The sequence below is a fragment of the Rhea americana genome, unplaced genomic scaffold, assembly GCF_003343005.1.
Source record: "Rhea americana isolate MKP2758 unplaced genomic scaffold, rheAme1 scaffold_67, whole genome shotgun sequence".
Lineage (NCBI taxonomy): Eukaryota > Metazoa > Chordata > Aves > Rheiformes > Rheidae > Rhea > Rhea americana.
Genome location: NW_028186834.1, coordinates 4,099,610 through 4,222,059, shown reverse-complemented (window position 1 = coordinate 4,222,059; position 122,450 = coordinate 4,099,610). Strand labels below are relative to the sequence as shown.

The 122,450-nt window shown below is 37.3% G+C and overlaps 2 protein-coding genes across 2 annotated transcripts; one reads left to right on the top strand and one right to left on the bottom strand.

The window, feature by feature from the left end:
• The first annotated feature begins 38,786 nt into the window (after nucleotides 1–38,786).
• On the top strand, nucleotides 38,787–89,714 carry CCDC93 (CCC complex scaffolding subunit CCDC93). The gene is made up of 23 exons (XM_085320929.1): nucleotides 38,787–38,999; nucleotides 40,016–40,129; nucleotides 41,835–41,929; nucleotides 43,770–43,881; nucleotides 46,836–46,934; nucleotides 48,393–48,449; nucleotides 51,380–51,480; nucleotides 55,576–55,615; nucleotides 57,063–57,155; nucleotides 57,616–57,666; nucleotides 58,948–59,034; nucleotides 64,388–64,504; nucleotides 69,104–69,166; nucleotides 71,335–71,408; nucleotides 71,974–72,055; nucleotides 73,298–73,369; nucleotides 74,374–74,445; nucleotides 74,697–74,805; nucleotides 78,152–78,234; nucleotides 82,341–82,378; nucleotides 83,368–83,452; nucleotides 85,874–85,987; nucleotides 88,386–89,714. Exons 1-23 carry the CDS (start codon nucleotides 38,808–38,810, stop codon nucleotides 88,437–88,439), a joined length of 2,004 nt encoding a protein of 667 aa, XP_085177055.1. The 5' UTR covers nucleotides 38,787–38,807; the 3' UTR covers nucleotides 88,440–89,714.
• Nucleotides 89,715–111,911: 22,197 nt separating this feature from the next.
• On the bottom strand, nucleotides 111,912–122,444 carry DDX18 (DEAD-box helicase 18). The gene is made up of 14 exons (XM_085320972.1): nucleotides 122,292–122,444; nucleotides 122,041–122,202; nucleotides 121,352–121,489; nucleotides 120,792–120,927; nucleotides 120,223–120,323; nucleotides 119,887–120,086; nucleotides 119,684–119,798; nucleotides 118,626–118,765; nucleotides 117,581–117,742; nucleotides 116,459–116,611; nucleotides 115,996–116,109; nucleotides 115,023–115,079; nucleotides 113,519–113,696; nucleotides 111,912–112,886 (listed from the first exon to the last, which is right to left on the bottom strand). Exons 1-14 carry the CDS (start codon nucleotides 122,410–122,412, stop codon nucleotides 112,744–112,746), a joined length of 1,920 nt encoding a protein of 639 aa, XP_085177098.1. The 5' UTR covers nucleotides 122,413–122,444; the 3' UTR covers nucleotides 111,912–112,743.
• Nucleotides 122,445–122,450: the final 6 nt, after the last annotated feature.

Genomic DNA, 122,450 nt, shown 5'->3' with positions numbered 1-122,450 from the left:
CGGGAGGAAGGAGGGGGAAGCGCGGGGCTGCGGCGCGGCCTTCGCACGGAGCGGCCGTTCCGCGCGGGCGGAGCCGGCGCCCGCCGCTGCCCGCCTGGTGGCCTCTTCGTCCCCAAATTCACGTATTTTTTAATTTTCCCAAACTACCCGTTTATCTCCGCCGCGTGCTCTTTCAGATTCTTATTTCACTCTTTGGTGTTCCGCGTCAGCGCACTAGGTTCAACGCGGCTTTTCTGTGAAATAACCCCAAACTCGTCTGCCTTGCGAGCGTAAAAAGCGCGGGTGAGGGAAGGGGGGCGGAAGGGGTCACCGCGCGGAGCTAACCCGTGCGGGGCTCGCGGAGCACGGAGGAGAGGGGGACTGCCCCTCCCCGGCTCCCAGAGGGAAGGGGGAAGAGCCGAAATGCAACGTGAGTGGTGCAAAACTGGTTTGAAGCATGCTGATAAAAGTGCAYGTAAAGACTAAATAATACAAAATTCAGGAAGTTTCTGTTTAAACAGTACACCACTGTTCTTTGGGATTTGTTCTCAAATAAGCAGATAGTCTTTGTGTAACTTGCTCTTGCCTCCAGCTTAGTTGGTTTTAGTTACATGCAGTTGTGCAATAAATACTGCTGGCAAATTTCAGTAACAGAAGCAGACATTACCTCCTGCAAGATGAAGCACTAGTTTCTCAGCTAAAAGTGCTAATAGCCTCAGTCCTGCACTCTCTTGAACGCCTGATTCTGCAAACACTTTCACATGTGCTTAGCTTGATTGATTCGGGCAAAAATGACACAGGTCATTACTCCAGAAACCACATTTTCATCACCAATTTGTGGCCTCTTGGGGAAGAGGTACAAAGCACATGGTATGAAGCACAAAACAGTTTGCTTTAAACTTCCCTAACATGAAGTAAAGGCCTGACGATAAAAAATAACATTTGTTGTATATATTCATGATTGCAGGGGACATAGGGGAATAATAATACTATATTCATGTTACTGTTCTTCCATTAATGAACTTTCTTCTCATTCCACAGATATTAAATACAATTTATTAACAGTATTTGCACATGGCGTTCACTCAAGCAGAGTATTTAATTGCAAAGATTTGCTAGACCTTTCCATATTACAGATTCCAGTCCTAGTGATTAAGTGGAGATCCTATTACAATTCCCAGAATAATGATTGGATARCATGAAAATTGTTACTGTATTTGCTATGGTGGCATCTCTAGTGATAACTGTGTTTTCATTGTGCTGATGCAGATACATGGTGAAAAGCAGTGTCACATAACAAACTCACAAGATGATATATATGTCTGTAATAGACATTTTAAGACCAGATTTACAGTAGAAAAAAACTCATTGCTGTTTAGATGAGCAATGAATACATTTTCAAATCATTAAAGCTCATTTTTTTTTCTAACAGAAAAAAATTCTTACTCAGTAGATCCTACTGAGCTAGTTGTTTTGTCAGCAATTTAGTTACTTTTCCATATCTGAGCTCCAAAATTTGGATCCAGAAAGACAAAAGATTTTACTAATTAAATAAAATGCCCTTCCCTGATGTCAGATAAATGCCTTTGGACAGCTATGTTTCTGATGCAAAGCACTGCTGCCTTTTCTGTTTGTGGCTCAAAGATCAGGTCAGTCCATGAGGGAAAGCCTTAAAGCAGAAACTTTGTATACCCAAAATATGTTTATCAGGGGAGAGTATGTCCTGAGTGAATGAAGACTGCAAATGATTGGTATATCTTTCYTTCTCTAGATATACATATAGTCAGGTAGTGCTTTATCTAGAAATAAAATCAAGTTATTTATAGTTTGGTCTGCTGTTGTGTTTGGTACTATAAAATTACAAGAGCTTAATTTATATAAAAAGAATTAAACTGATCATAACACAAATATTAGCTATATTAGTAGTAAATTGATATTAAAGCTAATATGAGAGAAAATAAATAACTAAGGCTGGTGCAAGTCAGTGCAACTCCAAGGACTTTGTTGGCATTGCCAGTTTACACCAGCTAGAGACCTAGTCCATATGTCTATCTGGTTATATCATCCATCCTAGAGGGTACCATATTATATTGGAGAAAAAAAGGAGAAGCATGAAGGAAAAGTATAGAAAAACATACCTGAATTGGAAATTACAGAAATAAATAGATCAGAAAATGGTTACGTAGAAAAAGAATACAGACATCTGGCCTGTAGGGAATTGTCACTTACTCTGACTTTGGAATTGCTATGAAACTTAATGAGAAAAGCATATTTYTTTGGAGAGCAACACAGGCTTGTTTCAATATACTGGCTGTGGAACAAGACAGGACAGATTATTCTGGACTWAGTTTTGTGGGATAAATATTTCTCTGGATATGATACACATGAYGTGAAAAGTTGTTTAATACAAATCAGAAAAGCCTAGAGCAGCCACACGCTTACAGAAGACAGGGAATTAGTCTCACATCCGTAACAGCAGCTTTTCAAACCGCTACTTTGTCAAGGCCTTCACGGCTGCTTGCTCCACTGTTTGGTTGAGGCAAGGCCGGTCTGCCTATGTGCAGGTGTGTTTATGGCAAGACAGTGAATGAAGGAAAAGAAGACGATGGATGGATGGTTAGATGGATGGATGGATAGAAAGAGAGAAGTAAAGAGATGAGAGGAAGTTAGGCAGGAAAACCTAAGATCTGAGTCTTTGTGCGGTGATCTATGATAAGATGACCAGGGTGTTTCTGGCCTTCTGTAGGCCTTCTGTAGAAGTCTGGAGGTGATTCCTGTAGGACTTCCATAGATTATACAGACAAGGATAGCCTCAGGCCAAGACTTGTTCTGTTCCCAGGCATAGCTTTCTTGTATGGCATAGTACACAGAAGGCATTCAGTACAAGAAAACCCTCTGCGTAGCAGTCTCTTCTTCTCAGGGATTAGGCCAAGTTTGCTTTCTGTTAGGTATGTGAATGAATGTTTGTAGAGCTCGACAACACTGTCCCGCCTGTGTATCCACGATATCTATGGTATCCCTTAAACAGGGAGCTCTGCGTGCGGACTGTGCTGAAGTACGGCTGATGACAGACAGTAGTTTCCCAACAAGCAATGCTTCCTTATCCCAAGTTCTGGACAACTACATTAATAGCAGCAAGTACTGCTGTTATTTGAGGTCTTTAGCTACTATTGTAAAAATGTTGTAAATTATAGGATTTTTATATCAAAATATTTTTCAGGAATATAAATTTCCGTCAAAGCCTTCTTGGAAGTTCTCMATCCATACAGGAGGCTTTTGGAAGGCCCTCAGAAAAAAAAGAATTATAGAACTGGGCACATTTTCCTCAAATGTCTTTGAGTTGAGGTTGTTGTCTTATCTCTTTCATTAGCAGCAGAAGAGGGTGTAGTAACCATCACAGTCAGCACACATCTAGGTCACTGGCAAAGACTAGAATGGCTGACAAGTCTCCCAGCACATGGGAATCTTGTTAGGCACTGAGGGGCACCGTACTGCGAATGATGTGGGGGACTTGGTATGAGAAAAGCACACGGTGGAGAAGCTCTATGAAATTGATTTTCCAACAGGGTTKGCATTTTAGAGAAGAACAGAAAAAGAAACCGTAGCAATGTGAAATCATCACATACATTTGAGAAAGGTCGTACATYTGAAAAAGGCTTGTGCTTATATGAGGTTAGCAACGGGATACACAGTTCTGGGGCTGATATGAAAGGCATTTTTTGTTTGCTTTATTTATTTACCGCTTGTGAAAGATGCTGGGTTGTCAGTTCCAGAGGCTAAAGTCCTTTATTTATTTACTGAGAGGTGCTTCATGGGCAATTGYAGCACTCTGCCAGCGTGGCTCAGCCCTGATCCACTTTCCCCCCTCATTCAGTACTTACTAAAGTAGATACCTAGGGTAGGTTGGCAAACACTGCCAACGAGGGTCGTGGTTTCTGAGATACAGACTGCAGCCCTGTCAGAAGTTTACCAAGACAACCTCATTGCATCACATGCCAAAGAGCCACAAATAACTGTCATTCAGAAGGAATACGAGGTTTAAAAAACGATATTGAAAATGTGAGGTAATCACCACCTCATTAGAATATATTCAAGCGTGGGATTTGGAAATGAAAGACTTCCTATGGTATTTTATAGTGCCATATGACATCTCGATTCAATAGACAGCCTAAACAAAACCAAATAGCTTGGACACTGAACTTCATCAGAGCATATTTTTTTTAAAAAAGGAATTCTTGTGGGAGTGTGGGTGGACTAAAACGAGTACAGTAAGAAAGTTGAAAATACATGGAGGATGMATCTGAATGTGTTTCCTAACAGTCCTAGGGTGTACGTCTGTGTGTCATAAGTGTGTTACTTGCTAAGAGCTATAATAAGGTCAGTGTGGATGAGAGAATGGTGTAAGAAATGCAGACAGAAAAACTGCAGTRTCTGAGAGTGAAAGCAGTCTTGCACAGGAAGTTAATATTTCTGAACTCAATTAAAATATTTAAAATATATGTGGTGCTGAAAATAGAAGAAAAAGGGTTTCTCTATTAATATATTTAAGGTTTTGGAGTTCACAAATTCTCTACAGCCTGAAATTCGATCTTTCCCTCTCTCCTTCTCTCCTTCTCTCTTTCTTTCTCTCTCTCTCCCTTTCATTTCACTTGTGGCATCTGAGATCCACAAATAAGCAAGATTCTGGGAAATGCATTTGAAAAACACCAATAAAATACCATGAGACTTGGCATATAGTAATTAGCATTGGCAATACTGTTGACTGAACTTATTTCAATTGCCATTGTATTTGTTGAGATACAGACCTTACATTTATATCTACAAAAAATTTCAGCAACTCATTTTGGCTTATTTTGAGTTAGAGCAATGACATGCCCTTATTTTGCCATTCACTGCCCAGATAAATAGTGAGAACCAGCCTATGCCCTGTGGAAATTACAGTCCAGAGAGAGCAGCAGACTCTTCTGTAGCCACTAGAGAGAAATAACATACACTGAGCGATTCCTGCTGCTCATTTGATGCATCTATTTTAAGTTAAGAGAAATTGTCGTCTAGAGAAGACTTCTTCTTTCCTTCACCTGTTGGAGAAGGAAAAGATGACTAGCCTACATTTAGACACCTAACTTTTAGGCCTCAGAATAAGGAGATAATGATGTTGTCCTGCATAATTTGTTTAATAACAGAGGTTATCTGGGTCAGCACTGAGGAATGTTTGTGTTGCAGCTAGTCATGGCTGTGTTGGATGGCAATCACTGCTGGCATTTGACATTGCTGGAAAGGGCACATTACAGAGCTGTTTGAAAAATGTCTATTCCCCTTAGCCCAGAGAAATTAGCAAATTTTCAGTGACAATTCAAACACCAAGCATTCTGTTTGCTTTTCAACAGAAATATCACCATTTTGCAGCATTCAATTTCTTCTGCAATTTGAACTTTCACAAAAGGCAACAATTAACAAATCAACAGCTTGCTTAGTAACAMAATTTTCCATTAAAAATAGCTTTAATAAAATTAATTCTATTAGCCATAGCTGCTGTTGATAGTAAGTGATTCAGGCACCTAAATCAAAGAATCAGGCTCTATTTTTGAAACATTTAAGACATCTGCAGGGAGCTGGATGATGTGACACAGCTGTGTGAAAGACCCRTGAGTGCAGGCTAGAGAGGGACACTCAGAAGCATCTAGAATAGTGCTAGACACCTAGCAGGTGTCTAGATGTCTAGACATCTAGAATAGGGCCGGACAAAAGAGAGAAGCCAATGGCTCTGTCCAGTCTCACCCCTTATCCATGACAGTCTTTTGAATCCTCCTGGTTATTTTACCACTGCAGCAGCCAGAAATTCATGGATTGGCAACTCAGTGCCATGATCCTCCAGCAAGTCCTAAACCCTGGGCAGCTGGGTCACCAACTATCTGCAGTGCCGAATCTTAGAGCAAGGTAGAGGTTGCAACGTTGGCGTATGTACCTGCAGCAAGGAATCACGCTCTTCTGGGCACTTCYGTAGCAGATCACATGCAGCCTCACAAGCATGGCAAGAAAAAGTGAAGGCTGGTGGTTGGTAACCTGATAATGCAAAGAACATAGGAATAAATAGAGCTGTAGGTAGCAATCAGCTCTATGTAATTGTCTCTGAAGCTATAGAAAGAGAAGAAGGATTAATAATTGTCTGAGTCAGCACTATTATTTTTGGAGTCATAGAAGCACAGAGTCAACACTGGAAAGCKATGTACTTCAGCAGTAAAGGAGATTCAAAGAAGAACATAATATAAAATAGTATTAGATAAATATTATAAATGGTAGTAAATGGATCCCTCGGTAGTGAAATTTGTACTGTAGATTCTCTGGCCTACAAAAATTGAAAACCTTTTCCTCCTTTCTTCTAAATTTGCTTCTTTGACTATAATCCTTCTGAAAAAAATAAACAGTTCTCCTTTGCTTCTGTAGTAACCCACCAGTCAGTGTCAGCAAAGAGTTCGGAGGGTAGGTCCTAGTTTTCTGGGCTCTCTGTGCTCTTGTTCTAATTTGACTTTCTCTGATGAAGGCAGGGATACAAATTTAGTTGCACTGTTTCAGATGTGATGCCTCACAACCAGAGCATGAGTATGAACCTTCTGAACTTGAAGCTATTTAACTAGATTTTACCTTTGAATTTAAATCTGACAGCAAATGGATCTGATAACAGAATTAGTTACATGCTCTTCTACAATTCTTTTAACAGTTGAATGGTGATAGTTTAATGGTTTAGTTTAAAAGTTTAATGAAGGAGATTTARGAAAGTTTAATGAGGAAGATTTTTTACATTTTTATCTGTTTTAGTAGAATTAACACGCAAGTTAAACACCTGACTTGTCCTGCTAAAAGATGTAGGTCTTTATGTATAATTTTCAAAAAATGTCTCAAGATACGTTGCTGATGTGGATTCCTGCACTAAGCAGTACTGCATTTAGGCGCATTCTACCTAAATAGTATCTTGGGCTTTGCCTTAACCCTTTGCCCCTAAGCTACAAATTTGGGACCTGAACTTCTGCTGGCATTGTAAATTTACCCCAGTGAAGAATTTAGCCTTCACATTACAGAGGGAAATAAATAAAATCTTAGGATTGTGTTTGTGTTTGGATTGTTTCTAATGATTTTGTAGTTACTTTTTTCCTTTTTGCTCTAGTGATTCATTTACGAAAAAAGATGATGAGATTCAGGCTTCTGATGGTATTTCCATTATCCAGGAATTGAGGTACTTTGAGCAGGCCAGGACTTGCATAAAGATAAACACAGATACCCAAAGTGAACACAAATACTTTAAATGCAGAAATATATCAGAACTTATGCCCTGTGCTGCTTATCCAGCAGACCTTCCATTGTGGATTTATGGCTGTTGTCACAGTACTTTCTTCCCCCGGCTTTTCTCAGAAGAAAGCTTTTCTAAGAACTAAATGAATTAAATTCATGGAGAATGTTAAAGTAAAAATATTGTCCATATAGACACACACACACACACACACACAGACATACATATATACAGGCATATACATATAACTAGTAAGCAGTTGTTACAGGGATTTTATCTAAATCCAACAGATTTAGGTCATCTGATAATTATTTTGTTCTAGTTCAGATCTCTGCGGAAGATGCTGGACTCCACACAACATAATTAGCTTGTAAAAGACCAACAACAACTTGTCAGTAATTCCTGTCAGATGTTCTCAGATGTGCTTCCTGAGGGTCTTACAATGCTCTTCAATTCCAAATAAATTCAAAGCCGTGTATTTGTTGCCAACTATATATATAAAAAAAAGATAAGGAATTTCAGGCACTAGTCTTTTTGAGAGTACTCCACTCATACAGTTTCTCAACTCTTAGCTCAGTATTTCCAGTATTTACGGTGCAATGGAATAAAGATCACAGAATCACTGGGCAGGGACCTCTGGAGATCAACTGATCCAACCCGTCGGCTCAAGCAGGGTCAGCTATACCATGTTGCCACTATACCACTGTGTCCAGTCGGGTTATAAATATCTCCAAGGATGGAGACTCCACAACCTCTGTGGGCAACCTGTTCCAGTGTTCAACCACCCTCACAGTGAAGAAGTGTTTTCTTGTGTTCAAGTGGAATTTCCTGTGTTTCAGTCTGTGCCCATTGCCTTTCGTCCTCTCACTGAGCACCACAGAGAAGAGTCTGGCCTCATCTTCTTTATGCCAAAACATGGGACAAAATGAGTAATGTTTTGTCACCAGTGAACTTCTGCTGCTTCAGAAAAGAAGTGATCTTACCTTCATAATCAGCTATGTTCTTTCATCATGTATCTTCAGATGAAATTTGGTTTCTTGTGGCCATGGTGGTACATTTTCTGTTTGCTCTAAAAGCAGAATTTCAGTTGCCCTGGCTTTCTCTTTTGCTACCTATAAATAAGGAGTGTCACTCAAGCTTTGTTTTTCCTCTGTGTAAATAATAAATCTCATCCTCATTTGGAGTAGAGATGCTTCAAATGCTTTACTAGCATTTTATTGTCTGCCCCAGTAACAACTGTTCTGGCTGCTCTGAAATACTGTGCCTTCCATTAGGTGATCCTATTCATTTGACTCCAGTGGACAGTAAAACATGCTGAATGATAATGTGTCTATAGAGCCTAAAGAAAGAAACCACCGTGCCTCCTGGCTCTCCATTGGTTTTCCCATATCCGAGTGTGCCCCCCACTAGTGTATTTTAATGGAGGCATGGCCCTTTTAATATATTTTGGTTACTTTTTTAGGGCCCAGTGTAAGGCCTTGTTAGATAATACTGATTACATCTTTTTTCCAGAGAGAAAGATGGGGATCTCAAAGATTAGTAGCATGCTGTTGGCAAACGCTGTTCACATGCTTTTCTGGCAGATTATCCTGGTGCACTTGAAAATCATTGGAAGACTGAGTGAAGTGCTTTGAACAAAAGTACTGCTGCTCTGGGTATAGATGCAAGAGATGGCTGAGAATCAGTGCCGAGTGCTGAAAGTGGCTAGACTGTGACTCKTAGCAGGGGCATAAATTGGCAGAATAAGATAGCTGGTATGGTAACAAAAGACATTTCGTTCACTCAGGTTGGAATTTACTGTGTTGCAGAAGCCTGGTACAACACCGGCACCATTTACATTTCCATTTGGCGTAGGCCTCATACTCTGCACAGGGATGCGGATTTAGTTACATTTACGTATTTTTAGTCCTCCCACTCAACTGGAACTATAACCGTCTGTGACTGTAATASTTCTCTCTAGTAACCAGACATGACAATTCAGCAACTTCTGTCTGTCATACATTTGATTTTCTGGAGTTCATCAGAGGTCCCTTCCTTCTTCTGAGGGATCAGCTAGAGCTTCAGATGCCCTTCCCTTCAGATAATAAATATCAATACGTGATTTTCAAGGTGATGCAGGAAATTAATTCCTTTCTTTCTGGAATACACAAAAGGATTTTTCCTGTTTATCACATTTTTTCTGTAGGTAAGGAATATTCCAAAGCATATTAGAATTACTCCTTCCCTTTCTGAATATTTACATTTTGTTCCTTAAGTAGAAAGTCAGGAAGTGGCCAGAAGCTATAACTTGGATGCACTGGCCTCTTTTCAAGMGGCTGGTTCTTGAAAACTTGGCCACAAGCAGTGGGCTAAGAGAGTTTTTGTGTTTTCATTTCTTTCTTTTTTTTTTCTTTTTAAGATGGAGGACCTAGCACAACATTATTACAGAAATATACAGTGCTCCAGCAAATACATCCCTCAGYTTCTAAGTGATGTTCTACCTTGTGTTCAGCCATGCACACCACAGCCTTTACTTCCAGGAGGTAAGATCTATGAGAGAACGAGCTCTTTGGGAGAAGCAGCATCTTTTCATTACGTGCAAGTATAAGACATAGCGTAACGAGACATCAAGACATCGAGAAGCTACTGCAACATTTGTAGGACCGGACTGTGAATCTCAGCTGCTGTACTAAGCTACTCCTTACCCAGATGAGCTCTGTGAAAGCAGTGCTTGCAGTATGGGCCATAATAAACAATAATGATAGAAAATAATCGTAACTGTGCATTTCTGTGGCTACCTCCTTCTTCTGTTACATGGGAGACATTAGGGTACTGCAAGACCTGAATATAAAATATAGATGTATTGTATTTGAAACCAGATGTAACTAAATGAACARTCTTGGAAAATGATGATAGTGAATCCTTAGAATGCTCCATCTCTCCCCCTTTAAAAATTACATACACTATTTACAACATGTCTTGGTTGAGTGGGGGTTTATTTATGTTGTTGTATGTGCAGCTAAGTGTCAAAAATGATGTCATGTGATATTGCTCCATCTCTGGTTGAAGCTACAAGCGGAAAGACATACAGAACTTTCTTTTCTTTTGTGACATTCCAATCTATAGATATGTATGAACTGATAGAACTAACCTTTTGTAATACCCACAATTTTCTATAGTTCTAATTTTTATTGTGCCTGCTGCCTGAAAGATGATAAGACTTATTCATAGAATTCACACTCCAGTGGTTTGATAAATATATAACAGGCTGAAAAGGAGTTTCTGGGTGCAGTGCATGTTATTCATCAGATCTCAGTTTTCCTTGGTTTTGGTTCTGAGGTTTATTCTTTTTTATTTTATTTTTTTATTTGACATCTTTGGCTGATTTCTCTGATTCTCTTCCTACTGATATCTACAAAGAAAAATAGCATTTGGGGCAACTGAAACTAAATACGGCATGACAAAAAATATGTTTATATACTTTTATTATACTATCTCTTATTCTCTATCTGACAAATGAGGATGAGAGAATATTGTAAAGTGATATTCTATAGCAGGCACAATGCTTATCAGTTACTTTCCTTTGACCTTCTGCCTTAGAAAATTAATTCACTTGAGCTGTTCATACACTAGAACATTAGGGAAAAAATAATGTTAGCACTAGTGAATATAATCTCTGCAGGAAAGCTGGGCAATTATTCAAAGGTCTAATCTTATCTCTTGTTTCATTTTTATATGGCAAGTCTACATTTAAAGTATTAGATATACTGTGCTTCTGCCCAGTACCTTCAAACCACAGTAAATAAATGCCGCTAAGTGCCACCATGAGTGAAAGAGCTTATAATGAGAAGTGTGAGTGGACATGTGCRCCATTCATCATGCTGTTCAGGCCGATATTGGGGCTCTTTTTATCAGCACTATTCGTAGCAGTGTCATCACCTCTGGTATAAATCTTCTGTCCGTGTCTGTCGTCCCCGTGCCCTATTAAACTCTTGCTCTCACATAATCACCAAGTGACCTTTGGATGTCTTTCATTAACCTGTGACCTGAACCCTGCTSGCTTCTTGTTGGTAGGTAAATCTATAACATGACATTTGCTTATGACTCAACCTTTATCCCTGCTTAATAGTCTTGCCTTTCATTTTTTTGCTGTTGTTGTGGAGCACAAAGATAGTTACAATCTTAAACTCCAGCTTGCATTTCAAAGGTTGGAACACAACAGTCTCAGTTACAACGTACCTGAGTATCYGCTAATAGACGGTCTCATATTTTTCCACTTTTGCTTGCTGAAACTCATTAATTGTAAATTGATGCAAGGTGTCAGGCCCACTAATAATATTTTTGTTTCTGAGAGAAGTTTATTTTCTCTCAGATCTCTTCCTCTTACTGTGTTCCCCTAATCAGGGATTAGGGATTGATTAATTACAATTCAATTGTGCAGCTGTGACACAGCTTAGCCTAAAATTTCTGGTGCTGAAAATGAGGGTAGCTAATACACAGTAATAATAGTAATAAGAGTAATAATACAAATTTTAGTTCTCATGAGGATCAACCCGGGCTAGAAACTAGTTACTCCAGAGCTCTGTGTTGCCAGTATCTCAGCGTAAAGCTTTGGCCAAGCTACTTGCTTTTTCTATGACTCATTTGCCTCATTTGTAAAATGGGCCATGGCAAAACTCTACTCTGCGGAGTAAAACATGAAAAATGGCTTCTATTTACCCAGCTGCTCTCCTTTTGTGTGCTYGGGAAGCATACTGATACTCTTACTAACCCTGCTCAGCTAAGTATGTGTATAGAGTTAAGACTGTACTAATTTTTTTTTCCTCCTTCTTTAGCCCTATCTCCCCTTGTGATTGTGGCCCTAATTACAGCTAACTGTAATTAGTACCAATTAACTAAAATTCTTAGCAGTTKTATTCCTGCAAACCCACTCACGGAAAGGCCTCTCACCAGTGCACGCCAAAGTGAGTGGTCAGGATTTGTGCAGGCATCGGAGGGGGGTGCTGAGGGAGAGCTGCAGCAGGCACCAAGCGCASCTCCCTTTGGCAGGCACCAAGCCAATGTGTTCGGCCTCTCCGAGAGAGGAARCAGATAGAGCAGCAGAGGAAATGCGGGGAAATGGTGTTAACCGTGAGGGGAAGCTGTGTGAGCAGAACAGCGGGTATAATTTCTAYGAGGGGCTGTCTGCAAGATGCTGTGCTCTTACTTCAGGCTTTTGAAAACGTATGTAACTAAGAGCAGCACAGAGCTGCCTGCTGGAAAACTAGTGGAAAAACCTGAATGAAGGTATGTGCAGTGTATTCTGCATTTTCTGCTAAGGTGCTCTAAGTCCTCCTTAAGCGATGCTAATGTAAGAGATGATTGGATGATAGTATCTTTTCCTCAACTTTATATATATATACTTTTATGTAGGGTTTCTCAGCAGACTTGTGTATTCAAAATTAATTCAACTAACTTGTGTAATGGCAGCAATGTATCCTGAACCCTGTAATGCATACACACTCGCAAAATCCACATCTTGATGACTTTGCTTTCTAGAAAGCTAAAGCAAAATGCCAATAGCTTTTGCTGAAATTTTCATTTCCTTTTGATGCATTCCAATATAGCAAATAAATTATATTTCTATTTCCTACTTCGTTATGAGGCTGTCTTCTCACAGTTGGAGTGCCCATCTCTTCTCAGCTCATGATCAAGCACCATCAAACTGGAAAAAAATACAGAGTTTTGGGAATGGGCAGATGAGCCATTTGGCTCTTCTTTAATTTACAGCATTTTGCTATGGCATTTTCCCATTTTTTTCAGTGTTGGCCTCATTCCTCTTTCCCCTCTCTCTTCATTTTCTTCTATGCTGGGATATTTTTCTTTTGCTATCAAAAAGGACAAATACCCTAGATGTAATGTTTTGCACTTGATAAAATACCTTGGACAAGTTATGTGGATAGCTAATGAAAGTGTAGCAAGTCACAGACGTTAACACACACACATCCCTGGTGTCAGCAGGCTGCCAGCACTAAAGGCCTAATTCCTATCATCCAGCCAAAACAGTAACTTTTTAACTCTCTAGAAACAGTAGGTTGTCCTAGACATCAGACTGCACCACTGTAAGGTGACAACACAGTACATGCTTAGGACCAGTGTCCTGTGGGTGACTCAGATGTCATCTGAAATGGCATCAGCTTGTGATGCCTAAACGCTGGGTATGATAGATGCTAAGAGAAGTAGCCGAGCCCTTTGGCAGGGAGCAGAGATCGCAACGTAGGCATGTGCTTCGAGCCTTTGCATGGTCTTCCTCATTTTTAGATCACTCCTACATAAGATCCATAGAGAAATCTGGAGTTACAAAAATGTGAAACAACAGAGAACTCATTGCCTGATCTGAGGCTACATGGATGGTGTTAGCAAATGTAATACAGMTTCTGTATAGATATTTTGGCAACATTATGCCTTTTATTTAAGACGCATGTATTTTTTTTTTTTTACCTTTTTGTCTTTAAATCAACATGAAAAAGAGTAAGGACAAGACAAAGAAAGAAAACAATAYAGTGTAATAATCCATACCGCCTAGGTCATTTTTAAGCATCTTGCCCTTCCCTTTTTAAATAGATAGCTATTTCACAGCTCATAGACAGCATCAGGGGGAAATCGTTGGAGGGGAGATGAGGCCAGGAGTCCTTGCGGGAAGGCAAGATGCTGGGACCTAGAATTGGTGTCCCCCCAGTGCYGCCCCCAGGCCCAGCCTAGGCTCCTGAGCAACCCCCACTGCCGCCAGCCTCTGGGGCTCCCTGGAGCAGCTTCAGCATCCTCCTCACCCCCTAAGCTGGAGAATTGGAACAGAGCTATTATATTGCTATTACCTCATATAGCCAACCTGATACCAAGCAAATGTGTGCAAAAATCCTACCATGAGATGACCGGCAGGCAGATATACAAAGAAGGAAGAATGAAGTCACAAAAGCGTGGGACAAGAATGGGAAAATACTCTTTATTTTTTGTTTGGATTTACAAATGCATTTGAAAAAGCTGTTTGGAGTGGAATTTAACTAAGCACAGTTCAGAGAACTTCCAGAAGAAGTGAATTCTGAAGAGAAACTGGRGACTGTGGCCCTGAGATGTCTCCGTCCAACAGGCTTCAGTGGACTTTTGATCTAGCTAGGGTGGAGCAGAAGATTTTCAGCCGGTGAGGACAATYGAGAGGATTTGGGATGACAGCAGCAAAGAAACACAAATGAATGGTTAATTGTGTGACCCAYAGGGAGCATTGGAAGACATTAGTGGTTATAAAGAGGCCATATTTCCATAAATGACCATTAGTCTTCTGCAAATGTTCCTTGAAAAGTAAAGGAACGATTTTCTCTCTCCAATTAATCATCCTGGAAATCCTCCTTCGTGTAATCTTGAAAACACTGGAGAGGACTTAGTATCAGCAAATGTTGCCAGATGTAGAAAATGGCAGAGCAATGTGTTGTATAAAATGATTTTGGGTGGCAGAAACTGGATTGCCAGCCAAGAATACTGCACCAACATTTGAGCTTTTCTATGAGAGGCGTTGCCAACCTCAGGAGGGAGCACTGGATAATTTATAGGTTAACATTTTCTTTTTATGTGAATAGCATTTTTTCTCATTTATAGTTAATTAGGTTAAGCATGCATGGGGAGCGAGGGAGGGAAGACTTTCAGAGAGGATCTAAATGATTAGTAATTTGAATGAAGTAAAAGAATCTGCTAAAAGATGTAGCTCTGGAATTAAATACGTTGCTGTAACGAGTGTAAGTATTAGACAGGAGTTTTAGAGGTTCTTACATTAATTATAGCACCAGCATAAAAAGAGGTAGAGCATATTTACAGATTTGGCATGTGGATTCTTTTAACAAGTAACTGCTGTTTTATTTTACTAGAAGAACAGAAGTTACTTTCCCGCTATTTCACAGGTTTGTATCTTTTGCACACATTTCTTGTCCTAGAAGTTTTGGCTCACAGGAGGATCATTTAGGGTGAGCTCTGAAGTAAGAATGAACATTGACTTAACTAATGAGTTCCTGTAAATCTTTTTTTCTGGTATAAAATCCTCTTGACACTTTCTGGTTGACTGAACAGTTTTTTCAGGCAGATTCTATATGTCCATCTACACACAAGAGACTGGAACAATTTAACTAAGACCCATCTAAAAACACCATACAATATTTAGACTGGGGCAAATAGCTATGCTAACAGTCAGAATGGTTCATRGTATTAAAATCACCTGAGTGGCAGTGATATTACTGGTATACAGACCTGGCAAATCCTGCATGTTGACAGGAAGGCTCACACAGTTTGCTCTTACCTCCCGTTTCCCACCATGAGGGCTGCGTATCACTGCTTTGCAGCATTGCACCATGGGCTCGYTCCCATTTTGTAGCCCCATTTGTCAGACACAAGTGGCCAGCTTCCCCTGTCACGGGACTTGTTCTTTTCTCCCCACCTCCATCAGATGATCCAGCACGTGGCTGTTGCATCCAGAGGTACCATGTTCCAGGGTATCTTTGATGAGAAAGACAGAATTTTAGAAAAAGGAGGAAAATTATGAAAAGTTAGTTAAAATGTATTTCCATCCTCAATGCCTTCCACTGCATAATTTTTGAAAACTCTCAGAACAGCATTTAACTATTTTTCAGTTTATTTTGCAACTTATCTTTTAAATGTTGGATACAGTTTTTAAATGTAAGCATGTAAGTCCYAATTTAAGCACTTTATCAGAGGTTTCTGGTCATAAATTCTCAAGGTCTCCCAGCTTGTGCAGTACTTCTGAAAATTAGGCAGAACTTTGACTTAGAGACTAAATATAGACTTAACAGTTTATCCCACGACACCCAAATAATTCAAGAAGTGAATGATTTATGATTTCAAGAAGGGAATGATTACTTCTACTGAGAAATACTGCCATTATTATTGCACATGAGCAGTTCCACATGGAGAATTATTCAAARTATTTTAATGTTTGTGCTACGTCCATGAAAGCCATTTTCTTTTTCTAGACTGGGATCTGTAGCCTAAAAGAACTGAATGAGCAACCCCAGTGAAACAGAAGACCACCTAATTCCCTTATGCTTTTTGGAAAAACCCAGTGTTTATTGGCTTAGCCTCAGCTCAAGCCCAAATGCTGGACCAGTCACACAGCAATGGTGTATAGTCAGCAGTCAAGGCTACTTATGTTAAAAAAAAAAAAAAAGAAGAAGAAGACGGCAGCCACAGGCACAGAGCATGTGCTCTATGTCGGGGATGTGGTCAAGGAAGGACTGACTCAAGCCAGAATTAGAACGAAGCTCCTTGGAGCACAAAGTCAAAACCAGGAAATCTGSATCCAGAACCACGCAGGAACAGCTGAGTGCAGCCCTGAATTGCGCTGCACTGCCCTGGGCTGGTGTAAGAACCTGTTAGAGGCTCTTCTGGGTTTTTCTGATACGACACGTTTGGTGCAGCATGTTTAAATGCCTGGCTAGGCTAAGGTGAATCAGTGGCAGACTTGGTAAGAGACCAACATCCGTCTGAGAGCCGAGCCACCTTCTGAAGCACAGGCCTTCGGTTACAAGTTAAAGGGACTGCTTTTGCACATGTGAGGGGAAATGTCGGAGAAAACAACATAACTGGCTCACTGTGAGCTCGGATAAATACGTTGTAGTTGAGCAGCCAGAGTTGAGGACCAGAGCTCAGACCTTCGATATCTGTTCCTGACTAACCTCACTTGTGCCTTTGGCAATTCTTCTATGTCTTTCTCTTCCAAACCAGTTGGTAGAGCAGGGCAGTAATAGCTTGTGGAGTGCTTGTGAGAATTAACTAGTTAACACTGGGGAAAAGCTCTGACAGAGAACAGACAGCAAAATATGCTTTGTCCAGCTGTTATAGGCTGTTGTGTGTTGCTGCTGTGATTACTGGAAGTATTTTGATCCACCCTGTAGCCCATGTATTTTCCCCAGCAGCCCCATTAAGCAAGAACATGCTGAAGGTATGACTGGTGCAGTAGAAGGAAAATTTAGGCATTTTGGGCACCATCTGGCTCCCACAGAGCTGCTCAAATAAGGAACTATGTAGAGCTGTGCTTCAACAGTATGGGGGATCATTGCTGCCTGGGGAGTGGCACCAGATCAGGAAGAGCASTGGGATTTCTGCACCGCCGAATTGCTGCACCTCCAAAACATGTCCACAGCTCTCTGTGATGTGATGCCAGCACAGCTAGGAAGCTGCTACGACTTGTCTGCCCACACACATATTGGCTCTCGCACATGGCAGAAAGGGGCACAGTAAAAGGATSCAGGTGGGGAGCCACAAGATTCTCATTGCCTAACGATCCTTCTCTTTAGAGAGTTAGGCTGGTCCATGAGGGGACCTCTTAGGGGTTAACTGGGTGGACTGGCTGAAGCTGCCGCTTTATTTGTGCCAGCAGCAGCCAAGTGTCTTCTCTCTTAGTCTGAGAGAAGAAGGGCTGCAGGTAAAATATTTTGTAACTGTCAAAAATAGCAACAAACACTCCAGATGAGGAATCAAGAAGGATTAAGAAGATTCGATGTAACATCTTTTCCTTTCTAGGGCACCATGCCTTTGTTAGCAGAAATACCGGTATTTAGACCAGTTGTTTTCCCCATTTTTGGGGAGGGCTCCCTTCTTTCCACCTCGGCTGTGTCTTTTCACCGCTTCTATACCTGACTGTCATGGCAGTGGGAGGTTTCAGGGTGGTGCAACATATTGCCTGGAGAGTTGCATAGCTCTGCACAACTTCTACAATTTCCTCACRGTATCAATCCTGGAATCTGTGCCAGTGAATGTACAAGGCTTGACTCATAGCAATGTTCCCTTGAGAAATAATGATTTCATTGGAAGAAGGTGCCAGTGTCTTAAGAATGTAAGAAGGACAGCATTTTTCATGCAAACGCTGGCTGTCAGTATGTATAATGAGTTACTTGCTGCTATTTTCCTTCTTCCTGGGGGTGGGAGGCAAGGAAGGAGAACTGGGCTTAGTGCTGAATGGGTAGTTTTGAGAAGCAGATACTATTTAGTTGTTTGTGAGCAGCTTGCAGATGCTGGGAGTGCAGGTTCATTGCATCTCTAATTTTTTTTTCCCCTCCTTTGGGCAGGTGGTCTAACAGCCAAGCAGCTGATCCTACTTTTTAAATTCAATTTTAATTGAATGCACTGCTAGAGATGCCTTAAATTGACTCTTTTTGTTTAAATTTCCTAAGGGAGTTTGCCCCAAGACCTCCATCCTGTGATAACTTATTCTGCCCAATRGAACCAGTGTATATTTATTATATGTTTCTCCTTCCCTTCTCTGGCTTCTGCTACCATGAACATCGCAGTTGCTGATGACTAGAAAATTACTCAAGTGTGAACTGGTTCACTGTCTGTCACCTTCCTCATTAGGCTAGTGAGAAAATGTATCTATGACTCTGTCACACACAGCCCTCATTAGGTTAGCGGCACATGCAATCATTGCCTTTTTTTTAAAGATGGCTGCAGGAAAATGGCTGTTTAGTTTTGATGCTCCTCAGTAATAAGTGTAAGTAGCAAAACTAGGGCTCACTGCACTCTCTTCTGAAATAATTACACTGTTTGCAGAGCCTGATCAAGGGACTGAATTGGTACTGCTGGGGAAGTCAGATGGCAGTGCATAATCTCACTGCTTACTCTGAGCAGAGGGGGCAGAAGATAACTCGAGGTAAGACTAATTTGTTGCGCAAACCAGATTTAGGACAGAAACACTATCCATTTTTGGCATCTGCTTCTCCTTTTGCCTGTTAAACTGGAGGAACTCTATCAAAGGCAGCATATTTTCTTTCATGTATTAATGACAGCAAATTCCATCTATTAGGTATTGCTCTAACTGGTAGCACTGAGAGACTCCTGTGCTCTAAATCTAATTTCTACCTGGGGACAGTTAGCCAAAACAGCACTTAATTGGTAATATACACCTGCTTTTGCCATTCCCAAGAGATTTAGACAGTATCACTGCCAGACGCCTGTGCTGGGTTTCTGCTAGAAAAGAAGATGTGCTAAATGACTGCATACCTTCTCTCTGACTCGTGCTATTTTCTTTTTAGCACTCTTGTTCTTTTCCTAAGCAAAGTGAAGATTGCCACTGCCTTCCATATTGGATTTTCCCTTGAAATTGGTCCATTAATTCCTGTATGCTCTGGAAAGACAGGTAACTATTTTCATGCTTGAATTCCTTTATTTGAAAAAAAAAGAGCAAGAGCAACTTATGAACTGCAACATATGTCAACCACCAGAACAGCTACATAATCCTGCATGCAGTAGAGCCAAAGTGTTGAATGGAACCATTATATTGGTGGGAACTGCTGCTCAGTTCACTTGAAGGCACATTTCTGAAAATTACAGTACAGCCTAGTGTGCTGTGGCTGTTAGGTTTTTGCTTTGGTGCAGCTCACAACTGCCTAAAAATACCTGTATATTTTTACAGTATAGCTTACCTACTTGCTAGTTGTTAGCATTGGCAGGTGACGATGTGTATGGCACACAGCACATAAAAAGTACTGAGAAAATTCATTCTATATGAGGAGCTTCTTTTGTGCTTTCATTATAATGTATTCCTACTGATTGCTTCTGTAATGCAATCCCAATGACCTGAAAGGCAGTTTACACAAAAATACTTGCACCCGCTGAAATGTGATAGAAATGGGTAGGGCAACGTCCAGTTGCCACATCTGACTTTCCGTGCTGATGATCCATCTCTGCTTTGCCATAAAAATGTTCTTGCATTAGCACTGGCATAGAAGACCAGTGATATACTGTAGTTGATTAGGTTCATAGCACATGTATCCCCTAGGAATAAGATGATGAAAAATCTTATGGCCTTTTTGCTTATTTAAAGTTGATATCAAACTCCAAATTAAATTGGATATCAAGTACTAGACTTGCTCTGCATATATCTCTACAATTTCATATACTTATGATCCTTCTAATTAGCTGCATTTACAAATTCAAAGGCAATTAACTCTGAAATTGCTAGAAATACAGAGAAAGAAAAGTTTGATTCTTTTTTTCTTTCCCATAAAGTTCCCATTTCCATTTTCATTTAAGTCAAACTTTAATTCCTTCTGAAGAACAAAAAAAAAAAAAAAAAAAAAAAAAAAAAAAAGTCCCTCATGAGACTTGAGGCTGAAAAGGACCATGAAATAGAATATTAACCTCCCAGGCTAGTGATTCAAAAATTGTTCAAGAGGCTGAGTCTATACTGGCAGCTAAAATGCAGGCCCTGGTCTGCAGTCTGTGTGTTGATACTGTCAGCCCTGGCATGGCAGGGCTCAAATATTTTTCTTCTTTTTCTCTGGGTAGCTTAAGCTCAGGCTGTGTGCARTACTGCATATTTCTAGGAAGGAGTGTGGCTTGTCTGCTTGATATCAGCCTGCAACGTCCCTGGTCAGCCTGCACCATAGCATCTGCTGTGCCCAATTCGTCTCTAGAGCAGGCTGGCACGTAGAGTGAGTAGCAGGAGCTCAAACTTTCATCCTAGCCCACCAAGCTCTGGAGCTACCTATACATGAGCACCAGTGTTCAGCCTGGTGCTGAATGGATGTTAAAGAATATTTGGCTCAAGAAAAATTTCAAACCTATGTTTAAAATATGATCTAGATATAATCTATGTCAAGTAAGCCCTTCTAGTTCCAAAGGAATAAGTATCCTCATAATAAGAATTAGTATGGCTGAAAAGGGTTGGCTATCTTAAAAAAGTCCAGTCACTGAGCAGCCATAGGACAGGAACCACTTTCATAGATTTTGTCCCTTTTTGTCAGAATCACAATATTTTGGTCAATATAAAAGCTTGAAATATGACTGGTTAGGAGGGTAGTTCTAGGAACCTCTCTTCACCATCAATATATTCACTGAAGACTACACTGTAAACGCTTACACCCAAAGATGAGCAGTATTTCATACAGCTAGTCCCAGTTTACCGGTCTGAATAAAAGGTTCACACTCTGTGCTAACTTCATAATTGCCTTCAGTTTTATAATAGCAATTACTTTTCCTTTCCACACATAACTCAGCTTCAGACACCAACTTTTCATAAAAATAATTCATTTACAGCAATATTACTTCAGCCTGCTGGTTGTGTCTTATTAATGCCTAGGTACTGGGCTTTTTCTTCATTCTGACAGGGATTCTGAGAGTCTCAATTAGCAGTTAGTATTAAAAAAGCTGTCCTGGGGAGACAGAATTAATATCAAAAAAACCCAAAGCTCAAACCTGCAAATCTTCAAAATGTCTGGAAATTTGCATATTTTTTAAAATTCATTAATGGATGCATTACTAACGAACCATCCTCCCAAAAAATACATGCCAGCTATTAGAAAAGAAAAAAGCTAATAGCTTTCCTTAAAGGTTTCACAAGATAATTTTAATAATTTTAATTTAAAGTAAAAGCATAGTTTCATATTCCAGGAGATCAAAGAGTGTCTTGTTTCATCACAGATGATGCTTCAAGAGTCTTTTTTTTTCAGTAGAACAACAATTTTCATAAAGAAGTACTATTTCCAAGAGTATGATTACCAACGGAGTTTCCATTTGGACTGTGTAAAGGACTGTTGACAGCATCAGTTTCTTCTTTCTATTATTTTTATGAGAGCTGGTAGAAGCTAAAAATAGATTATCTGGTTTTGTAACAGGTGTAAACTGTGCAATGCCTTCTGCAGTAGGAAAAGTAAGTAACAGCGTAACATGAAGACATTATATGTAACCTGGCCCAAACTGGTATCTCACTAATGTGTATATAACCTGCTTTACAGAACCATGTCTTTACCAGGCTAAGTGCTTAATTGTTATTGATTGGCTCTGCCCACTGTTCCAATATCAGTTGTTATTGAAATAATCTCCGTATCCCTCATTAAACATGCATCTGTTTCCATGGGAATGCATTTTTAAATAAGAAGTGCTATATGAATATTATTGGTTTCACTGGTTGTTCAGGCACTTGGTACTGTGGTCGCCCAATCTGTCATAGTTAATCAACTCTCATCTCTTAACACTGGCTGCAGTTATCAATGAGTTGAGGATTAATATTCTGGGCGAAGCAGATGATAAATCATTTGTATATAATTAGTGTACAGCAAGGTTACAGCTGACATGAATTTTTATCTTAATTATGAGAGAAATTTGTTCCATTAATTTAATTTAGTTTGCATGAGTGGCTAGACACCTAACAAAGTTAATCTTACACCTGTCATTACAACATTAAGGAGAGGCTCATTTTCAAGCTGTAGACACAGATACTCTAGCATATAAGGATAATGTTGCTCATTCTGATGTGAAAATAGATGATCRTAGACAGAAGAAATAGAGCCTACTCTTTTTAAAGTCTTCCCAAAGGATTTATGTGAGAATATTACTGAGATTCAAATCCTGTTGCCAGTGTACTGAGTAGACTAATTTTCCTTCAATCTTCCTTCTGTTCTTGCTCATGAAAGAATYGTACAGCACTTATAAACAAAGGGAGCAAGTTTTCTTCCTTATTTTTATAAATGTGCATTTTAATTATTTTAACTATGCAGATATATATTGTTAGCAGAGGCATGTGACATAACGAAATACCTCTGTATGACATGATATTTGCATTAAAGGCAACAGATGAGGAAATATGTATTGCCTCTACTCCAGCCTTCATATTTATGTGGAAAAGAATTATTCATAACTTGATCTACTACACAAATGGCAATTATGCAGGCTTTTYTGAGGTTTCAGCACTGTCAGTAAACCTAAATTCTGTGTTAATTATCCAAGCAATTATCAAGTTTGATAAATCATACATGATTGATAGATAAGGTGGGGCTGTTTAGGTAACAGGATATGGTGTTAGTTATTTTCCTGATAATTAACCAGGCACCTAAATGAAAGACGACTATTTGTGGCATYCCTTATAAAAATGTTTATCTTTATAGATTTGTTGATTATAGTTATTTTATTCTGGTAGGATGATTTTGGAAAAAGAAAAGCCAATACCCAAGTCTTTTTACAGCTAATGAGATGAGACTGAATACAGCGGAGACAGAAATATAACTGAAAATTGCATTCTGCACTAGCTCAAATCCAAATACATATTTGTAATACAAGCCACAGTCTCCTTCACATTTGCAGCATAAAAATAACCCTTGAACAGAAACATTAATTGAACAGTAAGTCAAATTAATGTTTTGTAATATTAGTTCACAATTATTACTCTGAGAGAGGGTCAAGAAGTATATAGTTGGATATTCACAAAGAAATGACTGATTTAAAAACAAAGAGCTCTAATGGAATTCAATAGTGCTTTTCAGTCATTCTAGTTGGCATCTCTATTACCTGAAATGATTCACAGTCCATTATGGGAGCTTCCATGCTAATAGAATGTCTATCTTCTGTAATACAGACACATCAGGGCACTAACTGAGAATCTGTCACAATGAATTTCATCTAGATTTCACTTCATCTCTTCATGGACTGTAAAATTTGCTCTTGTACAATGCCTAAATTTACTGTGGGTAATTGAGAGAGATCTATAGATGCAGCACACGGTAAAAAGCCGTTTTCCAAAGATCTATTGTAAATTGTGTAGATCTGGTTCAGCTGGGAAAAGATTATAAAGTGCTGAACACCAGTCGTTGCTAATTAAATGTTTTTGGCAAGCTCTGGAAATATTTTGAATAGATCACATTGAACAGAAAAGTGGAAATAACAGCCTGGTTAAAATGTCTCTCTTGCAGCTGGAAAGGCAATGAGAATGCTTTTGAAATTTAAGAAACCCAAATAAAAGGTAGGCAAATGAGTGAAAGTAGGCTCCATTACTCCTTGTATGACTTATGGATCATATCAAGTAGACCTATGCTATTTTTTATGTCTTGCGTTTACATAGTGCAAAGTGAGGTATTACCCCCTTAATCTGACTTCCTCTAGGTCTTGAAAATCCTCCTTAAATAGTGTAGGTAACTCCATTTTATTTTTGCAACTGAGATTATTCATCCTAACTAAAAATGTTGCTATTAAGTTCTATGCATGAATTGTTGATAAAAAATTAAAATAACGTTGAATGTACGGCTCATTTTTTYCCCAGCTGAATACTTACTCCTCAGCTCATAAAACAGATATGCTATACATTTTCAACCATTTTTTTTTTTTAATTTTACTTGTTCCCTTTAAAAGCTGAACGAAATTATTGGTATCCTTACCAATCACAGACTTTAATATTTGTTAGCCAATTACAATCGTGATACATTCTATAGCATTTTTCCTAAGCCACAAACTGAATAATAGCATCATGCTCCACTGCAAGTGAAGTGATCTCAGCCTTTACATTAGGAGAAAATCAGAATGGTATGACTGCAGTTCATTACTGAAATAGGTAGCTGATGAACTGAAAAGACAAAGGGCATTGTTAAATGAAATGTCATTATTAGAGCTGTTCATGTTTAACAAATGTACTGTGAGTTAATTCAGTGGTGTTTTCTCCAAAGTTCTCTGTAAAATGTTCACCATTCATTCTTATGTTCTTTACATGTTCAACATTTTTATTTTCTTCAAGGAAATAATGCTAAGTAAAGCCTAAATAAACACCAGTTATAGTGATGCAAAAAATGTCACATAACTTCTGTCTGAGCTTTACCTCCAGTGCTATTGCTCACCCAGTGATCCCTAGAAGACATGCCATTTTAAATATTTATATCATGTTTGAATAAATAAAAATGCCTTTTTTTCCTTGAAGGAAATTGGAAGGTAAATTCTGAGTTTCATGGGAAAAAGATTTAGTCTTTGGGCTCCAATTCAGCAGTCTATGACTATGCAACAAAGCGCTTTGGCACGTGCTTAATGTCAGGAACTGAAGTATCTGTTTTAATATGTGGCTGAATTGGAGCCTTAAAGCACAAGCAGAATCTTGGACCTCATATTTTAAGAGCTGTGTAAAAGTGGTGTTCTGATATCAAATAAAAAACATATCATAGTTTCAGCATCTGTGGGAAACTGTTTGCATTGCCCCAGAGGTGATAAAAATAATTTATGGACCTCAATATTTTTCACAACAAGGAAATGACCTCAGCTTTGGCAATCTGAGGTAGTTAGTGAAGCTTTTCTGCTACATTTATGGATTTACTTGAGCTACATATTCTTTGACCTGTATTTTAGATTTATTGGCAGATACATAAGTCACAGTAAATAATCTAAAAAGCAATTGATACTCTGTGCATTTTGTGCATGGTCTGATTGAAAGATTAAGAAGGGCTGCTTCTTCACAAGTGATTGAAACTTGTGCCCTTGCTTGTTATAAATATGTCTACTGGTATGTCATGCACATTTTTTAAACAAAAATTCTAGTATAACTGGAAGATTAAAAGCATATTCAGTCTATGGTATGTGTAAATATGAGCCTGAAAGCAAAATATGTAGTTGTGCAYGTTATGATAAGGGCAATCAAACTCTTGAGAAGAGCCCTGAAGAGACCCTGAAGCTCTCTTCTCTGAGTAGTCCAATGGCTCGATACCTCTCTTGGGAACAGCACAACAGAATTCAATTCATTGTGTTGCAGAGCATTAATGGTTCAAATGAGAGGGGCAAGAACGGATCTTCCCCTTCTGCTATCATAGTATTTACATCCAGACCAGCATTGTAATAGCTGAGAACTTCAGAGCTTGCTAATATCTTGAACAGGTTTTGAAATGAAGACCTGGGCCTTCAGTGCCATATCCTCTTTGAGTGCCTTGCATAAGCATACAGGATGGTGTAATTACTTTGGCATGTGACAAGCGTAGCGTAGTGTTAGGTTTCCTCAGGTGTATCAAGTACTGAGCAGTAAATAAGGGAGATTTTGTATATGACAGTMTAGCATCTGATTGGAAATCATAGACCCCATAAAACCTGCTTTTCATGATACTACTATGGAACAAACACATTAATGCCATTAAGCAGACTTCCTTAATATTCATTAATCAAGTAAACTACTTTGAAGAAAAAGGTAAAATCTTCTGTAATTTTCTTTAAATCTTTAAATTTTTTCATCTCTTTTTTTCACTTGAGATAATGAATGTAAAAGTTCTGATCAAATAYATCTACTGACATCTCTATCTAATTTGCCTGATGGAAATTGGAAAAAAAAAAAAAATCCTCCCCACCCAACCTTTCACCAGAAGCAAGATTAAATTAAAGTGTGAGACTGGTTTGTAAAAGTTTACTCTTAATCTCTTTGTTCTCATGCCTTTAAATCAAGATCTTATTAACCCTTTCATGCAGCTTTTGTAGTGGTAAAAAAATGGTATTATGAAAGTTTCAAAGCAACCCTTGGTGATATAGCTTCATTCTCTTGAACGTAGTACAAGATACGTAATAAAGAATAAAAGTTTACTCACTTGAAACTGAGCTTCATCCTCATGAGTTCAGATATGCATAGGTTTAAAACGTTTAAGAAAGAAATGATAGCAGCATCTATCTGTTCAAATGTCAAAACAATACAAACAAAATAAATATGACCTGGATTACAACAGGTATTAATCAATTAATATTTTCTGCTACTGAATGTGCCTAAGATCCCACGGGTGATCTGTGCACTCGAAATGAACCTTGCACTGTCTGAATATGCATGGAGCGCTATGACCTATCGGCAAGAACACTATCCAGAAGGCGACACATTTTTCTCAATTTATTTCCACTCATTTGTTTAACTTCACTGCCATCTGCTGTTAAGAGATGGAAACCTGTACTGCAGGCCCTGCAAATGCCTGTGATGTGCACAGGTATTGCTACGTCACTTCTAACTCTTCCATATTTTAACGGGATACAAAGGACAAGGGGAAATACTAGCTCATATACCTATTTGCCCACTATACTACTGCTACTATTGACAGAAGCTCCTTAATAGACCAGAAGGTGCTGTGTTCCTACCAAATTAAGTGTTAAACGGCCAGCAATTAAATCACAAGCAAGCCTGGCCACTAGCGCACATTGCTGCTTGATGCCACCCTCGGCATGCTKATACCCTGCCCAAGGGAGCATTTTGTCACAGTCACGTCTTGCCAAGACACCAACAMCACCAACCTAAGTAATCCCTTTGCTCCGTGTGCTCATTTCCTCTTCCGCACTTTCCTCCTACTTTTGCTGTTGAGAGAAAGCCTTCCTCAAGTTCCTTTTCCCAGCACCATTTCCCAATCCTCCTTCAAACAGATCCCTGAAAATCCCATCTCTTCCATCTTGCTTATAAGGCCTTAGAAGAACAGCTTGGTAAGTATCTGTAATTACAACATCTTTCAGTCACCAGATGGATCATCAGCTCTTGTCATTCAGTATGGCAGATAGTTCCTTCCAGTCCAATATGACTTGTTGACATTTTCATGTGTTAAACAATTAGAAATACGCTCAATGTGGATAATCAGTTGTATCCATCAAAAAAGGGAGCTACATGTAAAGACTATGAATTCAAACAATAGATTTTGATTATGGAAAACATGTTACAAGTGGAAAATATCCTATCCTTGCTGGGTGCAGTTAGAGATAAGAAGTTTGAAAAAGCAAWGTGTTTTCTATTACTTCTCATGTATGCTCATCAAGCTTTTTACTCAATGATTTAATTCTTTGGCTTGATTCAGTATAAAGGCAACAGAAATCTTTCCTTTGAATTCAGCATGAGACTCTCAGTACAACTACTGTGCAAGCTGAAGTGATTCTTGGAAATTAACCCAAATATTGAGTTTAAATAGTTGATCTGATGGCCTTGAAAGGTAACCAATACTACTACAAAGTTATAAAAACATATAAATAAAAAAATATATAAATATATATACATAAAGCCAAGCAGTTTAGTTTTCTTCTGCAGTGTCAGCTGCCAGAAGCAAGTTGTCACTCTAGTAGTAACTCCTTCCCCATGGCAACACCTGTTATCTCTTTGCTTTTCTGATCTGTTTTAATTACTAAAGAGCTTGATAATCAATATAACTGCAGAAAAAGCAAGATATAGTCCATCTCCCCTCATGCCTCAGTAATAAAATTACAGTTCAGTCCTAATCTCAGAATCTCTGTTGCTATCAAAGGTAAGTTATGAACTACAAGGCAGAAAAAAACATAGCTCGATTTTCAGATATTCTGTTAAGTGTAGATCTAGCAGTTCAAAAAAAACTTATTTTGCCTTATAAATGGAGTGAATTTGATACGGAATTCAGTAAAGAAGCATCAGAATGGAACACCAACATATCACTTCCCAAGTTGAACAACATCTTTCAGGGCAACCAGATTTGTATGAAAATGTATTATCCAGTATTGGGTTACCTGGTAGTTCTGGTGGATAGAATCTATTAGCATTCATACTCATGTTCAGATCTCCTGAAAAATCTCTGTATGAGACATGGAATAAAATAAAATCACCTCCACACCACGATCCACATCATGCTGCTTCACTTCACATATGCTTCCCGAAAGAGAGGCAAGCAGATCCTTATACAATATTCTGTTATAGCATATGCAGCTCATTTCATCCCATTTTCTAAATGGAAAGATTGCAGAATATTTTCTGCTATATGAGAGGAGTACAGCAGAAGAACTGACTACAAGGCAGACAACTAGTGAAGCACAGACTGTCAAGAAAGAGAGTATGTTTTCAGATTTTTCTTTAAATCTGCAGTAGAAAGGGAACTGGGAGCGATTCTAGCCAGAAGTTATACAAAGACAGAGAAGTTGTTTTAAGCTCAGGAGAATGATAGTCAAAGTAAAAGCTTCATTCTTTTCTCTGTGGAAATGATAGTCCCTGAATTAAAAGGAGCAACTGTATCTCCCCCCTAGAAGCAGTTATTGGATTCGGATCATTTCTGTTCCATATTGACAGTRCTGAACTGACAATTCAGAGCATTGCTCAGTGCTCACTGTACACCCTCCTGCCAGCACAAGACTTGTGAAAGGTGGAAGGAAGTGATCTGTTAAATGCATCTGCAGGGAGCTGACATTTTTATTGGACAGCATTTTAGGTCACAAAAAGTCTGAATCAGCAACGGGTCTCTGGAACCACAGGTAATATTAGCCAGGGGGACACTACTAAAGGAGTACCAGTAAATTCTAAGAGCAGGGCCAAGGGATAGGAAGGAGGATGAGATTATATTCCTTACACAGAGGCCAATTTAGGAAAGAAGAGGTAGTTGCAGGTCTACTTCTTATACTAAGCAGAAGTAACGCTGATCCAGTAGCAGTAGTAGTGGGAAGTAGAGCTATGGGCAACTTTTAATGCTTGCTTTGAGCTGTGATTTTAATAGCCATTCTGACCAAACTAGATTGGACAGCTGTCAGCACGGCCCAAATGTTTGTGTATCGGTAGGAAATTCTTCTTCCTAATTGCAAAAGTCATGGAAGTTACAAGGAATCCTGTTCCGTCTTCAATTTCTAGAAGGAATAGTCACTGATAAGAGGCCATGCTTTGGGGATATGCAGTATAGTTCCAAATATATTACCTCGAGCCTTCCAAACTCACAATATGAACTGCTAGAGACAGCTGAAAAATTGCTAGGAGAATTCTACAACAAAAAGATCTCATTAGCTCTGAACTATAAAAAAATCCAACACAGTCACTAGAGTCAGTCAAAGTCTGCTGCTTATGAGTTGACTGATAAGAAAAATGCTAACAATTTTAGGGGTAAATCTTTGTCCTAAGTGGCCCTGCTTAAAGGCCGTGAGGCTGTGTAATAAGGAATTGCCAATTCTCCCTGTTTTTATTATGGGCCTTGCAATATTTGATGTTTGTTTAAAGCCCAGCTTCTGGAACCAAGAGATTAGGTGAAAGTCTCTGTTTTAATTAAGAAACAAACAAAAAAAGGTTTTCTTCATTTTGTGGTTGCTGAAAAGAAAGTCCCTGAGGGTTCAAAAGCCAAAAAGGAGATATAAAAGCTTTCATATCGATGTGTGATTTTGATATATTAAATCACCTGATTTGAGTCAATTATGTTATTTATAGAGACTGAATTTTTAATGTTCATTGTCTAGTAATACTGAAGATTCCAAGCCCAAGAAATGTCAGGTTTCTTTTTTAAATAACTCTTCCTTCTTTAATCAGTAACAGAACAGCTTCAAAGAGATCCAAATTCAAATCAGTTGACTCCTCTCTGATAGAACTGCTGAAGGAAAAATAGCAGGTAGCACTGACCGCTGCTACTACCTGTATAACTGGGGCTAAACAGAATACAATTATAAAAACAGAGGATGAATCCATGGCTGCTTCCAAATCGAATGGCCATCTGACTGACATTAGATGCACAGGATAATAGCAATAGTATTACTCTGAGGCACACAAAAAAAAAAGAAATAACTTTGTCTGGAAAACTTTTAAATCTGTTGAATTGTTCCCTTCCAGCACGTGACACTAGATCCTTGGAAAGATTGAAATGCAGTTGTCCAGTCCTAAAAAYATGACACTTAACTGAAGTTCACTCACAGATGTAAACAACACATACCTTTCTGGCCATAATATGCACCTGGTCTTGCTATTAGAAGGTCAGAAGGCTATCACAAATGAATGTAGGCTGCTTATTCTCTCTGCACGAGACACCTTCTTCCAAGCTATAGACAGATGAATTTTATGAACCTTTAATGAACTGAATCCTACTAGGTTGAGTTTTAACAGCTGAGCTAGAACTGGGTCTTCTGAGTCTTTCTTGCTTTTCATCTGCAGCATGTAATAGTTCGGGCTGTTTTCTATAGATCTTAAATCTGTTATAATGCGTGCTTTGGGACATGGAATGTGTGGACTAGATGTACTGGAGACCTGAAATGCATTTGCAGGTAGCCTGCAAAAGGGATGTTAGACTTGCAGACTCATGCTTCCCTTCCAAGCTCTCTTCTGATCTCTTGTAGTCTTGTGTTTCCAAAGAACCGTTTCTCAGAAACCAGATCTTTCATGTTCTTGTTCTGAATTTTGCCCTCTAAGAAGTCTTAGGACTTATGTGCCAGTTGGAAGCTAAGGCTTTTGGAGGTGCATCTTTTTCCCTCCCTTATCATTTGAGCATTGATAGGCCTGATTTATAATTTACTACTTAGTATGCATGACTTTCTCCAACTCACCAACTACTGCATCCTTTTTCAATATTCCTCACTGAAAAATACAGTAAGTTTACCAGCTGTGTGTCTTTGCTACAGTGTGATCAACATAGAAACAAAGTTAACATTTTTAGATGTCATCCTAGGCTGGAGATTTATCACTCTACTGATGCGTGATGGTGGGAGGAAGCAGGGTGTATCACTTCTCTTTCAGGATAATCACYATGTGCTTTGTGCAGACTTACTCAGACACATTGCAGAGTTTTATGCCAGGTGACATTCTGATGATTACTTTTACACTTTCCAGAGGTAGTGGCTTAATATCTTATTAAATGCAAGATTAGACAAACATTATGTGGACTAGGATTATGTGAGTAATTAAAAAATGACTTGGTAATTATGTGACCATGTTTTTTAGGAATTACATACTTGAGAGTCCTGCTTAACACTTTGGAAAAAGAACTTCCATGGTTTGCATAGTCTTGATCTTTACCTAATTTGCAGCAAGGCTCCCTGAGGTTTAAGAGCTTTGCTCAGCTTTCAAAGTGAGCAAGTTAGTCTGCACAAACCTTAGAAAACCAGTTGTTTACATAAACTGAATTTCCAGAAAATATTTTCTGAGTCTGATATGACTACTAAATACTTTTATTGATTCCTAACTAAATTCACATTAATTTGGTCTTGAACTTTAATGAAATGGGTGTGATCATCATAATGAAAAGGAATTTTTTCGGAAAAAAAAACATATATTTTATTTGTTAGCATATTCAGGTTTAATCTGTGTTGAAATTAGCTATGATTTGAAAATAATTGTCAGGTTAGGATCCATTCTTTTTCCCTGTCTCTGAATAGATAGAATGGCAAAAGGTAATTCATTTTTCTTAATAATTGCTTCAGTAGAAAATGAGAATCTTTGAAAAGACAGCTAAGCCAAGCTTCTTCAGCACTGCATGAAAATACTTGGATCACACACACAAAATCCTTGAAATGTCCAGGGCAATAAAACTTGGGACTGCATTTCATGGGGCCCATAAAATCTGCTCCATAGCCTCYTAAAAAATGGCTCAGAACAACTCAAGAGAATGTTTGATTCAAATTATGAGAACTTCTCAGTGATTTAAAGGACAGTAGAGGTAGGGTCACCATCAGCTCAGTTCCCCCCTCCCACTTTTTTTTTTTTTTTTAGCAAGTTCACTCTTGTAATTCTTATGCATAATTGAATCACCCATTAAAACACATTGAAATAGGCTTTCCAAAATACTGGCTTCACCCAAACATGAACATTTTGTGATGGCAGCAGATATAGTGTTGWGGCTGATGTCACCAGATGGTGCTCTTTCACCAATTTCCAAAGTGTTTGCCTYAGTGTGAGCAAATTTTGACTCTTAAAAAGATGCATTGTTCTAATGTCACTTTTGGATTATGCCAGAATCCACTTAGAGATCGTTTCAAGATGGAGGGAGTAGAGTGAGCAGTAGCAAAGTTCACTTTTCATTTAGGATTAAGTTGCTTATCAGGCTAAAATTCCTAAAAGACATTGTTCTATGGAACTATTTCATTTCAGGATGAAGATGCATGTGTAAATTAAACAAATTAAACTTGGTGTCTATCTAGACTCTACACAACTAATTTATTCTGCATAGAGAGCTGCTTCACAAGGTTCTGGATATCTTGGAGGTCTGGTTTTAGTGCCATAATTAGACCTTAGTATCAGAAGAAAATAGGAGTAAAATGTTAACATTTTTGATCCATTTTTTCATCAAATAAAGCCTGTAAGTTGTTTCTTTCAGAAGTCAACAAAGCGAAGCAATTCTTATAATTCACAGAGAAGTTAAGGCCCTATTTACTTGAGTAAAACAGGAATCAGAAAAGAAGTTGGGAATGTCTTTGTTCAGAACTTTACATGCCTTTCTACTTCCTTTTTGCTTAGCTTTTTCAGGGTTACATTTGAAGTGCTTGCCATGTGTCTGTACCTTTCTTTAGCCTTTTGCACCTCTACCTCACTGGTGTTTTCTCTCATTCCTCTTGCTAATTCTCTGCCTTTTCAATTCCCTTTCACAAAAAACTGAACCAACATTAAAAAGAAAAGCCAATGAAATTCTTCCACCTTAGACTCTTCTTTTTCCCTAGAAAAAGGGAAAGCCCAGACTTCTCTTGCGAGTGAGGTGTATCTGTGACAAATCTACTACTGTTTCAGAAGTACTTAACTGTTCGTTCTTGTAACTGTTTTAAGTGAAGGATGTACCATACTATTATGGCATGCAGAAGATAAAGTCTAAATCTATATATCTTGCCTGAACAGCAAAGGTTAAAACATACATTTCTCTTCCCCTTTGTAAGGATTTGTTCCAAGACAATCAGTGATCCAGCAACTTAGATTCTATTGTTCTTTGAACAGCAAATAAATCTTAAAGCATGATTCTATTTGGAAAAAGTTTTATGTTTTTAAATGTATTTTTAAGTTCTTGTTCTTTTTGTTTTCCAACAATTCCAGATCAGATTTGGTCAGTCTAAATATAAAAACGCAACCAAACATTTCTTCACAGTGCTAGCATCACAGACATAGCTGCGATCTGAAATTTAATATCCTGGCCCAAATAGAGGAGGGCTGTGTGACGCACTTACAGTACAATTGTTCTCATTTTCTTTGTAGCTTTTCAGGTAAAGGTTCTATGACTCAGATTTAATTAGCTGTTCCATGGATTATATGAGTCATAAAATACCTGCCTCATTCTCCCATAGATGAATTCCTCCTGACTGCAACAGTTACAGACGCCCTGAGACTTCTAGAAGAGACGGGTAACAGTATTGAACAAACTTCACTATGGATAATTATTCTGTGTTAGTGTGTAATGAGCCTGCCCTTGCCTGGATTTTGTGATGTGTACGTATGCAGAATGAGAGCCGCCTCCATGCTACCCAGCTTTTCCACTATGGAGAAAAGGCCCTAGGCCATCAGCTGCACAAGACAGAACTCCAGAGGGTAGGAGGACAGAGATGAAGCAGATCCAGGAGATAAGTTTCAGAGTATCTATCTGGACTGCCTGTATATTTTCCAGCTTTAATTATGAATCTCCATCATTAACTCCATGCAATTCTTAGCAGCTGCCATTTCACAGACAAAAATGATCCAGTAAGAGCTGTGAAGACTGATTGAGCTAATGCTTATTATGAGTCATTAACATAGATAATAACCTAACAAACACTTCAAGAAACAGATTGTGAGGGCCGGAGAGGAAGAATCTAATTATTTTTCTCTCAATTGCACCACTTACCGACAACCAACACAAATTATTCTTGCTCTTCAGGAGGATGTTTCACAAGACTCATTGGTAGTGGCCTGATTTTCAAAGCAGGCACACTAGGTACACTCTGAAAATCAAGCCACTCATAAAGTTTCTCAAAAATCAAAGTGCCCAAAATCACTACTCGCTTGAATATTCTGACCAGAAACTTTGAGCAATATGGCTAAAATTGTGACATCACGGAAGAGAAGTCAGATAAAAACTTCGGTCTTAATGAAATACTTGGTCACAATACTGCTGTCTTCTCCAGCCAGACTGCTTTATTTTCACAGATGAAACTGTAGAGAAGATCAGCCACCAGCTTTGTCAACTTTAGCCTATGCAAACCATGAATTAATAGTTTATTTTCTTACTAGAACATCAGCTATTTTACCATTGGGCTGTCTTGTCCCCTACAAATTCCACAGGCCATAAAGCCTTTACTGTTCCATCTGCTTAAAAAAGGAACCATTGCCTGGCCCTTGCTATATACTATCATTAAGTAGGTGACAATGAACAGAAGCTTTTCATTTTCTCATCCATTATTCCCATCTTAGCTTTATAAGTGAGCTAAGAAGTCTCATGTTACCAATCCTAAAAAATAATATTAAAAATAACACAATCAATTTTAAAGAAACATTTATTTTTCCTGTCTCCCTATATGTGTTAAGCTATTAAATGCTAGGAATAGGAATCATTCGGAGAAGAGACTGGAAAGGATTTCGGCTAGACATCTTAAGCAATAGCTGAATCACAGAATCATTGAGGTTGACAGGACTTCTGGAGATCACCTGGTCCAACCCCCCTGCTCAGGTAGAGTCAGCTAGAGGAGGTTGCCCAGGRCTGTGTCCCATCAGGTTTCGAATGAATCTCTTTTCAAGGATGGAGACTCCACAACCTTTGTGGGCAACCTATTCCAGTGTTCAACCACCCCCAGAGTGAAAGAGTGTCTTCCTGTGTCCAAGTGGAATTTCCTGTTTTTCAGTTTGTGCCCGTTGCCTTCTGTTCAGTGGAGGCTTATCCAGGATATGAACCTCCGACTTCTTGCACCRAAGTGACACCTTAGATAAATGAACTGAAGGAGGCCTGAATAGTTATAAGGAGCCTGGAGACAACCAAAAAGAAAGGACACTTCTCAAGAGTTACAATTCAAAATGACAATAAAGAAGAGTAAATGTGTGCACAGGAAGATACTGCTGCTGTGCTTGGCAGTCCTGCTAATCCTGGAAATCTAGATACCTGCCTCCATGGCAGTAATCATTTCATTAGGGATCAGAATAGAAGTGATCTCTGCCAGGCAACAAAACAATGAAAATAAGAGCTCACCCAAGGCCCAAGACACAGAAAATAATGCAAAAAKTGATATTGACTTCAGGAGGCTTGGGTTCAGTCTCCTATGGTTGGCTCCAGCTTCTCTTCAAATTAGGAATAAAACTCAGAAGATGCAGTTATGACATTATTGAAGTCAATAGCAGAATTCCAGAATTAGAGGGACACACTGATTTCCATAGTGCAATGCTTAAGATGTAARCAGGCTTAAGAGGAAAAATATGTCTATTAAAAATGATGAAAAAAAGAGCTTCAGATACAGATGTTGCATTGCTTAATTTACAGTCCAATGAAATCACTGGGAACCTTTCCATTCACTCTCAAATCTGTTCATGATTTTATACTACACTTAAAAGAAGGGYGCCTTCTATCACCAAAAAAAGGACTAGTATGCAGGGAGTTTTAATTATTTCATCTTTATTTTATTCCAGAATTTATGGGAATAAGTCTGCCTCTTAGCCCTCCACAGCATAAAGATCATTGAAAAATTACTTAAGTCTATCTAATGAACTGTGCCAGGCCAGCAAAGAATGGAGCCCTTGCTGTTGCTATTATAGCCTCATCTCATCTTTTAGTTCTTAGTGTTGTAAGAAAAAGCTACAAGATGCAGTGAAACTTGATTGCTACATTCAGTGGTAACCAAATCTGATGTCAGAAGTCCAGGCTGAACAATGAAATAAAGTGTATGATWATAAACAGGGAGGAAGCTCTTTAGTTCAGCTTCATGGGCTCAAGATTAATGAAATGGAAAAATCAAGACAGGATTGTTCAAAGCAGCTGCACCAAAGCCTAGAATTTGACTTATCTTCACAGATCAAAATAGAGCAGGGAAGGAGAAAACCATGACTACTGCTAAATCTGCTAGAAATTTACAAAATCTAAAGATTTGAGAGAAAAAAAAGGCTTTTCTTTTTTAGGCTGTACCCCTCTTGGGACTTTTTTTAAACCTAATTGGTATTTAGAAGCTTGATTATCTGAATGTCATAGGGGACAACGGCTCTGACTGAATAATTGGGTGAATTTGCATCACAATTAGGTATTGGGAAGCAAAGCCTTTGTTAGGTATTTTATTGAGGTTCAAGAAATCAAAGATGAGTTGTAATGACAATAGAGAAATATTTTTGTATTTTCATGCCTTTTCATTTCCTAGCCATGTATCACGTGAATAAAAATTCCAGTCTCCAATGTAAAACAGAAAAATGTTCCCAGTTTTCATGATCATACAGACAAAAAAGCAAACTAGAAGAACCTAATACATTTCTTTAAGTATATAATTTTAAGCTAGTTTTGTGATTTTGGATGCCAGCTGTATGGGCTATAAACTCCACAGGACTTAATTAGTCCTGTCTCCCTTCTTTCCTTTACTGTACTTGAAGAAGTCAATGAAACAGTAAGTTTTCCAGGGTAAGTTTGATCTCTTCCCACCTGATACGCAGTTCCTAGCCTTTAGTTTATAATGCCCTGAACTTATTTATTTACTTATTCCTATGTGTTTTTCTGAAAAGGAATCCTATGGCAATATCACAGCTCAGGAATCCTGTTTCCAGGCTGATGCTTCTTTACAGTAGTTACATTACATCCTCTGCTGGCCACTCCAAAGGACACTATCAATTCCTAATATCCTTCCATTTCAACTGTTCTTTTTTTTCCAGTCTTCCCTTCTCTGACAAATTGGAGCCTTACAGTTTTCTGTGAGTAGAAAGCATGCCAGACAAAAAGCAGAAAGCACGTATTGCTCTGGTGAGCATGTTAGCCTCTGGGGCTGCATAACAGTTTTCTGCAACTCTAATTAAGACATGGCCTGTGGTTATACCAGTACTCAGACTGAGCCAGTCTGGCATATTTTTGCTTTTATTATTATTGTTTTGATCACTGTGTCACAGCAGTAGTCAGTACGGACTGGCTTGCGTATGCACTGCTGCCCTCCGATGGACGGAAAAGACACTCTTGCCTGGCTTTTCTTGTTCTTTCACTTGAGAGGTCTTTACTTGCAGACTAATACAGAATTGATTTTTGATAATGCTCTACATATGATAAACAGCCTAGAAACTGGATATCTGGGCTAAATTTTAAACGAAATCACTGTCAGGTATTTATATCTGTAGCTTTAGTCAATGAGAAAAACTACTAGATCTTGAAGCTGTGGCTGAGTTTACAGCTATTACCCTGTAAATCCTGGTGCATCATATAATTTTATTCACGAGATCCAAGGGTGGACTCGCCAGGCTGACATGCTGGCATTTACGAGCAGCTTTCCAGCCCCTGACCCTTCAAACTCACACTAACCCTAGCACAAGGACTTCCACGTGTTTGTAAACATGTAAGGAAAGGCCTGTCACGAAGAGATCGTGCCACAACAGCCAAACCCGTACTGGCCCTCCTGCCAGAGCAGAGCTTTAACAGGGGCTCCCAGAGGAGCCAGCTGCGTTGCTACGGTGCTCACAGAGGAGCGGGATGTCGCACTGAAATCACTGGTACCAAGGTCCCTGAGCATGAGACCTGGGTTCAGGCCAGAAGAAACACCCTTAAATCCTCCACTATTATTTTACTGAACACCAGTGAAGTTACTAACAATGAATAATACTGCCTAGCAGGGTGTTAGAAGCAAGTAAGACATCTCTCAGGTCACAGAGTGCTGAGTAACTGTCCCTCATGCTAGCCACAGGCCTCAGTTCCCCTTCCCCCCCAAAATAATAGCAAAGCAGAGGAGGAAGCGCCGAGCGCCACAGCGCGCCGGCACGGCTGGCCCATCCCTGAGGGAAGCCGCCGCGCGGCCGTTGGGGCCGCGGGAGGGGCGGGGGGCGGGGCAGGAGCGGGCGCTGCCCGGGCGGGGGGCGGGGCGGCGCTCTGGCCGTTGCGCTCCAAGCAGTCACATGAGCCGCCGGGGAGCCCCCGCCCATCCTTCCCGCTGCACCCCTTTGGCCGCGAATGGCACGGCCCGGATGCGCTTGCACGCAAGGAAGCTGCGGGCGAACCACAGCAGGGGTGGGGGAACCCGGCAGCCGCCGGCTGGGAACACCCCTTGGCCTGGGCGTTGCGGCGCGGACGTGAGAGGATCAGCTGCGGGGCGCCGGCTGCCGCAGACGGCGGGGATGGCCGTGCCCCGGGGACAGGAGTACCAGGCCCCCCAGGAGGTAGGGTACCAGCGCCGCTTCGCCCCGGCTCTGCCGGCTGAGCCGACCTGTGTGCGGCTCTTCCCCGGCTCAGGGAGGCCCCTCGGGGCTTAGGGAGCGGGGCCCTGCGCTAGGGCCGCTGCCCGCTGCGGGGCGGGTCGGGTCCCCCGGCGCGAGGCCCCGCGCGGCGCTCAGGCTGCGCCTCGGTGGGTCACCGCCTGCGCGGCGCTGTGAGGAGCTCCCCTGCGCGGGAGGCTCCGCGGGGCTCCGGGGGCGCTTGGCCGGGAGAGGAGCCCTGCGAGGCTGCTCGGAAGATGGGAGGGAGGCGGGTGAGGCGGGTCTCCGCGGCGTGCGGTGCCTGGAGGAGATGCCTGAAGCTGTATTAGCCGCCTCTGCGGCCACGCTGGGGGCCTTGGTCTGAGATTCGCGGGTGCTCGGTGCCCCTGGCACATACATTCTTGTAGCCGTGGGTTCTCACCCTGCGCAGTGAGAACACTTCTAGAAAGGAATGGGACTGGTCAGGCTTTGGAGCCCTGAAGCTACCCACAAGGGCTTACTGTTTGTAAGCCTGTTTGTTATTGCCTTATTTTGTGTTTTCTTGAAAGTGAATTACCTCAGAGTGGAAATCCACACAAATTCTTATTTCTGTTTTTGTAGGAAGCTTACAGATATGTTGAGGTGTACTGTTGTGTGAACCCTGAAGTTGAAAGGGGCTTGCAAAATGGCAAATAGATTAACTGCCTTAAGGCAATAGGAACAATTTTTTTTTCTATGAAAGCAAGCTATGGACTGGGAATTTGAATAGCAAAAGCAAATGAAAATACTTCACTAGATGTGACAATATATTAATAAGTCCATCTAGAAATTCGTTACCTGTTTCCTTAATATTTTTTAGTTTAATAACCCAGTCAGTTGTGGATGTGAAGAGAGGTCCTCTGACATGTGGTCTGTGTTAAAACAAAATTTGGAAAATGTTCATTGGGAAATATTAGAATAATGCAGGGGAAACACTGAATGTTAAGTTTTTCATTTGTTAGGTTGAAACAAGAGAAGATGAAGAACAAAACATCAAATTGACAGAAATTTTGGAACTCTTGGTGGCTGCTGGGTATTTTCGAGCAAGAATCAAAGGGTTATCGCCTTTTGACAAGGTGAGACTAATGTGGTATTTTAAAAACCTGTTTTCAGTATGTGTATGTGAAATACTTTTCCAAGTTGGTTCAGCAGTTTCAGGTAGCAAAAAGGGATTTTTTTAGCACATGAAGCTTTTTTAGGTAAGTAATTGTGCAAATGAGTTTCTCTCAGATAGATAGGACTTCCTCAGTATTGTAAAACATTTTTGTGCAGCTAGATCTGCTTTAATAGAAAAAAATCAGATGCAACGCTATTTGTTGGTGTACTTGTTCTGGATATTATGGCATAAATTTATCTGTCAGTTGTATTGGGAAGTTTGCCGCTCTCTCACTTGGTTGCAATTAGAATAGTTAAGACTTAATATTTGGAGACAGCATGGTGATTTTTAAGAAATATTTGTTCTAAATAATGAGAAACAGAGAAAGATTTTTCTCAGGAGGCTCTGTGAAGGAACACAACAATTAGCCTAGCGAGATTATTTTTTGGGCTCCTGTTTCTTATCTTTAGAATGTTTTGTATATTAACCTTTCTTTGTCCTAGACAGGAAGTATGTGATACTGATGGGGAGCAGAGTTCAGGCTGCAAGAGCCTGTTTTTGTGCTGACTGCATGAGAAATTTCTGAACCAAGCTTTTAAAACACTGAAGTATGACAGAATCTTTGAAATAGACTCTTCTGTCTTCTGCTGTTTCCTTGGTCATAGCCCTGCTTTGCAGTACAATCTGAGTTTCTTAAAATTGCGTGGCATTACAGACTGTAAGTGATCAGGAGGCTCTGCACCCAGACAAAAAGCAGTTTCAAGGAGACTGCTTCAGTATGCAGTATTACTGCATTTATTTGTGCAAAAGGATGCATCAGGTCTGTATTTGCCGAAATATAATTTCATATGACAATGCCCAACTGTTACAAAAATGAGCATTGCTATTGAAAATGAGTTAGCTGCTAATGTAAAAGCGATACTGACTAACTTTATTAGATGGGACTGTGGGAGAGAGAATTGGTGTTAGAAAACCTGATATAGAACACCTGAACTTGTGTGATGTTAAGTCACTCCACATTTTGACACACTTTTTATTCCAGTTGTGTTCATTGTCTTTGCATATACTTAGTTTATGTTGTATATACCTAAAAGGTTGTGTTTAAATACTCAATTTATATAAAGTTGATGAGATGATTTAGGAGGTTAAATATGCCTAAATGTCTATGGGAATGGGGCCTGATGTGGAGATTTTTTAAGAGTTGGGGATTTCCATCCACTACTGCATTTGTACAGTGCCAAACACTTGGTGTTACAAATGACAGAATGCAAAGAATAATAGAAGTTAAAATGTTGTTAAATATATGAAGGCAAAAATTGTCTTTGGTAAAACTTTCATTTGATTTGTTTGGTCAGATTTTAATGATTATGACACTTACACTGCCCTGTTTTATTTTTACTTTTGTTTTAAATCTGAGAGCTCTATTTGAAAACTATGATATAAGCCAAGAGAGTGATTTAGATAATCATCAACTGTTTAGATTTTTTCTCCCTTCCTAAAGAAGTATATTGCACATGCATGTTATATGTGGAAGTTGATATATCTACATGCATATACGTGTATGCACACTGAGGACAGAGAAACTATTAAGTATATATTCTAAAATAAACAATGCCTTTGAGAAATACTTGTTTTTATTTCTTCAACTGTAAAATGGAACTAATCATTCTTTTACTCTTTGCTAGGTGGTAGGTGGCATGACATGGTGTATCACTACTTGCAGCTTTGATATCGACATTGATTTATTGTTTCAGGAAAACTCTACCATTGGTCAGAAAATGTAAGTTGTTGAAATAACAATGTGTAATTTCTATTATTTTTTATATATATACACACACACACRTATATATATGTGTGTATATACACACATAAGAATAAATACGTAAAGATAATAGTAAGGAACTTTAATAGAAGTCTCCTGCTTTTCAAGATCATCCATTTGTAAAACATTACACTGGTTTCTTGGTTTCTCATGGTGAAGTTCTGCAAACACTAAAACTAGAAAGAAGCTTATTCGAAAAAAGGAAGTACTAGCCCATTCTGGGCTACTCAGTTCTTAAATCCGTGCTCTGCAGTGAAAACATCTATGTGGCGGCAGAACAAACTGATTTGGGAACCGATCCAGGTTAAAACCTACCAAAAAAAAATAGTTTTAAGATTAATCAGTTCCTGGATCCAGTTCTGTGTGCAGCTGCGCAGATGCTTGTGCTGGCACAACGTGATGATGCAGAGACTAAAACAAAGGACAGAAAGACACTGCGCTGCTGGAAACTGTGGAACACAGCACTGATGTTCCTGGAGTTCACTATGACTGTAGTTTTCACTGTGTAAAATAACCTCTGTCCCTGTTTCCCCCCCCCCCCCACACACACACACACCTTTCTGGTAACAATTTGAAATAGTGGGCATTGGCAGATACAGTCTAAAGCATACACTGTGGTCTAAACAGTTATCTACCCTGAGCTGGGGAGAAGGAGTTTTTCATGCTAGTAAGTTTGTGATAGTTTGATAACATTTGTTATGCATGAAACTTACTTACAAGGCAGCTAATTTCTGTATGAGGGAAGTCTGTAAAAATCACTTATACTGAGAAGAGGAATGCATTTCAAATGTGTTATTTCTTGATGTAGTTCTGTGATGAAATAGCCATAATTAAAAATTACAGGAAACAAGAACAGGCAGTCAAGTTGCAGTTGTATGAAGAGGCTTATTTTCCCACTCTAGTTTAAAAATGCATCTTACTGTGTTACCTTGAATGTCATTTAACATCAGCAAGAATGATGTTTTTTAAAAATAAGAGTCATTCTCCATCCTCCCTCTCTCCCTCCCTCCCATTAAATTTAGTCACTTGCATCATCATGGATAACTAATCATATAAAGCATTGTTAAAGGCACAAAATCAAATAGAGAATAGAAATGAAGATAATGTTGGTTTTGTAATTACCAAGGAATTGGTAATTTTTCTTCTTTTTCTTCTTTTTCTTCTTTTAATCTCTAAGAACAGCAGAATAAAAATAGTTAAGTTGGTCTAAAAGTCTTGTGCTACTTTCCAGCTGACTGAATTCAAAACTGACAAAACTCAACTTCCTTTCCCAAAACAACGACTATTTATTGGCAAATCTGAACTGTTGAAAGTCACACAACTATAGTCTGTTTTAATGGCTTTGTAATGCTTGTATTAGTGGTGTCTCAGTGCTTCTGTGATCTGCAGATAAGGAAAAGTTAGGTTGTGTGTTCTTGATACTGTTATGAGTGCATTTTGACAATGTCGTTTATTTTCTGGGTCAGCTGTTAGAAATGTTGCAATAAACATGGAAACACAAATTACCAGATGATCTTGCCAATCAATAAATAATATAATCACAGYGGATGCACTTAAAAAAGCATATTGAGAGATGCTCCTACTTTCAAGCTGTAGAACATTAGTATGATACTGTAATGGAAAATGCCTTATAAGAATTATGTCAAAAGTTTTCATTTCTCTTATCAAGTATGACTTTTCAGCTACCAGAGGAGACTTCCTAACTACAAATTTTGTTTGCAAAAATAATTTGATGTTTATTTAAAAAAAAATACAGCATAGATGAATGTGAGCTTTTTTTTTTTTTTTTTTTTAATAGTGCCTTAACTGAAAAAATTGTGTCTGTATTACCAAAAATGAAGTGTCCTCATCGTTTGGAACCACATCAAATTCAGGGATTGGATTTCATTCATATATTTCCTGTTGTTCAGGTAATAACCTTGCATCAGTTTAAACAAAGACCGTGAAACATGCATACAAAATTTAACACACATCTTTGTTATTGTTTGGCTCTTTATTTGACTTTGGAACGAATAATCAAAGAGAAGTTTGTTTTTTTTTTTTTTTAAAAAAATTTACTTTAGAGTATTATAGATGAGAAGATGACAGAATACTTAAGACTTTTCTGATCCATGTTTAAGAAAAACATGAAACAAACTCTTTAAATCATTTGCAACTGAGTCAGAGTCTGTGTCCTGTGGCTTTTTTTTTTTTTTCCTTCTTAAGGAAGCTAAAGTTTGAGCTTGTTCTGGAATCTACTAATCTACTTTACCAGACTAGGAAGTACAGCAAATATCTTACTCAGTGAACTAGAACATAGACTGTAAGTTTCAGATATCCTCTTGTTTGAGTGACTATGAATAAGATTAAGGCTAACTGAATTTGATTCTTTAGGCTTAATTAAACTTTTTTTTTTTTATTCTTCATTCATATCACTTAAAGAGGATATGGATGGGAAAACAAATAATTGTTCTAACATGTGATCCAGTCAGTATATTTGCTGAGCAACACTAACCATATGCATGCTCATAATTCTCCTTATTATTAAGCTTTAAGCTAATATAGATGATGTGTTCAAATTCATGTGTGGCATCTTTTAGAATATGTCTAAATGTTGGTTTACTGTTACCTTTTTTCAAATTTCAGTTTTATCTGCACATGAAAACACATGTCTGATAAGCAGGGAAGATGAACAGAGTTCAGCAAACTTCTTTAAATGTCTTCTATGATTTCCTTGATTGGGAATTCCTTCCCTGTGAAAGAATTTACCAATTTTGATCTGAAAGCCTTTTCTTTTCTTTCTTTTTCTTTTTCTTTTTTAAAGAATCAGAGAAAGCTTCCTGTTTTCTGTCTCCTGTCAGTGGGAGGCTACTGAGTAAAACCACCCTTAACTGCCCTCCCCTACAAAATTGGGGCACTGTGTTACTGTTATCAATACAATTTTTAAGCTGTGCTCATGCTGCTTAGCATGGATTTTTTTTTTTGGTGTAGTCTTATGGCAGTCAGAAGCAATCTTCTGATCTGAGCATTTGATTCTTGAACCAAAGGCTTGAAGATTGGGCTTTTTATGGTAGAGCTGTAGTTCTTGGAAAAAGAGAAGTGATATATAGTAGGAATATCTGATAGAAATGCAGATAACCTAGCTGTAATGGTTCCTTGGTGTACAGCCAAGATTAATGAGATAAGGTTGGGTCCTCAGTGGTATATCCCTGTCAAAGAGTGCCGTGGATTAATGCTAAAAGATGGATTCTGTTTTGGACCTTGGCATATGTTCTGTTCAGATTCTCAAATGCTCCAACTTCTAGTGAAGTTTGAGCCCATCTGCCTGACTCAGATGGATAGAGATGGGTGCTGTGAACAGTTCAAGATTGCTTCATAGAAGGATGCCCATGCCATTGCCCATAGTCTGTATAAAAACCATCTGGACTATCCATTTACATCATCTTTGAAGTAAAGAGTTGTGTACTTCTGTACATGCCTATTTTAATCACATTCATGTATACATACTGTAGAATCCACATTTCTTGAGACCGAGAGATTTATTGCATGTATGTTCAGTAGAAAAACTAGGCACTAATGGCTTATAAAATACAATAGAGTTTTTAGTTGTTTGAATATAGAGTAGGATGTACAGTACACTGGTTGGTACAACTGAAATCTTGATCTGGTGAGTTGCGAGTTCAGTGGTATAGGTCAAAATGAAAAGTCAGAAAATTGAAGTTTCACTCTTTTATGAACTACTGTTGTATATTATTCTACATTATTATAGCATAAATTGTATGTTTAACATTTAACGAGTAATAACAATGAATACTATAAATAATATAGCAATACTTAACCTTGTGAAATGTATATTGTTAAAATGCTTTCAGCAGTAGCTTTCTTTTGCTAGGTTGCAAAGTTTATACAGCTGTCAGGTTTTTTAGAAGGGCATTTAGGTTTGGCTTGTTTTTTCTCCCCCTTAAAGATGCAAGCTAAAAGAAAAATTTAATGTTTAAGGTGGCCCACATCCATTTCACAGATGCTTTTCATTTGCCTTTTTTGGAATGAACTTAATGTGACATACAAATATTTGGATTATAAAAATTCATATTGGCAAAATTCCAGTGAATTTTACTTGTAGTTGTGGCGATTTTATATATTTTTGTTTATAAATCATTTTGTCAGCTAAGTAGTTGTACTAGGGGAAATTTGCAATAGGATTCTAGCATAAAAATTAGAATTAAAAAATTTTAATTAGAATTTTTAAATTCAGAGTATGAGAAGATGCCGTGCTGGCTAAATATAGGGGAAAGTATGCATGAACATAACTAATTCTGCAATATATCATTTACAAAAATATTTAGAAAAGCATTTTTGGGAGTACCTAAAAGAGCTGTGCTTTGCTCCAAGGAGTTTATAAGGCAAGACAGTTTGCGTCTTCTTTAGACTGTTGAATCTTGCTGTAGTATGAACAGTGTGGTTTGTTGACAGTAGGATAAAGAGTGAGTAGGTTTTGATAGGTAAAACTTTGGTTATAAGGATAGCCATGTTGTTTCTTAGTTTAGCCATGTTGTTTCTTAGTTTAGCCATGTTGTTTCTTAGTTTAGCCATGTTGTTTCTTAGTTTATGTATTTACTTGGTATTTCTTAACATATGGTTTGTTTTAAGTATATATAACAGTAGCAAATGCAAAGGTAATAAAATAGCTAATACTGAATTATTTTGTTAGGAGTTTCCTGAGTTGTTATGCCTACAAATAAATGTTGTAGTTAGTGTGCTTAAAATGTACTTTTTATATTTACATAATTATATATATATAAAAAAAAAGATGCAGCAGTTTGAGGGTGATATTGGCTGCTGTTGATTTTCTTCCTCTTTCTAATGATACAAACTTTTTTTTTAGTGGCTAGTGAAACGTGCAATAGAAACTAGAGAAGAAATGGGAGACTACATCCGTTCTTACTCTATATCACAGTTTCAAAAAACTCATAGACTTCCAGAGGTAAGGTCAAGCTAGTTCTTGTTTCTATTATATATCAAATGGTCAGCTGCTGTAAATCAGCCCAGATACAGTAAGGCTGCTAAAGCTGTGCTGATTTATATCGGACTGTGTGTGCTTTTTGCCTTTTTTGTCATTTTGTTAATTGATCTTCCAGGAATCCAAACATGAGTTCATACAGGGAAAAATAGAACAGTACTGAATTGAGGGTCCAGCCATTTGATATCTATAAAGCCTCCCTCATAATAATGATTTCGGTACTAAGGCAGCTACAAAGTAAGAAGAATATTGCAGAAAAACTGCTCTATCTGGCTTCTAAGGTGCCTGGTTCCTAGATGCAGCAGATGTAGAGTTCTGTGCAGTGTATCCAGGCTCACTTGCATCTGGTGACTGGAACTACACTGCCTGGAATGGGTTTGAAAACAACCAGTGTGGTATGGAGAAGCTGATCTAGCTAAAAGGGATATGCTGAGAATTGATACGCCATTAATGCAATGTTATCTGTAATCTATGACTTTATTTTAGAGTGCTGGAAGGCAATTCTTTTTTACCTGAATCCAACCCCTAAATCTGTTCTTGAAAGATAAATGCTCAAAAAGCTTTCTTTGAAAACTGAGCTTGTGGAAAGGCAGAGGGGGACAGGTTTGGGCTGAAAGGAATTAAATTTGTCTCTTTCAAATATGGTTGCTGGAGGAGTCAGAGCTACTGTTTTATCTGGAAGCACAGTGGTAAGAGTAATTATGCACTGTTTGAGGTACCCTGGTCAAATTCCTTCTCCAGCTGACAACAGTCAAATGACTGCTTTGAGGTTATGTGCTTTAATAGTGATGTGATCCCTGTCTTCCTGCTGAGGAGCTTCCTATTCTGCATGATTTAAAGCTTCCTTGGCATAGAAGGAGAACAGAAGCGAGTTTGGATTTGTGCCTACAGTGAAGAACTGTCAGTTCTATTCATGCATTTTATCCAAAGGTCTTTTCATATTTAAAACCTAGAAAACAAGTTTTGCCTCTAATTCAGTAATAGTGTTAAAGTGGATATCCTTATTACTGGGAATGACAGCAGCATTTTTTTTTTATTTTTTTTTTTATTTTTGTTTTCCTAATGATTTTTAATACTTAGAAGTTAACATAGTTATAGAGGACAACTTTCTTTCCCACACTAAGCCCATCCCATTCATTATTTCTTTGTGCTGGGGTAACAATTATAGATTCCAGTAGTAGGCTGGGATTGCAAATGTTGGATACTGTATAAGCAGACACCAGAAAGATTATTGATCTGGATACAATTTTTAAAGACTTGCTTATCTGATGAATAAAGGAAATCACTGCTGTTTGACTGAACAATTAATTGAACAGCTCGTTTAGAAACTGTTTGACAAGTTTGATTGCTAAACTCATTTCCATTGCTGAGAAGTTATCTCTGTTCCAGTATTTTTAATCACCTTTGTTAAATGTCTTGCAGGATGATGAATTTATGCAAAGAAAAGAGAAGGCTATCAAAACTGTTACCGATATCTTTGTAAGTATAGTAGATTTTTTGTGATAATTTTTAACAAACAAGAAGCAAGTCCTTTTAGTAATGAAGTGGTGGTGGTGAGTTCTGCTTAAAGCAACCACTCCTGGCTTTTCTCATGAGAAGGTTCCAGTCAAATGTAACATGTCGAGGTTCAAGTGAAGCAGATACAGATATGCTAGATCCGATATTTCCCTGCTGGTTCAAGTCAGTGAAGTTGTTTTCACTTGGCAAATTTTTTAGGGTTATTGCTTTGAAATTCAGAGATCAGGGTCCAGGAATCAGGTATGCATGTGACTACTTCTGTAGCCAAGATAATAGTTCCATATTCAGGATCCAAGAGTGGAACAGATAGTGGAAAGTAAAGAAAACAAAATGTGGTCTTAAAAGTTTGAGACTGTCTTGCACAATTTGTCTAGCCTGTCTAGATACTGCTGAATAGTACCCCTGCCTTTGAGCATACCGACTACTCTCCTCAATTTGGATTCATCTGCAGATTTTATGAAGGTATATGCTGTCTCTCTCCTCCTCCAGGTCACAGATCTCTGGGTTTTAGGTGCATCTTTGTGGTAGATAAAGTTTTGTCATTTATTCATTCATCACTGCTCAGAGCATCATTAGACAAATGCCTCTTCATTAAATGTTTGAGCTCTGTTGGGATTATAGTCTTTACTGCTGACACCTGGTCTTCTTAATGGAAGATTAGACTATAAGATCTCCTAAGGCATCAAGGCATGAGTGCAATCTAGAGGAACAGGCAGAATAATTTTTAAGCGAGAGAAGCCTCACAGGCTCTCCTTTCTATCCYTAGGAACTGTAGTAAGACTATAAGCTGAGTTTACTCTTTTGCACGTCAGCTTCAAACTGTTGCACACTGGAATTAGAAAGGAGATCTGATCTCCTAAAAGAGGATCAACAAGTGTGAAAGATTAATCTATTTTCTGAATTCATTATTAGAACTCGAGCAGGTCCTTAGATGATACTCTTCTCAAGGGGACAAGGCAGTGAGATTTATGGTCATGGTCAGGTCTGAAGGTTAGAAAAGAGAGTATTAAATATCAGGAATGGTGATTGGAATAAGAACTGCTGCTGCTGAAAGGTGAACATGTTGTGAGTTGAGATTTTCCTGCAGTCATTTTATTCACCTCCTTAGTTATTTGATGCTAATGTTTTATGTTTACGAATGTTATATAGTATGAGGTCTATGTTTTATATAGCACAGGTCTAATAAAGATTATCTCTATAAAAACTACAATGCTTTTATGACTTCTGTTGTTTTTCTGTAGGTGTAAAAGTGCATATTTGGGAGAATCCTGATCGTAAAAAGCTTTTTCATGTGGTAGGCAAAAGTGTAGCTTGATTTAATAGCTAGAAGTGAAGATGAGACAAATTTAGATTAGAAATGAAGTAAAAATTAATAACGGCAACTGACAAATTTGGCAGAAACTTGAAAAGGAATATGATTTATTTTTACTTGTTTGAAATATTTTCTTTGGAGTTACTTATCTCTGAAAAAGAGAGCTATTTCAGTAATGTTATGGTGCAGGAATCTCTAGTTGAAAATCAATTTGTTGTATAGAAAATCAGATCAAGCAGAAAACAATACTCCTTTTTATTTTCTTTTAGAATCTGTGCAATTTTGGGGGAGTGTACGTCTTTTGTCCCATGTTAAGACAAACTTTGTTTTCAGCTTCTGTTTTTATAATGTATTTAAGTATTTCACAAAACATCTGTGAAAGAGATGAGTATGAATGACCAAAAAGGAGGGGAGGGTGTGTTCCTTTTGATGTTGAGTATCAGAGGATGATTAGCCCTGGTCACAGCAGAGGAAAAACTTAGAATTCCACTTTAACAAAGGAAGAGAAAGAATGTAATTTTAATTAATTTTGAGGAGTTGTACTTTCTTTCTTTTTTTCCTTAATCTATCAGCTAGTGTCATAAAGTTATTTTTGAAATTTTAACTTCTTGGTATTTTTTTCCTGTATCCTTGCTTGCACAGTAGTATTAAATACTAGCCTTTAAGTAACTACTTTTAAAAAAATCTTTGTGTCAGCAAAAGAAGCCTCTCAGGCTTGCTGCACCCTAATCTTTTGCCAAACAAACAATGAAAATGATTCCAATCGAAGTAAATTTTATCTTGATGCTAGTTACTAATTTTAGGAAATTTACAAATGGATCATTTAATCTTGTCTGTGCATGAGATTGGAATAATTTTTCTGATTTTCTGTTATTGTTGCTCTATATGTTAATGTTGTCACAGGATAGCAGCTCTGTCTTTTTGTCTGTTTTATTTTTTAAATAAAAAATAGCTCTATCAGTACCAAATAGTGCCTATGAATCCTTGTTTTGTTTGCTGGATTGTTTTCCCAGTGTGATCCTAGCTGGACTAATGTGAGATTGAGAAGTCTGCTACTAAAATCATTCAATGTATTTTTTCCTTCCTTAAATTACAGTGAAATCTACTTTTATTCCATTGTGAATATATAAAATTGTGGTCACTGAGTAGATAATAACATTTAATCATCTAATAATTGAATAAAAATAAAATTAACTGTCAACTCTACTGTCCAGAAATGTTATTTTCTTTATCAGTTTAGTTATAGAACTTCCATTTTAAGTAGGCATTAGTTTTGTTGAGTCCTCAAGTTTGATTGATATGATTAAGGAGATAGTTGAATAAATCATATTTTTCATAAAATATCCACTTATCTTTTTTTAAAAGAAAAAACACCATGGAAAGCAGATTTGATACCAAATCTTTTAGAAGTAAGTTCAGTAAGAATTTATTAATGCAGTTCCAGAAAGAGAAAGTCAAAGATGTTTATTTGGGTGAGTATTGGAAAACAGCTAGTGATATATCTCACTCTCAAAAACAAAATTCTACACTACTTTAAAGCTTGACCAAGACTTTTTTAAATTTATTCATTGTCTTACAGGAGGTTTACAAACCCCAGAGAAAATACAAACGTCAAGAGGGAGCTGAAGAGCTGCTTGATGAGGAATCAAAGGTTCATGCTACGCTTCTGGAATATGGCAGGTGAAAGACTTCAGTCTGTATAAGTAGTGCACAGATTTTGTGCTGTGTATGGTTAGAGGTATTTCAAATGAGATTTGGCTTTTTTTTTTGTTTGAGAACAGTATGTTTCAAATTTTGCGTAGTTATCCCGTAAATTCACTGGGAGTTGGACAACCCTTTTATATAAGTGAATAATGTCTTGCACAATGGAAGCCCAAACCCTGACTTTGTTCTGTTAGCTGTACTGCGGTACAAGTAGGAAGTGTTTAATGAATGTGCTTGTTCTTTACTCTGTAAAAATAGCTTAAATCCATGACACTTTTAGGTAGTCTGAGATTCTCAGCAGAGTATTGGCTCTTTGCAAGCAGTCCTCTAGAAACTGGGGAGAAAACAATATGAAGCTGTTACTGGTTCTTTTTATAGTTATAATGTAGTTGTTACATTGGGAGGCAGAATTACAGTTCAGTTCTTTGTCTGCWTATCTCTTATAAACTCGGAGACAAAACTACCAAAGGTTTGCATATATTTATTACCTCTGGAAGTCTCTCTGGTTTTCTGTGAGCTCTCCAAGCTTTTCTGTTAAGTTCTTAGTACTTGATCAGTATTAAATCGTATTTTCACTCCTTTTTGAATCTCTTATGGCTTATTTTCCTCAAAAGCCATAGACTTTGTCTCATTATTGTGAGTACCTTCCTGTTTTCGGTTTTTTCTGTTTGTCTTGATGCACAGTTTAAGTCAGCAAATGATGTTCTGACTGTAGATTGCTTACAACCTTTTCTCCTTTCATTCATGGTATTTGATGATGGCAGCATGGACAAATTAACATTTTTCAGCTTGTTTTCCTTTAAAGTAGGATGAAATCCACAGTGCGTTCTTAATGGAATTAAATTAGTGGTAGACATTTGGGTCTCTTGTTACTCAGACGAATCTGACTTTGTATAAACTCTCTGTATGGAAAAACTAACCATAGAACTCTTCCCATCCATCCAATATCAGTAGTCCAGTGCAGTTACATAAAGTATTAACAAGCTGCTTTAAGAGCCTGAAATGACTGGCTACTCTAATACATTTGTTTAATCTGTTAAAAAAAAAAAAAAAAAAAAAACACACAAGGAAATACTGGGCCTCTTTGGTATATACTAACTGCAGATTTTATTCACAGAACTAACCTTTGTAAATTTTGTGGACTGTAATTGAGTGACTCCTATTTGTCTAATATTCCTGAGAAGTTAGGCTTTCTTGATATGTCAGTCATCCAGTTTAGAGTCTGCTTCCTCCCTGAATGAAAATTGAGTTGGCAAATTGATGATACTGCCAAGGATTATTCTGCTTGGCATTTGGATTTCTTCCCTCACTTTTCAGGGGAAGGTGTGTATGCAGAAATTCTTAGCTTTGGATTAGCTCATTGATACCTAATCAGTGGTCACAGAATCCAGAAGAGCTGGTACAGAAATACTGAAGTCTTGGTGTATTTCCGTCTATTTATCCTTTCTTGTACTGTTTCAGTGTCTTTACTACATGCTGGTGTTAATAGGCATGTTTCCTAATAAACAAAACAAAATAAAAAAAAGGTAAAATACTGCATGGAGTTCGAGGGAATTCTTGTGTATGATTTTTTTATAGAGTTATTTTAATTTAAAAATCTGAAATCAGGTAGCTTGACAGAAACTAACATAAAAATCGATGAAAATGAATGATGGAGAAAGTTCAAGTACAGACTGAAGAAATAAGAATGGAAGAGCAGGAGGCACTGAAGGTGTAAGCGACCTGCTGTTATAATGTATAGCGTCTATCAGTATGTAGATGATGAGGAGTGGCTTGGGGCTATTTTTTTAATAAGAAACGCAGCCAAGAATTTATGAACTTTTGGGAAGGAAAAAGCCTCTTTTAAGACTTTCTTTTTTTTGATCTTGATGGTATTGTATGGCCCTAATATAAAAGCAGAGAGAGAAGTAGTATTTGATCTTTGAAAGGCATGGAGCATGACAGAGTACCTGTTGGACTGACTGTTTATGTTGATAAGAAGGAAGGACAGTACTTGCTGATAACTAGTTGTATCTGTCTTCTAGTATGAGAAGTTAAGCTCAAACTGCAAATTGAATGGAAGAGGGAGAAAATTAGAACAGTTGCAGGATTTGAATGCATTCTAGTGATGAATTCCTGAAGCATACAATTCTTGACCAGAAAACAGTTATTGTTATAATGCAAAGACAAAGAACATCTGAAAAAGTGACAGTAATAAGACAGATAAATGTCCAATTCATGTGTTTTGATGGAGAAAGAAAATACTGAGGGAAGGTGATTATATATCTACCTTGAACTTACTAAGAAATAACAAAAGAGAAGACAAGGATTTCAGATCTGTGCACAGACATCTGGGAGGGCAGTAGGGATTACTGTCCACCCTTCCACACTTAAGGAAACTAGAGCACTGCTGAAAAGGCAGATAGTAGACTTTTGGCTGGTAGTTTTAGATAGAAAGTTGAATGCTTTTATAATTCAAATAGAGTGAACCTCTCATTCTTTTAGTTATGTGTAGGTGGTAGTCTTAAAATCTTGTTAGTAGAGTTGTGGGCTTTTTAAACTCCTAAGTGCCCCTCAGTTGTTATAAAAATGACTCCTTTCAATTGGCACTGATCATAAAAGTTCTTTCTCTCTGTGCAATGAATAATAGAGGGTTTTGTCATGTCTTGATGTCAAATGTAGGATTACACAGATACAGCCAGTGATGTAGTGGTGTGTTCTGAATTGGTTTTGTTCCTGTGGCCTTCAGTTTAAAGGCTATCACAAATGAGTGTGACGTGGTTAGCCAGAATCTGTTCTGAGAGTGCAGTGATGTCAGTAAGCATCTTTCCATTTAGTTGTGCAGTCTGTTTCAACTGAGGGTTTTCATTGCCTTGTCTTTGCATATTCTCAAATACTTTTTGAATAACGTACCAAGTCAGTTCTTCTAACATGGGGAATGTTAGGCCTGGGATACACATGGATTCTCTGTTGGTATAATTGGTATTTAAGTTTTTACTATTGCTGTTTTGGTGCAGTTCATTTCTTGGATGTAATTATCTGCATGAAAATAACCTTGCACTCCTACACAAAACAGTAAAAGATATACAAGAATGGAGCAGTACTATTAAATGCTTATTTATAAGCAACTTTATGTATATTCTTCATGGGGATGGTGCTTTGTCACATTCCTTGTATTGATAAGCTTTAAAATGCAGAGAGGTCTTAATGTTTGGGAATGCTGGAGAGCTTGGAGTTATGCTACAATAAAATTTGACTGAATTTACTCTGTAGTTACGAATGTTGAATAAACGGAGAACTGGTGACAATTTATACTGTTGCTGAGGATCACCTATAGCTTAGAGGCATGAAAGATCTTTAAATAGTTCTGCTTCTGCAGTAGATGAGGAATTAGTCTTAGCTGTAAATTAGTCAACTGGAAACATCTTTCATGGCTACGTATGTGCTGGATTTTGTGCATCTTGATAATGAGGGTGATTGCCTGCTCAACTCTGAAAATGTTTTCTATCTGTCTTTTGTGTAGGATAAGATTTTCTAAACGCTATTAACTCAAATGTCAATTCCCCCCCCCCCCCCAAAAAAAAATAAAATTTAAAAAAACTTTGCCTGACTGTATATTTAAACTCAGAAGTTTTAAGGCCGTGCTTCAGAAAGGAATTGCAAGTTCATCAAAGCACACAAGCATGAATGTTCTTTAGGAATAGAGATTGCACTGACAGTTTCTTAAGGCCTACTCAGAATTTGGGAATATGTGCCTTATAACTCAGGATCATTTTCCAAATGGAAAGAGAGCATTGCTTTTTCTCTCCATTAGCTTTATATGACAGTGCTTTAGGAACAGTCTAGATTTGCAAATCATGATGGGTGGAGTAGATGGAGCTGACATTATACTGTAAATACACTGCAGTACCTGCTTGTTTGGTTCAGTTGAAGCATTTCATAACTACTGTGAACTCAGCTTTGGATGTTGCTTTGGTTGAATGATTCACTTTTTAGTGGGCTACTTATATTGAAAACTGAAAAACTTGCTTGTTGTGAAATCAAGAATGTTGGAAACAGCAATATACTACTTTGTTATTATTATTCTTTTAGGAGATATGGGTTTAGCAGACAAGCAGGAAAAACAGAACAGGTAAAAATRCTTTTTTAATTTTCCCACAATTCAAGTATTGCATTACTTATTGTTGGAGTGCTGGTTACTGTAAGGTCTTAAAGCAATACAACAGAATAGACAGCTGTAACTTCTGTTCTTAAAAATAGCTAACTGAGGCTAAAAATCTGCATGCTCTGGAAGTTGTTAGTGATTTCTAGTGCACGCTCTCTCCTTTTTGTTTTTTTTTTAAGTGGTTTCCTTTATCTGCCAATAGCTGTCAAAGATTACATCATTTTACAAATACAGGTTGCTTAAATTAGTGTTTTTTTTTTTTTTTTTTTTAATGTGTGGTAACTATATACCCTATCTGCTTATTGCCTGTCTTTTTGTTGCAAGATGCATTGATTAAAGAGGTTTTTTCTTCTCTTACTAACTGCATGATTCTTTAAAATTCTGTAGGCATTTATTACATACCAGGTCATTTAATGTGATAGAGAAGCATGATATAATGCTATAAGTAAATCATAGTGCCTCTTGAAAATTAATATTCTTGCCTGTGGTTTTGATGGTTATGGAATCATAAGATGTGCTAATCATTTTTTTTTTTTTTGTTTTTATTTTTTTACAATTTTATCATTTCAGTGTAGATATTACTTTGATTACAGGTTATTACAGATGGTGTTAATGAAGTACAGTAAGCATGATATGGTGTTAATAGTATATTGAATATATTAAGGTTGCTCTCTTTTCATTATCTCAGTATTCCACATACACATTTAAGATGTAAATTATATGAATTGAGATATTTCCCAATCTCTGCCCACCTCTTTTTTGCTGAAAGTTGCTGCCAGGCTGTCCTCATGTTTATTATACAGTTTACTTTGTTTCTTTGTAACTGTTACTGACTTTGGAATATTGTGTTAGACTGTCATGTTTATTGTGTGAATTGAGTTATCACTCAGGTAGAAGCAGAAGATTAAATAGTCTGGTCAGTGTTAAATAGTGTGACCTAGAAATTGAGTCTCTATTGTCAGTACTCATTATTTTAGTGATATGTATACTTCTGTCTGATCTGGGCAAACATTTTGAATGTCGTGTATTTGTTACTCCAGTTGAATCATTTTTCGTATCTTAATTTATCATAAATAGCAACTTTCCCGTGTATATTAGGTGTCTAAAGCCAAACTTCTGGACTAGAGAGTTGGCTTGTGAGGTTGTATGTCTCAGAAGGATGATAAATAAGGGATCTTTGCACCAGATGTGTGCATAGCAGGCCAGAGGCACTGTTTTGAACAAGTGGGATACTTGTGAACTCAGTGAGAGTTGCACCTCAATTGGCAAGAACTGGACTGTAGGATATTCCAAAGTTACCTGAAAGAAAGGATAAAAACAGAACAGTTGCATTCAAGTTTTCTCCTTGTTGTCTGTCTTAGTAAGTCGTATTACTGGAGTTAGATGTAATATTTTCTTAATTTCTTTTAAATAGACTGAAGATAAAAAAATTGTGCTACCTCCAGGGCTTGCAGCAGCAGGAAAACCTGAGGCTTTTGATGAAGATGACCTCCAGGCTGCTGAAGAGGTATGCCTAGTGGTCATTGATGTTACTCGCTAGGGGAAGGTAGCAGTGAGCATTGCGGTTACCCTCTGCAAGGAGGAAAATCTCAGTGTTTAACTGATGAGGGAGTTCTTTCTGCAGGCAAATATGGAGTCTGAAATGGAAGCACAAAATTGAATGTTTGTTGATGTTTAATATGAAATATTCAATTTTTACTTTGGAATCTGAGCATTTTTAAAAGGTCAGTGTACGTGTTCTGGATTATTGTTGGTAGCTGACTACTCCGAGTCAGCCTCTACTATTACAAGGAATTTTACTTTATTTGGTGACTTTAGCCACCCCTTCCCTAATGTTCATAGGATTTCTGTCTCATTGCATGCATTAAAATAAGCATACTAGATGATACTAGTTGTGTATGTATGTTGCTATCAATAAACAGAAATATGTTAAATAGTTATGTGTAATACCTCATATCTTGTCCTAGCTTCGCATTAAAGCTCTGATGACTGGAATGGCTGCAGTGGTAACAGAAGAGGTAAGCAATGTTTAATTATGGATGGTATGTTTTAGTAATCACAATTCAGATTCATCATCAGAGTTTCTCGCTTTGTCAGGCTGCACAGTTCGTTAAGATGTAGGTGTAAAGATATTCACACAAAGATTAATATTGTTTTTTCAGTCAGTATTTCATTCTGGCATTATAATGTTACATGAGAGCAGTTCAGCATACTCTTTATGCCACTTACTTTCTAGCTGTCATTTACTCTTAAGGTAATTGTTACTAAAATTGAGTTAATTGTGAGTTTAAAGGTCTTTGAAAAAATTTTGCATATATTTTCGTAAAGGGAATGCAAGAAGGCAAAATTAGGAAGACAGCACTTTGTACAGGGCTGCTGACTTAGTCTTTTGCCTTGAAATAATTTTATTTGGAGTATTAGAGTATTTATTTAGAGTAATGTAAATAAATGCCTCTTTCAGATAGATTCTACAAGGAGGATTTCAGGGCAAAAACRTTATGGTGTGGCTGCCCAAGAAGTAATATGATAAATATTTATCTTGTGAAGATATCCACAGAAATAATTGCCTTACTGGGGAGAAAAGAGGAAAACTGTATTTCTAGGGTCTTTTTTTCAAATCACTGATAAACATTCTAAATGGTACCCTTAGTATAAGACATTGAAAATACAATATTTATATTCAAATTCTTAATTGGCTGTAGTATGTCAATGATGTAGAAGAACTTTTTGGGCTGTGATTATTTTGGAAATTCTTACACTTCCATTTTTGGGTGAGGGTAGTTGGAAGAAATTCAGTTACATAAAGAGAAATAATATATTTAATTTGAGAAGAGAAGGCAATAAGCAGTCTAGTCTCAAATTTGATATATTTTGTAGAGAAATCCATTGCAGAATTCAGTCCTATTAATTGGAAGATTATTTCTCTATTTGCATCTAATTAAAGATGCATGTTTTCAAGCACCTACATAGTCAGTTTGACTCAAAATGTGGTCTAAAAGAGTTTTATTACTGTACCTGTAAAATTTATTGTAATTTGAATTCAGATTTTCAAATACTGTCTTTGAATTAATTTGCACACTAATGTTTGCTCAAAGGTTAGAAATGAAGGAATTTAAATCAATGAAGTTTCCTTTTATTTTTGGGGAGCTAGAATGTTTGTTGGGCTCTTCTAGGATTAGAGATTTTAATGGAATGTAGTTAAGTTTTCTGTTTCTTCTAAAAAGTAGAACTTGAGGAGGTTGCTGTATGAAACACAAGCAGTTCCAAAGCTCAAACACTTTGTTTTGATTCAATTGCAGGGCAAGTTGACAGCAAGCACAGTAGGCCAGATTGTTGGACTCCAATCAGATGAGATCAAGCAAATAGTGTCAGAATATGCTGAAAAGGTAAGTGTGTTACCTGGTTACGCTTTACTAGGTAATGTTTGATAGTTTACTAATTTAGGTTTCACACTTCCAAATTTAATTGGCCTGATTCTTCTAAAACAGCAGTGTTTCATAGTGGAAGACAGCAAAATTGGGATTCAGGAAAGTGTTTAACTGAGACTCAGACATGCACAAGCTTTTAGGGTAAGAACACGTATTTCTGAATTGTGTTCAGGAGTAAATAAGGTTTAAACACCTGCTTAAATCTTTTCATGAATAAGAGGCTGAGCTGATATTTTATTGAAACCAGAGGCCTGAATTCTTAATGTGTTTTTAGATGTTTATTTTTAAGCACAGAAATAAGGCTCTGTGGGCCTGCTCAGTGAAAAACTGGCTTGAGTTTTTAAGGCACTGAAATCTTACCTGGCTCCAATTACCAGTCATGTGCTGGATCTCTGGTTCTGAAGCTAGTATCATCAAAAAACAAACCTTTGTTGCTTTTAGAAGTCAAGGCAATTAACTTTGTTTATTAGCTCCATTTATTATGTTCAGCTGTGATTGCTTTTACAGTAATGTGAAAAGAAAATCTGGCTCTTCAAGCAATTAATACGTATAATACATCACTGCCAGTTATGAGTTATAGGTCGCTCTTATTTGTCCAATAGTCTTCTCATATTTCTTCCTTTTTGTTGACACTTATGAGGTATGGAGCTTTCCCATTTGGGAGATAAACCCTATAACTCAACAAAGTCTATAGCAAATTCTTGGCCTTTCTTTATTATAGAGGATTGGAAGAACAGAAGCCCAAGGGTCATATTTCAATGTTACGTTCCTTCTCTTCTGAGAGAAGGCAGCAGGACCTTGACTATTGTAGTAGAACAGTGATTAATACTCTGGAAAGTAAGAACTGATTCAAGTCAAACTGAAAATGTATCATTTTAAAAATCAAATCTACTGGTTGTGACCAAAAAAAATAAAATCTTTGTGTGTGCATGCATTTAGCAGGAAAAGATGATGAAGGATGTTACCAAACAGCTTATAGAAGCATCAACAGTGTCTGCATATGGTTCTAACAGCTTTAACCCCTTGTAACTTCTGATAAAAAGCAGTGCTTATTTGTATTTCAAGGGCTTAATCAGGACCTGATCCACAGGCCCTTGCGCATGAAGACAGCTGGCAAATAAAATTCTAAATTTGTTATTACTGTGTGCCAGGATCATTCTTACAGGGTAATGTTCTTGATGAAGATCAGCATGAATAATACTTTTTTTTTTTTTTTTTTTTTTTTTTTTTTTTTTTTTTTTTTTTTTTTTTTTTTTTTTGTCTCTTTCTGCTGTTGGATAAACTGGAAGGGAAGATTCTAGTGGTGTTCCATTGTTTTCTAAAAATCATGGCATTGTTCATTGTTAACTTGGCTTTTACCTCCCTTTCCGTTAACATCTTTTTAAGGCAATTTATTCAATGTAGCTTTGCTTTTACTGTGTTTGAGGAATTCTTTCTCTGATAATTTGTAACTACCCCCTTATAACAGGAGGTTTTGCTTGCAGTAGAATAGGAAGAAAAGTTTGTTCCCTGTAAAAATGAGAGAATGACTAAAACTATGAGTACTGTCTCAAAATTACCACCTTTAAAAATGCCTAAAGGAGAATCCTTTTCAGCAGTTTTAAAGACTGTTTTGCAAGTTGTTTAAATAATGAGAAGTTGACTTGAGTATTTTTCAATTTCTTGCATCCTGTGCTGGGCTTTATGATGTCCTCTGTACACTCACTTGAAATAGCATAAAATAAACATTTCAACAGTCTAGTATGATTAAGAGTAGTCATTGATGGAAGATATGAAATTACGTATTTATTTATTCATTAGCTTGCTAGAACTTTGAAAGGTAAGATGAGCCTGTCATAAATGAGTTCCTGAGCCTTGGAAAAACATCAAGAAAAAATGACTGCATATTATTTTGAAATGACTGCTAAGGATCTAATTGGATCTAGACTGAAACAGATTCGAGCCTTTACAGAAGTTGAGGTTGTTTTTCCCTATAGGATTCAGACAGTGAACTTCAAATCCAGGCAGCTATGAAGTTATTCACAAGTAGGAATCTCTGAAGTCTATTTGGTAGTAGGGGATGTTTGTACCAGAAGGGATACACAAATTCTGCTATAAAATTAGTTACTGCTACAAAGTTTGTTTCCATACAGATTTTTTTTTAAGGAAGGTGAAGTTCTGTAGACTAATGATTCAATTCTGTTTCTCTTTGGAGGGCTTCTAGTAGTAATGTCTGAGAGAGAATCTCATTACAAAAGATAAAATTTATTTTCTCTATTTTCTGCCTCCTTTCCATTTAAAACTTTTTTTTTCTAATGTGAACAGTAGGAGACACTTGAAAGTTCTACAATTAATTATTTATTTTTGCTATCAGTTTTGGAATTGCAATAGATTAGTGATCCTGATGTATATGAAAACACATAATTGATGTGGAGTTTTAAATTAATAAATTCTGCCATACAAAATGAGGCTACTAATACTTGTTTAACTGATTTTGAATTATTTGAATTAGCTAAATCTTTTTAGTGCAGTTGAGCAATGCAGGAATTAGGAGAATGCAGAAGTGAACCTATAGAAGTAAGCCAGAGATAGTGTAACAGAAAAATTAAAGGATGTTTCATGTATCCCTTCTTGCCTTCTCTAATTGAATTTATTTTCTTGAAATAGTGCAGCAAACTGATAATCTTGAGCAATCTGAGATGCTAGTACTTAGTAGGTTTACTCAGATACAGCTTTCTTAACAAAGTTCAGGAGGCAATTACTGGTTCAAGCTAGTGAGAGACCAGGAAATAACCAGGAATTTTTGTTGTTATATAAATGTTAGTTGCTATTGGTGATAAAAGTATGGGATACTGGATAGAATATGACTATTTGTGGAGAAAAGAAGCAACATCTGGATAATTTGTTGCTGTAAAGTTGCAAATGAGAAAAGAGAAATGAAGCATATGTATAGAAAATCTGCATGAATTTTTGTTCAGTAGTAATCCTTACTCAAGAGTAATTCAGTGTTTCCCACGATGCAGATGTTAGCAAGTATTAATGCATCTGTTAATCCCTGTTCCCCCTCCCCTCCCCCCCCCCGAGTTAATGGCTACCAGTCTAACTTACCAAGGGAAAGTCTGTACTGAAAAGAAATGTTTATCTTTAATCATCTGCTTAACTCTAACTCTTACAGAAATCATTTAGGTTTAAAGATGTTAACAGTGCAATTCCAGAGCACATACTAAATCGTTAAACAGGTTAAATGAATTTTTATTTCAAAGAATTACTTGTTGTGCGGTGCTAAGAGAAGTCATAGCTGTAAATTGAACAGAGTGGGATTTCATTTAACTGCTAAGAGAAATGAAGTCTACAATAACGATGTCAAAGGCAAAGTGGCTTCTAAAAGTATTGCTTTTTTTCTTTCTATTCTGAAAGCTGCATCTTCTTCAGTAACTGAAATCTAATCCTTCAGTAACTTTAGTAACACTAGTGTTCTTGCAGAGCAAATCGATAGCACCATGTGACCTCACTAGGCTTACCTTACCTTTATCATTCGCAGACCAGATTTCTGCGGAAACCTCTGTATTAGTGAGGGTTATTTTCCAGTTTTAAAAAGCAAGCTGTAACTGGCCACTTCTTGAGGTACAGCCTTTTCATTAGAAAACAGTAAGCATTGTATTGTGGAAAAAGAGCTTTCTTTTAGGTTTCTGAGAGGTTAAATATGAGGCTAAATATCCTTAACAATGTTCTTAAAGCAGGTGTGTTTTAATAGTGTCCTTTTAAGAATTTATGTTCATAAAAGAGAAAAATCTTTTGTGTTCTCATTTCACTCCAGAAGTGTATTGTGAACATAAGTTTCATAGTAACTACTAGATTGAGTCAGTAATGCTTACCTTCTCTTGATTTGTAAGGATCAAGCCAGAAAAGTCTGTCATTTTTTCAGCAGCTTAGAGTAGAGGACAAGAACAAAAGTAGAACTTGAAGAGTAGCCGAGTGTTCTATGGATGTGTTACACAGTCAAGAGCAAAAGGGTATTGGACAGTGAAGATAGTAAGAGAGAAATTCTTAAGTAGATTGCCTTAAAAAGTAGGCAGTTTGTGAAGTCAGCAAAAATCTACTCACAGTTCTTACCAGCAAAGGGAGCTTTAGGGATTAGGTGTTTTTTTAATATCTATTTAAAATATATAAAGTATCTTGTTATACTTAAGTATTTCTATGTATTGTATTCTGATTTTATTGTTTTTTTTTTTAAATCAAAGTTCTGTAAATATAATCACAAGTATGGTAAGTGTAAATCGCTACTTGCAATAATCTCTTTTGCACATTGCCAGTACTTAGCCAAAATAAAAGCCAGTTTGGTTTGTGAATGTCATATTATTGTTACCTTTCATTGTAGTGTTTGAACTAGGACTGCTAATAGTGTAATTAGAGCAAAATCTTAATAAGCTGTTCTCAGTAGTTTTTTTCCTTGTTCAGGTACAGATAATGTTTAAGCACATAATAACTTAGACATGTAGCTATCACTGGTTTTAGTTAATCTATGATAAATACACTTTTTTTTTGTGTGTGTGTGTGTGTGTGTGATAAATATTATCCCTGGTAAAGAATACTTCTGGCATCTATCCCTTTAAAATTCAGAGATAGCAACCAGGATGTAGTCCCCTTTTATCTTCATTATATATTTTAAACAACACTTTCTTGGCAGTGCATTCTCAATTGAGCAGTTTTCAAAGACTGGTGCCTGTAGCAAATAAAAACAAATAAGATGTGGAGAAGTACAAGTAATTAGCACACAGAATACATCATTCAGCATAAAGATGGATCCAAGCCAGTACTGCAGAATCTAAACAYCCTATTCAAGACTTCCAGTAGTTCTGAATCTAAATATTGGGGTATGAAGCATCACTGATTCAACAGCTTTAGTGAATATCACCTACACTGCAAACTGTGTCACTATGTAGTGTTTTAGCACATTTCTATTTCTTCCATTTAGACATCCTGTCAGGTGTAATTGTAATGTTAATTTCTTACTACAGTAAACCTAAAGAATCTTTAATGTATCTTAGGGCACCTCACTTTACTATTAACTTACTTAAAATAAACTGTGTGACAGACACATCTGGTACCTCTGTGGTGTAATTCAATCGGTCAGCTGCTTCCTGACCTTAGCTCAAGTCTATAAGGATATAAATCTGTTTTTCTATTAAGTCACTCTTTGTGCTGGCTGGTGAGACGCAGTTCTGGATGAGCAATATTACAGTCTGTGCCAGTCTAGCCTTTTTTGATTTTTCTATAAAAGCTAAAAGAAATGGCATAAGGTTCAACAACCTCTTGTTGCTGTTCATTTTAGCAGTCTGAACTTTCTGCTGAGGAGCGACCAGAAAGACTTGGAGCTGCCCAACAGCACAGAAGGAAAGTGGCGTTTCTGAATAAGCAGATTTTGCAGAAAACCAAACTCCTGGAAGAAGTAAGTACTGTGTGTGCAACAAAGAAGAAAACATTGATAAATATGGTTGATCATAAAGTTTTTGCCATCTAGAAAAGACTTGCAAAGTATCTTTTATACCAGCAATTTGTCTTGCTGAACATTCACTTCAGCATCTCTGAATGTCTTGCTTACACATTTATTACTACGACAGTGTGACTTTCCTTGTACTCAAGAATTGGATAGCCCGTGAACAGAGCACTAGCTGATTAAAAGATGCTTTGCTTTTCTTTGTTGCATACCTCTTTTAGAGATAATCTTCTGTATTTCTCTATATTTGACTTGTTAGGTACAGTCTTGAAGTTGTGCAAACACGTCCGCTCAAGAAACAATTTAGGAAGCTTCTCTAAATTATGTTACAAATGGACTTTCAGCACTTGCCTGTTCTTCTATATGTTTGATTAAAGGCCAACTACAGATATGCTCACTGAGCTCCTTTTTATTTATTTTATTCAAGCTTGTTTGTTGCATCTTTTGACATGACTTCAATAAAAAGAAAATTAGGGGAGGGGAAAAGTGCTCTTGAATTTGTAACTAGTGTTCATATCTGTAAATAAGAGTAAGAATCACCATTGTCATATTTTAACCTATTTACGCTATTACAGTTTTAATGCAAAAAAGCATAAGTGGAAAACCTATGCCAGTAATGAAATGTTGCTTTTAATTGTGGGTATTGTTGTAACTAGTGCGGTGCCATCCATAGCTTGCAGAACCTGATGGAAGCATGCTGTATCAGTGTCAGTAAATGGAAGAGCTTGCCAGAAAACAAATAGTACTGGAGAAAAATTGTTCCCGATGACTTCTATGGTTGATACTCTGTCAAGTACAACACTGCACCAGCAGCCTTCATCTTTTGTTTTTTCTTTTTTTTTTTTTTCCTTCACTCTCATTGTCAGTAAGACAGACCTTACATCTTAACTCGTTGTACCCGTTAAACACCAACGGTTCAGGGGCTTTGAAAGATAGACTTCTGTGGCATATCTCATGAGACAGTGATGTGTCCAGTCTTACAAAGAACAGAGATAAAAGAATGATAGCTTTGAAATATTTACCTGCTGTCGTATAACTGTGGGAGTACTAGCTTTTAATCCCCTCTGCCTAGCCACTTGACCTATTTTCTTTTTTCTTTTTTTTTTTTTTTTTTTTTTTTTTTTTTTTCGAGAATAAAATATAAAATATTTTTGGTCTGTCTGTAGAGCTTTTTTTTCCCCCTCTAAGATTTGAGGGGATAGATATCCCTTAAATACATCTCCTTTCAGTGAAACGTATGTTGGGAATCATTTTTTTTAAGTCTCTAAATTTGCTCTCAAGCAATACTAAGTTTAAATAAAGCTATAGAAATAAAACTTCGGCATAGAAAAATGGAAAAACCAATTGCTTATCCTGTTACTTGGTTTTTCTTTTTCAACTTAAGACAAAATGTTTAATGAATAAACTATGTAGGTGATTCTTAATTTGCTTTTCACAAAGTCTTTGGGAAAAAATAGACTTTTAAATGGTAGACTGTAAGAAGTGATTTTTAATGTGTAAGTGTTAAAGTGTTTCTCCTTTGGGAAATATTGAACTAGATTCATTTTTCTTTCAAAGCTCAGTGCAGTTCCATTTCTGTATTGTCCTCTGGCATGCCCAATCTTTCAAAAATAGCTTTTTTCTATTTTTTTCTCCCCTAGCCAATAACACTGCAATGAATATTTGTGCTCTGTTTTGGATCTAAACAATGTCTGTCATCATTTCTCTTTGTTCTAGAGTGAAATATTGGAAAGCATTAAAAAAGAATGTACTCATTTGCTTTTGGACGAATGGTCCTGCATGTAGGTCTCCCTACATCATGCACATTATGTGTATAAAGTAGTCAGTCAGTCCTCAGAAAAGGAAAATGAAGTATATAGGAAACAGAACACATAAGAACTTGATAAAATTTTGCTACTATGGTATACTAAAAATAATTACATTGTTCTTTACATGAATTTTGTATCCTTTTAACACTTGGTTAGTGTGAATTTTCCAAGCATCTTTATGTCAAATATAACTTTGGTTCACTATCAGAATGATGAGCATTTAAATGCAGGTTGAAGTGTCAAGCTTTAAAAATCATAAAATGGACATAAAGATGGTTAAATCATTCCTAAATTTTTTTTTTTCCTGGAGTGGGAACAGAGATGACAAAATGGGGTCTTGTGGAATTTTAGAAGTGGAGGGTGGGGGGAAGGACAGTCATTGTCAGTACAGTATACTTGCATCACACTGGCCCTTCGTTTAAACCCAGGAGGTAAAAGAGCTTAGCTAAAAGGGCTTAAATACAAACAAAAGGAGATACAGGTGTACTGCTCGAATATTATAAAATGAAGGCAGATGCAGAGTCTCTCTGCATCTGCTCTGAGCTAGCTGGCTGCAAACCTGTTACAGATGAGAAGCTTTGTTGTACTGACTCACTTTGTAGGTACTCCACTATGTCAAAGGACATATTTGCTCAGGTTTAGCATTGTTCTAATGCAGTTATACAGCTTTTGAATAGAAGCTGGGTTGTATCTAGCCAGATCACATCTGTCTGCAGTCTTTCTGTATAAACGTATTTGAATGCTCGGTTTGAACACACAAATGCTTGAACACTACATAACAGCTCTTCTGCATGCTTGCGTTGTGAGAGCTGTTGGTGCTCTCGGAGGTAGTTAGCTCAAGCTTGATTTTGGGAAAGAGAACCTAGGTACATTTCTGTAGTAAAGATAGCATTAGGGAACTGCAACAGCTAACTTAGGCAGTGTCCTACTGTATTGCATTAGCACACTATTCTCCAGCCATGCTGTTTCCTTGTTCCTTACAGCCAACTACCTGAGCTGTAAGGCTCAACAACTAAACCATCTTAGAAATTGTGGGTAGCCTTTGTAGCCATAGTGTTTTGCTGTGTTATGCCTTTACAGTCTGGAAGATCTCCTGATGTCTGTTTGCAATCTCAATCCTTGGGATATTCAGAAACATTTTCCTGGAGCAGATGGTTCTTGCATTCTACAAAACTGTAGCATAGTATGCCTGCTGAATTAGTAGAGAATATTCCTGCAATTTGATACATGTTGAGTTTTTTACTTTTTCATTTCTGGCCCAAATATTTTACTTTACTTATTACCCAGTTTTCCTGGTAAATGAATGAATATGTTTGTTTGCTTTGCACATACTGTTAAGAAGAGGAAAGAAGTTTTAGAAGGGGAGGAAGTGTGGTTGTAAACCACAAGAAATTGGTAGAGTCTGTACTTCATTCCAGATCTGCTTTTCACTACCAAAGATAAACTTCATATTACAGGAAAACTTAAGTATTTTCTAAATATGTTGTAATGCTGTTTGCCATTTTGACAGTTGAAGGCTCTTTAATTCAGCTTTGCTTATTTGCAGTACATAAGTCTGTGTTATGTTTTTGTATGGAAGAATAGTGCTGACAGATATAAACCAAGCATATTCTTCTCTTCATTGTACTAGTAAAGAATTTACCTGTCAAACTGTTTCACCACTTGCCAAAGATGGCTTTTGAAGGAGTGAGGTAGAAGTTGAAATCAGTTGAAAGTGACAGTCGAGACCTTTTAAAGAATATTTATGAAGTGAAGTTCTGGCTTCAGCACTGCAATAAGTTTGGGAAGAATTCTTAGATTAAATAGTTCTTGAATCTTTGCTGGTCTCTATAAGATGTGGACTGCCAGCTAAAATTGTGATTATTATCCCCCTCCCAGCTCCAACTAGCTAGAATTCAGTCTCTGAATTATTGATGAAAAAAAGGAAATATATAATGAAAGAACTTTAATGTTACAAATTTTGTTCTGGAAATGAATGAATGGAATGTTGAGCCGTAGCTCCATATACAAACAGCAAACTAAACCAACATAAAAAGTAGAAAGCCAGTCATGTGTTGCTTTGCAGCACTCTTATTCCTCTCTTCTAACTCAGGTCTCTTTTTTTTTTGTTGTTAGTATTTGTAATGTTATTTTAAATTATAAGAACTCTAGAGAAGGATACTCTTCCAAAATTTACCTTCTGTAAATTATTTGACAAGTGAAATAGCCAGTGGATGATTGCTGACTGCCTTCTTTTAGCCTTTCCATAGTTCCACAAAGGAGACTCTTACAACAGCTTGCTTTATTGGTATGGTACAACTTTATGGTTTGGTGCCTTGCCGCTTTTATGCGAGTCTTGAATCATCCTGACTTTTTTGGAGAAGTATAAAATAGGACTGTCTTATTAGTATGGTATGAAACGAGACTAACATAGCTCAGCTAAGTAACTTTCAATAGTTTACAAGAGATTCTGTTCAGCAAGTTACCATTCCATTGGCATCCATTTTATAAAAGCCACTGTTTGTTCTAGGACCTAATACAGAAAGTCAGATGGAAAATATTTGCTATTAATCATTCGAGCAGAATTCTTGCAATGAAATGCACTCAAAGTACCTTACAGGAAAGGACGGTGACTGTGGTGGTATGCCTATTGTTTAATTGGCAACCATTGTGAACTTGGCAGCTCAAATATTGTTATTCTGCATTATAGGTATAATTAGAGTAAATATAGAATCAAAACTCTCTTCTTTCTTTTTGATAACAGCTACAAGCTAAATGTGCTGATCTGCAGGCAAAATGTACTGAAGCAAAGAAGGCATTAACGGAGGTAATTTTTGTTTTCCTACGTAAAAATTGAAAATCTCTCTACCTTGTTCTTGGGAGAACTTGTTGTGCATATAGAAATTTGAAAAGAGAATTTCTGCATTGATCATGAATATTCCTGCTGGGATAGCGAAACGCCTTTTTGCTTTCTCCATTCTTTAATAAAATGGTTAAAGAAATGTGGATTGTCTTAATTTGAAATTAATGTTATCTGTGAGTTCTCTGTGCTGTCTTACTAACTAGTCAATATATTTGTGATGAGTAGTGTTTTTAGACTTTGACATGGGCATACATGTCACGGTCAATCTGAGAAATAAGAGGATATAAAGATCAAGCTTTACTTGCTTTCTAAAATAATGCTACAATACTTTGGAGAAGACTCTGAGAAGCTGTTGTGGAAAGAATATTTCTGAGGAACTCTGAAGAGCTCAAAGTATTTGGAAAAATTAGACTTACTGGAGTCAATTGTTACAATTGATACGTATCATTTTATTTTCTTATGTTGTTTGACACTTAGTTCCATATTATTTAAACTAAACAGTGATTCTCTTTGAATCATTATTTAGAGAATTCATTTGAGAAGTATTTGTGGAGAGGAGTATTAAATTGTGAAACTCTATGAAGGCTTTTTTTTAAAGTCAGTCATACATGGCAGTTGTAGGTTACCAAAAGATACTAATGCATCCTGTGATTGCAACGTGAAGTAAAATATGAGAATAACACTATTTTTAATGGCACAAGTAAAACTATTAGTAAATACATCTGCCTGAAGTGAAATGTTAGTTTTATTGAACTGTATGGAGTTTATTCTTGGTTTGAACTATTTTATTTGTGCAAAAACTACATGTTTAAAGGTTTCTGCTGTTAAATTTTAGGTCATTGTAGTGAGTTAACTCTTGCTCTGTATATCCTTGTCAAATGTTTCTATACAACTTATGTCTGAAGTGTCAGGAATAGTAGTGGTAGTAGAGTTTTCTGTTTTGTTTTATTTTCCCCTCAGTGAAAGTTAAGGGATTATAATACAGGCATTGGTCAGAAGCAGGCAGCCACATCTGATCCATTTTACTGTCTGATGCAATGTCAGCTGTAGAACCATCTTTCAGTTATAAAAAATCTCTTTGTAGTTGGGCTTTGCTCTATATAAGTTTCTGCACTTTTTCTTGCTTAAAGCTTTAAATTCAGCACTTAAAAGCTTTAAATATTTTGCCTTTTACTGTGTTAGTAATGTTTCAGCTGGAGCACAGGTTGTGGGAAGGTATTATTACTGCCTTTAGTAGATTGTGTTGGAGTGTGTGGCAGGATAAGCATGCTGAAGTCAGTGAGCACAGTGCAGAGGATAATCATTATTTCTTCTTTAAAAAACAAACATGCATATTTCAGAAAACAGTGTTCTAATTAACATGATTTCCTCCTTTGGTGTAGCTGCACAAAAGAGTGGCAAAATATACAACTTTAAAGAAAAGTACCTTCAACAGTTCAGGTTGGCAGTTATTCTGAGAGGCAGGGGGACTTACCTGAGATCTCAGCCAGCTGAGGACTTGACTTGAGAGGTTTGGTAACTTGTATCTGGTTTAATGTGTAATTAAGCCCTTCTAAAACCTCATTTGCCCCAAAGTCATTGCATTTAGTATGTAGGAAGCCACAGAGTAAACACCTGTGTTCCCACATAAATTTTAGAGGTTTTTTTTGTTTTTGTTTTGTATGTGTGTGTGATAATCATTCTCACTTGTCTGCCTCTTTTTTTTCTTTCTTGAGAGTAGTAATTCTACTACTGTTTGCTACTGGCAGTAAATAAAAACCATCTCAGACTATCTCAACTGCCCAGACATTGGAACAGAGAAGTGAAGCAATGCTCCTTTGTAGCCAGTGTTTTCTCTGCTCTATTTGGAGCCTTTTCCTTATGGCTTGTGTAAATGGGACAGTTTTATTCTGCTTTGTAGCTGCATGGTCTCAGATACAATCTTGCCCTTCAGGGGCCAGATGGAGAAATTTAAGAGATCAGTCTTTGGGTCGTCTTCATCACTCTAAATTGATGGTGGTATTTAGGTGAGTTGCTATAGCTTTCACTGGTGCAACTTACCTCGTGTGTTCCATAGCATGGGAAAGCTGAGCACCATGAATTGTTCCTTGTGTACAAGTGTATTTCAGTGTATTATTAATTACAACCCTTAGGTTAAGAGTTGCAGTGAAAAGCTGGACAAGGAGTTGGCGGCCTTAGAAACAATAGAATCCCAAGCAGATTCTAGGTAAGCTTTTTAGCTTTTTTTTTTTTTTTTTTTTTCCCTCTCCTTTGTGACCTTTTAGGTTTGGAAAATGATTATAAAATGAATCATTTAATTTTGTTTCATCAGCCTAAACAAATAACTAAATTAAGGAAAAGGTTCCTTCTGCTCCGCTTACAAAGACAGGGTGTGGTTACCATGTTATTAAGTCTGAATGAATATTAATTGTCAGTCTATAGTTGAAAATAGTTGCAGATGCTTAAACGTGTAACACAAGCAGAGGAATCCAAGACTCATTTGACAGGAAGCCCTCATCTACTTATCTCCATTTTCTTCCTAATTGAAGCCTTCATCTTGCTTAAACTGAATAGGAGGGCCTCTTAAAACTTCTGCAGTAGTGAGGGAAGAACTGGGCAAAGCCATCGAAACACTGGGTGTAATACTACATTGTTGTTCTGATTCATCAGTGTTGGTGTGTGGATTTCTATTTTACAGGAAAACTAGTTTCTTCTAATTTTTGTTTTTGTTCTCTATCTGTTTAAATTAGAAACTAAAAGACTAAAGCTGTTTTCTGGGTCTTCAAATTTAGCATATTACAGAACCTGCGAGCACTTGTGGCTATGAATGAAAACCTCAAAAGCCAGGAGCAAGAGTTCAAAGCACATTGTAGGGTAAGGTTTACTTTATTATACAAGAATTGATATAAACAAGCATTCAAGCATTATGTATGTTATGCAAAGCTCTTGCTTTGTTGTCTCCCTGCACCTCCCCTCCCACTTTTTACTGGTATTTTCAGGTTCAGATTAAATAGTGCCACCAGCTTGATTTGTGGCAGAATTATGGACAGTTGCCCAGTTCTGCAGTGTACCACAACTGCAACAAGGCTGGAAAACCAAGGAAGCTGGAACTGGAATAACCAGAAGCACTTGTGCCCTGTCCTGAGGAAGCAGGGAGGTATAAGGAAGGATGCAGGGATATCTAAATTAGTGTAGCCCTCAAGGTTTTATAGTGCCTGGGACTCTTTGATTAAAGACTGTTCCTAGACATAATATTAGATCAGCCCTGTGCTGATCATTACTGTGGCTTTTTATTTGCTTTACCGTTCTACAGAAAATAACTTGGGGTATGGCAGGAGGGGATCTCACAGAATGTAAGATGGAGATCTGACTGTTTATTAGGCACCCACCTATGCTATTTACAACCTGAAACAAATTCTCTTGGATAAGGCAGTCAACAGTGCCCTGAAGGGGCACAGTAYCAAAGATGAAGGCTTCTTGAAGGTCCCTGGCTTTGGAGCAACCCACCAGAAGAGGCAAGCCTGAGATGCAGCTATTTCAGTCTTCAGAGCATGTTTCGGTTTTAGTGCTTAATTACTGTGTTTATTTGCCCTTTCACTGCTGTGTTGATAGGATACCTAGAAATATTATCAGAAAGAATTGTTTTCATTCTCCTCTACTTAAACAGTAGTGGAAGAGTTTTAATGCAATGAAAGAAGTAAAAAATAAAAATAAATAAAAAAATTGCCTTGAATCTGACTGAACACTCTTGACTTGGAAACTCTCTTGCAACTAACTTTCGATTAGTTCATTATACATTATACTGTAATATTACTGTTCTTCCTCAGTCTGATTTTTTCCATATCATTCATTACTTGTTTTAGCTGGATCTAGGTATTGACAAGTAAGAAATAGAACTGTTTCTATAGTTGACAGAAGATGATGTTCAGTTTTATGTGATGAGTGATAATGACTGCCTTAACCCTGGGCAGTTGTTTAATCTTACAAATCTGCAGGTATTAAAGTGTGTCGTGAACTGCAGAAATTTGTTGTAGATATGTGGAATCAATCTGCCTACCATCCCCAGTTTAAAAGATCTTAACTAAAAGCAACAAAAACTTTTTTCTTATTTTAAAGGAAGAAATGGAGCGACTTCAACAAAATATTGAGAATTTGAAAGCAGAGGCAGTGGAAAATGGGGAGGAAGAGGTAAGTAGCAAATGTCTAAGAGTTTACTTTTAATTTGTGTTTTAAAATCCTRTTCTAGGTCCTTCTGACTTCTGGCACATTCCAGTAAGCATTAAAATCCACTGTCTGTGTAGCATCGAAGAAGAATCACAGGCTGTTAGGAGCCATGTGTATTTCTGATAGAAACAGTTCCTCCTCAGAAATGTTTGCTTTGATTGTTCTTGTAAAAGTGGTTTTGTTTGATAGATGGAAGCACAAATTTTCAGTGGCTCAGTACACTGCATGCAGTAAGCAGTTGTCAAAACTTTGTATTTTATGCAAGTGCATCCAGACTGATGGGAATGAATGAAGAGTACAGAGATGGAAAAGGCTGAACCATTTGTATTTTTAGATGAATAAACAATGATATATTTATGTATTTGAGTTCAAGTAGATTGTAGGTCCCACATGTTGTCATCCTCCTGAACCTAGCATGAGAAAATTAAAATGTAAGCTTAGAGTTTAAATTTTTCCAGAAGAAAACATGATCACAAAATCCCCAAGTAAGCAAATCTAGAATGCGTGTCAGAGGGTTTGATATCTATCCTGGACCATGTTTATTTTTAACCCCTCCACTGAATCAAAGTATGAACACTTAGAAAATAAGCATAGAGAAGAATCTTCCCATACATATGTTGTTCTCTCTTCATTTTGATAAGAGTGGCTGCTGCTAAGCAATGGAAAAGCTATTGACAAATCTTGAAAACTAAGTATCGAAGACTTAAAAAGTAGCAAATTGCAATTGGTTGCTGTGAAAATGATGAATGATTTCTTTCATGCAAATCATGATTCATTATTTAAAAAAAAAAAAAGCAAATGATGATGTTATATAGTAGCTTTCAGTGAATGAACAAATTGAATTGAACAATTGATGAACAAAGCAACAAAAAACCAAGACAAAATAAATCCAATTCGCACACTTTTCCAATTGCAGATCTGATTTGTTACTGTAATCCAAAATTATCTTTTGGGTTCTCAAATTCTAGGAGCCTAATAAGATTATAGACCAGCAATACAAAACCGAGAAAGATAAGCTTCAAAAGATCCGGCTACTACTGGTGAGTAACTCCTTATAAATTTAGTAGGACAAAGTTACTGATGGTTTTTCTCATCTTCTCACTTTTACTTTTTTGTTGTTCTAATTTTTAAAAAATTTTATGCCACAGATCAACTGTAAATAAAATTGACCCTCAGTCAATACTTTTTCATAACTAAATACTTAATTTTAAAAATCTTGTTGGATGAGTTTCTTTCATTTTAAGAAGAGAACTAGCAGAGACTTTTTCTGTCCTCCTGCCTTTCTATTTAGGCCCGAAGAAACAGAGAAATAGCCATTTTACAACGCAAGATTGATGAAGTACCCAGCCGAGCTGAGCTAACGCAGTATCAAAAAAGATTTATTGAGCTTTACAGTCAGGGTATGTATATCAAACAAACATTCTACTGAAGGCTAAAGCCCTGAAAGGAGGGCAATTGCTTTATAAGCTGATGATGCGTAACAACAGCACTTGTTAATCCTGTGGTATTTTAAGGGTCATTTGACACTCACATAATACACCCAATTTTCAAGGTTTTATAAACTGGTTATAATAATGCCTTTGAGGATGAAACTTGATGCACAAGCTGTCTGGAGTGAATTTTGTCTGCAGAAGATTACTCATTTGGATCAATGACCAGTGTGTTTAGACTGAAGTCCTTATTCTGCCATTTACAAATGAGGTAGCTGTACATATGAGTCATGTTTACTCTGCTCTTAATGTTGGATTGCTTTCTTTGGCATGAGATACCTGATTCTCTATACAAACTATATCAAGAACTACAAAGAAAGTTTCTTGAAGGGATCATTTTTAGTCATTGTTGCTTCATAAATGTAGCTCTGCCTTCAAAAAGGTCAAGGGGAATCTGGAGAACTACAGGTTGATCAACCTCACCTTAGTTCCTGCAAAGATGATGGAGCGAATCTTCCTGGAAACCATTTCCAAACAAATGAAGGGCAAGAAGGTGATCAGGAGCAATCAATGTGTATTTACAAAGGGGAAATCACACCTGACCATTCATTCTGCAGTGCCTTCTACAATGAAATGCCTGGCATGGTAGATGAGAGGAGAGCAGTGAAAGTTGTTTATCTCAACTTCAGCTATGCTTTCAGTACTGTCTCCTGCAGCATCATCGCTGACAAATTGATGAAGCACAGGCTAGATAAATGGCTGGTGAAGTGGACTGAAAACAGCCTGCACTGCTGGACTTGGAAGAGTTGTGATCAGCTGCATGAAGTCCAGCTGGAGGCCAGTTACTAGCAAGTTTGAAGTTGATGCATTGGGTGGTTGTGCTGCTATTCAGCCTCATTGGGCTTGAGAAATGGGCAGAGAAGAATCTCAGAAAGCTTAAAGGGAAGTGCAAAGTCCTACATCTGGGAGAGATTAAAGCCATGTACCAGTACAGGCTGGAGGCTGATGGACTGGAAAACAGCTTTGTTCAACAGGAAAACAACTTTTCTGCAAAAAGTTGACCAGAAGTTAGCCTTGCAGCAGAGAAGGCCAATGGCATTCTGGTCTGCATTGAGAAACTGTTGCCAGTAGATCAAAGACTGCAAAGATAATTAAGGGTTTGGAGCATCTGTCATATGAGTAGAGGCTGAGAGAGCTGGGATTGTTCAGCCTGGGGAATCAAAGGCTCGGGCATACCTGATGGGAGGGTATAAAGAAGATGGAGCCAGTTCAGTGGTGCCTAGTGACAAGACAAGAGGTAATGGGTACAAGTTGAAAGACAGGAAATTCCATTCCAAACACTGGAACAGGTTGTCCAGGCAGGCTGTGAAGTCTCAATCCCCGAAGACTTGCAAAACCTGACTAGACATAGTCCTAGACAACCTGTTCTGGTGTTCTGCATGGAGGRGTTGGACTAGATGATCTGCAGATGTGCCTTCCAACCTCAGCGATTCTGTGAAAACAAGCCCATTCAGAAAACAGTTTAGGAAGCTATTTCAAAATATACTACGGATTTTTAATCCTTCCCTGTCCCTCTGTGTGTTTGACTAAAAGCAAGCTGCAGGTTGACTCACTATGACTTTTTTTTTTTCTTTATACCTAACTGAAGTGTCTGTCTTTTGTAAAACTTTGAGCTACACTGTCAAGAGAATCAGTGAGCTACTTGCCTTTGTTTTCCCCTTCCTTCTTCCTCCTTCTTTACCTTACATGGGCTCTGGTGTGTGTTGGAGTCTCTGTGAGCTGATACAACTTGCTAAACCAGTAAAAAACATGGATAGTTTTCAAGTTAATTTATTATATTAACTCCTAGAAGATCCATGATTAGCAGAGCTCTTCCATCTGGCAACAGTTGAGTCCTACAAAAACTGAACTAATCAGGAAAGCACCTCTTCTGAAGAAAGCCCTTCTGGAGATTGTTGTGTGTGCATAGATACATGCCATTTGTCAAGAAGCAACCTGATTTCAGCATTTGGAAAATTACCTTCCTGGAACATGCTGGACAGCCCTTAATACCATTCTTGATTTCTCTGTGCTTTCACAGTCCTTGCACTCAGCATACCTCTATAGGCTATAGCATATCCAGAATATGTGTTTGTTGTCTTGTGATGACAAGAAAGCTCTTCGGTCTGTTGTATCTCACTACTGCAGTAGTGAGATACTGTTGGTGCCTTTCTGGATTTCAGTCATTAAAATGTTCACTTCTGAGCTGTAGGTTGCTGGTTTGATTCTGTCTGAGAGCAGAATTCTACAAGTCATCTCACAGTTTTGTAAAGATTTTATGGCAGCTCTTTAACCTTTAGACTATAATTAATGAAGATGATTTCAGTCTGGCTTTTTTGGCTTGCTCATGACCTCTACTATAATTTTCATCATTAAATCATTTCATCTTTTCTGACCCATACCTTTTTCTGGGTTCAGGATTCTAGACAGTGCTTAATAAATTAACCATAACAATTTTTGCCAACTGTCCTTCTGTTGAACTTCTCCCTCAAGGATCTTAAATATCTTAGTTTTCCTTAGACCTTGAACTAAAGAACAGAGGAACACTTAGTAGTCTTGGAATATTGGTCATCATTGTCTTGTAGGCCCAAAGGGGATGAATGTCTGAGCCATACCTTCGCCACCAAGCTGTGACCATATGCTATATTTACCTAAAGCAGCCTTTTGAAAAGAAGGTATTGTTTAATTATAACAACATAAACAAGTTAAAGCTTTTTTTTTCCTTTTTTTACACTGTCAGAGCTTTCTTGGGTATCTAGCTCATCTGTAGCTTGAAGGGTATAGTATAAAACATGCAACTCTTCTCCCTGCTCCAGACCTTCCCCCATAGTGTTGGATTATCTAGTTCCTATCTGTCCTTGCTTAATCCCTTCTCCCTCCGCGCAGAAACAAACACACAAGTTAGCCTAGGACAACTGTTAGCAGCGCAGCAACCTGTGTGGTGCAAGGGAAAAGCTTATGAAAGAAATATGAACAGACAGTGGTAGGGAAGCACAGTTGACAGTGACAAGTTATGTTCACATAAAGTGTGGTCAACAGTTGAGGTTTAATTTAGACACTAAACTGTGTTATTTTGGAGTCCAGTGCTCGTATAATCTGCTACTTGCGAACTACTGGAGATTTACATGCAGATGCAGTGTTCTTCCAGAGTGTATTAAAGTGTGTCTTCCATTATTAATAATACAAAGTTATAGCAAACAATAAAGCCTACAAAGTATTTTTATAGGTTCTGTTTCACCTAATGCTCTTTTATTAGTCTGCCCTTCTTTGTTTGCAGTGTCAGCAACTCACAAAGAAACCAAACAGTTCTTTACTCTTTATAACACACTGGATGATAAGAAAGTGTATTTGGAGAAGGAGGTAAGAAAATATTACTGTTTTCTAAATGTTTAGTCTATGTAGAAGATGATGCAGTGTTCTTATGTAGCTTTCACACTCAGCCTTGTCAGAGAAAGGTTAATAATTTTTACAAGTAAAAATGAAACAACAAGCTTCATAAAAGTATTTCATTATTAACAGGAAAAGACTTTTTATTTTATTTTATTTTTTTAAATGTTATCATTAGTGTGGCACATTGACACATTCAAATTGCTGTGTTCACAAAACATGAAGAACATTTGAGTGGCAAATATCCCCGTCTTTGTTACGGGACTAAATTACCCTCCTTTTGTCCTCTTGGCTGCTATTTTTGTTATGAACCAATGCTATAATTATTAACGTCTGGAGACCAAATTCTGTCTGCTTTCAGCAACATCATAGTTAATTCTCAAGGTCTCATCCTGCCTATGCTGAAGTCACTGGTGATTTTAAGGGATCAGTATCAAAGGAAAATTTTCCTGAATGCAAGCTGTTGTTCCTTTCTCTCTGTCCCTGCTATACAGAGTTGGGCTCTTTGAGGATAACTTAAGATTTCAATTTCCTTTTTTGCAATGATAAGATGTGTAACTTCAGTAAAGGTGGAGMAATAGGAGCAAAGTTTGATTACAAAATGTCAGCATTGCCTTAAACTGTAAAAGGTTTTGATACTTTAGTCTTCTCTGATTCTCATAAAATAAGAACAGAAGATGATTTAACTAGTTTTGCCTTACACTAAGCAATCAAATATTCAAGTATGAGACAAGCCAGAGTCAATTTTATGACTATGTAAAGGCATTTTACTTCCTGGGTTGGTAATGAAGAAGGTGAATATCCATTTCTTTCCCTTAAGCGTTTGATTCTGCTGCATGAGCAAGATATTTTTCATTGTTTCAATTTGGAAAATCAGTGATTTATGTACCTTTTTTGAAGGCGTGTGATCTTGGCAGTTGTTTGCCATGGAACTTGGCTAATGGAATAGATCTTGAAAAATATTTCTATTTTAAAAACATTTTGCTGAAAGTTCTGCACCTGTAGTAAAACTTTGAGAAGGCATAGTTGCAGGGGGGAGAGGAACTTCCAGCAATACGGCAGTCCTTCAGGCTAGAACATAACATGTCAGGCATGTACAAGAAAATGTTAACTGTGAAAAAATCCCCCTTCATTCTTTCATGGTTCTTTTATGTAATTCTACAGTAACTTATTAAAGCCAAAACAAGGAAACTGTACTAACCTTAAAAAGTACTCCATGCAAGTCTGCCAAAGTTTGCTAGAAAGCTCACAGATCCTCTGCTGTGCAGAACTTACTGAGAGATACAGTGTCATCTTCCTCTGGCAATCGTAAAAGACTGGGGTTCTTGGAGACCTTTTGGAGGCCAGGATGATGGACAAAAAGACCAGAATGCTATTTTCATACCCATGTTCACAACTTTGACTTCCCGTAGTTTACCTTAATGCAAGTATTTTAAGACATGATAGCCGTGTTATGGTAGATAAGTCCGTTTTCTGTTACAGAAAAAATATTTTAGTGCCACATAAACATTGTCAGAATCCAAACTGCATCACAATGAATTTAAAAATAACTTCTGTGACTGGATGGCAATTTGAATATTTTACAACTATTTTACAATTCATAGATGCATATTTTGCAAATATTACTTACGTATTTTTAGCAAAACATATAAGTAATATTTGTAAAAATTTAAATTCAGTGCTGAATTGTGCAAGATGTTTTTATCTAGTTCTATGTTTTGAATTAGATTGATGGTGAGTACAAGACAGTGTCTTACAGAAAGTTACAATTTTACCTGTTTTGATGATTGCTACATGCTCTAGAAATACACAATTTGTGGGAGAGGTTTCATTTCTGCATAAGCTAGTGCTATTTCTTAAAATTTTCTGCTTCATGGTCCTTAAATTCCTCAAATTACCTTGGAATTATACGTGTAACTTACTCTTTTGTCTTCTTAAAGTACGTGGTTTCCTTGCATTTCTTTTAACATTAGAAATAAGGCTTCAGCAAATAAATATTGTCTAATAATATGTTTCCAAAAGATTTCTGTGCTCTTTGGCATCTTTGTTTCATAAAGATTTTTGAAAGATACCTTTTTAAATAGAAAAGACCTGCTTTCTTATAATAGGCTGAGCATAATTACTTTAAAATAACAAGTTACAATTACCATACAGTGGGATTGTGCCTGTAAAGGTTAGCATTGTAGCATGAAAGATCTCTGCTCATATCACTTATAGTTTTGATCATATTTTATAGAAGATTCATTTTTAAAATGTTGCAGATGTTGTGAGCTTGTTTTTTTTCATGATTATTTTTGCTATTGGGTTTGGCCCCCGATTTTCCTATTTTGAGATGGAACACGTCAACACTTTTARTTGCAAAATACTACTTCTCAATACATGAAGGTTTTGCAGTATAAAATATGTAATCACATTCTTAGGTGTGCTTTTTGGAAGTATTTGGAGGCAAAGGCACAGGTATGGATTTGGCAGATATTTGTAAGGCATGTAGTTGCTGCTCTTAAATGACATACTTTTTCCTCTAAATAACAGGAATTCTTAAACATCTTAATCTTTGGATTATGTTTGCTTTTTTTTTTTTATTTTTTTGAATTTTTGAAAGGTCAGGAATGACAGCAGATTGTGCCATGCCTGTGCCAATCACTGTCATTCATATGGAAGATTCTTAGATCTGCAGGTCAATTTAGCTTTCCATAGTAGTGGGGCAAGTGGTTCTGTTTGTAATGCTTAAATTTATGCAGTGAAGAACACTTTCAATTATTCATCAAAAGGAGAAACTGCATGGAAAAATTGATCACATGAGCCTTGCACAAGTATTAAAAGCCCAAACGAAGAATCCCATTTATTGCTACTTGGTGAATGTTACTGTTCTCAGCAATATTTAGAAAACAAGAAAAAAAATTGGAGGAGGTTACATGGAAATTATTCAATATATGATTTAATGAGTGGGGAGTGTTACACCAAAAGCAACAAAATATCCCTGTTATATTGCTGTAAATTCTTTTTAAAGAATTAACCATTAGCCATTCTATACTTCAGATGCTTCTCTTTTAACAGGCTGTAAAATATATACAAGGAAAGCAAGTACTGATATTCAGGTTGTTCAGAAGCTCTAATAAAACTCTGAGTTTATGCCTCTCAATAAATACAGTGTGGAAACTCAGCTGCTATTTGTGCACTGTTTGGGTCTGTACAGCATTGGGGGAAATAGTGGCCTTGTCTCCAGAGCAATAGTTCTTTGCTAATAGAATATTCTGCTTGGACTGAGCTGAAGTGCAGTTTCTTGACAGAGCTACAGTGCTCAATCGCAAAGCTAGCATCTTCAGCACTGGAGTGGGAATAGTTATTTTGCAAGCTGGTGCAGTATAAACTTGCACTAACATTTGTCCTGATGAAAATTATGTCTGAATGCAGGTCTTGCATGATTTGATGCATGTTTTCTTTTTGTTTTTTCTTTAAGATATTTTTTCATTTGTTCTGTTCAGCTTGTAAGCTGAGCCATGTTCAGGGCTACATATGTGTGAAACCCTGTTCTTCTACTTTGTCATTGCAACTAAGACCAATTATGCAAACCTAAGTCGATATGTATACTTGTGTATCATCAGTGCTGAACACTGGGCTATTACCTGTCACATACTTGTATGTCAAGTTTCAACGTGTGTAGGCCCTTTTACTTCATTAGTTTAGTCAGGAAGGTCATCCTAAAGGGCTGTTGGACATCAGTATGACTAAGAGCCTCACTTGTTATGCAAGACTTGCTTCGTTTTATTGTGACTTCTCTACTGGGATAGATTTCAGTAATGTGGAAGGGATGTGGTTTCTCTTGCTAAAAGAAACCCGTAGTGATTTTCATACAGCTGACTGCTTCTCAGACCAATATTTCTGTGGTCAGTTTTTGAATCTGAATTTCATCTTTTTGTTTTTGAAAATTCATTCTGACAGAAAGGACGTATGTATTCTCTTTCTTTTTTTTTTTTTTTTTTCTCTCAGGTTTTATTTTTTTATTTTTTTTTTTTTAAATTTTTTTTGTTTGTAATTTTTTTTTTTTTTTTTTTTTTTTTTTTTTTTTTCCCTCACAGGTTAACTTGCTGAATTCTATTCATGACAACTTTCATCAGTAAGTAATGGTCAATTTTCTCTTGATAGTTGCAATGAGTAGTAGGGCGGGTTGAAAAAATAGGAGGGGGCATGATAAAAATTGGTTAGAGTATGTTTTTTTTTTTTTCCACTTAAATGAAAATATGAAATGAAATTTATGAATTCTGTTTAAAGTAGTGTATGGGGAGTCATAGACTTGATATTAACTAATATGTATAGTCAACAAATGTTTTTAATATCTGACTCTTCAGTTGGATTTGTGGAAAAAAAATCAGTCATAACTTTTTTGGCATTAATTGAAAWTTTTTTTTCATTTCTATGATGTTGTGGTTAGTGCGTTATGTACAAAGCATTAGATTTCAGATATATTTCAGACCTGTTTATTATGGAGTAATTCTGTTTAATAGAGTTTTGATGAAGTGTGAAGTCTTCAGGTAAAACCATGGTCCCACTGGAAGTTCAAGGTCAAATATCAGTCTGTGATGCAGCCAACATTTTTTTTCTGTTTTTTGGCTTCTGAAAAAAGTCTGATGTAAATGGCTATTTTGGTAGTTCTAAACCGTTCTTCCTACCATAGCTTTTAAGGATTCTATTGCGATATTATATAATTAATTTTCTAATAGAATAAAAAGCTGTGTTTAGAATATTTACTGATCTGATCCTTCAGTCACTTTCCTTATTTTGACATCAGCTGCTCTTAAAATTCATTGGCAACATTGCTTTTGGTTAAGTAATAGCAATTTATTTCTGTCCTCATGGGAAAGTAGTAGGGCTTTTTGATAGTTTATACCAGCTGAAGATCTGCACTGTTACCTGAAATAGTTTATACCAACTGAAGATCTGCCCTGTTACCTGAAATCAATGATTTAAAGATTAATTTTTATTTAGAATACAAAGCAAAGTATATACTTGGTCCTATAAGAAAGACAAAAGAATTATAGCTGCCACATTATCCCACACATTTCTATTCTGGCATAATTCTATGCATTGTTATCTTTTTCTTTCTAGAGCAATGGCATCTTCTGGTTCTCGTGAGCAGTTTTTACGGCAGATGGAGCAGATTGTAGAAGGCATTAAACAGAACCGGATGAAGGTTTGAGACTCTTCTTGCTCTCTTTGCTAGAGGCTGGGAATTATTTCAGAAAACCTTTTGGGTAATTATATATGAAAAAATCTGAGGTGCAAATTATTTAAGCAACTAACAAGTCCTTCACACCCACGAGAAAGTGCTCACCACTAAAATGTTAATGAATAGAATAGGGCAGAGGTGTTGTAGCTACAAGAGGCAGCTTGTAGCACTGGAGTTTTAGTGGCATTGCAGTGATCTTGATGCTTGAAACAGGCTTATGTCAAGACTGCTGATGTAATGAGGGTCTCGAGGTGAAACAGATTATGAAAATACTTAAACAGTGCAATTCTCTAGTAAAGATGAACTTGAAGATGGTTAAATTTATTTCTTTTGGAAGATTGACATTCTTTTAATTTTGTCAGAAAGCAACCGCAGCAAACAAACTGTCCATGAGTTCGGTGTTCTTTTGCCTTCTGCCCACTGTTTTGTGTATAGAAATGGGTAACAGTTCAGCTAATCAAAGGAGCGATAGCAAATTGGAGCTCTGCATGACTTTCTTCACGTTCTTGCAAATGGACTCTTACAACCTTGAAGTTCATAAAATTATTCTGTACTCTTACTATATTCTCAAATGGAATCAAAAGTTTCAGCCGCTTTATGCATGAAGAAGAGAGGGGTAAAGGAATGTGAGATGTCATTTCAGATGGCAGTCATTATTTTGGGTGAAAAATCCAATCTCAGCACCTCTGATGGTGACTGAAAGCAGTGGCAGTTTACCTCATCTGTGCTGTGTTTCTCTTTCTCTCTTGGTAGTTTTGCCATGGGCATATTTTGAGTGAGGTCACAGCTATAGCTAGCAACCAATATTTACTTTTTTGCTAAGTGTCTGGATGAGCAAGAGGTGCCAGTAACAGCTAATTGAGGAAGTCACTGGAAAATTTCTGAATGAAAAAGTTAAGCCTATCTGGATAAGAAAGCAAAATGGATTATTGGTGATGTAGTACCTAATCAGACAGTACCTTCTAATAGTTGATTTATCAACATCAGGGAAGAACCTGACAAGTGATCGCTTCTGCAGTGGAAGCTGCAGTGGAAGCCTTTTTGCGTGTGCTGTGATTATTCCTCACCTAGCAAAATTCCCTTGATTTACTTTGTTTTGAAGAGATGAACTAGTTGTATACAGCAAGAGTTAAAGGGTTATCCACCATCTTGAAGAGATAGCTTGATCCTTTCTACTTCTATCTGCAGTTGATTAAAAGTGCTCACAGTCAGTAACCATGATTCTCTTTTTAAAAAAAGGCCATTTTAATTGTTTTCTGTACAGACCTGAAGACCTTATACCTGAGGATAAATTCCATTTTTCAAAGCCCATCATATTGTAACTGCATTGTAAAAATCATAGAGGGAAATGAGACATACTCTTACTGAGAACAAGTAACTTACAAACAAGAATTTGTGTGATAACAGATATTCATAAGACATTTTGAAGAGAGACAAGTTAGTTTTCACTGTGAAGAATATGCTAAGAGAGATTTGTCATGACCTTGGACAAAAGAAGAAACTTACCAAATGACAGTAGTAGGGTCTTACATCTTCACAAGAACCTGGTCCTTGATCTTTTAGCAATGTAGTTCTTAGCCTCATCCTAGAAGAATGGTATGCGTATGATGATGCTTTTTCTGCCTCTTGTCTTCTTGTGTTTGTGGAGAGTCATTTGAAATTGGAGAGGAATGCGACAGGCATTCATATGGCAGTTCCTTAACACCAGAGAAGAGCAGGAAAAAATTACTTTCTAAACTAGCCACAGACTTCTCTGATGCTTATGATGGTAGGACTTCATTAGGACTGCTCCTGAGAGGAAGGCAATCTGTTTGTAATAAGTACAGATTCTCTTCGCTCTTAGGAATTTACATTATGCTTGGCACAACTTTGGCACATTCCACTCTGGATGAGGTTGAGAGAACAGGAGAGAAAAGAGATTTCTTAAGTGTAGGTCTTGCACAAATACGGCATTGTGTAGTAAGGTAAAGATGTCAATCCCCTGTGATTGGTACAGCAAACTTAACAAATCAAGATCTGTGTCATACCAAACCTCTTTTTTTTTTTTTATTAATTAACTTCACTGAATCATCTTTGATGGAGCACTGTTTAGTAGACAAGATTTCTGGGCTTGCAGAGACGTACAGTTTAATTCAAATCTGAATGTTACCTGTGGTGCCACTGATGCTGAGACTTTAGCTTTAGGGTATTTTTGTTTGTTAAGAGTTGGCCTAAAAGTTCCTTGTATTAAAAGCACCAGCCAGTGACATCATTTATGTATCATTTATGAATGATCCATCTCCCACTGTCTATAGTAGACACTTGTGTGTCTGTATATGTATGTATATGCACAGATACATAAACACACATAGTATATGATCTTCTATACTTCCTATACACCAACAGATGGAAAAAAAGAAGCAAGAAAACAAAATGCGAAGAGACCAATTGAATGATGAATATTTGGAGCTTCTAGAGAAACAGAGACTTTACTTTAAAACAGTGAAAGAATTTAAGGAGGTAAGAGCATTTTTGCTAATGTAGACTGGTGAGTGTTTGAGCTGGTAAATAGCTGCTTCCAAAGCTGTTCTGCTCAGTGTTACTGGTTGCTTTGAAGTGGATCATAAACCTTGCTGTTAATAAGGAGCAAATTTCTAGATATATAATTTGTCCAGAACTTTTTCTTTCTTTCTGAATTTCTCTTGTGAAGTATCCTCAAAGCTAAATCATGAAGAGAGGTGGTCTGAGGAAACATGCAGTGTTGTTTTGATAAGGAGTTTTCTGTTACAGAGAAACGGGCATTTTTCAAATTGCTGGAATGGTTGAAGTGTTTTCTCAGCCAGAACTGTTGTTTGTTTGTTTGTTTTTTCTCTCTCTTTCTTTCTTTTGAGGCTCATAATGTAATTCATTGAGCAGCAACTCAATAGAGGACAACAAATGACTTTCATTATTACAAATACTGTAATTATGTATTAGAGGACGATCAGCTGCAGAGTTGCCTATATATTAAAGAATCTCAGCAACTAATTGGCAATAAGATAGGGTTTTTGGAAGAACAGCTGACTAACTCCACTCCCATTGGAGTCCATGATGGCAGAAGCAGGTCACAACCTCATTTTCAGGAGTAAATTCTAAAGGCTGCTTTAGTTTTTGGCATAATGTTAGTGGTTTAAGTAATAATTATTTTAGGTATTTAGGTGGTGCTTTGAGAGCTAGTGAGTCCTGTTTTTCTCTCTCACGCAGGATACACAAAGAGAAGTTTGTATTTGGGATAAAGTGTTAGGCCTTTGAGGTACATTGTACCACAGTAATGGGAAGAAAGGCAAACTTCTGGAATTCAATTCATGATTCCTGCTTAGGAATYGACAGTGGAAGTAGTTTAAGTAGTTTAAGTCATCTTGGAACAAGTGGGCAAAATTGTTCCTTGACACTTGTGGCTTAAAAATTCTGCAAAATTGGGATAATATCTAGCTTATGGGCTACTGTATAGGAAACTTGATTGCAGAATAATGTTAGAGCCCTATATGAAAGTTAGTTTACAAGTGAAAAAGCCTGCTAGTGGATAAAGGAGTGAATATGCTTGCGTGTGTTGTGGTGTTGTGTGTAGTTTTTCCTTTTTGGTTTTTTGTGAAGTAGATTCAGAAAATGGAAGATGAAGCAATTCAACACTTTAAGATTTCTGGAAGTATGTAAGCTGTTCAGTCGCTTACAGTTTCTGGCTTGATTTGAGCATTAACTTATACATCGGCGTTTATACAGTGCTTATAAATCATGTTCACAGTGTCTCTTGGAGGATTTCTCAACATGATTCTTGGATTCTGAAAATTCTTTTGTCACAGACAATTTACATCCCTTCTTGTTTCTGGGGAAGTATTAATTTGTTACTGAGCAAGCTTTGTATTTAAGTTTCCTAGTGGAATCTCGTTTATCAGAATGAATCTTGCTAGATATATGTAATAATACTTCCTGAAGGCATTTATTTCAAGACTTAATTGTGTCCTGTGCATGCATGCTCTTTCTGATAGAAGAGTCTGTATTGTAGATGAGAGCTGGTGGATTACTGAGTTTGTCYTGGGTGTTTGTTTCCTAAAGGTCTAGTAACAGAAAAGGCTAGCCTTCTTGTTTAATCACTGTGAAAGTATTTTTTAAATATTTCATTGAGTTAGCTTCTCCTTGGTTTCCATTTATCATAATATGCTTCTATCAGTTATTATCTCCTTGATAATGAATGACAAAGTAGTGCTGTCAACAAAATTCTCTTCTGGCTTCCAATGTTTGGAGAAAAAACATCTTTCTCTGATTTGTCCTAGTTTGTTCCAAGACAGTTTCCTCCTGTTTTGGACTGTGGAGTCTGAGAGACAGACAGGGACTGCTTAGCTATGTTTATGAAGCTTATTACAGAAGCTATTTGTTTTTTTCTGCCCTTGTGAAATCATTTCTATTCTACCTTGTCTATCCTGTCTTTTACATTAAAAATAAGCAAACAGATATTTTAAAACCATATGTAAGAACAGATAGTACATACGTATGTACATACATTTTTTGACTTAGTTATTCCATGGACACTGATTTTTTGCAGATTATTTTGTGATGTTCCAGATCACCTATCAGTAATCTCTATTTCAGGCTTTTTCAATTTATAAGTGAAAAGGTGAATTTGTTTTAGCTACCTTAAAACAATTTCAGACTAATGATCAAGCAGCTTTCATTTTGACTTGTACATCATAAAAGTTAATGAATATGCCATTGGAACAGTATTTTGGATGAATCAAATACTGCAACTCATCATTTACTCCAGAGTACTTTGGATCTTGGAGATCTTTCAGAGTAAGAAGCTTCAGTTTGATGATGTAAAGATCTATATCACAACTAATAGAGTTAAGAGTGACTGCCTGATCTGTTTGCTTTTTGTTAACAGGAATGCCGTAAGAATGAAATACTACTATCCAAGTTGAAAGCTACTTCTTCCTGAAGAACTCCAACTGATGAAGTTATGAAAAATGGTTCAGTCTGTAAATTGAATCTTTTGTGAAGTGACAATGATAACTGCAATGTAGACAGACATATATATATGTGTGTGAGAATGTATATGTGTGTGTATATATAGAGACACACACACATATATATGCACAGCTGTAGAAGTCTGTTTTTTTTCCGATATGTATTCTGTTTTACATTCCTTCATCTAGTGGCTGTATTGTTATTGCCTCCCCTACACAGTAAAGAGTTAATGCAGTACAGAAAAGCAGAAGTACTGTCTAACTTTATTTGAGTTTCTTTTTTTTTCAAAGTGAAGATGATGGGATGTTTTTTGTTTGGGCTTTAACAGTGAAAAGGGTCAAAATTCTGGAAAAAATATATGTGGATTTTGTTGGTAACATAATTGAAAATAATACATACAAATACCATAAAAGGAGTGCTGCAGAATGCAGAAATCTGATTATAGGCAAAACAAACACAGAAAATAGTTTCTGAAATTCTTATCATTAGCTAATAACTTCACATTATTTAAATTTACATTTTAGCCATAGATAAGATTCCAAAAGACAAAAACTAATTCCTAATGGTTAAGACATAAGAAAATAGAAATTCAACTTGGATAATTCCTAGTGTAAAATTATAGATTTATATTTTTATAAAGTCTAGTTGTACACTTTTTTGTGAAATTTGATTTTTATATATGCAGAGAGTGCTGGTTAAATTAATAGCTCCAGGAAAAGCACCTTAGTCACTAGAATTATCATGTTACCCTGGCTGGGATGAAAAGTGGTGTATTTCAGCTGTAACGTAGAAAGATAAAGGTTCAGGTATTCTGCTCAAATGAACTGATGCTCATCTTTAAAGACAATGAGCTATTTCCCTGGCTGAATGTTTGCCTTTTGAAGTTTAGAAATCTGTTGAACACCTCCTGGAACACTTTTATACTTGTGCATACAGTATTTTATAATTCAAATAGCTGTTTTTGTACTTAATATCAGAATTTTGGACTGGACTTACGTACATCACATCTTTTTTTCAAGAAAAGAAAAAACATATTTCCTACCCACATTAACAGTGATGAGCATTCTATTAGATTACTTCCTATGGCAGTGAATATAAAATAAAAACATGTTTGGAATTCAGTGACCTTCCGCTATTGTGTTTCTAGGGTGACACACTTTTGTTTTAGAAGCCTTATTGTGCTTTTGGATTACAAACGCATTAAAAGATGAATTGTGCAAATGTAATAAAAATGTAATGTCACATAGCCATTGCTACCGTTCTCTCTTCTGCTGCTACTTTTTAGGAGTTTGGTATTTGGAACAAGCTGTCAAACCTAGTAGATGCCAAGGAGGTTCATTGAGAATTAGATTTCTCTTAAGTATCAGTTTAGGATACAGATTTTTTTCTCAGTGGAGATATTACAAGTTACTTGCACAACAGTATCAGATTGTAGTATCTGTTTTTTCTGGGTTTTTTTTGAGGGGGAGGGGGTGGTTTGTGTGTAGGGGATACGAATGTTTATAAAATYATTGATAGTCTGTCTTGATAAAATGGTATGAGCTTCCCCTTGTACTCATGTCCCTCAAAACTATGGGGGACTGGATTGTGTGATACATCTTCTTGCAAACTGAGTATATGCAGGCTGATCGTCTTACGTGTGTTCAGAAAGTTAGATTTTCCTAGAGCTAGTGAAATAATGAAGACAAATGCTTTCAGAATTGCTGAAGAAGGAACTTTACATTGATGCTACCTGCAGGCATTCTCCAGTCAGCTTTGATATTAATTTACAAGTTATAATAATACTAAAGTCCACACCCTTTACAATTTTACCCCCTTTCTTTCTAATTTGTAAAGCAATTTGAATTAGGAATCAAGAAAACCTGTTAGTGAATCCAAGTTCTGATGTATTTGCATATGATCTACTTCTTAAAAGTAATTCTGACTTTTCAGTTTTGTTTTTAAAAATATTTATCAAAATTGATTTAAGCCCTATTTTTGTTGTTTTTAAAAAGAAATAGAAGCTTTCAGGTGTAGATTTCTACAGACCAATGAGAGATGGCCTGTGCTTATCGTAGATAAGCACTTTTAATATTTTGAACATTTTACTTACTGGTTTAATGAGAGTGTTAAAAATAGCAAGCAAAATTTTCTAGCTGGATGATTAATAAATACTGGTTGTGTATAGAATAAGTGACATGATTGTTCCATTTAACATTAAATTTTATGCTTACTTGTTAAAAACAGACCATCTGGAATCTTCAACACAATATAAAAATATTACATCCATTACTCTGGCCAGGAGCCAGTGATTTTGGCTAAGATACAAACAGAATCTGGGTTTTGTGAAGGTATAGTTATTTCTGATAGAAAATAAAACCAGAGTTGAGATGATAACTTATTGTAATGAGTCAACTTCTTTATATAACAGATGGAAATCCAAGGCAGACAGACACTGTCCCTGTTTTCAACCTGCAGTGTTGAAGGAAGGAGAAACTGGAGAGGTAAGAGAAACGGTATGTCAACTATTTTTTGCTTTCTGTAGGTGGTCTTTGTGTGTTAGAGGAAACCTTTTGGTCTGAGAACTGGGGAGGAAAGAATAAACAGTATGAGAAATGACACCTCTGTTAACAGCCTGGTTTGTTCGTTCTGCTCAACCTGATGACAGTCATGCCTAACTGTCCTCTAATGAGATGATGACCAGTCAGTCTTACTGCAGAGGAACAACTACATGTTGCACTCTATGGCTACTCATGGGAAAATGTTTTCTGAGGACAGTATCCAAGTTATTTAGGTATTGCAAACATGACAGTTCTTCTAGACAAAATCACATTAATTTTGGCTTCCATTAAAATAACGATATTTGTCAAAGTGAAGGGCAGTATCAGCAGAGAATTTCAAAGAGAAATTTTAAAGGAAGAAGAGTAAATACTGTGATTATTGTTTTTTAAGCCAATAAACTTCAATGTAGACCATGACTTTTCTAGAGATTTAAGGTCTCTTTGTGTAATTGTGATATTCACAGAATCACAACATATTTGGCATTGAAAGGGACCTCGAGATCATCAGGTCCAACCCCACAACTCAAGCGGGATCTGCTAGAGCAGGTTGCCCAGGGCTGCAGCCAGGTGGGTTTTGACYGTCTGCAAGGATGGAGACTCCACAACCTCTGTGGGCAGCCTGTTCTAGTGTTCAGCCACCCTCACAGTGAAGAAGTGTTTTCTTGTGTTCAAGTGGAATTTCCTGTGTTTCGGTTGCATATATCTGCTGCAGAAGTTTTGCACTAAAAATGCGTACAGGGAAGAGCATGGACTTTTCCAGTGTGCATCAGGAACAGGGTGTTCTCAGAGCGCTAAAGCTAGTGTTCAACACTCTCATAAAGCATTCAGTGCCCTCAGCTGTCGCAGTCCTCAAAGGAAATTATGAGGGCATTCTTCTCATCTCTGCTCTATCCCCTTTGAAAAATATAGATAGAGCTAACAGCAGTGAGTAAAAGAGAAGGAACAAAAATGTTGCTTTAAATTAATGACAGTAGATGGACAGCTTACAGGTTAACATACTCTGTTGCTGTTTATAAGGTGGTAGTAGTTCTTGTATGGTTTTATCGCTGTTTTTTAGCTTAGCCTGTGATAAAGGCTTACGGAAGTCTTTTGTTCCATCTCATGTGCAAAAGTGGTTTCCCTGTTCATCTGTTACAGACTTGTACTAATGTTTTAAATAAGCAAGCATTGCTGGAGGCTTGGTAGAAAAAGGAGTCAGAATAGGATTCACTGAAGAGAAACGTTGATATCAGACATGAGCAATTTTAAGAGTATAAAATACAACAGCTAGCTGGGAGAAAAGGAGCTATGTTGCATGTAGGCTTGAAGGACAAAGACTTGAGAGGAGATGTGATCTGCCTATAAGTACTTTCTGCTTTACTATAAATAAAGACGGGTATATATTTAGTCTCTGAATGTACTTGGGTAAGGAATAATGATTTGAAGCTGCAGATGAAGTTTTGGCAGATAGTAAATGAAAGTTCAGAGCTTTAAAAAGAAGCTGAACTGAGTAGGCTTCCAAGTGCTGAAGCTAAGGCACTTCCAAACCAGTTTAGACTTAACAAACAGACAAACAAAACCCCTAACAACAGAACAAAATGACAAAACAAGCAGTAGGAAGCCATGAGAAATTGACCTGTTGAATGTAAGAAAGAACTGTATTTTACCTATGTGATCTGTGGCAATGGGAGATTCATTATGAACATCTTAAGCTTTCATTGAAAACTGCTTCTGGCCGCTGTTGGAGACAGTACAGACTAGCTAGATTTTATGTTGCGCAGTAGTGGTGGTCTGTTTCTCAACTAAGCAAAATGACTAAGTGTTGATGCATGTGAATGGGAATCATCATGGACAATGAAAGTACATGTTTTAACAACTAGAAGCTGATCAAGTTTTTTTGTTTAAATTGGTAATTTATTATCAGAAGGTGTATATTCTGTGTCTTTTGACTCTTTGATGGTTAAGTTAAAGATATCAGTTCCCAAAATTCAAACTACACATGCAGAATCTGCTGTAATTGTTGTTTTCGGTTGGTTGCCAGGGAAAGGCTAAGAGTTTCTCAGAATTCTTGTCATCATCTCACTATGAATTCATTAGTATTACCAGATTTGTAAAATAAGGTTTACAGGATCTTAGTGGATAGAACCTCCTCAGAGCTCTAATTTGCATTTCAGTAAGTCTTAACTGTTTTGATCTGCTAATGAATAAACTGCTGCCAGATAAGCCTGCTCTTTGTTCGAGAACCTGAGACAGTTTCTGTGAAGTTAAGTGAGGCACATTAACCTTTTAGACTCTGACAGCTTTCTTGAAATGCTGTTCCACAAGAGCATACTTCTTAAAGTATCTTTTAAGAGTGAAATCAGTGGCATTCAGCAAATTAGAGCATGATCCAGACAATCTTTTTATTAGTGTTTCAGAAAGAATGCAGGACTGCACCAAGACGTACTTAATTTCATTAAAAGGCAAATCTTTAGAGGCAAGCTAAAATTTGATCATGGTTTCCATCCTCTCTTTCCAGCTTATCCTGAAAAATCTCCTCCTTGAAGTGTGAATTTACTGTTTAGGTTCCTGTGAGCAAAACAGTATGTTTGAGGATGGGGAAATGTATAACCTGCACAGGCATCTTGCTATGTATCTTTGGGATGCATATAGACACATGTGACAAGCATGTTGTACTCGTGTTCTCTGGGGAAGAAAAGCTTTGTGTACATACAGCCATGCAGGAGTAAGGAATTTCTATAAAGCTTTCTTTAGAAACTTACAAAATTATTAGTATGAGATAAAGGGTGTTACTTCCTTTAGACCCCACTTTGTAAAGGTGTTGATACTTGTGCAAAACAGTCAGCTGGAGAATTATGCTTTGCTGGTACCCCGAGCTCCTTGGAGCCAGCTCGGCTTAATTAAGCATTTAAGTAGGGCACCCGTGCAAGGCAATATGCAGAGCTCACTGGTTTGAGTAGTGGGTGACGTACCCTTAGGACAGTCTTTCATCTAAAARATTTTTGAGCATAAGCAGCTTTATTCATGCAGTGCCTGCACAGCTGTGGCTGCACCTTATATAAACTCAGACAGCTGACATGAGAACTGCTAAGAGGAGTGCAGCTCCTGTCCCTGGAGTTTAAGGGAAGAATTGCCAATTTCTCAGCTCTTCAGGCAGCCACTTGACATTTAGCCGCACATTACCAAAATAAGCTGCTGCTACTAGTTGGTTGCTTGGTGACTTTGGTGTAGACCAACTTCTGAATTACTGTTCATGGAAGGAGTTTCTCACATACTTGTAATTTCTGCCCATCCTTCATTTCTTCTTACATCAATCTTCATGTAGTAAATGCTTGGGAATTCTAACATGAAAGAATAGCTATTTAGAAACAGATACTGAAGTATATTTGAAAGATTGGGAGCTCCTGGGTGTGGTAATGAATTACTGAACAGCTTTCGTTCTGGGAGCTGTAGCATGGATGCTAGCGATGAGTTTCACATAGGGAGGAACACATAAAGTTACTAGCGTTTTTCTATTTGCTTTCATCTTTCCAAATGCTTCGGTTTCTGCACAATCTGGGTTTCGCCAGCACAAAACACTAAGGCCTTAATTTATATAGCTGCAGTATTTGCAGAGTCTTGCCACAGGATATGGCAATGACTTTCTGCTAAGCATCAGCCTCCAATGAGGTTCAGTACCAAGAACCAAAATTGAAACTAACCAACTGTGTGTAAGCAGAAATAACTGGTCTACTCCATATTGGCCGATTGGATTTGGAGAAATAAATGAGCATATATCTAAGCGTGGCCAAATGATGTTTCTTTAGAATAGCTGTTTTCTTCTATTTGGATATTCAAAGTTTTTTCATTCATCTTAGTACACATAGGAGCTGTATTTTCTGTGTGATCTTCAGTCCATCTTAAAGCTCAGGATAAGAACATAGCAATAACTTAACATCTRAACTTTAATGCTGGAAGTAATAGAAAGGGATGGTTGCATGCTTCACCTTATTTTTTCCTCTTTATTTTAATAGAAACAAAGTTGCGAGTTTTAATAGTGAGAGTGATTGATTAATTACTGAAATAAAGTACCAAGAGAGAGAGAAAATTATCCAAGTTCCAAGTTTTTAAGGTGGATCACTCTCCAACAGATATGTACCAGTTGCACTAAGTTACTGGATTTGGACATGAATCGGTGAGTAAAATTTTGTTGGCTGTGCAGGTCAGATGATGGCAATGCTTTTTATGGGTTTAAACGGGAAGCAACCTGCAGCAGRCTAGACCATAACCCCAAGTAACATATTCCTTCCCTCCAACAGAGCTGAGTTTCTGTATGATTAAAGTGCACTGGGGATTTCAAATCCTCAGTATGTGTTGCTGCTCCTCTAAAAACAGGTATACACAGAGCCACTGTGAGAAGCTGGTTTTGTTCAGAGCTTTCTAAAATTGCACTATACTGATATGAAAGCTCTACTCATCTGTGATCTCTGAATGAGTTAAAGCCAGACTGCTTTCAGTGGAACTGCTGTCACAGGTACTTCAGTGGGCAGAGCAGTAAACTGTAGAGACTCAAACTCACCTCTTGAAGAAGCTAAATTCATTTTGATGAGATGGACAGCTCTACTCTATGTTGTGTCGGTAGCCCTGCTACCAGTTCTGGAGCTAGCTGAAGATAGCTGTGTGCCTATTGAGCATTTGTGAAAGTATCAGTGCAAGTATACAGCTGCACTGAACTGCATAGTAGTTTTCTGGCTTTATACTAGTTTTCTTAAGTCACAGAAGTAAATGATAAAATGGAGCCTGTAATTTGCATCACTTCTCAGAAGTATTCCTGCAGCAGAACCTGAGCCAGGTRTTTCTCCAGCCAGTTGACATTTAAAGTTTAAACAAATCTCTCACTGATACTGCAGCCTCTGAGTATTAAATACCTCAACTGTAGCACAAGGTCAGTATCAGATCTGCATGCAAGTAAATGATTGTCTTGAAGGTAGAATATAGGCAGTAAAATTTGACCAAAGCATGATCATTAGAAACTACATTGATGGCTGCTTACAGGAGACTTGTGTAATCTTTGACAGCCAACTCAGGATGGTCTCTTTTCTTTTGCAAATGAATCTTTCTGTGTGACTATCTGAATTAGAAGGCTAGAGAATAGTGACTGTCTTAGGTACCTGGGCTTTTAAAAAGTTATCAGTAGTTCTGAATGAGGTCTTCAGGCTTTAGTTAAGCTTTAGACTCTTAGCAGGTGTCTTCCTTCCATTCTGAACACTAACTTGAACCACGTTTGTTCCATATGTAGACAACTGGGAGGCACAAGGGAGAGATATTTAAGTTGGCATTTGCAGGTCTTAGCCACTATCTAACAACTTTTTGAAAATCTAGAGTATTAAAATTTCTTCATTCCCATTGAAACTGAGAAGAGAAAGGTACTCTATAGGTACTTAAGATAGGGGTGTCTGTGGCTACATGCACAGTAGGCCATGGGGGAGTTCCACGGCACTACAGAGTATAAAGTATAGAGGAACCTTATCTCCCATATGTTGTATTAGCAAGATAAGACCAGAAGGCTCCTTTAATAAATTGGAGGTATGTGAGCGTTGACAGTTTTTGTTCAAAACACTTGCTCAGAGAGCTGAAACTTGCCTAGATCTCCAAGTTATCTATATATCTGATGTCAAACTCAAACTGACATAGCCAGGTACGTGAATCTGCAATTCACTCTTCTTAAAGTTGAGTGAGTAATGCAGACCATTGTTTTTTCCAGTAGTAGCTGCGTCATTTTTCCGTTTTTCAGAATACAGGATATGGACTTTGAATAATACCTCTGTGACAAGGCTGAAAAGTATGTCAGTCCCTAATGGAAGGGGAATTAACCTAAATGCCATTCCTGAAGAGACTGCCAGAATACTGAAACTTCAGTAGAAGCTATGAAGTCAGCACTCGCAGATGCGATACCCGTTAACTTGGTACCTGTCAGATGCCAGACTGAGTGTGATGGACTGCAGTGAAGTGAAGATGCCAGTGGTGTTAGTATTGGGGGAGTTGTAATTTGCTGCTCAGGCATCCCGTTGAGTTTTGTGCTGCTTGCCTGAGGGTACTGCTTTGAATCAAAGGGTTGCTTAAGAAGCAGAAAAGGCGAAACTACAACAAAGACAGGCAGCCTAAAAGGTTAAATCTCAAAAGAAGCTAAAATCTTGTCTGGCTTCATTTAGGCTATGATGTTTTGCTCTCAGAGTAACTAAAGAAGCTTGAAGGGGAGTTGAGAGGGGCTGCTGGGGCTGCCTCAGTTGAGCTAGAAATATTCAGAAATACTTAAATACAAATCCCTAACCCAGGAAAGGGGAGGAAGATAAGCAGATTGGAGGGATACAGATACACTGGGTAGTATGCGTGACAGTGTGTTTCTCTCTCTTTTTAATGAAAAAGCAGGGGCTTTTAATGTGAAGCAGGGGCTTTAGATCTTGGATAAACAATTAATTGGTTTTAAAGTACTTTTGGCGGGTCACTTTAACCCGATGGCATCAATACCCTCCTCAAGGTAGGAGAAAGCTGATACAAGCTGACAAATTGTGGATTTTGCTCAGGCGTGGTGAAGAACACATCTGTTGTGGTGCAAGGACCCCAGACAGGGCAGTGCAGACACTGACAAGCAGCCCAGGTGCTGCTGCCTGCAAGCCTGTCTGGTGTTTCGTAGGAACAAATACATCTCAAGCCTTTTGGTACTCTGAAATAAGAGCATATATGTGGAATTCTATATATGTGGAAGTATCAGTTGTCTACCTTAAGGTTACTTGGTTTTCAGAAAGCAGGGGAGGCATAAGCCCTCCAGGGTGACTGGGTACAGTGCAGATGAAAACTTGTGGTTAGATCCTCCTCTCATGGCAGTGGGTGCAGACATATTCTAAATAGCTCGGAGTAGCTTTGCAATTGGCTTTAAAACTTCACCTAACCSTAGGGGACCTAACTAACCTTTACTTCACAAGACTTCTAGCTGAGAACTGTTGCTTGCTAGTAAACATATGGCCCTTCATTTACATTAGTGTGTGTTCCTGGGCTGCTTACAGTCATTCATTTTAATTTCACATCAGTTCAAGTAATGATTGAATATCGAATGTTTATTCTCTCCTTCCCAAATAAATTTAATAAATGAAGCCAGCATCCTGTCTGTATCACAACATTTTGGTATTGCTTAATTAACAGTTCCCATTGATGCTTTTGCTAATGAAGAAAAAGCTATGGAATGACAGCTGTGATTGGCTAGATGAGAGTAGACTGGTGAGATTTGAAGGTTGCAGTATTATACACTTATAATTCTTTGCTTGCAGACCTTAAAAGGAAGTATTCGCTGCTTCAGTCTTCTTTCTTTGCCAAACCCTGGAGCACCTTGTTTGTATTTCCAAGGGGGAACTGTAAACTGTCAGTTCACTTATATCCAAACATCTTCCATCTTTTTTTCGTTGTTGCTAAATCCCCTTAAAAGCTCCTGCACTTGAAAACTGTACATATCACAGGTACGTTCCCTCAAGAAATCTGTGCATTATGCAATAAAGGAATTATTTTCTTCTCCATGTAAAGCAGAGATAAAAGCGGACAAAAAGGTTCTTTAAGGCGTTGTTGTAATTTTTGTTAAATGAGTTAAATAAATGAGGGGATTAAAGAAAGAATTGGAATAGCCAAGCCAAAGAAAGGTGCTTTTCTGGACAGGTGGGATGTTGCAGGAACAGAGGGGACTTACTAATTCTGTGACAAAGAAGGTTACCCAGCACAGTACAAAAACTCCAATTAAGATGCCAGCCATCAAAGCTGCCTTTTTTTCTTTCTGTTCTCTCCATATTTCTCCATCTGTCTGGAAAGTGATAGCTGCATGACGAGCTGTAAACACCATCTGTGGTTCATGTGAAGCTTTCTTCACCTCAGAACAAAAGCAAACATGGATTCTTACTAAGACAATTTGTTTGAGTGAAGTATTATTTTTAAATGACAGCAGGACATCTGTGCTCCAGCCACAAAAGGCTCCAACTCCATTCCTTTCATGCTAAAAGAAACCGTCCCAGAGCGCCAAAATTTCCAGACTTCTCATTATGTTGGAAAGGCTTCTAAGTGTGACTGACAGACAAAGGTAAGTAAAGACTAACTGATACCATGTGTGTTGTGGATGTTCTTTTCAGTTTATTTTACTGTATGCATTGATGCCTAAAGGGAAATCATGTTAAGAAAGTCATTACCTTCTGCATATCCCTAAATTAGAATTTCCTAGCTAGTTACATGATCTTTGGAGTTTCTTAGGTCTGAATCATAAATGACTTTCTAATGAAGGCCCTTTGGGTTGTTCCCCTAAGATATTACAGAGGTGCCTGTAATGAACGTTTGCATCTTTTGTGGCTGCTGGAGCATGGCACCACTACTCATTCCTCAGAAGGGACAGAATACACCCAGAAACTCTCAGCTAAACTTGCTCTCATGATTGAAGTACCTGTGAGTTTACAGTTCTGCTAAGCACCGCAAGCATGAGGAGAGCTCGCTAAAGCAAACAGTTTAAGGATGCAACCTGCGGCTCTAAAATTTGTCTAAATGATAATTCATAAGAATTGCAAAAACTTGGCATCTTTACAAATATGGCTTTTGGTTTAGAAATTAGCTACTTGTTCTACATCCATATGCCTCCTTTGTGAAAGCTTTATAATAGATGAAGCACCTCTATTTAATACGAGCATAGCAACTCTGCGAGTGAAGCACTGGCAAAGGCCAGACAATCACTCTTCAAGATGGATATCCCTGTCTTCACTCTCAGACGTGAGGCATGACTGCAGAATGAAAGAGCAGCAGATTATGAGTGCAGGCAAATAATAGACAAAAATGAAAATCACATCTCTCCGGATGATTAAAATGGGACACTCCTCATGTAGCAAGGATCACATCATTTGTCTGCAGAAGGACTTGCTCTGCATACCCGTAATCATATTCTGCAAAGGGATGAAGGTATGACAGAAGGGAAAATCTGTGACAAGCAACCCTGAAAGATTACATTTTAGCTCTGAGGAACAGCTACATAAGCATGTCCCTTGGGAAGAGCCATTCAAAGGATTTTGTCACTCGCATAGACCATATTCTGGGTACTATGTTCAGTCTTCAACCTTTACTCAAAAAGTAGAGCTCACAGTGTGCCATCATCAGATCAGAGTGTTTCTTTTCCATACTTTCAGTCTTCATTTTTGTGGCTGAACTACAGAAATTGCAGATAGGAATTCTATCACTTAATTTTTATATGGAGCGATGAAAAGTGATTTAATTTATTCTGATACATGACAGCACGCTTCTCAAGAGTTTTCTCTAATGCAACACGCGTTTACAGCCTGATCCGGCTCCTACAGAAATCAAAGGAATTCCCACAAACTCCACTGTTTTGTTGATCAGACCTTTGAATGCTAAGCTTGGATGTTGCTGGTCAGCAAGGTTCTTCAGCCTGTGGCTTCAACAGGACTCTGACAAGCATGATTCCTCCCAGCCAGGTGATCGTATATATGTATTGCACGACCTCCAACATCTCATCTTCAGTGTGTAGACTGATTCATCAGAGACAAGCTGGAAGTCCAGTATATGTTTAATGTGACATACAGATTTAATCTGAAGTTCTATTTTCAAGCAATATGTAAGGAAGTTGGGAAAGTTTGACCTTTCATAATCATTTCAAACAATTTTTATTGCTTGCTAGGATGATTTGCAGCAGACCTGACTTGCTATGAGCCAACCCACACAAAGTATTTGGAAGGTAAATTAGTCTACTGTAGGCAAGTTCTGCTGTGGCGCACGCAGCTGGAGGGAGAACTATGCTAGAGGATTTCCCCCTTGTGCAAGCCTAGGAAAACCAGCATTTACACTGTGATTTTTCATTGCCCAAACAAGAGGACAGACCAAAAAGATAATGTAACTGCTTTCCAGCCTTCCAGTTGTGATTTTCCTCAACTAAATACAGCTCTGACTACACCAAATCTGTAGTTACCGGTGCCGATGCTGTGGGGTCTGCATTACTAATTTCTAACAATTCTTAAGGACTGAGTAGCAGGAATCTTCTACCAGGCAGAGCCACTAAGTTTTTTATGTATGTTATTGGGATAAAGCAAGTTCAGGAAAGACCCAGAGGATCATAGCCAGCAGGACAGCTCACAGAAGGTTTGTTTATGGGAAATAAGTTATCAGATTGGGGCCATAGAGCACAATGTTTAGATCATGCTCACCAATGTCAGTAAGGGTCACTCAGTACCTTGCAGAAGTATACTCTAGAATTGCTGATTTTGTTTCACAGTTTTCCATATAGCTTTAAATATTTTCTCCCCAATCCTGAGGATTACCAAAGCTTCCTATGTCTTAAAAAAAAAAAAAAAAAAGAAAAGAAAAAGAAAAGAAAAATCTGAGAAGAATCAATCTTCCTTTCTTCATCATCCCATTACCGTCTTCTCTTGAAAAGAATCTGGCCCTGCACTACACTCGACTTATTCTTGTGTCATGTGGAACAAAGGAAAAGCCCAGTATGAAACCTTTTGTCCCATTTAGGGCCTGTTGATAAGCTCTAGCCAACAGCCTGTGACAGAGGAATAGGACATCATAGATTGTAAATGAAAGCAGTCCATGAAGATGCCTTAGCTAATACGGAAGCTCTCTAACCTACAAAYACCTCCATAGAATATTGTATGTAGTTCTCATGCAGCACACTATGCTTTGGGTGCAGACTTCATTCCCTTAGCTGCTTCAAGTCAGGACCCAGAGGGAAAAGGCTGGAGCGAAAGACTCAGGCCATACTTAGATTCTGAATTTGTGAAACCGGCTATTTCCAAGAAAACAGACTCTCAGCAGTGAAGAGAGGACCACTTTCCTGTGAGAGTATCATAAAGAGCTGAATGAAGAAAATGGGCTCTTGAGTACACGTTCTTCTGCTTTAAAGACACAAAGGAATCACTGGCAAAAGGAGGTTGGTTTTAGATTCACAGTTCATGCTTCTGTRTTACTTCATGTGGATTAGCAGTCACAGCTCAATGCAACTTAGGTTGTTTCCATCGATCCCCAGGAAATTGCTTCTCCTGAGTGGCTTTATGTTGCTTTACAGAGCTCGGTGTTCCTAACAGTGTTATAGAAAACATGCCACCAAAGAACTACTGAAATCCCTTGATTTAAATTGTTCCTTAGGGCTTTAGCAGTTGTTATTTTAGGTCCTTCATGGTATTTGTACTATATCTTCAGCGTCTGAAATATCTTCCAATTTAAATAACAGTAATCATCATGATAAATGTCAATCAAATCTACCTTGTTACTGCAAATTTAGAGTTTTGCCTATTACAGTGTGATTTAACAAAGAATCGTTATTGCTCAGTGCAGTGTTGATGTACTTCTTTGAATAAGAGCATGAGAAACTGAAATGCACCGTGAAGAATCAAAATATATGAATGTCTACACCTTTTTTGTATGTTCCATCAATCCTGATCAAAAAAAACCCCACTATTTTGGACAGTTTTGCTTTGTTTTCTTGTATATCCCATCTACTTGCACGTCTACTTGTTTTCTTTCCTGTATGGTCCTGACTGGTTATGTGGGTTTGGCAGAACGACACTGCACAGTTTGGAGCGCTGAACATAAAACTGGAGGACCTGACCCAAATCCCATCAAGAAGCAGTGGAAAAGACTCTCACAAAATTGATGTGCTTTGGATCAGGCCGTTATTGTATATAAACTATGCAAGGTACTTTGCGGAGGAAAAAAARCATCAGCAGAACTTCATTTTTAGCTTGTGACTCTGAAATTGATGCCTAATCCTGCAGCTCTTACATATGCGTAATCCTGACATTCAAATTGTGCCATCCTTGTTCTTGCTGAGCAAAGCCTGTTGTACAAGTGAGTTCATTGATTTAAAAGGGCACTACGCAGCTGTATCTGGTCTTTCTCAAGCAGTCTTATTTATTTCGATTGGTCTGTATACAAAGAGAATTATTACCGACTGTCAGCAGGGTGTGACAGGCTATATAGCTCTCTGTCAGAGATAGTATGTCACTGCTTTTTTACAGGGGGGTCACTCACATCAATGTGGACTGTAGAATTGACTTGTCAGAGTTTGTAATAAGCAAACAAAGAATTAGAAAAGCACTGGCCTCACTTAGGGTCTCAATTCTGCAAGAATAGGTTTCAAAGGGAAATAAGAAACAAGCTATCATTTCTGGGGATAGCCTGCACTATGTTGTATTATGTTAAAAGATCTCAGATATTTCTCAGAAATTTCAGATTTTTCTTAAAAGACTTAAAAAAATGTTTTTCAAAAAATGTTTTTCCAACTGAAAAAAGAGTGTTGTACATGAAGATTCTCCTCCAAAATTAACTACAAACTGCTGCTTTTCCAGTGGTGACAGTGAATCCTGCTCCTATGAGCTTAAATGGGCTCAGGATAAAAGTCATCCGAGCATCTGTTAGCTCGGAAAGCAAACTGAGGAGAAACGCATCCCAAATGCTAGTTGTCCTCATCTAGAGGTGCAGATGTTTGCAGCAGGTCGTCAGCTCTTCCTTTAGGTGATGAGTAGGTATTTCTATGCAAATCAGCATAAGTCAGCAAATGAAGCTGCTGGTTGCCACTACATACTTGTACTTGATTGCCCTTGAAATTGGGGTGCTTCAGAATTCATCTTTAACCTCTCATAAAACCTCTTTTAAGGGTCTCTAATAGCCTTTAACAAGGGATGTACATAAAGGCAGCGTAGCAGAGAGCGTTGCCGCCCTGCCTTGCGGCAGCTGTTTTGACAGTATTGCATAGCCAGGGCTGGGTTTATATTGGTTTTACATTATGGTTTTGTATTAAAGCTGTTTCTCTGCGAGATCCACCCTGCTTCACCACACATAACTAACACTTTGACCCAGCTTCCCCGTAGTTTATCGGTAGCACGATTTCAGCGGACGTCACGGGACAAAACTGCAGGTTTCCAAGATAACCAGGCTGTACAGTGCTGCTGAGAGCTCTCCAGCGGGCCTCGAAGTTGTTAATGGGCAAAATGAAAAATAAGCTCAAAGAAGGTCAGTGAAGTTCACTTACTCGTACACACAATGACTGACTGTAACAGGGTAATTTGGGACAAGGTTGTTTGCTTATTTTTGAAATAAATAAGGAACATTTTCTGTGCCAACATTATGAATAGGCCTGTGTAAGTGAGCACTGCTTAAATCTCGACACCATTTGAACAACTCAACACAAACTCTATAGAAAAGAAAAATAAGAAACAAAAAGAATACAGTCTCATTGTAGAAGTTTCATGTTTAGGGCCCCAAATGGATCAAAATATGAGCTTATGTTGGTTCCTGCTCCTGCAGAAATGATATTGTCTTACTCTGTTACAAAGATACTTAATGTATGGCTTGCAGACTCTGTGTGGAAACCCACCATGAGAGCAGCCAAGATGATTTCACAATCTTTCTTTCCTAGAAGCCCTGTTTTCCCCATCCCTCTCCTCCTATTGATTATGTATACAGCATGTGTTGCATTTGTATAGTTACATTTCAATCCACAAATCAAATGCACTGAAATTTTACACTTCTTCCTTTGCTCTCAGAAATCTTTCACTTGGCTGAAATAACTTAGTCCTGTAATATGGAGACTTGAATATTGAGATTTGAATGAAGTCTTAAAGGAATTTATTTTTCCTTGATTTACTCTTTCTTTCTAGTCCTATGAACGCAATGTGCTCCTGGAAGATTGCTATGGCAACACATTACAGTATCTTGAGAACCAGGGTATACTTTTCCAAGTAGAAGAGGGAATTCTAAAAAATGAGGAGAATTGCAGATAGTCGTGTATTCTAAATAGCAGAAAAGCAAGTAAATGTAAAATGAAAGAGCAAAAATAAAAACCTCTCAAACACAAAACCAAACAAAAGCACAACAGACTGCTGCTTCTACTAACTAAACTAAAGAAGGTCTATTTTAGTTTTGTTTACAGTAACAGGATTAGAATTTGATACCATGTCCAAGCACAATGAAAAAAATGAAAATCACTTAATTCTGTAATGCTTTTCAGTGACTTCAGAAGGTACAAACTGCATATTCAAGGCTGATCTCTGAGTGATACATATATCCTCAAAAGATGACCAATACTGCCAACTGTTTCACCATTTTTAAATAAATAAATACATTGCTAAGGACCTAGAGCTAGATGACAAAATTAACAGTAAATACAAAATAACATCATCTTTCCATCTGTACATTTGAAAGTTTGTGGGCTCAGAAGTTGGAGGGATACAAAACACAAAAGTTGGAAAATAGCAATCTACTGTTAAGTCTAATTRTAGAAATCTAATTTAGATGTTACTAAAATAGGATGAAATGATCCAGACCAGGATTCAGCACTCTTAGGGTAATTTGTATCTGCATCCAGACATTGATTAAATTATATCTCTAATTTACATGTGGATTTACTGTGAGAAATGACTATTTATGACATCAAGTAAATGCTGCCCTCTAATGATTATTTTGTCAATGCAGTTGTATCCTTTTACTCTCCTAGTCATAGTGACAGTGATGTTAGGATTGAAGGGAGCTTTTTCATTTGATTTCTGTAGTATAGCATCAGCCATGATAATATTGTGTCTTTGGAAGTAAGGATTTCTAGGCAAAAATCAGTTAAGTTTTGATTGTGGAAGCTAGACAGTGCTCACATTTTGGCCAAAACGTGCTGGCCCGTGTGCGTAACAGTACAGAATTAAATGTGTTAGTCCCTCTGTTACTACATATAGAGAATAAATATCTATGCTCAGACTGTGCAGAAGGCCCTTCCTTACTTCTTTTTCTGCAACATTTCTCACTTTTCCCTTGTGTCTCGAGATTTGCTAAGAGAGAAGAGGACTTGTGGCAGATTGAAGAGTGTAACAAGTCCTAGGACATATTTCCCAGTCCTTATCACCTTACCAAGTACCACCTGCAAAACTCTCCCGTCTGGCTGCTCAGAGGAAATTCATCTTGAAAGCCTGCAACCCTCCTGTAGAGGCTATATCCCGTTCAGATCAGTGAAAACACATTGAGTCTTGTCATATTTAGATTTCTTTTTCTGTCAGTCTTAAATTTTTAGCAGAGTGTAATATTCCCTGCAACTTTATAATTCCTGGTCAGTCATCTCCTTGCACAACTGTGCTACAGATGCTGCTGTCTTCACCACACAGCTACCCAGACCCACTTCATTATAGCTGTCTGTCTKAGAGCACTTTCAGGAACACTCTGGTGCTTAGGAGCAGGTTTGGAGGATGATGATTCATCCAGGTAACAGCATTAACTCGTTACATGAACTGGTGAGCCACTTTTCATACTCCTATTTGCTGTTTTTTATAGCAAAAACATTCAATTTAATTATCATTTACATTTTGCATGAATTTGCTTTTATCTGTTAGAAGCAGATTATTTTTATACCATTACATAGGGACTATACTGAAGTTTACTGTTCTGATATATTTTCCATTTTTTTCTTGTTTTAGGCACAAAGGTCCAATGAAAGCTTCTAGCAGATAGATTTTTTTATTCTATTCTGTGTTCTCTTATTAGGAAAACAGCCTCCTTTATAAAACACTCTTCAGAAAACTGATATATAACTGCTACAATTATTTTTTTTAAGTATCTAGAAAGACTTTCAGCTGTAGGAAAAAGCAAACTATCCAGAGCCTTTTAGCAGCAGGATCCATACTTCTATGACTTAAAATGTGANAAAAAAAAAAAAAAAAAAAAAAAAAAAAAAAAAAAAAAAAAAAAAAAAAAGGAGAAAAAAAGAATGTAAATGTCACATAAATGCTAGCTACTATTATTAATATTGACCAAATCTTTGACAGAATAATTTCCATTCAAATAATCAGGTTTATGCAACCCATGAGAATGCAAGCCACTACATATGAGATCTTCAAATGTAAGGGCCAGTCTGCAAAGACTTGGGTACCTGCATAAGTTAGGTTTGCCGCAAGGATGTGTGCACATATGTTCTTTAAACAGATATGAGCTCTAGCACAGGTCAGGCTATATGAAGGGGATTATACATTAAGAGTTTTACTAATATCAGACCTTTCTCCTGTTATAGCTGCCAAAAGAAAAAAACTCAGCTAGTAATCTATAATTGAGTAACTCTAATTTGCTTGGCTATGATTTATTGTCTTCTGCTACCACCAATAAGACGAAGGAGGAACAATTACTTTTAAAACACTTTTTTTTTTTTTTTTAACTATGCTATACAAGACATGGACTTTCCACTTCTGAATTTTAGTATTTTTGAGTGTCAGCTTCAAAGTTATTTAGGAGCCCACATCCATTGATTTCTATTGTAACTGAAGACAGAGATTTGAGATGCCTAAATAACTTTTGGATGCTAGTTCTAGATCACTTTAAAACTGTGTAGCAACTCTTTTCACATTTTTTTCTAAGTTGTAAGTTTGATAGAAATGGCATTCCCTCCCCGGACAAAGAGTTTACAAAGCATTTCACATATGGCCTATGAATTACTACTGATTTATTCCACTGCCATTACAGACAGTGTGGAGTGAATGTACAGTAAAAACATCATCTTTCACCTGCATTTGTATGAATTTATTGTGAGTATGGGTCTGGAATCTATATATGTATTGTTTATTTTTCTGTGCAGTATTTTTGAATAGAAAAAAAATTTTTGAATCAGTTTGAGATTAATTGAGATCTGTACATCCTGGGAAGCCTTACAAATAAGGTACTTTGAATTATCCCTCATTAACAATGCAAAATGTTGTATCCCTTCACATACATGACTAAGAAACCCTGTGCTCACTTCTCTTCAGCTTGTGAATGAACTGGAAACAGAAGGAGCAGCTGCCTCTGGTGGTGGCATTTGCAAAGCAAGTATTTGTCAGCAGGGACCGGCTCAGGTAGCCAGTCTGTTTTCTCACTCAWTCCTCTTCTCATAAAAAAAAAGGGATTTATTAATTAGAAGTGACAATATATCAAGAACGCTTATCAAGAGCTTACCAGGAAGATTCAGTAACTCTTACAGGTTCACACAGTCTGTCAATCTGTAAGAATAAATATCYAGTTTTAGGTAAGCTCAGTAACACTTTCAGTACTCCTGTGACCCTCAACATTCATAGGTGATTGCAACCACTTATAGATGAGTCCCAAAACCGCTGCATGGCTAAACGTCTGCAGATGACAGCCAAAAGAAAGAGGAGTGGTTGGAAGACTGTGGAGACTTTACAAAGCTATGATTGTCTTCTTTTAAATTCTAACCAAGAGCAAAAAAAATAGCAGAGGACTTTATGTTTTTATGTTGTAGCTTGAAGAAGTGGGAAGATGAACTATTCATAGAGTATGCTCAGATTTTTTTTTTTAAGGGTGAATGCAGTTCTTAAGCTGAATAACACTAATATAACAAAGAGTGTGTCTAGCCAGTATCCTGATTTTCCATTCATCTTCTATCCTCCTAATGGCACTCTACATCTAACTACCTCTTCTCACAATTCCRTATCAGAAGAGATGGCCCATGTGGCCATGCAACAAGGAGACTTGACATGAACATTAAAGTATTTATGACCTTGACATAAGCCAGCACGTATTAGAAGGAAAGAGCATTCCAATTCAAGAGGCTGGATTCCTACTGTCAGAGCTCCTCTGTAAACCTAGAGCAAACAAATGCATCAGGAACAGTTGTGTGAATACTCTTATCTAGCCAAGCAGGTAAAATCCTGAAAAAAAAAAGCAAGCCAGTAGAGCAGAAGTCAATAGTAAAGAACAGAGAGATTTTACTCTGCGTGCCTAGCAAGTTGCTTCTGAGCTCCATTCAGCATTATTTTAGTTTGACACCCCCCCCCCTCGCCCCCCAATTTCCTGAGGAAGAATACCTGCCTCTTTCATAGTTGTCACAGTTTCAGGCTTATGTAAAATACACGTCTAGTTATGTCAGCCTCCTGTAACTACAAGGTGTCTTTTCAATGGGACAGTGTCTCCTGTCAGTATGCATCTTATACATTTCACAGTGGGAAGAAGTTGGAGGCCTCTACGCAAATGTTATTTTTGAATGACATGCAATCTTTACTTTTTGCCCTTCCTGTGAGAGCTTACTTCCCCTGAACCTTAGACTATTAGCTTGAAAGACTGGCTAAAGATCTAGTAGCTTACTTAAATTGAGCCATCAACTTAAGCACCAAGCGAAATGGCTAATTACTGCCAAGAAATAAACATTTCTTGTTCACAGTGGAGCAGACATAGGTAGGTAACATCCTACCACTTCTCAGATATTTTGCTCTACATTGTCAATAAACCCGGGTCCTCTATCCATGACATTCACCCTGAAAAAATTGATGGCAGTGCTTTATTTGACTAGTCTTGTACTTGTCTGTAACTCGGCAACATTGCAGCATAGGAAACGTGTCATGACAAGGTTTTTCATGATTATGAGCAGTAGCTCAGCAATGAAATTTTCCTTTGTGGACCTATTCTGAAAATTGTCAAAAAAATCTTCCAGTTCAAGCAGGATAGTTTTGATCACCTCTTTAAGTAAGTGGCTTAAAGAGTCCAATTTCTTTGTCAAGGTTCTCAGAGAAAGAAGACAATTTCTCAAGACTTACACTATTAGTCCCCAACCTATCCGTCACTGTTACGAGACAAGCCTTGAGAGTCTGATGGCTGAAGTCTATTAACTGCTCACAAGATTGATAACAGGGTAAGTTGTAAAGGAAACGGTAGATTTCCAATCAGTTTGGCAATCTTTTAAAATTACAGTATCATAGTAGAATAGATGCTGCCTGATRCAAGCATATCTTCCATTAGAAACTATTTTTCACTGGTGATTACGTAAAAAAAGATAACCGTGAATCTGCACAAGCCAGGAAGCTGAAGCCCTTCTGTTTCGCTGTCTAGTCTCAGCTCTGGAATTTCTCTTCTGATTAGTCAGGAAATCGCAGTGTGAAATAGCACGCTGTTGTAGCCACTTCAGACTGTGCAGCCATTGCACATCTGGAATATTTAAATAAAAGCAACAGCATTGACTTTTATTTGTGAGGTGGCAAGGAGATGATATGCCAATCTGCTTGTGAAAATATCCTCTCTAGGGTAAGCTAGTGCTACTCTAGAGCAGTATCATCTAATCTTTTTGTTTTCTTCCAGATGAGATTATTTTAAAGATTTGCTTATATTAGGGTACATAAGAAAATACAAAGCAAAAATAGGAGGAGTTGGGTGTTCTGACCCCAACCCCTATTTTTAATTTTCCAGATGAGAGACTTCTGAAACAGACAGTGCCTCAACTCTTCCAAAGAAAAAGTTAGGTGCAGTTGGAGGTTGTCTGCTGCCTAAAAAGCAGTCAGTCTTCTGCTCCCTGAATGCTCCATTCTTCACCAAGAATGACAGAACARAGTAGCTTTCCACAAAACAGGTATTTGCCTACACAAAGAGGTGGCATGAATTCTGATATGCCTTTTAAGCCAAACTAGTTCTGGCTATGCAGCACCTGGAGTTACTGCTCTGACACAGTMACTGACTGTACCCATCATCAAGCTTTTATTTTTTATTTTTTTTATTATTTTTTTTTTTAAAGGAAAATCCAAATTAATACTCCTTCATTTACACTGCTTATGCCCATGTAACCAAATTTTGATCTTTACAGTAGTTTACCACAACTTTGCTTACATCTCTTCTGAAGTGATTAATTTTACAGTTTATTTAATGGGTCCCTCAATAGAATTAATTTCATTGTAATGTAAATTGATTCCTATAACTGCACAGCTTGCAAATGTAAACAAAAATCTTTCAACGATGGTGCTGTAAATCTCAGATAGTTCTTAAAATGTGCTATTACAAAATATACTTGAGAGTTATTTTCACATCTATAGTTACAGATTTATAAGCAAACCCAGAATCAGAGATTAGAGCTCAGTGAACCAGGTATCATGTTCCAAATTAATGTTACCTATTCKTAAGAGCAGATGCTGCTATTTCATTGCAACCGCAGAAGCATGAGACCTTCAAACTCTTAAGAATGAAAGCAATTATTAATATTTTTAAAAGTATTTTGACATATCGGAAGTTCTTAATATYGGACCAATATTAATTAAGAGCCTTTAAAATTAGAGCTCTAAGTCAGCTGTTTCACAAAAAGCAGGGGCCGTGGGCAGGAAAAGCAACATTCTCAGTCTTGACTGGTGCAAGCACTAGCATGCTAGTCATAGCATACTGGTCATGCTGTTTTTCCAAAGAATGATCTGTTTTCTCTTAGGGTGGAGACAGACCTCCAACATTATTCTCTAATAATTCTACTCACAAATTATCATGTTAAATCCGACATGCTACTTTAAAACCCTATGGGTTACGGTCCATATTACACTGGAAAATATATTGATGCCTTTGTATCCATAGTTGGTCCTGGATAACATTACAGATTACATAGAATGCAGAATAAGATGAATTGCAGCTATTTTACTGTGATCATTTGGAGCCTGAATTTCTGCATTCCGTAACATTTTAATTCTTCCTTGCACTGATAGATATACATTTTTGAAATACCATTCCTCCTACCACTTTCACCACATGAAAATAGAACTTACCTATTCCTGGAGTGGTACAGACTTGAAAATAATACATGCAATCTAGTTCCTCTACTTWCTTTTGCTCACCTCGTACAGTCTTTTTTACTTATTCTCTGTATTTATTCTATTTGCTGTGTGTATACTATTCTCTTCTATTTTAGTCTTTTCCATTTTTTCCTAAGAATATCTTTACACTTTAAAAATTCAAGACACAAGCATTTTTAGAATCTAGTCTTTCCAGTCTCTCAATCCTGTATGGTAATATCTTTTTTCCATCACTGATCTGATACACTAAGACTAAAAAGCAATTCACTTTTGTAATTTATAAAATCAAACTGCAACAATTCTCAGTGCATCAAGTTTGCAAAGCATTTTAAAATCATTGTCTGGGCTGGGTGCTTCAAATTATGTAATCTGCCTTTCTTAATTTTATTTGCATATTCATAAGAGAATACACTAGACACTTCTAGATGGGTAAATCCGGAGTAAAGAACATGAAACAGATTTGATAATTTCACTAGAATATTAACATTTTATCACAACATCAAAACACCCTCACAGTTCTAAGCATATCACAGATAAGACATAAAAGAGTGATTTTGTCTTTACCATTGTATTTGTTATTGTTATACAGGTGGCATGACTTAAAAATAATTACAAGCTTATACAGTCTTAATTAGATTAACAGATATATTCTGTTCTGCAGGAATCTGCCTATATTCTTCAGCATGTTTTTTGGACAAAGTTCTGTAGCACTAGAAAATGGCAATGATTCGTGCAAACAAAAATCCCTTTTACACTGTAAAAATATTTTTAGACCTACAGCTCTTTTTGAGCATTCTGAGGTCTCTTGCTTGCAAGTTATCTTGTACTGTAACATGTCCTTGTGTTCTGCCTACTCCAAATCTTCTTAGAGGTGTGTGCGTGCATTAAAAAAAGGGAAAAATGGAAAGCAAATTCTCTTGTAAAAAGCTGAAGATATCCTTCTTTTWAAAAAAATATAGCATTGACTTAAAATAATTTTATTCAAATATCTTCTTCCTTACAATGAGCATGGCAAAMTTAGCAGACTACTTATCTTCAGTCTCCCTCCCAAAAAGTCTTCCTGAAATAAAAGGTAAAGAAAAATCCTAAAATATTAACAGAGCAGTTTAAACTGGAAGTAACTGTCAGCTAGTTTTGATCAAGGTAGTCTATTCTAATGGCAAAAGCCATTTAAATGAAGGTATGATTAACGAGAAAACTGCCGATTGTCTGATTTCTTGCTAATGTGTTTGAAGATTTTAGCTTTGTGGACGTTCTTTGATTTCTGGTAACCAAATCCTCCACCTCCACCTCTTTTCTGTAGTCTTCTGCCTTGGTTGCTGTTCACATCTGGAATTGTTTTGGTTAAAGAACTTAAACAAAAATGAACCACTTGAAATACTGCTTTTCAGGTATTTTAAGAGTTAAGGTAAGAAAAAAATAATAGCATTATACAAAAAGTTTAGCTGTATAACTATAGAAGAAACTGTCTGGAACTTCCTTGGCGCCTGTCATTCTAATAAATGCTTTTTATCATCCRGTTGTCCAACTGAGTCAGCAAAAGTTTCACTGCTTCAAATTCCATTTTCTAGCTGGTTTGAAAGTAATCTAGAAACAGTCTTCTACTTCATGCCCTTGTCCCTCTATTTCAATATTCYATGATTAATACTCTTCAGTACAGTACATACTTTAAAATGAAAATGATGCTACATGAAAGAGAATATAGAATATGTATGTAATATTCCCAAATCCACTAACCTGCAGAAACTGAATCATTAACATACGTGCACACAGGTGTTCAGAAACAAAATAGTAACACTGGAAAAATTGCCATTTAACATTTTTTGACAAACTATCATTTGAKCATGACACATCTGATTAATACCAAAAGAAAAAAAGAAAATAAAAAAGGTACTTTAGTAAGTTGTATTGAACATTTTAGAGCAGAAATCCAGTTCTGAAACACTGCAGTAAAAGGATACTGAGGTCAACGAATGGAGGGACTTTAAAACCAAATGAAAGGCTGACTTTGGGCAGATCCAGGTTATTGACATTGTAGATCTGTTTTAGAGAGTGGGAGTCATAAGCCCTAATGTAAGCTTTGTATGCTTCCTGGGCTGACTTGTGAAGGAAGTAGTTCTTCTCAATCAGTTTCTCCAGCTGTTGAGGAAAAAAAAAAGCAAGTAAGAGACATAGCCAATTATGGCTGTATAAATTACATGCAAACAAATTATTTACTATGTGAATTGCAGTGATGTTCATTATTCACTGTCCTTTTACAGCAGAGCGCACAAATATGTATCAGAGTATTTTTATAAACAAATGAACAACCCCCCCCCCCCCCAAAAAAAGTCTCACGGTAAGTTACAGTACATAGCCTCAGGGAAGTGAAAAAGCCACAAAAATAATCAGTCAGGTTTTCCTAATCAAACTAATAYGTAATTATGCCCACGCCATGAAATAAGATACACTGAAAATTAAAGGACAACATCATTAGGCTTTTAAACCTGTCCTCTAAACTGTAYCATCTCAGATTCTGCATGTAGTATAATGCTGCAAATTCACCATAAAATAAGCAACATTAATTCTAATGCAAAAATGCACATTCACTAGTGTTAACTGAAGCATTTTACTGGTTGAGAGCTAAGTTTCTAATGCTGTCACCTCTCTAGATCCAAATATCTCATTTGACCTTTAGAATCCATTGATTTAACATAATAAAAAAGAAATTACATTTTCTTCCTATTGTTAACCAGAAACCTCTTTCTGTAAGGACTGCCTTCAGTGCTTCTTGCATTTGCTATTTTAAATTTAAGTTATGGCAAAGAGGCTTTACAGRACTCATAAAAAAGAAATTCACACAGCAGTAGAAATTCACATCRACAGACCTATCTATGCTATTCTATTCAACTTTTTGCTCCACAGCTATTTTCGTAGCACTAGAGTGCAAAAGAGGTTTGGCTGCTGCCCGGCTTCATCTTCATCAAATACTTAAAAATATAACCAGTATACCTGGAATACACACTAGCACTTTTTTTAAGTGTTAGTAATATCTTTCACATGCTGAAGTCTGAAGTACTCATCTTACAAGACATATTACCAATAATTAATCTGAACATATGTAGCTTCAATAAAAGCTTTTATAGATCTGTTTGCTATGCTAGACAAATATTTACTGGGAAGTTGAAAGCAAGCCCTACATTATTGTGGCATTGTGACATAAATGAAAAACAATTCTTAAATTCATAATTATGAGGCAATTTGGTGCTGGTAATAAAACATCTCTGAATTCAAAACATTGTATCACTGTGTCATATGGGCAGTATGACAGGAGGATTTACTATAGAAAATTTACTTATTTATGGAACTTTATGAAGCATTCACATTTAAAAAAAATCGGTTATTAAAGACTATCACATTCTTTATGTAGGTTATTGTCATACAAATTTTCAGATTTGCCATAGTAYGTATGAGGTCATTTTATACCTGAGACTGGATGTCTGAAATTTTTGACCAAGAAAATTCAAATTCACTTAATGGTACCTTAAAAAAAAATAAAAACAAAAATCAAGAAATCAAGTATATGAATTATTTATACTATGTAAACAATGACTGCATTTAAGACATAAGCCAAATAGGAAAAGGTCTGTTAGGTAACAGAAGTTTTTTTTAATTATTATTTTTCTTTTCTTTTTTTTAAATACCACAGCTATATTAGGCTGTATCAGTTGATAGACAATTATACTCTGAAGTTCAAGCATAGTTTTGAAAAATGAAAAGCATACCTGGACATATGTTTTAGGATTCTGACATCATCTTTCATTCCAAACAATGATCTCACCAGTATTAACCTCATTAGAGATATATTTATAAAGTGTCTCTACACCAATATGCTAGCGTTATCGCTTTCTTTAAACTTGTGTAGTAAAGATGCTCATTATGATGCTTTATCACTTTCAGCTATACTGCTTTAATTACAAGTAGTAAAAAACTGTAGTGTAAACAAACAAACTCATAAGGAAAGCAACTAAGAAACTACGTTCTATCATATTAAAACAAYCACATTTAGAAAAGGGCTGTTCTTTTGAAACTGAACAAAATGCAGTATGTCCTTTGAGTAGAAAAATAACAACTGCAAAGAACAACATCCAGGTTTTAATTCCCATTGGACAGTCAAGCTCCCAGAATCCTTCCATGGAGAGGTCATAAATAAATAAATATTTTTTTTCCCTATTTTTATTTTTTTTAAATAGCATACTTCTAAGCTCAGTTGCAAAGCAATTCTAAATATACCTGACAGTTACCTTTGTGCTGGTCACTTTACACTTCAACTAAGTTTTCAGTCAAATATTTCCTARACAATAAATGATTTTTGCCTAAAATTTAAAATGCTTGATGGATCATTACAGAATCTTTAAAATCCTGCTTGCACAGTAAAATAAGCTATACATAAGTTTACCCTGGCTTGCTTYAGATAACGAAGAAAGCCCAGTTCTTCTGGTCGTAAAATGAGCAAAGCATGTCCTCTGCCATTTATACCTCTGGCAGTTCTACCAACTCGATGAATGTATTCCTTTTGGAAAGAATAAAGAAAAGTAAGTCCAATTGGCTTTTMATACACGCAATAATATGAACAACCTCACGAAAGAACAAATTTAACATTAATACAGTTCAGTGTCACCCATTACGTTTTAGAATTCATTCTTCGTAAAGACACGAGACAGGAATACTTGAATGTATTTCATCTTCACTGCGAACAATCTGGGAACTAGTTGGGGGGAAGTGGAAGATATTAGCTGCTAGATATGAACATGGCTGAAGCCTGCCCTCTGTCAAGCAGCAGATTCAGCTTTTCTCAGCAGCTATATTTGTAGCTAGGATTTGATTTGTTCCTGGGAAGTTACTGTATTTCCTCGACTTACTTTTGGATCATCTGGAGGGTCATACTGGACAATCCAGTCCACTTCAGGAATATCCAGTCCTCTAGCAGCTACATCAGTGCACAGCAGTATTCCAGATTCTGCATTACAAAACTGGAAAAACGTTGTAGTCCGTTTGGTTTGTTTCTGCTTGCCCTGGAAATAAACACATTTCAGCCAAGAAAGTCTGTCAACTTGCAAGCTTAAATATGATTTCCCATTTTGCAGATTATATCACCAGCAAAAATATAAAATATTTTCAGGCCTCTTACCATCTTATATACTTGTACAGACCAACACCAGTTTCTCAAAACAATGCCATTTCACGATGAAGAAACAAATCTATCACGGTAAATAGCATAGGGCCACTTAAAATGGTTTATCAGAGGTTATACTGTATATTTTAAGGCATTAAAAATTCAGTGGCATGAGTATTTGTTTCAGGAGGATTATATAAATACATCAGAAAAAGGATATTTGCAAGACTAGGAATGTATTAGATTATAAGTTTTTTTTAAAAAAAAGAGAAACATATTTGGAATAAATAGATTTATTGAAGTGCAGCAAAAATATTTCCAACAAATCAAAAAGACAAGTACAGTTTCAGTCTGTAATAACTGCTTCATAAACCTTCAGTCAATCCCTTCTAAACTATGCAAGTTTATATTTTTGATAACAATTGAAGATGCTCATCCAAATGGTGAGAATTGGTATACTAAAACTAAGCATCACCCTAGCCATAGAAAGAGYACTCAGAACTCCAACAATCAGAGTGTTCCGACTCCTGTGACAATAACTTTGATGCATAAATTCAGTCTTAGTGCTTGTGAGAGGCCAGCTCTTGGAGGAAAACAAAAAGCTTTCCATATAGAACATAAGCTTGTAATACAGTTTCCAAATCAGGGCTGAAACAAACAAGATTAACAATATTGACACGTTGTTATTAGATAGTCTTTGCTTTATCTCCTTCCTCTACAAATTACTCTCAAGATCATCATCAGTTTGTGAGCAGGATATCTTTCTATCAAAAATGGAGTGAAATAACTGAAAGCAAAAGAAAGGTCAGTAACAACTTACATGTACTRTTAGATTCATTAAAAATAAGTTGATGAATAAAATACTTACATGAATGGCCATAACAGGCAAATCAATATAGTTGAGTAATTCATAATGGTACTTCACCGACATACATGAAGAAAAAAAAACCATTAGTTTCTTCTTCCGGTTCTTCTTGAGGAAGGTGAAGAGCAAAAGGAATCTTTTTTCAGAAGGACATACTACATAGCCCTGGAAATAATTCAGATATTGTAAAACAAAGCAGCAAGAAATCCAATTTTAATTCACTAATACAATTATATTGTGGGTGTGTTATGTTTTGAAACAAACATGCCATATAGGTGGGTTTTTTCCCAGCAATATCAGGCCAAACCATTCCTTTTTGATCTGTTCCTCACCTTAGTACATGAAGTTCCTGAAGTAAGGTGATGAACTTGGCAAGAATCTTATTGTACTAACTTGAAATAATTCTCTAATAAAGAAGTAATTTGTACTTAATTCTCCAAAATAATCTCATTAAAGTTCAGTGAAAAGCAGTTTGTTTATACAATAGTAACTCATTTCAAGAACTGCTCAATTGCTGCCATTAGGCATGAAAATAACTGCACRCAGTTCTTAAAATTCTTTATGATTTTAATAATTTCAAAGAATTCTTGCCATAAATTTACTCTTTTACAGTAATATACACCTTCTAGCAATTTTATAGTAGCACTCATTGTTCTGTCAACTGCATAAATCCAGAAACTACTATGCAACTCCATTTTGTTATTACCTGAGGCTGCAACAATTAAATATATCTAAAGTGTTCTCAAGTTAACAACATGGTGACTACAATAATAAGGAGAACTGAAGCTTATGTATATAATATAGGTAGAACAGATAAATGTAATTAAGTGTATTACATGATTTTTTAGGTCATCTATCTTGCAAACATCTACTAACGCTTAAAATTTATTACAGTGAGCAGACTGAATAAATCACTTTCGGCAACTGATAGCTTTTGCTGATTAGGATGGTAAACACTCCAAGACGGTGTTCATACAACCCATTTAAAAACATGAAGAACTTGGTATCTTCACAGATTGTAGCCCTTTTAATAACATTTCTATTTTACCTGTTCAAGACCATCTACTGTTGCTGTCTCCTTGTTATCATCAACCCCAACATACAGTGGCTCTTTCTTCAGAGAGATCTTAGCCAGATCTTCAACCTTTCTTGTTTGAGTAGCAGAAAAGAGCATTGTCTGTCTGCGCTCTGGAAAAATACAGTTTTGAAGTAGTTTCATTTTTTAAAGAAAAATTTCAAATAGCAAGTCGTCGTCTTCTCTCCTGAGCAAGTCTTCTCCTTTTTTTTTTCTATCAAATTCTAACTCGAACATAGGGCTACTGAAAAACAGAGCTAAAGTGTAGCTGTGTTATATAGTGTACATGATACTTACTAAGGCTGCCTTCATCCCCCAAAACCTATTATCTATATTCTTTCTTGCTAGGAAAACGTTAATAGTCATTTACTCAAACAACAGTTTAAATAGATACCTTGTAATTCCAACTACAAATTGATTTCATTTTCATGAACATTAAAACGCTTTTGTTTTCTCAGAAATAAATTTATGCTGGACTTTCACTCTGCAAGGTAAGTGGCAGCAATGCACTCAGATTTGTAAATTTTTCTTACGTAGTTTATAACATACGTATTGTCTTGTTSCTCAGCTCAAGTATGTATCCTGACCCTGTGGCATTTTCTTTTTACCTGACTACATGGAAAACATGGACCTAAAAATATTCTATTTTACAACTCCAAGAACAGTACTGATTATTCTTTTAGAACAACTGTTTTCACYATTTTTGAAAAACTGTTTTTCTATTTTGAAGTCTCTGTCATAAAATATAGACTCCTTCCTAACAGGGCAAGAGTAAAATATATTCACACAAAATAAAAATCTCTTCTCTATCATTTTCCACTTCATGAAGAACATGTAGTTTTCCCACACTTCCCTCCCCTTCCATTTTTTAAATGCGTATTAGCTATCAGAGAAAAAGGACAGAGTAAGACAATCACTCTGAAGTGCATTTACAGAACTATAAAAATTAATGACATTTCTTACAATAATTTGGTCATAAAAAGACAACGTTAATCAAGCAATTTCCAGGAAAAACAGATCTTTTTWCTTACTTGGTAGAAGCTTTATGATCTGTTTCATTTCTTCTTCAAACCCAACCTCTAAGATACGATCTGCTTCATCAATTACCAAACACTGCAAGTTCTTGTACATGAAACCTGGAGTGTTCTAGAAGATTAATAAGCTCAAAGTCAGCGCGTGACAAGGGTCTTGCTTCATTATAATAATGCACCTGAGAAGTAAATATTTTACCTACCTGCATGTGATCCAGAAGTCTTCCTGGTGTTGCCACAATGATGTTGATCCCATTTCCAAGTTTCTGTGCTTCTGCTGATCTGTTACTGCCCCCCATTATCAGACCATAGGTGTGAACATGATGATCCATAAGTTCTTTAAGAACTCCATATGTTTGCATAGCAAGCTCTCGAGTAGGTGAAAGAATAATAACACCCGTTCCTAAAAAAAATACATTCATCAGCCAAGAATAAGTGACATAGCTTATCTTACCTCCTTCATAGCCCTTTCCCTAAACAGATGGGCCACTGGCTGGACCACYGTAAAGATCAACAGTGAAACAAAGGAAGAGCCTTACCATTTCTAGGCATGAATTTTAACTTGTAGATGAGCTCTACTGCAGGAATAAGAAATGCGAGTGTTTTGCCACTGCCTGTTTTCGCAGCTGCTAAAATATCCCTGTATACAGCAAAGTTAGAAAGAGAAGCTCTTAGTTAATTCTATAGAGGAAAAAAACTCTGTTTTGAACAATGTTAACAWTGTGAAAACATAACATGGCTTAAAAGAAACCAGTGTAAGTTTTAAGAGTTCAACAGCAGATCTCATCCATCGGTCTTTRTATTTCTAGGGGCTCTATGGGACACACTAACACAAGAGAGTAATGAAAACAGACTTCCCTTCTTTCAAACCAAATACAAACCGTTTTCCAAGAATTTACCCTKAGTATTTCTTCACACACAACACAGATACTGTGTTAACTTGTGCAAATGATTATAAACAAAATAGAATGCACAAAATATTTAGAACATGTGAGAAAAACATACTTAAATTTAGCTGCAGGAAGACACATTTCATGTATTTTACTAGCAAAACTTACATGGTGTKCAAGGTCAATAAAGCAATATAAACTAAACGTATGTTTCTTACCTGCCTTCCAGAAGAGGCTTAATACTTTTATGTTGAATTTCTGTCATATGCGTGAAGCCCATGTCATTTATGCCTTTCAGGGTGTTCTCACTGACAAGACCAGCAAGGGAAGCAAATGAAGTGTCTTCAAAAGCACCTGAAAAGAGAGAGAGAGAGAGAGAGAGAGAGGAAAAAACATACATATACGTATGTATATGTATACACACACCTGTACATATACATGCATACACACACACAGTATGCATATACACACTATACATATGTAGAGAGAGAGTGTGTGTATATGTGCACATGTGTACAAATGTATAGACAGACAGATAGAGAGTACATCTTCAAACATATTTACTGGTAAATTTAAGAGCAATAGTTAAACAAGGAGTATATATAATGCAAATTTCAAAAAACAATAGATGAATGAATAGTTTTACAGATGCCGATATCATGCTACGTATATTCAAATGTCTGACTCTTAACACAAATCTAGAAACAGCAACTTACCCTAGAATAAAGCTCTAGAACTTAGATTTTAGCACATGTATGAAAAACAGGACACAAGATACCTGTTACACCTAGTGGTAAACTGGGTACTTCCTCCTCCTCCTCCTCCTCCACTTCTTTCTCTCCAGAATCCTGCCCTTCTTCATCTTCTGCCTCTGCAGACTCATCTTCTTTARTCTTTGCTTTTTTAGTTTCTGTATCTAGTGCGTTATTTTACAGAAAACAAGTCACACTTCATTACATAAAATGTATTTCCTCAGGCTGAAGATCACTCTTAAAAATTTATCACTTTTCTCATCAAATAGTCTGGGGAGGGTTGGGGCAGTAAGGCACAAAGAAACCCCCCGACGCTCTCTTTCTATGAGTTTATGTGCATTTAGAACACAGAACAGGAGGAAGAGTTAATAGGGCAGAAAAGGAGGATTTAAATAGGTTTCTACGGGATTTTAAGATGCAGACAGAAAAAACTTCATTCGTTTCCTGCACACAATCCACTTCACACAGTAAAGCAAGGAAACTTCATTTATACTGTAAAAAACAGCTGGGGAATGAGACAATTTAGCCTTAAGCAAGCTAAAAGAGTCCCTTCTTTCCTGCGAGGCGGTCGCCGGGCCCGCCGCCCGGCGCAAGCACGGCCGCGAGAGGCGGCGCAGGGCCGCGCGGGGCGGGACCCGCAGCGCCCGCCGGCAGCAGCGGCGGGGCCGGGGCGGCCGGGGAGCAGCCGCAGGGGCCCGGCGGCCACAGCACGCACCGTCCTGCGCGGCAGCCGGCCCCTTCCTCTTCTTCCTCTTCCTCSTCTCGACCTCCGCGCCCTCGGCGAGGCCCGCGCCCGCCGCCGCCGCCTCCTTCTCCGCGGCGGGAGCCGCTGCCTCCGCCGCCGCTTCCTCCGGGGGCCCCGCCGCGGCCTCCTCGCCTGGGGACGGGACGGGACGGGACAACGTTACACTAGCGGCGAGGCCGGGCCAGGCCGCGCCGTGCCGCGCCGCGCCGCGCCCGCCCTACCTGCCCGCTCGGCCGCCCGCCGTTTCAGGTTGCGCTGCCGCAGCTTCAGGTTGCGCTTGTGGAGCTTCTTGCGCAGCAGCCGCATGGGCAGCGCGCCCGACGCCGCCGCCGACACCGACATCTCCCGCCCGGGCCCACGCGGCGCCGCCGGAAGCGCCC

Bases quoted from the DNA above. Each gene is read 5' to 3' on its own strand.
- CCDC93 (XM_085320929.1), top strand. From the start codon at position 38,808: ATGCGCTTGCACGCAAGGAAGCTGCGGGCGAACCACAGCAGGGGTGGG. The intron at 39,000-40,015 runs GTAGGGTACCAG...TTCATTTGTTAG, and splicing joins AGTACCAGGCCCCCCAGGAG to GTTGAAACAAGAGAAGATGA. The intron at 71,409-71,973 runs GTAAGCTTTTTA...CTTCAAATTTAG, and splicing joins GAATCCCAAGCAGATTCTAG to CATATTACAGAACCTGCGAG.